Raw genomic sequence first — 144179 nt, forward strand, 5'->3', positions numbered from 1 at the left:
TCTTAAAGAAGTAAGTCATTAAATGGTACCTTAGACTCCTAAAAATAGGAAAATTACAAAATGTTTAGCTGAGTGCACTTAGGTTATGCATGTTTAATTTGGGTGGGTAAAGAAGGTATCATTTGACTTGATTCCGTTAATAGGATGTCCCAAAAGGTTGTTGCTCCTCAGCACACCCTTCCCCACACGCTTCGATAATATTTAAGAATTGTGCCTTGGCTTCTGTGGCTCATCTCTATCCATTTAGATATTCGTGTGCCAGCACAGTCCACACGCCATTATATTTTAATTTCTTTTCTTTTTCTTTGTTGACTAGCTTGTGGAGTTCAGAACAAGGCTCTGAAGTCAGAGCAGCAGGGTTCGAGTCTCCACTTCGTCAGTGAGCTTGGGTGAGTTACTGCGTCTCTGGGTCTCGGTGCTCTCCTCCATGACATTCACAAGGGAGTAGAATATACTTGACTCCAGGAGACCTGGAGGCGTAGTGGGTTTCATGTTGGGCAGCAACCTCAAGGTCGGCCATTTGAATCCATCAGCAGCTCTGAGAGAGAAAGCTGGGGCTTCCACAAAGATTGTAAATCTTGGAAACCATAATGAGCAATCTGCTCTGCCCTATGGGGTTGCTGAGAATCAGCATGATGGGATACCTGACTCATAGGTTTGTTATGAGGCTCAGATTAATTCCTTGATGAAATTTTCCTAGAATAATGCCTGGACTCAACCTTGGAGTTGAGGCCGACTCATGGTGAAACCACGTGCTTCAGAGAAAATGGTGTTCCGTATGGTTTTCAATGGTTGATTCGTTTGGAATCCGTGCCTGTGACTTAGGGACCAAAACAATGGCCAGCGCGTCAATTCCGGCTCACAGTGATTTTGGAAGATGTAGAGTCTAAATGCTCCCCGGGGTTTCTAGAACTGTACGTCTTCACAGGAGCAGACAGCTGCATCTCCTCTCCACTCTCCCCACCCACCCCACCCCACCCACCCCAGGAGCGGTTGGTGGGCTCAGACTGCCCTGGGTACACCAAGACACAGGAAGCATGCATACATGCTAGAGACTCCTGGCACATAGCATTCATTCAGTAAATGTAGCTTGAATGAATAATTCATAAGAAATGATTGAAAAGGCATAGCTATGACTACTTTCACTGGTTTACCCCCTTTTTTTGGAGGCGTTGTGATTGTGGTGGTATGGGTTGTGGGGAATAAGTGTTCCCTTGAACATGTTTGGAAACTCTGGCTGTTTCTTATTTGCTAGTGTAAGTCACCCTCTTTATATATGAAACAAGAACTACTCTTGTGTGTGGCCAGATCGGTTCTTCCCTTTGCATCAGCCATAATGATTCAGGAGCTGTGGTATCGAACTTGTTAGCTGGTCACACTGTCATGTTGTGCCAAACATCTCCCCCAAGCTCATCGTTTTATCCTCTGTTATCCTACATCCTTGCAGCACCTCTACTCTGGCCAAGTTTTTCCATTTGGACTTGGATTTCAGACTAATCAAACCCCTTTGATACTGAAGTGGTGTCTCTGGCAGAAGCAGCTATTCCTAGACCTGGCTCATGACAAAGTGGTTAATCTCGCAGATAGCGGAGGATGTGTACGGAGGATTAAAACAAAGAACAATTAGCACATCTATTAGCCTGGATAATGTTTATACTTAGCTGTCAGCTGTCATCATTTGTTTGAAATAAGATCTCCTGGATGTATTTGAGTCAGAGAGCTTGGCAGAGAGTGATCAGGTGTTTAAATTCTAGAATTGTGTTTAAATTTCAATCTCTCATATATCACAGCAGGAATCTACTTGCAGCCAGGGCTTTACATAATGATTCTTATAATCATCCTAGCGCTTACTTAACAAATGATTCATCTTGCCATTGAGCCATAAACCAGAGCGCAATTAATGGAAGGTCTTCATTTTCTATGTTCGGAGCCTTCAAGAAAGTATATTTGCTTTGAAAATGTACACAGACCCTATCTGGAGCTAGCTTAACGTGCTAGAATGTATTTCTTTCTTTCTTTTTTTCATCTATAAAACGGCTTTAAAAGTAGTTGGTGTTTGCTGAAATCAAATCAAATATTAAAGAAGGGAATGGAGCCAAAAAGGGACTGGCCTTGGAAGCTCTCACGATAACAGAGCACGCCACCTCAGCCCTCTCCGTGCCTGGCTCTTGACGCACTCCGAGGAGTAGGGTGCTGAACACATTTCTGGTAGCGGATGGTTACGTCACAGGTTGCATAGTCTGGAGCTATTATCAAGGTGCTGTTTTTTTTCTTCTTCTCTCTTTCCATGTCACCCCCACTTCATTCCAGCATCTAGACTTTTCGAAGTTCCCTTGTCCCCGAGGAAGGATGTTCCACTCTCAGAATTAGAGGGGAGAAATATCTCCAGGCTTTCAGTTTCCAACAGCCTAAAATCTTGGGGGAATGAAAAACAAAAGAAAACAAAGCGCCGGCAAAGACAAAAAGTGTGAGAGGCACATCATAAAAGACCACAGAACTTCTGTTTCAGGTCAGCAAAGGCCGCTCTGGCAAGGTGGCGCGGGAGGGGACTTGGGGGAGGACAGGAGAGCAGAGGATTTTGTAGCTCTAGGAGCAGGCCCCAGCCCTGATGGTGTCGCAGTTGTGTGTTGGGCTGCGGTCCGAGTGGGCGGCTGTTCGAAACCGCCCGCTGCTCTGCGGGAGGAAGGCTGGGCTTTTGACTCCTGTACACAGTTACAATCTGGGAAACCGGCAGGGTGCCGCTGTGAGTCAACATTGGCAAGTGAGTTTGGGCTTTAGAGAGCCGCAGCCATGCCCTGTGATGCCCAGGTTATAACCCCAGAGGGAAACTGATGCCGAGGAATGAAGCCCTGGGTAGGCAACAGGGTCTCTGTGTCCAAATTTACCTTGCACCCTCCTTGGCAAGAATTTGCGGCCCAGCATGATGAGGGGGCAGCAGAATGACCTCCAGGCCGTCCAGAATGGTGTGGAAGGAGATGAGGAAAGCTGCCGACCATACGGGAACCATGGCACCAGGGGCAAGGGGAACTTAGTACCCACCTGGAAAAATGACCGGGACCAGGTGAACCACGGGCTTCGTCGGAAGATTCCCTTGTGGACTTATGACTTTGAGCATCATGTACCCCTCTCTCTGCTCCTCAACTTCTTGACCTGATGCCAGGACTTAGGCATATTCCAGGGAAAATGGGGTCATTGGGACCTCGGAGTGAGTGAGATTAGATTTCTGTGATCCAACACATGGTTGTTAACATTGGCTCCTGTGATTCTTATCCATAAGATTCTTGCTTTTAGAATGCTCGGGAGTTGCTACAAATTTTCCCTACCCTAGCGTATTCTAATTTATACTCCCATTAGTAGTGTGTGAGAACGCCTACGTCTCATATCCTTGCCAAGACTTCAAAAAAATCTGATTAAATCGGAGGGGAGAAAATCGCTCGTGTTGTTTTAATACGAGCGTCTCTGACCATGGGTGAGCATCCTTAAAGCTAGTGGTCGTTTCCTTTCCTCTGTGAGCTGACCCGTGATGGCGTAAGATAGGTTACACGTTGAGCTGCTAACTGCAAGTTCAGTTGTTCAGAACCACCAAACTGCTCCACAGGAGAAAGATCGGCTTTCTACTCCCGTAAAAACTCCAGTCCCAGAAATCCACAGAAGCAATTCTCTACTCTGCTATAGGGCCCCCGTGAGCTGGAATCAATTCAGTGAGCTGCTAATGTTGTTCATTCTTTTTCCTGCATTGTTTGCTGATAAATTTTATCTCATGCTTGAAGATTGATGGTTGGGCTTTAAACATTTATCTCTCAAGCCAAAGGCGACTATATTACGTTCCTTCAACATAATTAGTGACCCACAGGCTCAAGCATTGTAGCAACACGCATCTCATTTTATGATCGTACTTGGTTTAATATCTGAATGAAAGCCAGTACGATTTTCACGCAGAAAGGCCGTGAAGGCGGGTGCTGGAAGGGACGTAAAAATGTCTTCGGTCGTTAATGAAGAGCGATCATTGGAAAATACACCCCTGACGTCTTACAGCAGAAGAAAAGGATCGCAGAGACGGTGCCTACGCAGCCAGCTCGGCTTCCCTCAACTCCTTTCCCGTGGACTTAAGATATCATTTAAGAACCTATTTACTTTTATGCGATTTTATTGAAATTCTCCTGAGAGTGTTATCCCTCCCCATTCGCCATCAATTCTCTGCCCTGAGAGTGTGGTGATCCTGGTGGAGTTGAATACACGTCATTGTCCAAATGGGGGTGTACCAAAACTGCCCCACTGGCGTGACACTTAGAAACGGTTTCCTTACAGGGAGGGAAACTGAGGCTTGACTGATAGCAGTCAGTGGCAGAAGCGCCCACAGACTGGATGCTTTCTCCTCCCCTTGATGCTGCCCAATGCCCCGCGTACTCTCTCCTTCTGAGTTCTCTCTCTGTTTCACCCACTCTGAGGATTAGACAGTTTGAAGAGCTGCTAAGCTGTTCAAATAGAGGCCAGGTTGTTAGTCTTTACCTTCTGAAAGGTGCTTTGATGGTCTCTGCGAAGGGGACACCCGGGGCACCGTTGGCATCCTCCGGGCAGTCTCAGCAGAGATCAAAGCGTGCCCGCTGCGTGGAGGCAGTCCCCTGAGGACAGTGTTGATGGTCCCAGGCAGGCTCCCAGGCAGCCTTCACAGAGCCGCTACCTGTGCTGTGCTTTGCTGGGGTACACCACTACCTGCTCCGGCCGGGATTAAAGAGGGCTTTCAGTGTGCAGGCCCATTCTCTGACAAGGGCATTCCAAGGGTGCTTAGAAACTAGAACCGACGCTATTAATTTTTAAACGAAGCAAGGATACCGCTGCTTGTCTTTCTCCAACACTGTCCCTTTGTCCCTTCTGGGCAGAAGCTGCTCTTTCGGCTGTGCTGCCCATGGCTGAGATGATTTACACTGTTATGCAGTGGGCAGCGGGCTGGAAAGCCTGGAACAACCAGCTCTCTGGTTATCAGAACTGATGTCGGCAGAAGGGCTGAGGACATAGATTTCTTGCTCTAAAAGCACTTTTATGCCTCTTTGGCAGCAAGATCCCCCATACCGAGGAGAACCTCACCTGGAAAATACCTGAACGCTGCCATGGAAAGTACCTCTTTTATCATTGTGACTGTGGCTGTATTGGAAAAGACTGATCTGAAGCATTTTAGAAAAAAGCTTTAGCGTATATTTAAAATAGTAAATATCCACTCTCTAAGGGAGAGATGATCAGACACGGACCTCATCCTTCCTAACTTGGAGGGTAGAAGGTTCCCACAAGGCAGACCCTTGGGCACTTGGTTTGCCATTTCTAGTGGGGGTGGGGGGGAGGGTGGGATTCTCTTTGGGCACCCAGCCAGGAGTATCCTCCTCTCAGGCTACCTGAGAACACTTGTTTCCCTCATATGAGTCCAAGTTCTTTTCTGCAGGCTTGAAAGCCAAGAAATTTGACTCAAAAACTAACAGTGTGGGCCCCCACAGTTTGGGCAACTACATCTTCAGACATAACAAACTCTGTACTGGACTTTTTTTTTTTTTAAATCAGTGTGGGGATATGAACTGGATACACTGGGGAAAATCCCAAGATAAAGGCACACTCCCAAGAAGAGGCCGTGGGAGGTAGCTTTCTCGAGTGTCGACTTTGGGCATTGTGGATTTGTGCAGTCAGACTGTTCCTTCATGTGGCTGCGGAGACATTCTTGTGGAATTAGGAAAACCTAGCGCATGGGCATACCACGGCATATTTAACACCGACAAGCAAGGGCTTCAAAGTGCGGTGGAATTGAGTGAGGCAATCCACCCTGCAGGTGTGCGATGAGCGGCAGCCTCACTGACTTACTGGAAGTGAGCGTGAGCAAACACACCACCGGCTCTTTGGCTCCTTGCACATCTGCTGGTGCTGAAGCTGCGGATGAGAACGGGCAGAGAGGCTGCAGATTTCCTTGTGTGTGTACACAAGGGGGGCTCAGAGCAGGTAAACAGTGGCTACCATGAGGAGAGGTCCTTTGATTCATGCGACACGCTAGGCTACGAACTTTCACACAACACCGATCTTGCCTCCAACCCCCCAAAGCAAACCCACTGCAGTGGAGCTCATATGCACGCCATGCCATCCCTGTGTGTGTCAGCATATCGAGCCCCGCGCCCCAAGGTTTGCAAGGACCGACTTTTCAGATGCTGCATTCTGGATCTTTCTTTGGAGGTGGTATTGAGTAGATTCAAACCACTGTCAGGTAGTGGTTAACTCTTTGGCCATTTGTTGCCCACAGGGATGCCCACGTTGTTCCCTCATCTTAGAACCCTGTGAGATAACTAAGTCAAGTAGTGTGTCCCCATTGACCGGGAGGACGATCACATGGAGATGGGGAAAAGGAAAAATCTTCCTGACTCGCACTTAGTGAGATTACATCAGCAGAGCTGAACCTGGATTTCAGACAGGAGGCTAAGTACAAAGTTCTTTCTCTGGCTGAATTTTTCTCTCTATCCATAGGTTGGTTTTTGTGTTCTTAGTTAAAAGCTTCACTTCCTTTGCTTTAGAAACGAAACAGAAGAAATACTTGCCCCCAAATACTTGAACTGTTTTTTATTATAAACAGTAGATCTTTGTAGTATAAGTATAAAATACAAATAAGGAGTAAAATTTCACCCATCATCCTACCCCCTCTGAACTGTCCACATTTAAAGAACTATCCTACTTTGTGGCCACGCCTGCATTTAGGCCAGCTTGTTCTTACCCTTGCCTCCTTTTTAAAATAAAAATGAGATCATTTGCTACAGCATGGGGGTATATTTTAAATTCATGTGAATATTGAGAAGATACAGAATTTAGTATTACAGACACTTCTATGACAGAGGCATGATATAACTTCCAAGATTCCTTTCCTATCAGTAGTAGAATATATTTCTGTAAAGTGTTGCAGAGCGAGGATGTCACTTTGAGAACTAAGGTGTGCCTGACCCCAGCCATGGTGCTTTCAGTCACCTCATCTGTGTGTGAAAGTTGGACATTGAATGAGGAAGACCCAAGAATCAATTCCTTTGAATCGTGGTGCCCGCAAAGAATACTGAACATCTCATAGACTACCAAAAGGACAAATTAATCTGTCTTGGAAGAAATACAGCCGGAATGTTCCTTCAAAGCAAAGGATGGCAAGACATCATCTTGGACATGTTATATCAGGAGAGACCAGGCCCTAGAAAAGGAAGGACATCGTGCCGTGTAAAGTAAAGGGGCACTGGAAAAGAGGAAGACAGACCCGCAACAAGCTGGCCCGGCACCGTGGCCACACCAAGGAGCCCAAGCACAGCCACTGGGAGGATGGCACCAGACTGAGCAGCGTTTCGTTCTTTTGGACATCGGGTCCCTATGAAGTGGCACCGACTTGACTCACAGCAACGGGAAGACGATATTAGGCCCATTGTTACATGTCTTCTGTACCATAAGCAATGCTGCGAGGACTATGTTGACTATATGTTTACATATTAGAATTATTTTCTAGGTTTGGAATTTCCAATCAGAGGAGATATGGCTTTAAATACTGAAATGTGCTGTACTGATTACATAAAATACTGATTACATAAAAGTGTGTACCCAGTGCCTCCCCACCCCGCAGGAAGCAATCTATGTACGTGAGTGCTATTTATTCAACCCTTCAGCAACACCAGAACTTATCATGGAAAATCAGGTATCAGTGGGTTCAGTCGTGGGTGAGGAGGCAGGCAGAACCATCGGAAGGAAACTCCTCACAAAGGTATATTATGTATAAGCAAAACACATACAACACATTTTATCATTCTCTCCATTCTCAAAAAAAAGATTAGTTACTGTAACATAGTAAAGATCCATAGGGGAGGACATTAAGATTAGTTACTGTAACACAGTAAAGATCCATAGAGGAGGACATTAAGAGTAGTTACTGTAACACAGTAAAGATCCATAGGGGAGGACATTAAGGAGACTTGTACTCAATCTACATTTCAAAGACCCTTAAGAAACAAAACCACTGGAAAGTCTAATCCGTCAGTGGCCCATGGCCATATACCTTCTCTTCTAATCCGTTCATTTTTGTTTTGCTTTGTCTTCACAAATTAAGCAGGATTTATCCCAGTCACCTCTTCGATAAAGGCCCTCTAAAGAAATCCAGAGTACCACCTGAAGTGTTGTCCATGATGATGTGTCTGTCCTGTGCAAACTTGCATAGAACTTTCCAGAATTCCTATTTCATCGTGGACAATATTCAGCCTTCTTGACTATTGCTGATGAACAGAGATTGAAACCTAAGAGGCAAGGAGCAATGTTTGGTGTTCTATTTCTTGGGAAGCCTATGAAGCCCTTGATGCTGCTGCACCCGATGACTGGAGGTGGTAAGTTAACCCACTGGTCAAACTCACTGCCATTGAGTCGATGACGATGCTTAGTGACCCTATAGGACAGGATAGATAGAACCGCCCCTGTGAGTCTCAGAGACCGTAACTGTTTACAGGAGTAGAAAGCCCCATCTTTCTCCTGAAGAGTGGCTTGTGGTTTCTGATCAAAGCACAGCATGTAACTACTACGCCACTAGTGCTCCTAATCATGAGCGTTCCTGATCCAGAGAGGGCATCTCTCCATCTTGAAGGTGGCAACATAACTCTAGAAAGTACCAGGAACTTCCAGCTGAGAGGATCACATTGGTGTTTAGGTTGTCGACACAAGAAACATTAAGGCTGATCTCATCACCTAAGTTCTTCAAGCAAGCAAACAAACTGTAAAGAAAAAAGAAGCGAAGCTGATATATGAACTATATGCCAATAAAACTGTTAAAAAGAAAAAGACATGTTCATGAGGGTTTGAAATCTCCATTGGGCTCACTTGCAGTTCACCTACTCCTCTAAATAATACTGAAACTCTGTCCTTCACCTTGGATGCTTCTACAGATAAAATACAAAGTCACGTGCCACGAAATGAAATGTATGAGGGACAGAGGAACACTGCAAGGAAACGGCCTTTGGAAAATCTAAAGGGTCAATTGTGATGGAGCAAAATAGGAGCTCTGTTTAGAGTTCTAAACTGGAGTATGCGAATGGTTTGTGGTTTAAATATGCTGGGGGGTTTATAGCAGTAGGTTATATTATGCAAATACAGTTTACAATCCCTGTGTTGTCAATAAGAACCGTGAGCCTCAATCACTATGAATGGAATCCAAAGTAATTTCTGGGGGGTGCGGGGGGTGGGTAGTATTCTCAAGGGGTAGGTAATACAATAAATCAAGAAAGTATTTTTCTTATGGTCTCCATCCATCCTTCTGCAGAACATTTCAGGGCTCTTAGTGGTAGTTAGTGATAGTTTTCAAAAACACTTGAAAATAGAATACAAAATACAAAAAATATGAAAGTGAATCATCAGTATATATGGGGAAAACACTTGAACTGTAAATGCAGTATAATTTATGTAATGATTCTGTTACATCTACACCTACTAGAATACTCAGTGGATGGATTGACACAGTGGCTGCACCATGGGCTCAAACAGAACAACTGTGAGAATGCAGTAGACAGTGTTTCACTCAGTTGTACACAGGGTTGCTATGAGTTCGGACCAACTTGACAATGCCTAGCAACAACAACAAAATCTTTAAGCACTTGATTACTGGCTGAAAGGTTGGCTGTTCAAACCCCACCTAGAGGAGAGACACCTGCAGATAGGTCTAGAAATCTGCAGCTGAACAGTCACAGACTTGAAAATCCTGCAGAACAATTCTATTTTGTATACCCACGATTGTTTCCAAGGAGCATTCCAGCCGTACTTCTTCCAAAATAGATTTGCTTGCTCTCCTGGAAGTCCACTGTATATTCAAGAGTCTTTACAAATAGCATAATTTAAAGGCATTAATTCTTCTTGGATCTTAATTTATTTTCCAACTTCCACATACATCTGAGGCATTTGAAAATGCCATGGTTCCCAAATGATGGCTGAGCATGATAGTGGGACAAGAGGAAAATAAAAGGAAATAGAGGAAAGAACTATGAGGCAAAGGGCATTTATACAGGTCTAAATACAGGCATGTACATATGTAAGTATATTCATATATGATGGTGGGGAAATAGATCTATGTACATATATTTGTAGGTTTAGTATTAAGGTAGCAGATGGACACTGGGCCTCAGTGCAAGAACATTTTGTTCTGTTAAACTGGTATCATGATGCTCACCTTCACAACATGATCACTGAAGACAAAGTGGGTATATAAGCAAATGTGATGAAGAGAGCTGATGGTGCCCAGCTATCAAAAGATATAGTGACTGGGGTCTTAAAGGCTTAAAGATAAACAAGCAGCCATCTAGCTGAGAAGCAACAAAACCCACACGGAAGAAGCACATCAGCCTGTGTGATCATGAGGTGTCGATGGGATCAGGCATCAAAGAACAAAAAATCATATCATTGTGAATGAGGGGGAGTGGAGACCCAAAGCCCATCTGTAGGCAACTGGACATCCACTTACAGAAAGGTCACAGGAGGAGATGAACCAGTCGGTGAAGTATAGCACCGATGAAACACACAACTTTCCTCTAGTTCTTTAATGCTTTCTACCCCCAGCTATCATGATTCCAATTCTACAAATCTGGCTAGACCAGAAGATGTACACTGGTACAGGTAGGAACTGGAAACACAGGGAATCCAGGACAGATAACCCCCTCAGGACCAATAATGAGAATAGTGATACCAGGAGGGGAAAGGGAAAGTGAGGTAGAAAGGGGGAAGCGAACACACGGATCGACATAAAACTCCCTCCCGGGGGGACGGACAACAGAAAAGTGGGTGAAGGCAGACATCGGACAGTGTAAGATATAACAAAACAATAATTTATAAATTATCAAGGGTTTGTGAGGGAAGTGGGGTGGAGAAGGAGGGGGGAAATGAGCTGATACCAAGGGCTCAAGTAGAAAGCAAATGTTTTGAGAATGATGATGGCAATAAATGTGCAAGTGTGCTTGACACAATGGATGGATATATGGATTGTGATAAGAGTTATACAAGCTCCCTATAAAATGATTTTAAAAAGAAAATACCATGGTTTAGTTCAAGTACATCTCAGTCTTCAAAGTGATCTCTCTGCTCTGTGATACCTTAATGAGGTTGACCTTAATGAGGTTGTTTACAGTACATTTGTTCAATGCAAAGCACCACTGATTTCCTTAACTACTGCTTTGGTAGGCATTGATTGTGGATCCAAGTAAAACAAAGTGCTGGCAGCTTCAATGTTTCTGTTTGTTTCATTTATAATGATGTTGCTTATTATTCCAGTGAAACATTGTCTGATAAGAGTCTGGTGGGAGGAGTCCTTCAGGTTGGAAGTGTGGTAGTTACATAATCTAGTGTCCATTTGAGGATTAAGAGTGTAGGGTTGGAGTCTAGCTTGTCAATCAGAATCTAGCCAATAAGGCCTCTGTCAGGGTCATGGCCTTCTCCTGAGGAATCTGGGAACTCCTGTATTTCCTCTTTAGAATCAGGAGACACGCTCTCTCAGCTCATTCCCTGCCAGACAACCTTGTGGAGAAGACACATAGAGAGAGGCTGATGGAGCCAGACCTCTGGAGCTGGAGAAGAAGCCACATCGAGACCCTTACCAGTGCTGAGATGCTTACAATGCCACTGGATCCACAAGACCTCCCACCCACTGGCCTGTGATCTCCCTGCATTCAGCATCATTGCATATGTTTTGTGAGTCTAAGAGGACTTTATAGATTGGTTCAGACATAAGGACTAATATCGAACTTATGGTCCTGATCTGGATTGGGCTGGGATGTTTTCTCAATATTCCACGGCTCTTGTATATAAAGCTCTTATACACATGTGAGTGTCAGCCTGAATGTGTTTCTCTAGTCTACCCAGGCTGAAACAGAAGGCACAGAAAATACAATCAGAGAAGAGCTTTTCCTGACAGTATAGTCTTAATGATGGAAGTGGAAGAAAGCTTTCAATACTTTCATTTGATGATGCATGATTCAAAATGATAATAAACACCTACAAACTCCCTCAATCATTATCTGGTGGAATTCATATCAAAGTATGCATCTAGGAACATTGTAAGTTAAAAAAAATGAAACTAAAAATGCTTGAGGATTGATATCCTAGGCATTAATGAGCTGAATTTGCCTGGTAATTTTGAATAGGAGAAGGCTCATATGGTCTATTATACCAGGAATGATTAATTTAATAGGAATGGTGTTGCATCCGTTGTCAAAAAGGAGATCTATTCTTAAGTGCAATGTTGTCAGTAATAGGATAATCATCCACTTAGGAGGAAGATAAGTTAATATGATAATTATGTAAACTTTAAACCAACCACAAAAATAGGTAACTGTTTGTTAACCAAATAGTATGGCCGTCTTCCTTATGCAAGCACACAGGGATCCCCTACTTCTCAGAAAAATTCCAAAATAGTTCTACCCACTCCCAAAGGCCTTTAAAGAGTTTCAGGAGGAAATAGATGCATATTCTTTACTTTTGTCCTCAGTAGCTGAGGATAGTTGAGTGGGTTTTTAAAATATAGGAACACTAAGAATATAACTTGTGTGCTGGTCTGGGTCCACTACAGAAGCAGAATCAGCGATGTGTATTTGTGTATGCATATGAAAAGAGATTTATATCAAGAAAGGGCTCACCCACTGGTAGAAGTGAATCCACTCTGGTTTAAGCCCGTGCAGCAGATGATAACCTTCTCCTGACTTGTGTAGCTGTGGGGCCTGATGAACCAGAAAAGAGGAAAACAAAAGTCTGGTATCTGAGTGCAAGACTGACAATTGACCGAAGGCTCCTGAGATCAGCAGGCAATATGGCAAGAGGTTGGTGAACCAGATGCAAGATCAAGATCCAGCTGAGGTGAGACTTTCCCACAGAATCTGCTTATAAAAGAACAGTCCACAGTCCAAAGAAATCTTTCTACTAACATCAAAGCTTTGGCCTAATTGAGGGGGATTGGAAGCCTCCACAGCTGCTGGCTTCTCACAAAGTTGATTATGTCATGTTTGAGTTCATGATTGAGTTGTTTAGATTCTGTTGGATCACATCATAGGTTACTGACAAACTACTGAGAATGCCAGCCAGGTTGACACAAAAATCCTACTATCACAACTTACAAAGAGTCTGAAAGCCCTTTTCTAGAGATAAACTATCAAATATATGGGATGGATCTGTTTTATAAATCCATGAGTGATCTTGCTTGACTTCAATATTTCTACTGCCTTGGGAAAATAATGTTGCAGACTTATAAACGTCTAGCTATAAGGGAAAAGAGTATTACCTAATATAAATTACCACTACATGTCTCTATTTCTCAATGAGTAAAGTATCTCAAAATAAGTAATTTGATATCAGGGAGTAGGCAGAGTCGCAGTATGGTCAGGTGCGACTAGCTTGGCAGACTGGTAATTTCAGAGCCAGTGTGCCTTTGGAGGGTCTTACTGATTCTGTTACACGTTGGGTGTCTCTAGTTGGAATGGTAAATTAGACGTGTGAATCTTAGACCTATTTTCTTTTTGGAAATCATATATATTTTATGTTGAAAATATCAAATTTATTTTCACAAGCAAAATCCTAGGGGAAATGAGGAAACGGGTCATAAATTCCTTGTAAGTATCCACTAGCGACTCTGCTCTGTTTATTTTAGGTTTTGGCTTCCAAAGGTCCTCCAATGCCCTGCTTTAGCCATTAACTTGTTGCTGTGCACTTTACAATGTAGAGCTATCCATTCTTGAGAAGTTGCGTTTAAAATTCAGCTGGCTCATCCTAAAACACAACAAATAGAAAATGACAGGAGTAGGATTGTCTGACAGTTCATTTCAGTTGACAGTGGAAAACATTCTGAGTATCAATAAGAATTTAAATTACTTTTTTAGACTACTAGTTTTTAAAAACTTTTACTTCTCACTGTTGGCGTATGGTTAGATTTATTTCTCTGTAATACGTATTTATACTCGTATGTCTTTATTTTCTAAGATAGATTGTTTCATTTTGGTTTTCAGCTTAACTCTACAACTTCTTCTTCCACACTTAAAAGAACTTGAAGTTTCTTTTTAAAGTACATTTTCTAACTTAAAGTAGATTTCATTCCCTTAAAAAAAAGGGAACTTATGCTTGTCATCTGAATCACCCCCCCCCCTTTTTCCTGTGTCTCTCTGCTCAAAATGGATTCTTATCTGCCTTTGGGGTAGTTTAAGTATTAATGGCAGAAAACTTGAGAAAGACATTAAGTTATATAATTACAGCAACTTTGGTCACTAAAGTCATTGTGGATTAAGTACAGCCCATTTAACGGAGAGCTCATATGGTTGATGTTGAATAATATTTCTGAAAAAGAATTACCCAAGACTCAGAATATGGTCCCTAGGTAACACAAGCAGTTGTGCTCAACTACTGGTGGAATTGTTGGCCGTTCAGATTCATCCTGTACCATCCGGGAAGAAAGACCTAGCACTTGATTGCCAACCTATGGAAGATAGTTGTCCTCTAAAACGTGTTAGGTCGCCACGAGTTGGAATGTACTCCACAGCACCATTTTATTTGCTTTCTTGCTCTGTGCTTTGGGTCTCAGAATACTCTTTACGGATTTTCTGCCGACAGCTGCTGGAACATTTAACTTGGTATCAAGCACCCACCAAATATTCTCAAAAGATCTTCTTTGGCCACAGGTCTGCCTTCAGCCCACACCTGTAAGAACAGTCCTTCTGAACCCACCTCTTTACAATGAACCTGACCCTTTTCATGCCATTTTTAGAGCTTGGCTTTTCTTCTCTTTGCAATTGCACGTAAGCTACATCGTTGCAGCCTTATCTCCAGCCTTCTCCAGGACTTATGATACATTTCAAATACGTACTTTTCCTTTCACTTACTGGTGTCCTAACACCTGAGGTCTTTGTTCTGGTAGCAATCATCGCTGGAAGAAACCATGAATGACTTTGAATACTTTCATTGCTTATAAACATATAACTTATTTAAATAAGATATTTGTGAGAGGTACAAATGACAAACTTGGCTTTATTTTTTTCAGTTTCTGAATGCCACAAGGAAGAAAACAGAGGGCACATCAGATGACTTGAGGAAACCTAGATAGTTAAGAGATGACAAGGGTAAATAGGTCAAAGATAATGTTGGCTCATTTGAGGATAGACACTGGTCATTCTATTTAGAGTAGTTACTCTATTCTACCTGGGTTAAAGACACCCCCCCCACCCCGCCCGTCTCAGTTAAGGAGGACCAAAAGCATCTCTAAGAGTGACGGATCACTCTATGGTCATTATAGGTGAAATATTCATATATAGATAATATTACATAGACTATATTTATGTATATAGAGAGGATATTTATGTTTTCTCCAAGTACATGCCAGATATAAAAATTATGCAATGCTATAATTAATATCCATGCGAGTAAAATTTTGTTGAAGATTATGCAACAATGGCTGCAGCACATTGACAGGGAGCTGCCAGAAGTTCAGGCCAGATTCAGAAGAGGACAGGCAACTAAGGGTATCACTGGTGATGTCAGATGCATCTTGGTTCGAAGAAGAAAATACCAAAGGGAAGCTTACCTGCGTTTTATCTCTATGCAAAGGCATTTGATTATGTGGAACCTAAAATATTATGGATAATCGCCTTGAGAAGACTCAGAATTCCAGAGTACTTTGTCGTACTTATGCAGAAACTGGACACGGGTGGAGGCAATGTATGAACAGAGCAAGAGACTGCTGCGTGGTTTAAATCACAAAAGTTATGAATCAGGGTTATATCCTCTTCTCCATATAGCAGTTGGATTGGAAGAAAGCTTATTTACCTGTGAGATGCAGATGACACAACCTTGCTTGCTGACAGTGAGGAGGACTTAAAGCATTTATTGCTAGAGATTAAGGTTTGCAACTTTCAACAAGTCAAGAAAACGAAAATCCTCCCAACTGGACCAGTAGGTAACACCGGATAAACCAAGAAAATATTGAAGTTTCAAGGACTCTGTCTTGCTTGGATCCATAATCAGTACCCAAGGAAGCAGTAGTTAAGAGATCAAATAGCACATGGTATTGGGTAAATCTGCTGCGTAAGACCTCTTTCAAGTGTTGAAAAAACCAAGGATGTTACTTTGAGGACTAAGGTGTGCCTGACCCAAGCCCTGGTATTTTTCAGTTGCCTCATGTGCATGTAAAATGTTGACGTTGAATAAGGAAAATGAATAAGCAACCATGCATTTGAATTGTGCAGTTCAAAAGACTGCAGCCGTTGCATTATGGGTTGCAATGCAGTGTATCTGTCCGTAAGCCAAATCATTCGTTTGGGCCTGCTTTTGTAAGCCATCTCTTTGAAATTGTTCAAAGCAGGTGAACCCCCATTTTTTGTCCCTGGAAATTTTGAGGACACTGATGCTGTTTGAAGTGAAGTTGAAGTCAATGAAGATGTGCACTGTACCATTCTTAGCATATTGTAAAGGTTTTCTACTTCCTTAAACAGACAGCGAAAGCTTCCAGGTATTGGGAAACTATATTGTTAAAGCTGATCAGATCTTTCTCCTGGAAGTTACGAGAACTAGAAGGAATCCCAGAAACCATATTAATTTGCTTTTGATGAACATTGTTTATAAATAAATAATGTCTTTTGAAAAAAATTAACAATAAGATGACTGGAAATTAACATAATACAAATAAAGTAATAAAGTGGTGTAGTGGGTTATAAATTGGACTGCTAAACACAGGATAGCCGTTCAAACCCACCAACTGCTTCGCCAGAGAAAGATGAGACTATGCATCTGTTCAGTAAATGTTTACAGCCTGGAAAGCCACACGACAGTTCTACTCTGTCCTATAGGGTCGCTGGGAAGTGGAATTGCTTCGGCGCCAGTGCTTTTGAAAGGAAAGTAAATTTAGGAACCGTAGCTGTTTGGTTTGAGCAGTTCATGGAGTAATGGCATGAGCAGACAGTTTAATGGTATGTGATACCTCTTTATTGAAACCTGCTAGGTATCAGACCCTGAGCTAAGTTCTAGGAGCACAAAATGAATAGTTGTGAATCCTGCCCTCATAGGCTAATTAGGCTTTGTTGTCACCTGCTCAAACTTATAAAAATCTCTTCATGATTATCTATAGGAATGAGAACAACTCTCAGCTTGTGTTTTGATTCAGTCAGAAAGGGCTACTAGGATCAGTGTTTCCCTGAAGCCTCCAAGACCTCTGTAATCCATTCATAATGTCTGCCACAACACGGGAATGGCAGGCGCTAACACAGGATCTCATATTTGCTATGCTTGGCTAAGGGCACAGAGTTGAGGTGCCAATTCCAAGTCTCTTATGCTTTCTACTACAACACTCCAATAATAAAGTCCCCATCTCTTGTGTTGTGGTCCTATCCACAAAAAGATAATAGTTTGGCTCTAAAAATACATTTGCACCCAAGACGTAAAGATTCCAGGAAGCATTAAATCATGACACAAACTACAAAAATATATAAGAAAACACCCCCGGGGTCGGGGTGGGGTGGGGTGGGGGGAACGTAACTAGATCTGTCTTTTTCTTTAGTTTTATAAGCCGGATGCTGGAATTTATGAGTGACATATTCACATTCTCCATTGACCTCAGACAATGAGGGTCCCGGATGGGTGTGATAAATGTGAGAGACGCCAACACAGGTTTTGTTGGGCCTGATGGTTGTGTGCACTCTGGTTTTTACAAGGGTGAATCCAGATTTCCTGAGGAAGGATGACATTTTCTCTAGTGGGACGAGGCCCAAGCAAGCAGTTCAGAATGGTTAGTGTGGGTCAAGACGTGAAACGCTCTTTAAGGGTTCTCGTGTCTCTCATTGAATCCCAAAGTGTGAGTCCTTTACTCCCAGCACACGTAAATGCTTTTTGCAGCATGGTGGAAGGGAGGAGGAGGGCCTTCAACCTGCCAGAGCCACACAGATTTATACCCCATAATAGCTACCAGTGCGCCGCAGTAAAATTTTACGTTTCAGCTAAATTACTAATGACTTTCAGGCCCGTGCCAGAAATTTTAGAGTAAGCTTATAAAGGGAGATGAGAGAATGTACAAGCATTCTTAAGACTGCTGTGTGTGTGTGTGTATGTGTGTGTGAGGGGGGGTCCGTGTGCACGCCTATGTGTGTGTCTTGCATTTGGGATTACGGGACACGTGCTCATCATTTTTTGCCTTCTTGATTAAATATAATTAGGTGCTGGCAAGCCACCTTTCCCGCCTCTTGGACGCTGTGCCTTTTCTTTTCTTTTTGCCTGTTCACATGGGTTATCCACAGGAGGTTAGGGCAGAAGGTTATTTTGTTGCCTTATGCCGCGACTCCCGGGGTGGCCGCGTTTTTTTTGACATATTGGGCTTCACAGTGATTTACAGATTAAGGCCCTGGCCTGTGCCCGGGCCAGCAGGGCTGCTGTTCTCTCTCGCTGGCACATCTCACTGCTGGAACCGGTGGCTCTTTGCTTACCCCCTCATTATAGTTCTTAGCCCACATTTCCTTTTGGCCCAGAACACTTGGTTATTTTGACGATGTGCTGGATTTGCCTCCTGCCTCTACCCCCTGCTGACTTGTGAAAATGACCACAGTGGAAGGAAGCAGGGGATGGAGGGGGCTGCTATGCTGGGGTCCTGCCCCCGCTCCTTAGATTCCTGAAAACTTCTCCTAAGCAGGAACACTGCTGTGTTCATTTCTATGGCAGCCATAGCAAAGCCCTACACATCGGGTGGCTTCTAAGAACAGAAATTTATTGTCTCATGGTTTGGGGGACTGAGAGGCTAAAATCAGGGGTTGGTCATGTTGATTCCTTCTGAGGGCGAGTCTGTTCCATTTTTCTCTAGTAACCCCCTGCTGGCTATTGTCTTTTGGAATCCTTGATCTGTAGATGCATCATTCCAGTCTCCGCCTCTGCTGTCACATGGTGTGGTTCACTGAGTTATTTGGTATGGCTCTTGTAGCCATGATCTTTGGTCTATGGGTTGGTCTGGGTAAGAGAAGGTGGGGAAAGATGCTGATTGGATTATTATGATTCTGTTGTGATTGTTCACAGTTCATTGTGATTGTCAACACTTGCAACTCTAACATAGGGATTGGTTAATGTTGCCATCCTGGATATAACATAAGCCCTTACATACGAAGGTTTGGGGGACCTCACAACCATCAGGAAAGAAGAGGAAAGAGTGGAGCATGTCATTTGAACTCTGAGATCCCTGTGTATTGAACCTCTTTGGCACAGGAGACAGAAAGCAGTGACAGTGAAGGGACTACCACAAGAGTAGCGACAGCAGAGCCAGGACACAAGACACATGGCCCATGGCCCAAGGAAAGATGAATGCCTCAGGACAGGCACTGTGGAGTGGGGTACCTCCAGACGCTTAATTGGGGCACTAGATTTGCTGACGCACACAGCTTGAGCTGAGCACCTTCATACTGCAGCATATGGAGGAGTGGCATGCCCTTTGAGCATTGACTGGCAGCCCTAAAAAAAATTTGTAACGTTGCTTAAGCACACAGGGACCAACAGATCTTGTGGCTGAGCGGGCTGAAGAGAGGGGTCTGCCTATGAGCTCTCTTGAGCAATTCTGATCCTGAATTATAACCTGTCGCCCAATCCAATGAAGCTCTTGTCAATACTCATCCAGGTGAGTACGGTCTGTGCGTTCCGTCTGGTCATTGCAGTGAATTGTGGAACCCAGGCGAGAAGTAGAGGTTGCTGCTGTTACAGTGCCCACCTCTTCCCCAGTACTGGACTCAGTGCTAGTGTGTGTTAGACCCCAGTCAGGTGCACTGATTTCTCTAGGAGTAGGTTTACATCCACAGCTTGCCTGCCTATCCATTTGTTGCACGTTGGTAACTCGCATGTGGCTGCAGTGTTGGGGGCTATGCCCTTGTATTTCAAGCACCAGCAGGGTAACCTGTGATAGAAAAGATTCAATAAGACTTCCAAACTAGGCAATTTAGCAAGGAGGACCTGGTGATCTAAATCAGGGGGAAAAAATGGCCAGTGAAAACTTTTACGAATCACTACATGGAGTATTATCTGATAGAGTGTCCGAAAGGAAACCCTCCAGTGGGACTCAGAATCCACCTAGGGAAGAACTGCCTCCCCTCCAGAGCGAGTCGGCCTTAATGACATGGCTGCAGTCAAGCTTGCAGGACCTTCGCTTGCTGGTTTAGCATGCATCAACATGAGAAGGGACAGGTCCATGCACGTCCATTCATAAGCAGAGCATGGCATGCGCACAGCATGGATCTGGGAGAATTGGGGCCATCAGAAATGAAAGAGGACACATAAAGATTGATATCCTAGGAATAAGTGAGCTGAGACTGGGACAGGCCATTTTGAATTGGTCACCCCAGGAATGGCAAATGAAAGAGAAACGGTGTCTCATTCATTGTGAAAACCACCACCACCACCAACAACAACAACAACAGCCACTTCAAGGTCTCCCCTGAAGCACAGCGCTGCCGGTGATAGGGTAATAAGCATACCTACAAAGAACAGTTAATTAGGCTATTGTTCACGTGGATCCACCAACCACCAGAGATTAAGACATTAAAGTTCTGTTTTATTTTGTTTTGTTTACACCAACTTCTGCACTCTGAAGTTGATCAAATATGCAATCACAGTGATTGATTATCGGAATTCAAACATTGGAACCAAAGAGATCAGTAGTTGTTAAGCAAGGCTTGGTGATCGAAATAATGCCAGAGATCCTGTGGTAGAATTTTACATGGTCAATGACCTATTCATGGCAAATCCCCTATTTCAATAACAGAAACAATGACGTTACACGTGTATCTGACAGGATGGAATGCTCAGACACTGAAGAAACTCCATGTGTGGAAAAAAAATATGGAAGAAGCTCAGTGCCATCCATCAGGACCTAACTGAGACATATCAGATCATGAGCCTGCTGCAGCCAGATCATCTACTGCTCGTACACAAGTTCACATCGAAGCTGACAACAGTTTAGAAAGGCAGCACAGGCACAGCGTCACTTTGAGACTATTCTACTTGCAGAACTGACTGCAAGAGATCCTTATTTGTGCCTGTTTCAACGAAAAGTGATCCAGCAACACCGAAATTATCAAGCAGTATCATAATATTACAAGTAAGTGATTTTGTTTCTGAAGATCAATGTTTTAAAAAATGCTTTAGAGTTCATTGATGGAGAAAGGCCCGAAGTTCCAGCCAGATTCAGAAGAAGGCACAGAGCAATGAATATCATTGGTGACGTCAGATGGATTTGGGCTGAAAGCAGAAGATATCAGAAGAGACTTAACTATGTTTTATTGATGATACAAAGGCATTCAATTGTGTGGGTCATAACAAGTTATGGATAACATTGTGAAAACTAGTTTCTTATGTGAAACCTGTATATTCCTAAACCAGAAGTCAGTTGATCAGATGGAACAAGAACATACTGGTTGGTTGGACCTCAGAAAAGATGTGTGTTTGCATTGTGTCCTCTCTGCAGACTTGTTCAATCTGAGAAGCGGGACTAAATGAAGATGCTTATAGCATTGTGGATGTTGCTGCTGGGAGGGGCCATCGAGTCAATTCCAGTTTATGGGAGCCCTGTATCCAACAGAACACACCCACCTGGTGCCATCCTCACAAGGATTCTTACGTTCAGCATCATTGTGGAAGTGACCATTTCTATCCATCTTGTGGAAGGCCTTCCCCTTTGTCACCACCCCTCCACTTTACCAAGCATGATGTCCTTCTCCGGGGACTGGTCTCTCCTGATAACATGTCCAAACTACATGCGATGAAGTCTCGTGATCCTGCTTCTAAGGAGCATCTGGCTGTACTTCTTCCAAGACAGATGTGTTTGTTCTTGTGTTGTCAGTCCATGATACTGTCAGTATTCTCTGGCAACACTATGGTTCAAATGCATCCACTTTCCTTCAGTCTTCCTTATTCAATGTCCAACTTGCACATGTGACAAAAATACCATGGCTTGGGTCAGGCACACCTTAGTCCTCAAAGTAGCATCCTTGTTTTTCAACCCTTTAAAGAGCTCTTCAGCGGCAGCCTTCCCGATGCAATGCATCATTTGTTCTCTTGAATGCTGCTTTTAAATTGTGGGTCCAAGAAAGATGAAATCCTCAACAACTTGAAGATTCAAGGAAGACTAGTTAACTACTTGTGATTTGCAGATAGGATACGCAACGTTGCTTTCTAAAAATCAAGGAAAGTTGAAGTGCATATTGATGAAGATGAAATAACTACAGTCGTCCCTAAAGATTACATCAATATAAAAAACAAGCAAAAATCATCACTACTGGATCAATATAAAACATCATGATAAATAGAAAAACATTGACGTTGCCAAGCATTTCAATTTATTTGGCTGCACGGTCAATATCTATGGAAACAACAGTGGAGAAATCAAATGATGCATTGCCTAGGGCTGTAATGTCTTCAGAAGGACTTGTAAAGTCCCTTTGAGGTCTAAGGTCAGTCTGACTCAAGCCCCTGGTATGGTCAATCACCTGATTGTGAAAACTGGACTCTGAGAAAGGAAGACCAAAGAGATATTTATTCCTTTGAATTGTTGTGTTGGCAAAGAATATAAAAAAGCCCACAGACTGCAAGAATGAACAACTCTGTGTTGGAAGGAGCCCAGCCAGAATGCTCGTTAGAAGAGAGGATAGTATGTTTTGGACATCTTATCCATTGGGATCAGCCCTTGGAGAAAGAGATCGTGCTTGGTAGTGGGTCAATGGAAAAATAAGGAAGGTCCTTAAATGAGATAGCTGCATTAACCCAGTGTTTTCAACAATGTGGCTCGCAGTGACAGCGAGGATGGCGTGGTCCAGGCAGGGTTACTAAGTTAGAGCTGACTTGATGACACCTAACTACAATGGCAGGATTTTGTAGAACTGATTTCTAGAGGAGTTTGTGTTATTCAGTTAATATAGACTTTAAAGTTGTTAAACCCCATAAATCATTCATGTACATGAATAGTCCTACTTTTGATACTTTTAAAATTTCCTCTAAATGCTGAAAAATAAATGTTGAAAGGGTCCACTTTACTTCTTTAATTATGTTCCCATGTCTTACAAATACCAAAACCAGGATTGGGGCCGGTAAATAAGCTCCTAACCAGCTCATGAAAGTGACTGTGTTCAGTGCCCAAACTCAGACCTTCACAGGTTCGTGACTTTTCCCACTGCACCAGCTTCTTCTTGCTGTTAGCTGCCGTTGAGTCAGTGCTGCGTCCTGAGCGCCCCTGTGTTGCAGAGCACAGCTGCTCCACAGAGAGGGTTTCTTGGCTGTACAGCAGATTTGCAGGACTTACTTGAGAAGTGCCAATGAATGGAGGGGCACCATTCACCTGTAGGCTACCAGCTTAGTAAAAATAATTGGCAACTCTATGAGGGGGAAGGGAGTGGCCTTCACAATTTTTTGTGGGACAAAATGGAGTTGATCGGGAACTAAACATTTTCATCAACTCGTTGAAGTGAGCACTGAGTCACATTTAGTCATCATTACGTAAATCCCATCCTCAGCATACAGATGGCGTAACTCATAAATTCAAAGAAGATACTTTCATTTTCAGGCAAATTTTAATTTTTATAGGCATCAAGAGGAAGAAGGCCAATCAATTCCTCCTTAGACCTCTTCCAGGCTGATGTTGAAAGCCTTTATTTTGCATCTTGTCTCAGTTGATGCGCTTCTTTCCCTGGGGTTTCCTTCTCTGTATCTGCTGGGCCTCCCAGCAACTTGAGTTTCGCAACCTCTTCTAAGGAGCCTGTCAGATGGACTGCGTCGACTTTACTGCCGTGGAACTCGGGCTCGTTTGTCAGAACGAGTGTCTTCGTGGGACTGCTTTCCTGAGCTGCAGGGCTCTGCTCCTGAAGTTTACTCAGCTGGTTCGGCTTTGCAGTGGCACCTTCAAGTCCCTCCACAAAACCACCACCTCAGCTTTCTGGAGATCTTTGGAAAACATTCTCAGACTTCGCCCAGAAGGGGAGAACCGAGCCACACCGGGCTGGTCAGATGGCTTTCAGACACTCCCAGAAAACACTACCTTCTGGATTTAATGGCCCCAAATTGCATAGAATTCTTAGTTCACCTCTGTGATGAGTTTATCGTCTCTTGAATATTAAATCCTCCAGAAGGTAACCAAATGTAATGTCAGCAGGGTTTTTTTTTTTAGACCAATTTTCTATGAGGAAGAAGGGACAGTGGTGAACCTGGGACTCTTTGAAACTCTTCCGAGTACTTGGCAGCATTGTAAATTGTGGGCTTTGCAGAGTAAGGAATTCATGTTTGTTATTCAAGTCCAGGGATGCCATGACGTCATATGTATCCTCTTTCAGTTCCCCACTTATGCTTCATATGACCATCCATCTCTCTCTTAAAAATCATTTTATTGGGGACTCGTACAACCCTTATCATAATCCATCCATCCATCCATTGTGTCAAATACATTTGTGCATTTGTTGCCATCATCATTCTCAAAACATTTGCATTCTACTTGAGCCCTTAGTATCAGCTCCTCATTCCCTCCTCCCTTCCCCTTCGTCAGGAACCCTTGATAATTTGTAAATTATTATTATTTTGTCATGTCTTACACTGTCCAATGTCTCCCTTCACCCACTTTTCTGTTGTCCATCCCCGGAGATGGTTATATAACCCACCTTCTCCTTACCCTCCTGGTTTCACTACTCTCATTGTTGGTCCTGAGGGGTTTATCTGTCCTGGATTCCTTGTGTTTCCAGTTCTTATCTGCACCAGTGTCTATCCTCTGGCATATGACCATTTCTTCACAAAGCACTATGATTGCCTATGATTTTTTGCACAGCTCTTTCTTCTATTGTTCTGTTTTTAATATGCCAAAGGGATAATGAATGACAAAGGAAGAGAGAAGCAGCACGGATCATTTGCACTGGGGTGTGGGTGAAGACATTGGAATATACCGCAGACTGCCAGAATGACGAGCCAGTCTTAGAAGGAATGCAACATGAAAGCTCCTTAGAAGCCAGATGGTGAGGCCACAGGTTGCTTATTTGGGACAAGTCACCAGGAAAGACCAACGGCTAAGAGAGGACATCATGTTTCATAAAGTAGAAGGTCAGGGAAAGTAAGGGAAACTTAATGGGATGGAATGACAGAGTGGCCCCAGCAATGAAAGTCATACCACCCACCATGAAGAGAACATCATACATCTGGTTCTGCATGAGCCAGAGCCGGCTCAATGGCCACTAAGGACGGCAACCATTCACAGGGAAGGGCGGGGTGGAGACAGATGAGCTGAGGAGCCCTGCTGGCCACAGTAGGTTACAAGGTGGACTGCTAATCACAAGGTCAGCAGTTTGAAATCACCAACTGTTCCTTGGGAGAAAGATGAGGCTTTCTTCTGCAAATATTTACAGTTTCACAAATCCACAGGGTCAGTTCTGTTCTGTCCTTTAGGGTCACTGTGAGTCGGAAGCGACTCCATGCCAGTGAGACTGACTTAAGCTCTAAAAATATCACTTGTTTGTCACAGCTGTAATGGCACTTACCAGTGAAGCCTTCCTACAACATGCAATGTATCCTTGTTAAGTTGGATCCTTGCCATCTTTTTTATTATTAAAACAGAACAAACTAAAAGTCAAAGTGCAATACGATTGTAACCTTAAAAAAAACTCTGAGTCATTGAATAACTAAGGGGGGAAATGCTCTGAATTTCTACGGAGTGGGGGTTATCGGTATTGAACCAATATAATTAGACCAAGATAATAGAGCATGGCTGCATTATCCAATCTTATGGAATATAATCTCACCTCTTATTGTGTGACTTTATAGGGAAACGAAGGTGGAAAAGAGGGTGGTCAGTAAGAAAAATGCACACACATACAGATGAATGTAGGTTTGCATGGTTAGATTTAGGTTTGGGGTAGATTTAAATTTTTAGTGCTTTACACATAGACTGAATGCCAAAATGAAAATCTCATCATTTTCTGTGCTACTAAAATATAATTAGTGATGACTTTAAAGGCTAGAAATGTCTTTTCTTATACTTCGGGAGGCTAAAAGGTCAAGTCGTTGCCTTCTCCATGTCAATTCTTTGTGTAAGGCTTTCTTAGAGACTTCCTTTGCTTATAGACAGTCCTCGTGGGTGATCTGTCTCCTCCAGTGTCTGCGTACCTTGTGTCTAACCTAGTCTTCTTATAACTCAGGAGAGATTGGGTTTAGGATCCATCCTACTCATGTATTATCTAAGTAACACAACAAAGAAAATCCTAGTTTCAAACCGGATTACACACCCACATAGGATTCTAATTGGGTGTGGGGGGAACATGCATCTTTATAAAAAGAGACTAGCTCCATTCAGGCCTTTGGACTTTCCAAATGCATATCTACAGCTAGAGTGGCAGGCAGGTCTGTGGCCTTGCTAACAGGGAGGGCCAAGGCCACTCTGCAATAGGTTCAGCCTGGTTTGGGGTCAGAACAGCATGAACTCTAAGGCATTCTCTGAGTTCTTACGAAACCTTGGGTGAATAGACAAAGGGAAAGGGCGCCTCATGCCCGTTTATGAGTGTCAGTGGAATTCACAAGTACACGGTTCTCCGAGAGACTCTTTAATGCCCTGAGAGTTCTCTAGAGTGGATGATCATGGTCCTCCATGAGTCTGGTCCCATAACATAATTAGGATTTCTAGTTCTACTATTAGTAGTTTTGAAAAGGGAAGAGGGGAGTTGTCTGAATAGGAAAGTTGTTAAGGATTGGATTGGATTGAGGACCCCCACCCCAAATAAGCAAACGAACTGAAACAAAAACCTGCTGGAATCCCTCTATTTGTGGGTATAATCTTGTGTGTGTGTGTGTGTGTGTGTGTGTGACACAATGGGCTCAGGCATAGGATCATTATGCACAGGAGGTTATGAGGAGAACACGGGACCTGGCAGGCTTTCATTCGGTTGTGCCCAGGGTCGCTCTGTAGGAACAGACTCGGTGGCACTGAACCACACCCGTAAGGAATAGTTTCCTTTACTACTTTAATGAGACCATCTCAGTGTAGTTCTCCTTGGCTGCTTCTGAGACATAAAAAGAGCAGGGTATGTGCTTAGACGAGCCAGGACAGGTGAAAAGAGAGATACCACAAGAAGATTATCAAGAATTGAGCTCTGAGCTAGGGTATTGCCTGAGAATGGCTAATATCCTTCCGCTGGTACCAGTGCTCTGAATTCAAATGCCTAGCCCGCATTTCAATTGGTTAAAGGCACCCCCATATGTACGTATGGTGCACCTGTTGTGGCAGCCCTGAAAAACTAGATGCTTGGTGCTGCAGTGGTTAAGGGTTTACCTATTAAACCCTACAACGCATGCCACGTTTTCCTAACATTTACATAAACGTATATATTAATATAGGTATCGATAACTATGAAAGTAAAGAATAAAACAAAATTTTTTTCCTGAAATTAAAAATTCAGGTGTCATAGGGTTAACGCAAAGGTAAACGGTGCAAACCCACCAACTACTCCAAAGGAGAAAGATGCAGCAGATTTCTTACAGAAGCTTCACTGGGCAGATCTGCTCTATCAGGCTGCTGCTCCGTCAGGAGTCAGAATTGACTCCATGGAGCGGGTGGTGGAGGGTTGGACCTGCAGTGGGTAGTCAGTGTTCCAAAGCAAAATATTATATAAACCGAAGCCCCAAATCAAACCCACTGCCATAGAGTTGATTTATATTTGGAGTGACCTCATAGGTCACAGTAGAAGTAGCCCATTGGTTTTCTAAGGGTGTAATCGTTATGGGGGATTGCAAGAAAACATTTTTTGCAATCAGTATTGGAGGAAGTACAACCAGACTGCTCCTTAGAAATGACGATGGCAAGACTTGGTCTCACTTATATGTTATTAGGGGAGACTAGCCCTTGGAGAAGGCCCTTGTGATAAGTAGGTTTATTGTACCAACATGGCCAATGAACATGTGGGATTAATTGAAGGGCGGAGAGATAAATGGCTTGGCGAGCCTCACCTTTCGTGTTTCTTGCTCTTTGATGATCTGACCAATATGCGGCTGTCTTGCTTGTTCTAAATTTGCAAGCTGTACTACCTGTGGGACACCTAACCTGTGGACTGTGTCGCTGTAGTTTCAGGTTTCTTCAAGATCTGCTTTGCCTCACTATGGGAGTATACATCGCCTGAGCTGGGGACTCTCGGACCCTGTCATCTGGCTGACTGTTGGTCACCTGCCTTGTTCTTTGCTGCCTGTGGCTGGATATCCTGAACTGCTCCACAGAGGACAACCCAGAGGCCTTCAAGACTTGAAGGACTTCCAGTATATTAGCTGTCTCATGGAAGTGAGTTTTACTGATCCATTTGCACTGCTTTATAGATTAATTAGCTGTTTATTTCTTATGTTATCTATCTATATAGAAATATATACATAATTATTACTGTCCTGGTTTTGTTTTTCTAGATAACTCTAACATAGACATATTGAATAAAATGAGAATGAAAGTTGTAATACTTGATGAGGTAGGGTGGGACTCATTGTTTTTGTAAGAGACGTGTGTGTGTGTGTGTGTGTGTGTGTGTGTGTGTGAAGTATTCTTACATGGGATGGTCCAGTTGGGTGCAGTTTTCACCTGATTTTTCTTATGGATGAAATGACACGTAAGCATACACAAAATCCATATTGTTCTCAAACACACTAATCACATTGGGACGTATGTAACACATTTCATTTTCAAAGCAATCAACTAGGACGAGACTGACTATATAAAACCAGGAAACCAAGTAGAAACCTGATTAAGGTGAGGAATCTAGTAAGGCCTGGGGTGGAAGGGCAAGGGGCAGTGTGTGTGTGTGTGTGTGTGTGTGTGTGTGTGTGTGTGTGTGTGTAGGGGTCCAGGACTTACTGGAAATGCTGGCTTGGGAAATACCAGTTCATTGCTGATATAGCAGGGCAAGTGTATTCCTAAATGACTTAGGAAGCAACATCTGAAGGTTGAAGGTCATCATTGCCCATGCCTGAGGATTTGACCTTGGTTTCTGGACCAAGATATTCAGGTAGATATTGCTCTAAATGATTTCTGCTTCCCTGGTCCTCAGTGACAAGAAAAGATCATCTATCCATTGGGGTTTCTTGGATATTTTGTTCCACCAAGAAATCATTTGACAGTATTCTGATCAGAGGCAAACTGTCCTTACTTTCAGAGTTCCAGGAGCTAATTTCTTCCCTATGGTTCAGCCAATCATCATAGGGAGATATAAATGCACAACTACCCTTCTCCTGGAAACATGCTATTGTGGAGAAAGCCTAGACAATGTAAACCTTAGAACCATCAGGAAGAAAACCAATATAGAGATATCTTTAAATCATTTTATTGGGGGCTCTTACAGCTCCTAGCACAATCCATCCATCCATTCATCGTGTCAAGCGCAGGGACCATCAATATAGTTACTGGTAGTTTTAACTCCAGTGTTCACATGGCTGATTCCCTTTCATCCTTTCCCAGCTCCGTCCTCAAAAGCAACTTCCTCAAACAACGTTTCCAAAAGAGAACTTAGGCAGCTTTTCCTCTCAGCCCGTCGTGTTTTCCCTTTGCGACTCCACAACTTGTCAGGGTTTATTTTCTTGTTTGGGAACTCTTGCAATGATGCTGTGAGCTCAATGATGTCAGGGGTGGATCGGCCTTACTTATCTCTGACTCCTCAAGTGCCTTTTGAAATGTCTGGTTCATCAAACATGACAGCATACATGTGGAATGTATGAGTAAGCGAGTACGTGAAGGAACCAGCCTGTGGATACGTGTGCGTGCTCACAGGAAGACGAGGCCATGTCTCGAACGGAAGCCAGGGCGATGTACAGGTGGCACAGAAGGAAGTGGCTGGACTCATTCAGCAGGTGATCTTGGAAGAGAATGGTGACAGGGACTTCCTATCAGTTTCTTCTTTCTTACTTGTACCAGCACCCCCGCTACAATTGCCCACAAATAATAGCTTCATATTAAAATTAAAAGACTCTTGGAGAGTTTTAAATTTAAGAGAAATACCAGAAGCACAATAAATAAAACCAAATGTAATTAATGGGTTATGAGTTAAAGCTACTGAAAATATTATATATATATATATTCACTGGAGTCAAATTTCCTGTTAGGAATGATAACAGGAGAAAGAGCAGGCTTTGATGTTTTGCCAAAAGCCACCAGTACGGTAATCCCCATCATTGTGATGTGGGCACCTGGCCTACAGATTGCAGAATTCTGTGTGGTTTTCTTCAACCATATTTCTGAAGGAGCCAGCAGAAAGTGCTGGGGTGGGAAATGTGTTATCGATAAAAGTAAACCACAAAAAGAATTTCCAAGTGCCACTAAGGCCTCAGTTCAGGCTGTGAAAGCCAAGACAGTTAGAATAAAATCGTGTAGTTTCTCACAAGTGTGGAAACACCCATGGCCAACCATCTGCGATAAGAGGGGAGGCTGTAATCCGGCAGCATGGGTGGGTAGAGGGGAGGTGCTGTGGCCGAGGGGTGAGGAGCCTGCCTCATGGTCGCAAAGCCCACCCTGTCCTTTGGTGGATTTTGCCTCTGACTCTTAAAATTGATCTCACTCAATAGTTTGATCTTTATTGTGATTTGTCTTCTGTATTATTAAATATAACTGTGGGATACATATACCAATGTCCAGATTCCAACAACTTTCTACTAACAGTTTAGAAACTTACCCATCTAATACACTACGTCAAAATGTAATTTTCTTCTGAATAAGACGCAAGCCATTTATTTACTAATGGTTAAGAGAAGTCTACCTACTTCCTTAAAGACAAATTCTTTTTCATATGGAGTGCCCCCAGACATGTGTTTGCCCCAGGATTAAAGACACTGTGTCTGAAGGGACACATATTAATATACAGATTCCTTTGTCACATAAGAACAGGACAAGCATTTCATTTTTTAACTTATATAGTAAAATGGTAGAGTTTACCAAGCGGTTCTTCCCACACACTTGGCCACATTAGGCTACCCCTTGATGCAAGTAAACAGCAACAGTAACTAAAAGTGGGTCCAACGATAAGGAACTTCCATCACCCCATGTACTGTACACTTAGGCAGGGAGCTCGAGAGTTGATTTCTTTAGAAGCCCATTGAACCCATAAATATCTGAGGGCTTATCATTTTTATTTGTTTTACTCAACTTCCCGTTCTGTTACCCTCAGCTGATTTTGTAACTAGGAGGCTACAGCCCATGTGAGCATTAGGTCTTTACTCAATAATATGAAAAGAAAGTAAAATCAGTGTAGACTTTAATTGGAAAAATGTATAGGTCGTGCCAATTCTAAGCCAGTCACTGAAAAGGGGGATAGGATTCCCTCAACTGTCTTGGATTCATCCACGCTTACTCTTGTTAGCCTGGGGAGGGGTCCAGCTGCCCCTGAAGTATATGATGGATCAAAATTAGAGAGGAATGGCCATTGAGTAGGCAACTAGTTGTGCTTGCTCTGAAGGGAGAAATAATTTTTTAAAGACTTCAGAGTGAGGAATTCTTCTGTACCAGGATTAGCTTAGACCAATTTTTTCCCCTTGAACTTCTCGAACTATATCGATTCTAAAAAGAAATCCCACTGTGTAAGTGAGGTGAACCATATTTCGAGAGAAGGAATCCACAGAAATTTCTTCAAATCATTTTAGGTTTTCCAGGCAATGCACATTTGTCGCTGCTGTCTCTTCTCGCCCTTCTTTTCCGTCTTCTTCTTTTTACAACCCTTTGAAAACACTTAAACAAACAAACTTAGCCCAAGGTGCTGTACAAAAACAAAGTGGTACCATATAACTGCAGGGCTGTAAAGTGCTCACCTCCCTTCTCAACAGATAATGTAGAGCAAGGGAAGATAACAACTATATTAAAAGCTGGACACGTTTGAATAAAATGTGTAAGATTTTAAACAGACTTCCAAACATTATTATATGAGTTTGGGACCAGTAAAAGTGGAGATGCTATCCTCTCATTGATCGCTTGGATGGCTTCTGAGCAGTAGATACTATCGGAGCAGACCGAGAGCAAGGAGAGGAAAAAGGCCAGTACTGTGTTGACGCCCAAGAGATGACTTTCAGACTCTAATTTGTGAGCGCCTCATGACCACCTTCCAGCTCAATGATTCACTTTCTACATTAATTAATTAATGTTATCAGTAGTTGGGCATTAATTAATACATATATCATATCATGTCCCTATAGGGACAACAAGTAGAATATGGAGTTTGGGGAGAGAGAGGTTCAGTGGTGGGGGCGGCTGTTAAACAGGGTGATGTCAAGGAATGCATGTAGAAAAAGCACATTTGGAAACTGCTTGTGGTAGCAGTTGTACAATTCTACTTGACATCATGGCTGTCCCTATAGGTTCATCAGTCCTGGGTCTCATACACTGAAACATGGAAAAGCATATAACACAGCTTCAAGAGGGTGACCTCCAGTGACATCCACCTCTGAGTTACACTGTAAGATGAACAAACAAAGCCTCCACAACACAATACACACCCAAAATACAGAAAAATTGGACACCAGATCAGGTCCAGTCTGCATCACAGGGGGGATCTACTGGCAAAGCTTTTACTGTTCAGGTTAGACTTATGCCTTTGATCTTCTGTACACCCCACTCCCAAGCACTCTGTTTAGTGACCACTGTCCTCCCGTCCCTCAGTTCAGATAGGGGCGTTCTCCAGAGGCTAGTTCCTATGTAGTTCCACAAATGAATCCTGGGCTCCCACTGTCACCCCTTGCCATCTGCACACCTGATTCTCAGTGTGGGCTCTGGTCCGGTTCCCTCCTTTGACTTCGGATTATATGGATTCCAATCCTTCGTGACTGACGGTGATGAGCCTCTTTCATGTGGACTTAGTTGACCTCGCTCTTAGATGACTGCTTGTCTGGAGACAAACCTTTAAGACCTCAGATGCTGTTTTATCTGATGGCCAGGCACCATCTAAATTCTGTGTCACATTTTGCTATAGCACCCATATAAATTGATTCTTTTATTTAAATCATTTTATTGGGGGCTCATACAATTCGTATCACAATCCATACATCCATCCATTGTGTCAAGAACATATGTACATTTGTTGCCATCATCATTCTCAAAACATTTGCCTTCTACTTGAGCCCTTAATATCTGCTACTCATTTTCCCCCTCCCCATTTCCCCTCACCCCGTGAGCCCTTCATCATTAATATATTATTATTTTGTCATAGATTACACTGTCTGACGTCTCCCCCTGCCCTCTTCTCTGCTGTCCCTCCCCCAGGGAGGAGGCTATATGTAGAAATCCTGTAATCAGTTCCTGCTTTCTACCCCACATTCTCTCCACCCTCCTAAAATTGATTCTTTATTGTATGGTGATCCACTAGTTTTCTTAGGATGGTAAAATCTGAAATTATGGGACATCTATTTATTTATTTATTTAAATCATTTTATTAGGGGCTCATACAACTCAACGCATATCAATTGTATAAAGCACATTTGTACATTCATTGCCCTCATCGTTCCCAAGACATTTGCTCTCCATTTAAGCTCCTGGGGTCAGCTCCTCGTTTTTTTCCCCTCCCTCCCTGCTCCCCTCTCCCAGGACATTTCTTTTTGAATTCACAGATTTTCCTCTTATTTTTAGTTCATTAAGAGTTAGTGTAATGAAAACTCATGTTCTCAGTTATATAGTGAAGAATGCACAATGCACTCATCTACTTCAAATTTTATACTATACTTTCAGCTGTTTTCAATAAGAATCAAGCACTTAGTTAAGATATTTTAATATATTTAAAATTTTTGTTTTGTAACAACTGTTCATGAGACTAAATATACGTGATTTAAGTCTAGCAGTGGACTTTACATAATTAACACATTTGAATAAAACATTTCATTTGTAATACTGAACAAAACTAATGGACATATTCAAAACAAATAAGAATATGCTTGAGTTTTGAATATAATCTCTTCACTTAAATGTAGCCTTGCTTTTATAATTATGAACAATAATGGATATTTATATGGTTGAATATATTATTGTTGTTAGGTGGTCAAATTGTTTTCAACTCATATCAACTCTACGTAAAACAAAGGGAAACACTGCCCGGTCCTGTGCCATCCTCATAATTGTTCTTATGTCTGAGCCTATCGATGCGGCCACACGTCATTCCATCGTGTCAAGGGTCTTACTCTTTCTTTCTTTCTTTTTAAAATTATTTTATTAGGGGCTAATACAACTCTTATCACAATCCATACATATATCCATTGTGTAAAGCACATTTGTACATTAATTGCTCTCATCAGTCTCTAAACATTTGCTCTCCACTTAAGCCCCTGGCATCAGGTCCCCATTTTCCCCCTCCCTCCCTGCTCCCCGTGCCTCATGAACCCTTGATAATTTATAAATTATTATTTTGTCACAATCTTGCCATGTCCGATGATTCCGTTCACCCACTTTTCTGTTGTCTGTCCCCCAGAGAGGAGGTCACATGTAGATCCTTGTAATCAGTTCTCCCTTTCCCACCCTCCCTCTACACTCCCAATATCACCACTCACACCACTGGTCCTGAAGGGATCATTTGCACTGGATTCCTTGTGTTTCTAGTTCCTATCTGTACCAGTGTACATCCTCTGGTCTAGCCAGACCTGCAAGATAGAATTGGGATCGTGATAGTGGGGGAGGAGGAAGAATATAGGAACTAGAGGAAAGTTGTATTTTTCATTGTTGCTATATTGCACCCTGACTGGCTCGTCTCCTCCCTGAGGCCCTTCTGTAAGGGAATATCCAGTGACCTACACATGGACTTTGGGTCTCCACTCCACACTCCCCCACTCATTCACTATGGTAAGATTTTTTGTTCTGATGATGCCTGATACCTGATCCCTTTCATACCTCATGATCACACAGGCTGGTGTGGTTCTCCCATGTGGGCTTTGTTGCTTCTGAGCTAGATGGCCGCTTGTTTACCTTCAAGCCTTTTAGACCCCAGATGATATACCTTTTGATAGCCAGGCACTATCAGCTTCCTTAACCACATTTGCTTATGCACCCATTTGTCATCAGTGATCGTATCATGGAGGTGTGCACCCAATATGATTTTTTATTCTTTTATGCCTGATAACTGATCCCTTCGGCATCTCATGATCACACAGGCTGGTGTGCTTCTTCCATGTGGGCTTTGTTGTTTCTGAGCTAGAGATGACCACTTGTTTACAGGGTCTTACTCTTTCTCAGTGTCCCTCTACTTTATTGAGCATGATGATGTCCTCCAGGGATTGACCCAAGTACATGTACAAAGTTCATGAGAAGTCTTGCTATCCTTGTCTTGATGGAGCATTCTGGCTGTATGTTGTCTGAGATAGGTTTTTCTGTTCTTTTGGCAGTCCATGGAACTTTCAATATTTGTCACCAGCACCATAACTCAAATGCATTGGTTTTTTCATCAGTCTTCCTTACTCAATTGCCAACTTTCACATGCATATGAAGTGATTAAAAATACCATGTCTTGAGTCAGGGACACCGTAGTCCTCAGATTAACCTTGTTTTCCAGCATTTTAAAGAGATTTGGTGCAGCAGATTTACCCAATGCAGTATGTCATTTGATCTCTTGACTACTGCTTCCAGGAGCATTGATTGTGGAGCCAAGAAGATGAAATCCTTACCAATTTCTCTTTTTTTTTCCAATCATGATGTCACCTACTGGTCCAGTAGTGAGGATTTTGGTTGAAGTTGTTGTCTAATTTTTGATCTTCAGCAAATACTTTAAGACATCCTCACGTTCAGCAAGCAAGGATGTGTCACCTGCACATCACTGATCCTTAATAAGCTTTCCTCCAATCTTGATGCCAAATTCTTCATATAATCCACCTTGGCTGACTATTTGCTCAGCATACAGACTGAATAAGTATGGTGAGAAGATACCCTGAAACACATTTTTCCTGATTGTGAATCTTGCGGCGTACAGTTTGTTACGGTCCACACCATCTAATACCTTGGCATAGTCAACAAAACACAATTTAAACATCTTTATTGTAGTCTCTGCTTTCTGCCAAGATCCATCTGATATCAGCAATGATATCCCTTGCTCCACTTCTTCTGAATCTGGCCTGAACCTCTGGCAGCTGCCTGTCAATGCACAACTGCAACCATTGTTGGATGATCTTCAGCAAAATTTTGTTTGCATGTGGTATCATTACTATTTTTCATTTGAGCATTTTATTGGGTCACCATTCTTTATAATTAGTACAAATATGGATCTCTTCCAGTCAATTGGCCAAGTAGTTCTCTTACAAATTTCCTAGTGTAGATGAGTGAGTGCTTCCAGCACTTTATCAGCTTGTTGAAACATTTCAATTGGTATTCCATCAATTCCTGGAGCCGTGCTTTTGACTGATGTGTTTCAGTGCACCTTGAACTTCTTCCTCCAGTACCATTGGCTTATGTTCATGTGCTACCTCTTGAAATGGCTGAATGTTGATTGGTTCTTTTTGGTACAGTGACTCTGTACTTCATTATAGATCTTGAAACATCCTTTTTGATGATGAATGTAACACCATTCCTCTTGATTATATAGTAGACCATATATATTTTTTCTGTTTCAAATTGCTAGTACCAGAGTATTTCAACTCACAAAAGCCTAGAATGTTGATTTTTTTATGTATTCCATTTTATTTTGAACAGCTTCTTATTTTCCTAGGTTTGTACTTGGTACATTGATCTTTGTAGGGTAACAACCCCCATTTTGAGTCATGCCCCATCAGCAAATGAAGGTCCCAAAGGCTTACTCCCACAAGCTTTACTCCATCCATATCATTACAATTGACTCTACTTTGAGAAGGCATCCCTTCCTCAGTAATATGTTGAATGCCTTCTGACCTGAAGGAGCCATGGGTGGTGTAATGGTTAAGTGTTGGGTCTCTAACCACAAGATCAACAGTTTGAAATCCCTGGGTGTTCAGAGGGAGGACAAAATTTCCTACTCTCTTAAGAGCTAAATTCTAGGAAATCCACAGGGGACAGTTGTACCCTATCCTGTTGGGTCACCATGAGTTGACATTGACTTGATGGCAGTAAATTTGGTTTGGTTTTAGTTCCGACCTGTGGATCGCTTCTGGCACGATCTCTGACAATGATCTGCTATTTTTCAATATATTTTCAGTATTGGACAATGTTTCAATTCTTCCCCCTAAGGTTTTCAATGGCTAATTTTACAGAAGTGGACAGATTATTCCTTCTTCATAATCTGGAAGCTCTTCTGAAACCTGTTCGCCTTGTGCGACTGTTGGCATTTAAATACCAGTGACATAGCCTCCTGCATCACAACAGCACACAAGCCACCACAGTAAGACAAACCGACAGAAGGGTAGTGGCAATCCATTGTCAGTTTTGAATCGAACAATTTCTCTTCTATTATTATGCCAGGCAACTAGGGGATATCATCAGTTTTAGAAAGAATCTGAGTCCCATCATATTATGACTGAAGATTGATAATAAACCAAGAAAGACACAAACTTCCTGCCGTTAGGACAATGCCAACTCATAGTGACCATATTGGACAGAGTAGATCTGTCCTTTGTGAGTTTCCAAGACAGAAACTACTGGAGTAGAAAGTCCCATCTCCCTCCCAGCTCTGAGAGTACCTGGTGGTTTCAAACCAATGAGCTTGCAGATCCGAGCCCAGTGTGTGACCTCTGTGGCATCAGGACTCATTGAAATTAGGGATTACAGGGGGGAGTGGGGAGGGAGGGGAAAAAAAAGAGGACCTGATGCAAAGGGCTTAGGTGGAGAGCAAATGCTTTGAAAATGATGAGGGCAAAGAATGTACAGATGTGCGTTACACAATTGATGTATGTATGGATTGTGATAAGAGTTGTATGAGCCCCTAATAAAAATGTTTTTAAAAAAAGAAATTAGGGATTAGGAAAGAAGCTGAAAGGACCTGGTTTATTATAGGGCGGGTGGGAGGAAAGCCTGGAGGAAAATAAGGTGATTTCTGATAGCTTATTTAGCAAATCAATGGGAAAATGACACGGAGGGTTTGAACTCTTTACTAGACTATTTCTGTAGTGATTTGGGGAGAAATTTGAAGAATTCTTGTGAACCATCTTTTTTTTATTGTGGAAATGATACTTAATAAACCACTTTAATGAATTCCAAATATTGAGAAATATACCTTAAAATTATAGCCTCTTAAATGAGTAAAACCTATTTTAGGTCTTATACTAACATCTAAAATCTTTACAGGAACCTAGATTAGTCTTCCAAACACACATGAAAGTGGTTATTTTTGAATCGCCTGATCACCAACTACTCATAATTCAAAGGAAAGCTGGAAAGGGGATAAGGAGACTAAGGATTTTCTTTACTTATTGTTTGAATTTAGATTCAGGGGAACAATCACTGTAAATTTTACTATTTATGCATTTCACACTGTTGTTGACTTTCGGGGCCATTGTGTTTGTCAGTCAAATTGCGTATGGATAGTTACCGAGTTTACTAAAGTTACAAAGGAGACTGCCAGCGTGCCACAAGCATAGCACATAACCTGGAAGAATCCTTCCTGAAAAGAGAAAAATAGAGGGGATTTGCAGATCAAACGTATAGGAGTGAAATTCTACACTACAGCAGGTCACAAGGTGACAGATCTTCTGTGAAGGTTAATTTCACAAAGCAGTGTGGCTACTTACGGTGCTCATTTCTTCAGTCACACTGCGGCTGTGAAGATGTTTGGTTGATGTCACTAACATAAGGAATATCTCTAAGGATACCCTTGATCACGTGGGTGGGCCTCATCCAATCAGCTGTTGGCCTCAAAAATAAAAAATCACGTTTTCGGAGAATAAAGTTCTGCACCATGACTATAACATAGGCATCATGTCAGAGTTGCCAGTCTGTAGCCAGACCGATTGTTTGTTTTTTTGCCAACTCTGACAACACCAAAGAAGTGCAAACCCAACCTGATGTCTTGGAGTCAATTCTTATTTTAGGCAACTGAATAGGACCCAATAGAGTTGGTCCATAGTGTTTCCTAGATTGTAATTTTTATGGAAGCAGACATCAGTCTCCCAGGGAGTGGCTGATGGGTTTGACCCATTGACCCTTTGTTAGCAACCAAGTGCTTGCAACCTCCACCCTCCAGCCCCCACCCCACTTCCCATACTCCTTATAAGGCGCAGGGCTCCTTATTCCCACAGTGTTGTTGCTAATGCCAATGAATCAGTTCCTACTCTTTGCATTAGCAGAATGAAACATGGCCCACTCCCCATAATCTTTGCATTGCTTGAGTATCAATCCACGTAGTTAAGGGAATTGTCCACAAACTCTCTGTTTTACTAACCGCGGTGTCTTTAAACAGACTGCTCCTTCCAGATAACATGTCCTAAGTCCTTGAGATGAAATTTTGCCATCCTTCTTCCTAAGGAGCCTCTGGCTGTACTTCCTCCAAGACAGATAATTTCACTCTCCTGCAGTCCATGGTCTATTTAATATCCCTTGCCAGCACGTCCATTCAAAGGCATCACTTCTTTTTGGGTCTTCTTTATCCATCTCTCAGCTCTCACGTGTACATGAGACTTTTGGAAACACCAACGAGCAGGCACATCTTGGTCCTCAAAATGACATCAATGTTTCCAACACTTTAAGGAGGTCTGTGCAGCACATTTGCCAAATGCAGTGCTTCCTTTGAGTTCTTAACTGTTGCTTCCATGAGCATGGCTTGTGAATCCGAGCAAAACTAAATCCTCGACAACTTCCATTTCTTCTCCATTTACCATGATGTTGTCTTTTGGTCTAGCTGTGAGGAATTTTGTCTTCTTTATGTTGAGTTTCAATCCATACTGAAGACTCTAGGCTTTGATCCTTAACAAACAAGTGCACCTAGCCCCCCTAGTTTTCACCTAGCAACATTATATTATATAATTATATAATATATAATACAGGATGTTAATGAGCCTCCCTCCAATCCTAATCCCATTCTTCTTTATACTGGCAACTTTCCCAGATCATTTGTTCAGCATACGGACTTAAAAAGTATGATAACATCCGTAAGCCGGATGCACACCTTTCCTGAATTTGGTCCATCTGAATGACTGGCTACATACAAGCTTCACATGAGTACAATGAAATATTTGGAAATTCCCATTCTCCTCAATGTTATCGATCAGAATCTCTTTTGAAATCCTCTTGGCCTTTTCTTTCTTGTCTTTTTAATGCCATTTTGCTTTCTTTTGTATAATGTTATTTAGGTAGCCTACAACTCCTCAGATCCTCTGTCATCAATGTTCAAGCTTTCAGACTTTTTTGAGATATTCTCTACATTCAGGTGGGATATACAGAAATTTCTAGTTTGGTTCTTGTGGATTTGTTTTTCATTTTCTTCCGCTTCAACCTGAGCTTACATACATGCAATTGATAGTCTGCACCATAGTTGACATCCCAGATTTGGCTGATGATATTGAACGTCTTCCTCTTTTCTTAAATAGTGAATTGATTCCTGTGTATTCCATCTGGCAATGTTCATGGGTACAGTAGCCACATAAAGCCCAATTCACTGCCATTGAGTCGGTGCCACCCCTTAGCAATCCTATAGGGCAGGGTAGAAGTGCGGCGGCGAGTTTCTGAGGCTGTAACTCTTTGTGGCAGTAGAAAGCCCCACCTTTCTCCTGTGGAGCAGATGGTGGTTTTGAACTGCTGACTCTGGATTTCGCAGCCCAACACATAACTACACCGCCTTTAGTTGCCACATACATTGTTGAAAAATCGTATTTGCAATGAAACAGTCGTGGGTCCTGCAAAATTCTATCATGCGATCTCTAGCTTCATTTCTGTCACCAAAGCCAAATTTCCTAATATGAATCCTTCTTTGCAGTTTTTCACATTCAAGTCCCAAGTAATTGTCAATGTATCCTGGCTGCACGTTATACCAATTTTAGACTGAAGACGATGATAGACTTCTTGCGAGGGTTCTTTAATGACTCCATTATTAACTTTGGTTTTCAACCTGTACATGTGAATAACACTTGTGTCCACTGGACATCATTAGTTGCATATAGATGCTATCTGGTCACAGGCAGCAGTGTATGTTAGGAGAGGTCCTGTATAAAAATGTTTGACCATAAATGTGATTCCATTCCTCTTGGATTTATCACGTTTGGCTTCATGAAATATATGAATATTGATCTTCGTGTGTTCCAGGTTCCGTTTTTGAGACATTCAATTTTCCTAGACTCATATTTTACGCACTCGAGATTCTAATCATTGAGGAGTGTTTGCAGCTATTTCGACTTATTTTGAGTCATGCCCCATCAGCAAATGAAGGTTCGGAACGCTTTCCTCCAGCTGGGTCTTTAAGTCAACTCTTCTTTGAGCTCTCCCAGTTATATATTTTGAGTTCCTTTCCCCTCCCACCCCCCACTGAAAGCCCATCTTCTGGCACTGTATCTAACAGTGCTCCACTGCCACTCCTCGGGTTTTCAGAGACCAGTCTTTCAGAAGTGGACGGCCTTTTCTTCTTCACAGCCTGTCCGTGGTCTGGAAGTGTCACTAAAACTTGTTCACCACCGGTCGTTCTGCTGGTATTTGAAACACTGGTGGCTGACTGGGTTTACATCACAGCAATATGTAAGCTGCCAAGACAGGACAGACTGACAGATGAGTGGTAGAATTTACACGCGCACACACACACACAGTTAAATTCACCCTTTGTCTGTGAGTTTGTCATGTAATATATATTATACAGGTTTCACATGAATGCAAGGAAATGTTTTGAAATTCCCATTCTCCCCAGTGTTACCGATCAGAGTCACTTCTGAAATCCACTTTGGTCTTTTCTTTCTCTCTTGTCTTTTTAATGAAATTTTGCTTTCCTTTGTATAATGCTGTTTAGGCAGCCTACAACTCCTCGGCTAGATCTCTATAGATACAGATATGGCTATAGATACCATAGTTTGGGCTCTGTTTCTCTTTATAACCCTGACTCGTATATCCCAACATACGGAGTCACCACCTCTGACCCTCCACAAATCAGATACTGACTGGATTTAAACAATGAGGAGATGATGTCCTTAGCTTTTTGTACTGTTTACACAGGACGGCTCCGTTGTTGTTTCAGACTGTCGCCTCCTTGCCTCATTGCTTGCGCCATGTATTTGCCCCCGCGTGCCTGCTTCTGTTTATACTCTGTGCCCTTATCCCATGACACACCAAGCGATTTAGGGACACGTTGCCTTATGTCCTTGCCCCCGTTATCTAACAAACATGTCGATCAGAGATTATTTCGCTCATCTTTCATTATGTTGCTCGACCTTTGGGGTGTTTCACCTCCACCCTCTGGCTGGCTCAAGGTTCCAGCATACCCTGGAACTTCATGCTGTGATTTCCTCAGCAGAACGAGCACTCATCCTCTCTCCGTTCCCTGTCCTATCTATTCCGTTTCCCACCGACCAGCACAATAGACCCATTAGATAGGTACTTTTACTTTTTAGTCTGTGTTTCCAAGGCAATTTTCCTAAAGAAGAAAGAAGATTAAAATTCTAGCTCACTTGGCCTTTTCCTTGAGTTTAACATGGGATAGCTCCTTAAACTTACAACAACAAAAAGAGAAAATCCTGTGGTTAGTATTCTCCCCTATTTCTAATGGGGCCTTGGATTCTCAGGCCCTTCCCCTTATCTTTATCCCTTTCTTTATATTCTCCATCCTTACACTTTCTATTTTTTCCTTCATATAACCTCTATCCTTCCCGTAAGAACTGCTGTGCTTGAAACAGCCACTGTTAAGTAGCACGCTAGCCGATAGTGGTTAAAGGCCGTAGAGGAGGGCTAAACTTCTCATCCAATCTTGCTCTCCAGATGTCTTGTTGGGTGAGAATGGAGCAGGGTCATCCAACTTGTTCCCTGTTCCATACATCTGCCCAGGTGAACCATAGGCAGCACTTCCAGTTCTCTATCTGAGATGTATTTCCATATGCAGATGCAGAAATGAAGCTCCCAAAAGTTCTGTAATTTGCCACTGTCTCAAGGCTATTCAGTGGCTTCACTGCACGACCATAGGCAACTGGCTGCAGAATCCAGTTTTTTTCCCCCTTCTTCACACTGTCTGCTTCTCGCCGCATCATTTTGACACTGACTCGTGTAATTTCTCTAAGAACACCTGGACAATAGAATTTTCTTTCCTGTTTTGAAAGGAGGAAAGAATGGAGGACACGCTATTCTTAAAGAGAACTTGAAGAGAAACTTCCGGCTTATGGAAGGGGAGGGATGTTGAATTGGAAGAATGCAGTGTCCTCAACAAATTGTTTTCTATGCAGTTTTATCCTGGTCGGAGTTTCTTTGCCTTTGGTTCTGTAGGGTGCGGTTCTATGTGTGTGTGGAGGTGTTTGGTGTTCTGTTGATGGCAAGCTCCAGAAAATTAAAAGGAAATTGGTTGTTAAGGCATTTGCTCTGAGTTATATAAATTTGTGGTAAGAATATATCAGATCCATTTGAAGGCAGCACCGAAATTGACATGGAAACTGGGTGAAGTTCAGTAGCTCGGACAAACATTTGGTCTCATGGGAAAGGGTAGGCTGAAATCAGGCCAGAGGCATATTTTAAATTATAACGTTTATTATATTTTGAGGAGCAACTTGGTGTTACCTTGAATTATCAGATGAGAATACAGCCTAGGACATGCTAATATCATCAAAATAATATTGTATTGGTTAAATAAAAGAAAACTATTTATGTCATACTTTATTTTGTTTGAAACTTCAGACGGAAAGAAAACTTACTTTCCCTGCAATACTATGCAGATTTGCCATCACTTTGAAGCAATTAAATTAATCCTTACTTGCAGCAACTTCATCATCACAGACCCTTTCATTCCCAGCTTGTGCACCTTTGGAATCATGGGAATGTCTTCAGGTCTTTCTTGTGCTAGCCAGGAAACCCCCAAACCATACACATCTATTGTGAATTACTTACAGATTGACTGAAAGACACATTTAGGAATGGATCTCATTTGTAACAGAGGGATTGCCTGTGTTATTTCTTTTTCTCGGGAAAAGCAGATTTGCTACATTATCTTGAATTTATGCATCAACCATAGACAAACATTTGTGATACATAGTTGTCAGTGAATGTTGGTATGCTTTCGGGTCCTTAGGTTACCTCTTCCCAATGTTTTATAGCAGTCAATGCCAACAAACCCATGGTCGTGCACAGTAGAAATGGCTTATTTCCAAGGAGGAACTGGGGACCTTTTGGCCTTGTCACATTCTACAGTGATAAATTTTCCCAATCGTTGGGATGCTATGTTGTTTTTACTCATTATTTTGAAGGGAGTATGTTTCTCATTCTCAAACCCGTGTTTCATATTGTTGTGTGCCGTCGAGTGTATTTTTGATTCATTGTGCCCCTGTGACAAAGCAGAACTTCCCAATAGGTTCTGCGAGCCCCTGGATGGACCCTCACCCATCATCTCTCATTTAGAAGCTGAGCCCTTACCTGTTGTATCTCCAGGACTTTGTAGTTGTAATGAGTCTGTGACCCCATGTACTGCAATAAGCTCTTTAACAATGTACAGAACTGTTTTTATGTTTTATATTATGATTTCTGGTTTGGGAGTGTCTTTGTATGTCAACATCTGAGTATGTATAAATAGATGTGTTTGTGTACTTGTGTGTGTGTGTACCCATGTATGTGTGTGGGTGTCTGTCTATCAAAATCAGCAGAGTGTAGCACACTCGGGCAGCTGTCTCACAGACCTAGGAACATGGTAGTAGGAAGGAAAGGAGCATTGCTCAGAAAAGCCCAGGTCTTCATTAAAGTCTTCATATAAGTGAAGAAATGAAAATCTACTGAAAAACATTTTTGTTTCAACACTGTCATCGAGAAAAGAATTGGACAGCTTTTCCCATATCCAAACAACCACACCACTAGGGCATAGTCCAAGAAGGTAATGTATGGAAGGCCCACTGTGTGCCTGGCAATGGGTCTATAAAGCCATGAAGACGTGTTTCCACCCATGAGCGCTCAAATGCTCCAGGAGTCATAGTCCTATGAATAATTATAATGCCTTCAGATGAGGGAAATAAAATGTGAGGGACTATCGGAGCACAGACAAAACATTTTCAACCTAGCCTAAAGATGTTAACACCGGCGCTGTGCTATAATGGAGAAGTGGTAATCGCCTCTGGGTGTGTTGGGATTTTATATATAAGCAATGACCAATCTGAGAAGGAATTTAAGGAAACATAATACATGATATAAATATTGTGTCAAAGAATGAAATACCTACGAGGAGATCTAAGGAAGTGAAGTACTTGCACATTCAAAGCTATAAAATGTTGCTGAAAGAAATTACAGAAAATCTAAATAAATGGAAGGTGTTATGGATCTCCCCAAAATACGCATTGTGAACCCTAAACTCTATGTCTGTGATGATAATCCCATTTGGGAATGGATTATCTTTTTAACATTAAGGGGCAGGATTCATGTAGTAATTTACCTTGAGCCAATGTCTTTTAAGACGCCAAATTAAAGGAGTACATAATTTTAAGATTTGAGATGAAATAAAGCATCAGTGGAGAGGTGGAATAAGATAGATGCTGAGACACACGAGGACCTCCATGGAAACAGGAACCAGAAGCTCAAAGACAAGGAACTTAATCCAGCGTCAACCCCGAGGAAAAGTCTTCTTCTAAAGCAACGCTCTGAATTCAGGCTGCTAAGCTTACAAACAGTGAGAAGACGCATTCTGCTTCTGAAAGCCCTTGCTAGTGGCACTTCTGTGATAGAAACACTGTATAATGAAAACAGAGGACGTCTGTGCAGGAAAGTTGCTGTAATGCAGTGACGTCTGCATAGAGCACTTCTAGTCATAGCCACCTTGATTTTCCTGGCGGGTCTTGCTTGGTAAGAAGGTGGGGAGATACTGGTTGGTTTATAATTCCGCTGTGAATGATGTTAACAAAGTTAAGTTTGATTGCTGAGAAGCAGGGTGGGGGCGGGATGGGTTTCACTAGTCAGAAGCCAGGCAGGGGATTTCACTACTAGTGTGAGGGAAGTGCTAATTGTAGAGCATATCCTTGGGGCCCCAAGATCTTGGCGGCCTGAGCCTCTTTGATCCAAGAGACAGCTGTGACCAAGGAGGAGTGGCAGAGGAGCGACGACGCCAGAGCGCGAGACAGAGCAGTAGATTTCTCAGCCTGCAGAGCAAATATAACGCGCAGCTGTGGAGGCAGCGGGTGCCTTATGGAGTGGGGTGCCTGTGGGCACTTTTGGGGGGAGTTCCGTTTGCTAACTCACAGAGCTAGAGCTGAGTGCCTTCAGACTGAGACTTATAGCAGAGTGGTGTGGCCTTTGCACATTTACTGGCAGCCATAAAAGGCCTTTGTAACATTGCCAATGCAGGGTAGAGGCCAGCCGAAAGGCTGAGAGCCAGAGAGACTCCTGCTCTGGGGAACAACAGAAGCAACCACGTTGTCAGAATAGGGTAAAAAGGGATGGAGAGTGGAGAATGTCCGACTTCTGCCTTGTGGCAATCAGCCTGGGGAGCAGGAGATCAGATGTAGCCTTTATGCTGATTCTCAGTGAGAAAAACTTCATTGTTAGGATGTTATTACTAACCCAAGCCAGCTATGGACTCAGCGCAGAACTCATCAAGATGCCAACAACCTTTGCAAAGTGGAAAGGTGACTGGAATGGCAAGCTGCCCTAAATAGCCAACGCAACCTGGAAAAAGGAGCAGAGATGGAGGATTCATACTTCATTATCTCACGACACATTACAAATGTCAATAATCAAAACAATCTGAGACTGGTACAATGGTGGACATAGAAACCCATGGAGTGGAAAACATAAACTAGAAATAAATCCCTGTGATTTATTATTTATTTTTATAATTAATCAATTAAGTTCTTTTTATAATCTAATTGAATTTATTTATCCATTGCTTATTTTCTGTGGTGAATATATATGTAACAAAACATTTTCTATTTTAGTGATTTTCACACATGCATTGTGGATTGTGTTCATCATATTGTTTACCCATCACACTTGACCATTCCCCCCAAATTTCATTAGCCTTAACAATTGATTTCTGATAACGGTGTAAAGTCCCTCCCCTGGGGAAAGAAGAGGCTGGTAAGCAAATAGTGCTGGAACACCTGGATTTCCACCTCTCTAAGAATGAACCTAGTCTCACACCTCACGCCACATACACAAACAAACGCAATGTTTTCCAGGGATCTAGCTGGAAGGACAGAACCCATAAAACTAGAAGAGAAACCATTGGAGCAGTGCTTCCAGACTTCTAATGTTTAACCATGAATTCTGAGCTATGACCCCCAAAACACAAGGAACAGCATCTTGTGGTTATTTAATCCTAATGAGAGCCTAGATTTTTAATAGCGTGACTTAAAAGAATGCTCTGTATCAAGCTTCTTAAAAGAGCTGTAGCATGCTGAAGAGTTCACGCTGCTTTTTTTCTGTTTTCCAATTTATTGGGCTTTGAGAACGCGATCGCACCACTAGTCTTTGATATAAGTGACATGTATGATAGTGTCCCTTTCAGTCTTTAAAATGAGGGTCTACGTTAAGTCCAAATAAAGTCACCTTCATGATACAGGGGAAGATCTTCCTCTCTGATTAAGATGGAGAAATTCTCTAAATGACTTATCCAAGACCACACAGCAAGTGTGTAGCCAAGCCGTGTTTAGAGATTACAGATCCTTAATTCCTGGTGGGCTGTATTACCCAGCCACGATCCAGTGGAAGAGCAAAGTGACACTTGGTCCTGCTGGTGAGGGAAACCTCAAGAAAGCTGGAGGCTCACGGGCCGTTTCTCTGTACTTATTTATACCTTCAGGGATTGGAAATAGGAATGGCTACTCTACAGTAGTCATCTCTGCCTTCACTTTTGCAGAAAAAGTATCCTCCTCTGTGCTCCTCCATCACTAAACAACTCTGTTAGAACCAGGTCAAGAAGCCCCACGGTGTGTAGCAGTTCCCAACCCTCAGGAAACAGTTCATTTCCAGCTTGCAATTAGAGCTGAACTTTTAGGCATCTGAAATAGCAACCCAGCGAAAGCGAAGGACTTAGAGGAGCAACCTCCACTGCTGCCCTGCCTCGTCCTTCCCATGCAATCTCAGCTTCTTCTGTGACAGGTGGGAGCGCCATGATGTGGACTAAGCAACAATGGCTCAAACATACCAGTGATTTGGCGATGGTGCAAGACAAGACGAGTAAGGGCCACGTAATGGATCCTTCAGCTGCGCTGGTTCATGATGGATTAGAGTCCATTGGAGGGCCGCTATCAACACAGGACTAGGAGGTGTCTGATTTCAGTGTTTACATTTTCAAAAAATATATTTCATTTGATCACCACGAGGCACTCGTACAGGCTATAGCTCTGCCTAGGCTGGGCCTAACCAAGGAAGCTTTCTTGTGTCAATGCTAAAATGTTAATTTGGAGACATTCAGTACTACTTCTTGGTTGGAAAAACAAAAATATGTGTGCATGATTAATAATCAATTCCTCTAACTGTAGGGTCTATATTTTAACTATAAACAGTGTGCTTAACGTGATTGATTCAGGATATGTAACATAGGTCAAAATTAAGGTAGATATTATGGCAATCCAAGAGACGTACTTGTCAGTGGAAATTTTGAAAATGTCTGCAGGAAGCACTTCCACACCAGGAAATATTGAGGAATAAATTAGGATATATTTAAACTCACTCATCTTCTCAGTACTGAAGCCTGAAATTACAGTGAAGTGTTGCTTAATGACATAAAATGTTCTGTATCATAAAAAACAAACCATCACTGTCACTGTGTCAGTACTGACTCAAAGCAACCCTATAGGACAGGGCGAAACTGCCTCTGCGTTTCTGAGATTGTAACTATTTACAGGCTTAGAAAGCCCATCTTTCTCCAGCAGAGCTCCTGGTGCTTTTGAATTGCCAGATGGATGGAACTTGTAGATGGATGGCGGTCCAGTGTGTAACCCACTACACCATAGGTGCAGTAGAAAATGATGGAGCCTACTGATTTTGTGATGCTCATTCAATAAGGGAATAGGTGAGAAGGGATCAGGATGAACCAGGTACTGTATGGTACTACCTCCTTATGATCTCTTTTAATCCTCATCAGAAATGTTCATATTCTTATACACATTTGTGATAGTCGGGTTTTGCATCAACTTTGCTTGGCCAGGATTCTCAGTGGTTGGCAGGTGAGGTCTAGTTATCCCTCATGATGTGACCTAACATAATGGAATCAACTCCATAATGGATCTATGATGAGCAACCACATAGCTGTAAGAAGCTTAGGGTGGAGTGCAAACCCCTTGCTCAGGTTACAGCCCTGATGCAATTGGAAGGAAGTTTCCTTGGCTTGTGTGACCTGCTTTCTATGTAAGTAGTCACTGTGGAAATCTTTTTTGCCTTTTGCTCTGTCTGGGACTTGCATCTAGCTCATTGAGTTGACATCTAGTTCTTTGGACCTGAGCAGCTAATAGCTTGCCACACTGCTTGCTGATCTTAGGAGCCATCAGTGGCCTGCCTTCAGGATGTGGTGGTCTTAGATTCATCCACCTTTAGAGCCTGTGATGTTCCTGCTAGTTCTGGGTTCATCAGACCCCCAAATTGTGTGAGTCAGGAAAAGCCTTCAGCTCAATATTGGACCCACAGACTGGAAGCCAAATTTCTGGGTTTACCCGCTTCTACAATTGTGTGGCCCATTTCATGACATCAATCAACCAATCTCTCTCTCTCTCTCTCTCTCTCTCTCTCTCTCTCTCTCTCTCTCTCTCTCTCTCCACTAGTTTTGTTTCTCTGGAGAACTCAGCCCAGCACAATAATCTGATCTATTCAACAGTGTCAATTGAATTGTATCCCCTCAAAATGTGTTGGAATCAACACTTAAACCTGTGAGTGTAATTCCATTAGGGAACACGGTTTTCTTTGTTATGTTAAGGAGACCTGATCCCTGTAGCTGTGTCTTAAACCTAATCATTTCCAAGTGATTGTAAAGAGCAGTACAGACCCAGAGACCAAAAAGAAAACCAACCAAAAAACGAGGGAAATGCCAAGTAAGGATTGTCAAAGATCCTAAGCATGATGCCCAGGGCACAGAAGCTGCAGGAGCTGGAGGAGAGAGCCTTCCTTGGGAGTTGGTGCCCTGGATTTAGAGTTTTAGATTCCTGAACTATAAGAAAATAAATAAATTTTTGTTCTTCAATGCTGCCCTTTTGTGGTATTTCTTTTACCACAGAGCCAAGAAACGAAGACAGAGAGGTGGCTGAAGCTCTGGAAGGCTAAGAAACTTACCCCAAATCATAGTCAGTCGGTCAGTCATGGAGAGGAGTTCAAAGTTGGCCCCAGCTAACTTCAAAGCCCGAATTCATTCTATGAATTTGTTGCTTCCCTCAAGTGCCCCGTTCATCAACTAAAGGAGGCGGTGGCAACTGCAAGTTAAAATCCAGATTAGGTTATGAAAGCCTACTTTCTCCTCAAGTTTAGAAGCCAGACTTCTCTGCTTCTTTTTCTGTCAAGGCTTTGTCTCTGTCAGATTGTTAGGCTGCAGAAGGGACCACCCCTGATATGTTGACACAAAATAAGCCTCTGATTTGCAACACTTCTTTATATGGCTTGTCAGTTCAGAGATCCTACCAAAGAAGTATTTCACAACCGCCCTGGCCACCTGATCACATTCCAAGCAGAGTTAGGGCTTTGGTGGGTTGGAATACTTAGAAACCCTTATAATGACAAGGTACTGGCTTTCTATTTTAATGCACCAGGGCACACAGCTTTTCGTCCCCCTTCTCTCTGCTTTAACCAAGTCGCATTATCTTCTTTCCTACCCAAAGCCACTACCATTGAGCTGATTCTGACGCCCCAGTGACCTTCTGTAGGATTCCTGAGACAGTAAACCTTTACAGACAGTGAATCTTTACACGGAGCGGCTGGTGGGTCTGAACTGCCGACCTTGAGGTTAGCAATCCAACACTTAAGAGGCATCGCCACTGGTCATTTTGCTTTGGGTTACAAAGTAAAATAAAATGTACCGTGAGGCAGTTTATTGTTTGACCTCACTCGATGGACGCACACAGCCGGGATAGCACACTTGGGCGTTTTGGGAGGCCTGACATAGGGCCAATTATGAAGATGCTTTTTACAATTTTGATGTATAGATGACCAAGACAGGTCTGTGAATTTTGTTTCTCGAGTCTGAGTGGAAAGCCAAATTTTTTCTTTTTCCTATGTCCCACAGAGGATGCCTGCTTCTCCTGTAAGCTATCCTATGTGTGCCTGAAAAAGATTAAGATGATCTGCAGGGGTGGGAGACTTTTCATCAGAATTTATTACTGTTCAAAGCCTTTATAAAGGCTCTCATTTAACACTGGCCTTTGTATTTCAATCCATGAAAATTGGTCATACCATGACCAATCTGATACATTGTCAGTATTCTTCATGGAATATTCCAAACAAGACCACAGCGAACGAATGCTTTGGTGGGAAGAAAGAAGGAAGATACTGGAGCAGTCCAAAGACTAAAGTTTGCTTTAATGCTTTGTGGCATTTTCCATCCAGGTCGTATTGCCCTTAGGCAAAGACTCATAGAAACTCTGTTCGGACAATTAAAGAATAACTTGGGTTGGTCCCCTATCACTTGGTCTCTTACAATGAGCCAAAATTTCAGTTAGACCCCCAGAAAAGAGTGGGTCTGAAAATGTACAGTCTGTTGTCTCAAATCCCACACCTGCTATTACAACAGACGGTCTAATTTGTTATATTTGTATTTTCCTTCCGTTTAGCAAAAAACAAATAATCAACCATTCTTAGCATGCTTTAGAACTGTGTTTCAAGAAAAGAGAATTACATACACTCTCACCCGCTTTACAAATTCCTTGATTTCAAATGTCTCAATGTGCATTATACACACACACTTGACAATTGCAGTCAATAGTATTCAAATCAACTCTAAACACAAAAAGAAAGAAAAGAGGAAAGGAAGAAACTGCTTTTGAAAGGAAGCGAGGAATCTACAGACGAGCTGGTCCTCCATTAGTCTTAGACAGCACATCTCTATATTGGTGTTAAACGAACCAAAGACTGAAGCACACAGGCTGCCGTGGCACGCTGTGTGAACGACAATGGTCAGCAGCCAGTTGGGATAGCCTGTAAATATATTGAGGCCGCAACTCTAATGCCTTAAACGTGAACAATAAAACCTCCTGGGGGGGGGGGATCTGCATTTTAAAAGCATGCACTGTAAATCATGCACTAAAGGGGGTAATGTGAACAGGAACTGGAATGTGGGGGGCAGGGAGCATAGAGGCATTATTTGCTGGAGGTTTTGCAAGTATCTGCCTTAACTGAAAGGGTCCGAAGAATGTGCCTTTTTACTCTGCTACTGGTGCCTTGACCCCACGTATTAAGACCCTTTGGGGACTACTGATTTTGATCTAGCCGCCCAGCACCCTCAAAGAAATCTGTTTGCATCACCTCAGTTGCACGGGGAGTTAGTAATTTATGTGAGTTCTGATAAATGACCTTGGTAGCCTTTAGTGATTAGTTTTGTGAAATCCTTCCCTGACCTTCACCACCTTCAATCGATTTGCTAACTCTTAGCTATTTTGTTTAATTTTTTTTAAATCAGTTCAAGTTACCCATGCAATCTCCTTTCTCTCTACAACACGATTTCCAAACCAAAGCCAAACCACTGCCACTGTGTATTCCAACTCACAATGAACCCTGTAGGGCAGAGCAGAATTGCTCAGGAGGGTTTGCAGGTCCATAATCATCACAGACGCAGAGCGCAACATCTTTCTCTGTAGAGCAGCTCGTGGGTCCCAACCACCAACCACTGGTTAACAGCTGAGTGTTTAAACACTGTACTGGCCCAGGTTCTTGTGACAACATTCATACTGTTGCATTAGGGAGTTTCCTACTCCTGGTGTCAATACAAAACTTGCCAACTTTTCTTGGGAAAGTGATTTCTGGCAAACTTACCCAAAACAGTGACAATTAGCATTGTCTTTTTGCGGTTTTTTTTTTTGGTTTGTTTCTCCCCCAAAAAACTTTGCTCGTAAAATAGAGAGATGCATTTCCTTATTTTTTCGTTTGGTACAGTTAAAATATTCGCTGAAGACAAAGCAGGTGCATAAGCAAATGTGATAGAGAAAGCTGATGGTGCCCGGCTATCAAAAGATATAGTATCTAGGGTCTTAAAGGCTTAAAGATAAATAATTGGTCATCTAGCTGAGAAGCAACAAAGCCGACATGGAAGAAGCACACCAACCTGTGTGATAATGAGTTATTGATGGCCCAGGTATCAGGCATCAAATACAGCAAAAAAATCATAATGTGAATGAGGCGGGGGGAGTACAGAGTAGAGGCCTAAAGCCAATCTGTAAGCAATTGACATCCTTTTACAGAAGGGTCATGGGGAGAATACGGGCCAGTCAGGATGCAGTATAGCACTGATGAAACATACAGCTCTCCTCTGGTTCTTTAATGTATCCCCCGCCCCACCTGCCCACTATCATGACCCTAATTCTACCTTACACATCTGGCTAGACCAGAGCATGTACTTGGGTACAGATAAGAGCTGAAAACACAGGGAATATAGTACAGATAAACTCCTCGGGACCAATATTGAGAGCAGCCATTCCAGGAGGGGAAGGTGGGGGGGGGAAGGGGGAACTGATCACAGTGGTCTACCTATGACCCCCTTCTAGGGGATGGACAACAGACAAGGGGGTAAAGGGAGACATCTGAAAGTGCAAGACATGAAAAAAAAGAAAAATAATAATTTATGAATTATCAAGAGTTCATGGGGGTGGGAGGGTGATAACGGAGCTGATACAAAGGGCTCAAGTAGAAAGAAAATGCTTTGAAAACTATGATGACCTGAATCAGGTTTAAAATTCTGCTAGCTCACTGGCGATGTATCACTGCAATCATTTTTATCTTCAGTAAAATTTGGATTATAGGTGATATTATTTGACCATTTTTGTATTCCATTGTAACAGCAAACCTGACTCAGGAATGACCAGGCAGCACTCTTGGAGAACTTGAAAAGAGGCACATTTATTAGCCGACAAACCAGAGGAACTGGCATTTAGGAAAATATGCGTCTTCCATCTTCCATGTTTCAGGTGGGTATAGCTTTTATACTTGATAATTTATAAATTATCAAAGGTTCATGAGGGAGGGAGGGGTAAAACTGAGGAGCTGATACCAAAGGTTCAAGTAGAAAGAAAATGTTTTGAGAATGATAATGGCAACAAATGTACAAATGTGCTTGACACAATGGATATGTGCATGGATTGTGATAAGAGTTGTATGAGCCCCCAATAGAATGATTTGAAAAAAAATTTAAATATATGTTTATTGGCATTTTTTTTCTTTCTCTGCATCTCCTGCCTTGTCTTTATCTCCTTTTTCCATTGGGTGGCTTTTTGATTTATCAGTGGTCTTATTAAATTGATATTCTTAAACTTAGCATAAATGATCATACATTATTTTTCAACTTGCTGTGAATTTGTGTGTGTGCGCGCGCATCCATTTCTCATTGCCTAATGTTTCATAGTGTACTGGTAATTGGCTTGTGTGTTGCTATGGTCATGGAAGCTCACTTGCTTTTGGTTTCATCATCAGGAGGGATCAGCCTTGGGCGAGTACATCATGTGGGGAAGAGTAGAAGGCCAGGAGACACTGGGGGAGAATGATTGACACAATAACTACAATGATGGACTGACATATTGGTGGCATGTTGTAAAGATGACACAGCCCCAGGCAATGTTCTGTTCTACATAAGGTCTCCATGAATCAGACATGACTTGATGGTCTCTCTTGCATAGGCTCTTTCATATGTATATATGAAATATGATCATCAGTTTACTTTAAATGAGCTGAATAATCACATTTTATTATATTTCTTGTCTCAAAGATAGTGTCTCTGCCTCTCAGCACAGCTGAGTTGGATGTGTCTAATCTTGTTATCCCATGCAATTCTGACTCTTACTAACCATATAGGGCACAGTAGAATTGTCTCATAAGGTTTCCCAGGCTCAAATCTTTCCGGGAGAGGACTGCCAATCAGGTGTTTTTTCCTGCTAGCAAGCTCATAGAACTGACCTGTTAGCTGACATTAGCAGCTGAGCACTTTAACCATTGCTCCATCAGAGCTCATTTGTCTAATCCTACTGGTGACTCTAAATCAGCAATTATCAAACCATACAATAGAAATAAAAAAAGATAAATGTTTGTATTTTTCCAGCATGAATATATTTTGTAATATACCTTGCAATGACCAAAAAATGCTTAAATATGCCTCAACAGAGAAAGCACTAGAAAGCATAGGGCTCATTAGCTGGGGTTCTGGTATACTTATCACTGGTGCACAAAAACAAACAAAAGAATCTCAATTTTAAGAAGCAAATTTCTTCATATTCAATGTTTGAGATTTTAAAAAATTCTTTAATATTAGAAGCTATATATTGAACATTCAGTGATCTTGATCCAGCATCATGGCTCAGCTTCCAAGTCAAGTACATTTATTCCTGTTCATTGGGGCTTCAGGTGTCAGGAGCAGTTTGACAGCATCTTGAATGTTACTTACCTTCCCTAACTCAGTGGCAAGCAACTTGGATATCCTCTGGTTCTGCTGGTCAGTAGTCAATAGTTCTGCTAACGTCTCACTCAGAGATCGACAGATCAAGAAAGATGCTTTCCCTGCAGGATTCCTCATTCTCAAAGAAGTGGTCTATATCTGACATCTATTTCCTATTGGTCCAGTTGTGAGGCTTTTTGTTTATGGTGAAGTGCAATCCACACTGAAGGCTGTGATCTTTGATTTTCATCATTAAGTGCTTCAAATCTTGTTCACTTTTGGCAAGCAAGACTGTGTCATCTGCCAGTTGCAGATTATTGCTAAGCCTTCCTACAATCCTCATGCCATATTCTTCGTCTAGTTCGGCTTCTCAGATTCTTGGTTCAATGTACGGATTGACTAAGCATAGTGAAAGGATATACCTTCTTGATTTTTTTTCTGTTCAAATGACTGACCACCCTTTGGTCTATAGATTCCCATGAACACAATTAAGTGTCCTGGAATTTTATTCTTTGCAATGTTATATATAATTTATGGTTTACATAGTCAAAAGACTGTGCATAGTTAATAAAACACAGATAAGCATCTTTTTGTACTCCCTGCTTTCAGTCAGTTTCCACCTGATATCAGCAATAATATCCATCTTGCCATTTTTATATTTTAAATCCAACTTGAATTTCTGGTAGTTCCTTGTCATTGTACCGCTACAACCATTTTTGAATTATCTTCGGCAAAGTTTTACTTATGTGTGATAACTTCCAGTTTCGGTTGAATCACCACTTATGGGGTGGAAAACCATTGAGGTTGTTGAGGATTTCATTTTACTTGGATTCACAATCCATGTATGTGGAAATAGCTGTCGAGAAATTGAAACACTAATTGGGTTGACAAATCTGCTCCCACAGATTTCTTTCAAGTGCTTAAAAACAAAGATGTTACTTTGAGCATTAAGGAGCACCTGACCCAAGTCTGGTAGTTTGAATCATTTCGTATGCTCAATGATAAATAAGAAAGACCAAAGACTTGATGCCTTTGAATTATAATGCCTGGGAAGAGTAGTGACTATTTCACGGTCAACCAGAAGTATGAACAAACCTTGTTGGAAGAAGTACATCAGGAATTCTCCTTAGAAGCGAAGATGGCAAGGTTTCATTTTACTTGGGCATATTATCAGGAGGTGTCAGACCTTGAAAAAGACTATCATGTTTGGTGAAGTAGAGGGTCAGGGTTCCGAAATGAAATTATTTGGAATGACTTTTTGAGCCATGTCTTGTAACTCCCACTAAATGACTGGGTGGGACAAGGCAAGCGGGGTAGGTGAATCATTAATAGAGGGAATTAGTTCCACTGGGCTTGTAAGTGAGCCATCATAGAAGCAAGCAGAAAGAGAACCCCAGGACTGTCAAAAAAGAGGAGCCACGAGCAGAGCATCTGTGAGAGCCCTGTCTTAATTGGCCGAGGTGGCAGAGGCCGAAGCACTGAGATGTGAAACAGAGCAGAGGCGTCTTGCTGAAACCTGGGAGCTGAGCAGTGGACTTCCTACCTCATGGAACAAGGCAGAGCTCAAGGGATCCTGTGGCAGAGAGGCCTATAGGCAGAGAGAGACCTGCCTGCTAGCATGGTTAAGAAACATTCTGGAAAAAGAATTGTTTCCTTGGCATTATGTAACCTGTTAACTTCCCTAGTAGACTCCATAATTGTGAGGTTTCTCAGTGAGTTCTACATGGTCATTACAATGAATTTTGGAACCCAGAAGAGAAGTAGATTTCCATGGTAGATAGTTGGTGTTATAGTAGGATAAAGAAGGTTGAAGGGTAGAGGCATGCCTGTGGTAACTGGCCTTGGGCTGGTGTGGAGTTGAATTCTCCGACCCCTCTTTGGAGCTGGAGGTAGTCAGACTGGACTCCCATGCCATTTCTTCAGCCGAAAGGAGGAAGACTGAATGACACAGTGGCTCCAACAACACACTCAAACACAGCAATAATTTTGAGTATACGCAGGATTGGGAAGTGGTTCATGTGATGACACATGTGTTAGTCTGGGTACTTTAGAGAAACAAATCCACAGAAACTCATATGTATAAGAGAGTTTTATATAAAGGTTAAGTGCACAACAGGAAAACATCCTAACCCAGTGCTGCCCAAGCCCACAAGTCCAACATTGACCCATATGTCCAACACCAATCCACAAAGACCTCCTCCATCTCATAAAACAGACGTAATGATGCAGACTGCAAGAGGAAAGCCGAGTCAGTGAGTGTGTAAGCATCTCAGCGCTGGCAGGGGTCTCCACATGGCTGCTCCAGCACCCAGGGCTGCATCGGGGTAGGTCCATGTGGGTTCTCCTCAGGAATGTTTTCCAGGAAGTAAGCCTTGCCAGCTAAATCAGGGAACTGGCTAAGGCAGCTTCACCCTGGTCCAACCATCAGAAAGCAAGAGAACTGAGAACTAGAAAGCCGAGAGTCACCGAGCCATTTATCGCTCTGACTGTCAATTCACTCCACATGTGTTTATCAGCCAGGTTGGCACAATAAACTAACTACCTCAGCACATAACAATGTAACAACTTAATGTAACATAACAAACATAACATAAACACAGCAATAGTTGCAGTAGTACATTAGCAGAGAGCTACCAGATATTCAAACTGGATTCAGAAGAGAACATAAAATGAGGGACATCATTTCTGATGTCAGATGGATTTTAGTTGCAATTACAGAAAACCAGAAAGAGTTTACTTTTGTTTTATTGATTATACAAAGTCCTCCCAATATGGTGATCATAGCAGACTCTGTGTAAGACTGAGAAACATGGGAATTCCAGAACACTTCATTGTGCTCATGTAAAACCTGTGCATAGAGCAAGAGATCATTGTTGAAACAGAACAAAAGAACTCTGAAAGGTTTAAGATGAGGAAAATTGTGGGTGAGGATTTTATCCTTTCTCCATTCACACTGAGAAAATCATCGGAGAAGGAGGATTGAGGAAGGCTTATTAACAACATGGATTATGAAGATGATACATCTTGCTTGCTGAAAAAGAGGAGGACTTGAAGCACTTAATTTTTTTATTAATTGGGGTTAATACATATATCAAATCATTCCAGAGTCCAATCATGTCCAGTCCATAGTGCAATCACATCCAGCAGGATTGCACATTTGCTAACACAGTCGGGTTCCAAACATTCTTTTTCTGTGTGGACTAGACATTAACACCCCTTCACCTTGCCACCCCCTGAGAGTCCCCCTCCCCCCAAACCCCGTATTCCACTTGCTGACTCTTTAAGTTTATCAGTCCTGGTTTTTATACACCCCAAATGAAAAATCATACACTGCACCTTCAAGAGGGTGACCCCAATGACATAACACTCCTGAGATACCCCCTCACATGTACAATCAAAAACCAAACCAAACAATTCAACCCCAAAATACATAGGATTTTGGAAACCAGATCAGGTCTAGCATGCATCCTAGGGGGAATCTGCAGACAAGTGTTAACTGGTCAAGCCAGCCTTCTGGACCTTCCATATTCAACTCACTAATGCCCTCCCTTTAGTGACCGCTTTCCTCCTGTCACTCCATTGTGGACAGAGAGAGTTCACCAGAGGCGTATTTCCTGTATAGTCCCACCAGTGAATCTTGGACTCCAACTGCCATCCACGGCCTTCTGCAAACCAGATTCCCAGACTATAGGCTCTGATACTCACCCTTCCCTTTCATTTTGGATTAAATGCTCGACAATCTTTTGGTGACTGTTGGTCGTGTGTGGACACAGCCTTCTGTGCGGATTCCAAAGAAAACAATACTCGAAACCACTGGTCCAATATGTATCATGATAAACCGAGAAAGATTGAAACTATCAAGGATTCTATCTTGCATCAATCCACAATCAATGCTCATGGAAACAGCAGTCAAAAAAATTAAATGATGCATTGCACTGGGCAAATTGCTGTGCAAGACCAAGCACTGAAGAGCAAGGATGTTACTTTGAGGACTCAGGGGCTCCTGACTCAAGCCATGGTGTTTTCAATGGCCTCTTGTGCATGTGAGAATTGGACATTGAATAAGAAAGACTGAAGAAGAATTGATGCATTTGAATTATGGTGCTGGCAAAGAATATTTAAAATACCACAGACTGTCAAAAGAAGACTATGTCTCTGGAGAAGTACAGGCAGAACGCTTCTTAAAGGTGAAAACCGCAAGAGTCCATCTTATGGATTTAAAGCCATGTTGTCAGGAGAGACTAGTCCCTGGTTAAGGACTTCGTGTTTGGTAAAGTGGAATGGCAGTTGACAAGAGGCAATGATATGTGTTAACACAGTGGGTCAAATAACAATTAGGAGAGTGGTATGGGACTGGGCAATGTTTTCTGTTATGCACAGAATCTGCCATGAGTTGGAACTGACTTGATGGCACCGAACAACAACAACAACAACAGATTAAAGATAGATTCGAACACTGGAGGATTATTTTGTCACTATTTTTTTTTTTGCCAGTCAGTGTGTTTATCTCTATTATCTTACACAAAAAACAAATAAATTTCTGGCTAAACTCTTCTATTACTGATTATTATTTCTCTCTTTTTTAATGATGAACTCAAGCATAGGTATTCTGCAGTATATATTGATAGGGTATTAGCTTTCCACAAAGAATTGTTACAGAGATACTATACTATATAACGTCCATATATATCCTAGCTTATTAATTATCATGACCATTTCTGATTTTCAGCCGCTCCGTAGGTAACATCGACTCTTGTTTAGGGAACAGCCTGAGCAGTGCAAATGGTGACTGCACAGATTTGCTAAGGTTGGAGGCTCAAGCCTCTGGGAAAAAAGGTGCCTTAGGAAAAAGATCTGCTGAACTGTGTCCGAAAAATAAATCACAGATCAAAATCTCTATGGATCACAATTTTGTTCTGATATACTGCGGGTCACTGCTCATGAATCAGAATTGATGTCAGCCAACCTGACGTTGAGTTTTCTGGTTTGTGACGCTCGAGTCTGGATTCTGACCCCTCTGTTTGGAAACATAACATTTGGAGCCAGTCTGCCTGAGTTTGAATGTTAGCAACTCCCTTTATCCCCGGCATGACCTTTGGAGGTACTAATGCCCTCCCTGCCTCAGTGTCCTCATTTATGAACTTGAGAAAACAATCGTTTCTACTGTCATACAGTTGCTGTGAGGCTGACCTGAGTAAGTAATGAAGTGCTTTTACACACGGTCAGACAGTGTAATATGTAAGTATGTTTGTATGACACATGGACATATGTACAATGTAGCAGTCTACTGACATATCTAGCACAAAAGGATAAAGCCTAACGGTCAGTTTTACAGAAGGAGCAGGCATTTCCTAAGCTTCATTCCCACAGAAGCCCCCAAAAGTTCACCTGGTTTGCATGATTGTTTTAGTAGTGGGACTTCAGACTTGAAAACTCAGTTTTAATTTTTTATTGAATTTATTCATGCACATGGTTTAAATCATCCTGTAGTTCTACATGACTTATTTAAAAAAAAGTGCCATATTCTGTCCACTTTGCCTCTTCATTTTCCATCCCGGCGGCCACCCCTTTCAACTCCTTTGTTAAATAACATGCTTAGATGGCGATTTCTGGAATTTTCAATTTGAAGCATTCCTACCATGGAAAATGAGGATTTAGCTCTTTTTCACCAACCCTCCTCCTCACCACAATACCCACATCTTCCCGTCCTTCAACTATAGTTATATTTTGGTTTTAGATCAATATTGTGTGTTTACATTATGATGGCCATGTAAATATTTTTATAGCTGAGCAATGGTATATACTATGACTGCGTTTCTTCTTCTTCTTTATTTTGGCAATCAAACCCTTTTATCCTGGAATTAATAACTGTCATGGGTTTTCATTTACTTGGCTTCCTATATACTGTGTTCCCCCACAATAATGTGCCCACAAAAAATGCACATTTTGTTCTGCAATGCAGTGAATATGGACATTTAATATGGCCCTTCTAGCCATAGCCTTTCTGACTCGCAGAACGACCTTTGCTTTCCTGATGGGTTGTAGTTAAAAGATGAGGGAAGATACTGATTGGATTTATGGAATCATCTGCGAATGACTAGTAACAGGTTAATTTTGGTCACCATCCTGCTGGGTATAAAATGAGCCAACTCATAAGTCAGAGGGAAATTTTACTACCAGTCAGAAAGAAGAGGCAGGAGTGAAATGTGTCTTTTGGACTCCAGGATGCCATTTCATTGAACATCCTTGATCCAGGAGACAGCTGTTAGTGGAGGTGAGGCAGAGGTGGGGCAGCAACCACAGGACCAGGAGCCCAGATCATGAGACAGAAACGACTTCCCAGCCCACAGAGCAAGGGTAGCTGAGTGCTTTGGGGCAGAAAACTGGCTTGTGAAGTGTGTGTGGTGTCTGTAGGCACGGAATGGGGGAGTTGGAGTTGAGTGCTTTCACATTGAGGTTTATGGTCAAGTGGCATACCCTTTGGGCATTTATTGGCAGCCCTAAAAGAGTTCCATGACGTTGTGCAAGCAGGGCAGAAGCCAAATCAAGTGGCTGAGGGTCAGAAAGGGAGGTCTGCCTGTGAGCATGGCAGAGAAAAAAACAATCCCGACTGAAGGGCTGTACCCTGTACATTTCTCGCCTGAATTGTAAACTGTTAACTTGTCTAATAAACTATATTATCATGGCATCACCTATGAGTTGTGTGTGGCCATTGCAATGAATTCTGAAGCCCAGCCACAGAGGTGGAGCGCTATGGAAGGGGTGGTTGGTGCCAGCATAGGGTGAAAGGGCATGGAGGGGCAAGGGATGTGGGACCCCTGCTTTGTGACAATCCGTCTTAGGAACTGGAGGAGGTCCGGTGTGACCCTCATGTTGTTTTCACATGTGCCTAGAAAAAGAATGTGCAAACCCCACCACCACCACCACCATAGTATATGAGTTATTTGAGAGTCAGAATCACATCAATAGGAGTGGGTTCGGGAATCAGAATGGCTTGGTCCTTTTCCTAGTAAACAACTCTCATCTAGGGATCTCTGTCACGCAGCTCAAGTGAGTCCTTTTCAATGTCTCTTAAATTGGATCCTGTTCCCCAGAGTCTTAAATCTTCCACCTTACCCACTGCCATTGCAAGACTTCATCTGTCACACATGCCCGTAGTCAGCAGTCAGTTACAACTCCCAGCAGCCCTGCGTAGGGTTTCGGAGGCTCGACCTGGGGTGCCTCTTTAAGGGCGCGGGAAGCCTCATTGTGCTTGTGCAGAGCTGCTGTTGAGCTCAAACTGCTGCCTCTGTGGTTCGCATCCAAACAGGTAACCTGCTATGTCCCCAAACCTCCTTCATCTGATTCCATCCTTGATTGTAGTGAAGCACTGCATCTAAGTTTACTTGAGAAGAAATCTTAAATATTATGTGTTTAAATTTTTTCCATGTGGCTCATGAGGAAAATGGGAAGTTTCCCAGGTTATGGAATAGTTTTCCCTTTAAAACATTGCTCCTTTGACTTCTTGTCTCCCACGTGTCTTTGAAAAAGATGGAGCCTTTGACTCCTGGTCCTTTGTATGTGACCTGTTCCACCCCCCCAAAATGGAAGCCTCCGTGCTCTAAAAGTCTTTTTTTAAAACTCGACTTTGTATACTTACTGACCATCAATGTACTGTGTGAGTTAGGGGTCCCATGCTTTTCAATTGGGAGACTCTTTCTTGACTGATTCTCCTTGATTTTCTCTATTGTTTCTTTCTGAATTGGATTGATCCTTTTTTCATTTTGTATTGTCCCTTGTTGTCTCTAGTAGTTTTTCTTTGAGGTCTACCTTATTATATAATACTGTGGCCATACCTTCTTTTAAAAAAATAATCTTTGCTGATATATTTTTCTCTCCTCTTTCAACATATTCACATAATTAAATTTAAAGTGAGTTTCTTATAAGTAGCTTTTAGTTTCATTAAAAATATTCATTCTATCAATAACTGTCCTTTATTTGGTCCATTAGACCATTTACATTTAAGCCAACTATTATTATTAACAGTTGTCTGACATTGTATTATTGTATTCTAGCTCACGTGTTCACCCTTGTTTCCTTTCTTTTGCCTTCCTGTGAATTACTGGGACTTTAAAAATTTGTTCAACTTGCTTTAGTTATGTTTTTTACGTGGATCTCTGTCTAGTTGTCATAGAGGTTGCTTTGGGTATTAAAGTATAGACATGCGACTTACCACAGTTTACTGGTAACAATATTTCATCACTTCAGGTGAAGGGTAGAAACTGCGTTTCCATTTTGACCCCTTTATTTCCCCCACACATAAATATCCCCCTCAGGTGTCGGATGAAATCGTATTGTTATTTGCACCATCAACTAGGATTTATAGAATTTGTGAAGAAAAAAGATAATCTGGTATAGGTGCTACATGTCTACCCTTCCCCCCATTCTGCCTCGTCCCTTTTCTTAGGCATCGAAGCTTCCTTATTTCATCATTTCCTTCCGAGAAGGGAGCTCTGTAGCCAATCACTAAGGGTGCTTGTTAAACCTGCTAAAAGGGGTGATATTGTCTGGTCCTGTAAGGAAGTACAGCCTCAGGAAATCTGGGGACAGTAGCTAGGAATCAGAATAAACTTACAGGCAACAAGTTTCTTGGTTTGGTTTTGGTGTTTTATATATCCAGTGACTTTAAACATGTTTCTGTTATATATGTTTTAATTCTAGAATTTACCTTTGGATCCTTTTAATAAATCCTTTTCCTTTGGTGAGATATTTCTTATTTTTCATCTGTTTCATGGGAATTTGTATTTCATTGTTAAAGTCCTTTTATCATGTCTCCTTTAAAAATCCTGTGAGATACTTTCAACATCTGATTCATCTTAATAGCGATATCAGGATGTTATCTTTAGTCAAGTTGCCATTACTTGTCTTTTGATAGAGCAGATAGTTTTCTGTTGTATCTTGAGCCTTTTTGTCTGTTATGTTGGGAAATTCTGGATCCTATTCAGATCTTTGATTGTAGCAGACACCCATTCCATTTAGGGCTAGCTTGCGGGTCTTTTCTTACTCTTGTGTCCCGTATTTGCAATGGCAGTTGCAGAGTTGAATATCTACTTGGCTCATAACTCCAGGGACTCCCCATGGTCCCTGCTAGTGCAGTCTGAGGGTTCAGCAGGGATTTCTTCTGACCTCCCAGAGCAGACCTCCAGGGGTCTCTCAGCGGGTGAGGGTACGGTGAGGGTATGGTCGGCTTCTTTTACTGGCACCTTGCGGCTCCTGTGATATATCTGGTCAGTAGGAGAGATTTGAGCCCACGAGGACAAAGAAACATTGTCTAGACCGGGTCAGTTGTAACTGGGATTTTGCTGCTGATTTCTCTCTTCTAGCTCAGTGTCTCTTAGTGGTCGAGAGTCTTGAAGATGAAGAATCCTGCTCCTGGCTGTTTATTATTGGCAAGGCTCCCAATGAGTCCCCAGTGTAGGTGGCTTTGGGCTCTCCTGATGTCAGAGGAATGCTTATTTGACCCAGGAGAATTATGAATCTCCTAGGCTGTCTCCTGTTGCGAACATTAGCATTTGGAGACACTGGGGCTGGATACCTTCTCTTGTGGGAGGGGAAGTAAGATGTCCTTTCCCGGTGCTTTCCCTCCAGTTGCTTGTTATCAAACATGCTTGCCTTCGTCATGCAGAGTTCTCTTATGGTTGTGTCTGAAGCCATTGTCAGAGTCAATAACTGTTCCTTGCAGGAAGGACAGGGAAACATGGGTCCCCACTGTCACACTCGTATATGGGCTACAAGTCAACACTTTTCATCTCAGAACAAATTTTTATATGATTATTATGAACATTTGGTTCTTTCTAGAATCCATTTATATTTTAAAGATGCAAATATATTATCTTATGACACACTCAGAAATCAGTTTCGTTTTTGTTTCTTGGAGTTTTTTGCCTACAGAACAGGAAGTTTCACTTACGTGGGTTTAGAATTAGTCAATGGACTTTTAGGGTTAAATAACTGACCTTGCATCTACTTGAAAAGGACACAGCACTTGTTTCGTTCTCTTCCTGGAGGGTTTGTTTTTTTGGCTATAGTTCCATGTAGTAGCTCTCTCTTTAATAGCAACAATGTTCATGTTATTCTTTTTTCTCTTACTGTCTTACAATGCATGCTTTTAAATGTACAGTCTCAATTTTTATGACATGGTTTCCGATTTGAACATTATTCCATACTCCCGTCCCCCATTCCTAGCTTATCATATCACCCAGCTACTCCAAACGAGTGTTCCAAAGTAAGCAAGCGAGATGGAAGGAAAAAAGACTAATTGATGAGCACCGATTTCTTATCTTAACTTTAATACTGTTTTTTTTTCTCACCAAAGCATCAGAACGTATTGAGACATTGCAACCCTATCGTTTCATACCATTTTGTCATTAGCTTTGGAAACTTTTGACTAGGAAAATAGAAAATCATGTAGAATAATACATCATGGTTTGAGACATTAGATAAAAGGAATATGAACATATAGAAAATTCAAAAAGGGTATAAAGGGATAAGAAGAATAAGTAGTATATTTTGGAAAGTTGACAATATTTGGAACATGGTGCTGTCCCCTATCAAGCTAATGAAAACCAAAATTACCAGATCAGCTGCTCTTTTTGCATTTATTTACTTCTATCTTATAAGCGCCTCCTCTGAACTCCAAACCAATTATTTTAAATATGGACTGTCCACCTTTTGTTGTGAGTGTCAAAAGAATATTTATAACTAACTGTGCTTTTGAGATCAGAGCTGTTTAGTTTTGTTGGCAAGTGTTGTTCCCTAGTGCAGATTTATCTCCAGAAAATGTTCAAACTAAAGGAACATGAACGAGGATTGAAATGCGACTTTGCCAATATTGAAAATGTTGAGGGCATAGTATACATTACACGTGTATACTGTGTGGAGCCAACTTGTTTTCAAATCAGCCAGTGCTTTCTTCATGAGGAAGACTGGGCGTTGACTTGAAATCCCATTAAGTAGGATGGAGTAAAGAGAACTCTTTGTAAGCCAAGTGCATGGATCCAAATCAACAAATGCCACCATCTTCAAATAACACTTGTTAAGTACACAAGCGTTTGAGGTCTGTGCTCTGCGTATTAATAGAAAAAAGACATGTGTTCTAAAGAACACGCGAGGTGCTTGAGCGCTTTTGTCATTTCAGTGATGCGCATGTGAGGTGTAAATGAAATTTTATTGATAAAACACTTCTGCAGCCATTTACTTCAGATGAGCTTTTATACCCATCTGATCCTCCTCTTTCCCAAATCTGAGCACAGGAGAGCTGGAGTCCCAGGCGTGGGTAAAATCCCGCCGTCTGAACCGATGTTGTGGTCCCCGGCACACTGAACAGGCTGTTTACAATGAGCAGCCATTTGGAAAGCGAGCAGCATTTCTCACTGTATCTCACAGAAGGGCCCAGTGGCCCCATGCCATGGCTGGGTTGCTCGCACAGTACCCCCTTTATAAAGCCAGAGATGGAATTTCAATGAGGAGCACTGAGGTATGTTTTCCTAAAAGTGGCATCTGGCTCCAGGATTGGTTACGTGAATGGCCCGGCCGCTGGTTAGACCTGTGGTTTCTGCTAATTAGCCTGAGGTTGGACGGGCTGCCTCCTTGGGCTTTCAGAATACATCCAACCTTTCGTCATCATCACAACTCCAAGATGGCCTAAACAGTGTGTGGTCAGATGCAGGGGCCTTTGAACTGGGTGGGGATACCTGTCTTATTGTGGACAGAGTGGATATTTATTCCCCGGTCTGCACTTATCCACTAATGATGGGTCAAGTCATTTGGATTTTAAATACAGTAATAATTAATCCCGAGGAAGTTTAGCCTAAGTATGGGTTTCCTTTTCCTTAGAACTGACTGTTTCGCCCCAAAGCAAGCAAATGTTTTCTTAAAAAATTAAAAGCACTTCTATATGCATCTGTCTCTGTCATCCTTCTTCTTTCTGTATTTATCTCTGTGGATACGGAGCTGTTCTGGACATTGAAGGGATGTATATGTTTGTGTATGGATGCATGTATATTTATAAACAGGGTTTTACTATAAGAGGAAAGAAGGATTCCTGGTAGGACTGTGGCCGGAAGGGTGCACTTCCTGCCGTGAAGGCCCCTGGACCACACAGAGAACAGCTCTATCCAGTCCTTCTGCCTATTTCTCGCCTCTGTTCAGAAGCAGACCAATACATATGGTTTCTCTCAAGGGATATGCTTGTGACCAAATGATAGCTCTGCCCATTTTGAGTTGGTTTGTTTGACTCTGGTAGCTTCTTTCTATTAAGAGCTAACTGAATGGCCAAATAAATATCTAAAAGCAAGAGCACCGAATCAGAAATCTGATGACATAGCTCTATTTTCAGATCCATCCCAGAACAAAGGCAATACTTATGGAACAGTTCTTTCCATTTATCTGCCCTTATTTTCCTACTATGAACAAACTAGTGAAAAGTAAATCAGATCTATGTGAATCTTGCCTCACGGAGTCTAGTCTAGCTCTTCCATGAGACCTTCTCAGGCGACAATCTCAGAGAACGCTTCCGAAAGTGCACAGTTTGCAAATGTTGATCCAGAAGGGATGCTAAATGCTTAACTTTGAAAAGCTAATCATGGTTAGAAGACTTTATCAGAGTGGATCACAATTAGATCCCTTTGTGCATTAGATCACATAGAAACTTGACCAATGATGCCATGACATGATTGGCCCAGTCACGTAGTTCCCAAACCCAGTGGAGATTCATATATTTTCACACCGTCCCTTCCTTGGCTTGTTTTCTTCATTTCCCTATGTTCATGCACAACAGTGCACACCACCTCATGAAGGAAAACAACAAACACAACACTTGTGCTCCTTGCTTTTTGGAAGATGCGTCCGCTCAGTTTTCCTTCCATTTTGCTCCCTCTTAAGTCACTGGGACCTTGTGAATTTACTACCACCACAGCCAATCTCAGTTTCAGCCCTGCACCCCGCTTAAAGCCAAATAGCACCTTTTCACAATTTGTCTAAGGAAAAAAATAAATGAACCAGAATATCAAGAGAGATGATGAAACAAAAGCACATCAATCTCAAGGAATTAGTGAGTCATGTGGATTTTATGGAAGATTTCATAGGTCAGGTAGAGGGAGATGTTGATATTGTTCTACCCTACGGTAGACAAACTAATGAAGCTCAATTAGACAATTCTGTTTACCAATAGGATCTTTTTAACTTCTGATTCAGCCAGTTGTTCCTTTCCGCTCCAATTTCTGTCTGTGCTTCCCTACCATGATTCATTCTCCCTTACACGAAGTAGCTTACCGAACCTCTTTCCTATGAACTCGGTTTAGGAGTGTGCTGAGTCTGCAGGGAGAACGGTGTTAAGTGTGCATCTTTCCCTCCTAACTCCATCAGGGTTCCGTAATACCACATGGTGAACTTGGAAGTGATCATGGTGGGAAATCACCAAACAAAAGAAAAACAAAACAACCAAAAACAGCTCACTGATATCTAGTTAATCCCAACCTGTAGAAACCCCATAGGACATGGTCGATCTGCCCCAGTGAATTTCTGAGCCTGTAACTCTATGGGAGTAGAAAGTAGCATCTTTCTCCTGAGGAGCGGCTGCTGGTTTTAAAGTGCTCACCTTGCCTTTAGCAGCCCAGTGCCTAACCACCACCCCATCAATCCTACACATCAGTAAGTGTATCTTTTTTAAAACATACCAGTAGTTTTACTATTTTTTTACAGGGAGTTGTGAACCACAACCAGGTAATGTGCAAAGCATTCAATGATGGGCAGAATCGACCTGAACAATAAGAGGGAACCGTCATGATTACTTCCTAAGTTTACCCGTCTGAAGAGCAGAGCCCAGATGTGTTCAACAACACAAGTGCTCCCCAGAAAGGAATGTTCTCGTTCGCTTCTAAGAAGAACTATGCTCCTCTAGATCGTCTGGAAGTATTTTGAAGAGAACATCAAGGAAGAAATTGTATAGCATGCCTCCTTCTGAAATTGAGAAGACATTTCTAGAGTCTGATCACAGGCAGCTAACTGCTAGGTCCAGGAGCCCTAGTGGGTTGTGGTTACAAGTCGGGCCAGCAACTGCCAGGGCAGCACTTTAAAACCACCAGCCTGCTGTGCAGGAGAAAGATGAGGCTTTATATTCCCCCAAAGAGCTACTGTCTCCGAAACCCAGTGGTGCACCTCTTCCCCGTCCTAGAGGCCTAGTCACTATGAGTCAGAATCCACTAGATGGGAGGAAGTTTGACTTTGTTTTTTTTGTTAACTGCAAGGTCTCTGGTTCAAATTCACCAGAAGAAGCTTCACAGGAGAAAGTTGAGGCTAAATTCCCCTGTAGATACCCTTTAGAGCATGGTCCTGTAAACCTGTGGATGTGAATGTCTCGTCTCCAGAATCCCGAGAGACTAGATTACTGTTGTTTTAAGGCAGCAATTGTGAGGCTGGTGCAAGACGTGGCACTTGCTCCTTGCGTCCTACAGAGAGATTCACCAGGAGTAACAAAGGACCCGGGACCAGACAACAGCAGCAGCACCACTTGGCAGCATATTGGAATAGGAGTCCAATAAAATTAATATAGTTGCCAGTCTTAGTTGTAAGTAAAGGATTAAATAGGGGGGAAAAAGAAACCCTCTATAAGGTTGCTACGAGTCAGAAACTATTTTAAAGCAGTGACGGTTTTTAATTAATGAAAGGTATTTAATAATAACATATTATCAAGATTTTTGAGTGTTTTTATTTTTCTGTAGAGAACACATTGGTCCTTTGCACCAATTTTTTAAAAATGACATGCTATTTTCTATTTTTACAACGTCCTGTCTATTAAAAGGATTGCCGTATTCTATATGAAAAGGTTAAAGATACTAGCAGATTCCCTTAAAGTACCAACTTTAGAAGTAGTAAATGATTGTGCAAAGCAATGCTTCTGGGAATTCAGCTGATGCAGGAAAATGAAGGGCGAGGGCAAAGCGAGACGATTTGTGTCGGGGGGAAAAGCCCGACGTCTGCAGTGCTGATATGGCGACAGCCCACCGACGCTCTTTATGGATCCCCCCCCCCCACCCCCGTGCGTTTAGAAGAAGAGTTGGACAAAATAAATCTTTTGCCTAATTAGCTGAGTGAATGTGCGTATAGAAGTCATTTTAACAAAAGTGTTGGTGTTCTTGAATCAAGCACCTCAGGAAATGAGTTTCATTTGAAGGAGGAGAACCGGGTGAGGAAAAGTCTCGCTTTAGAATCACATCAGTTAAGGAATTGAGGGATGTAGCAAACAAATGTCTGATCGATACGTCTGCCTGATTCGTTTCTATTAAGTATAAATCTCATTTTCATGAACTATTTGTTTATCTATTTTTTAATATAGGGCTTTTTGGTCCAATGATTATTTTAAATATAGTTCTCTGCATGAGATCGTATTTGTGCATCGTTTCTTTATTTCTTTTATGGATTTTATCTGATGCAAGACTTCCCCATCAAAAGAACAGATAAAACCTAATCCCACTCCAGGGGAGGAAACAGATTTTGGATGGAATAAGATGTGGCAAAGAAATCAAAACAGGAGTTCTTGGGCGGAGGGGAGAGGGAGGGAATACAGAGGAGCTGCTATTAAGGCGTTCAAGAAAGAAAATGCTCTGAAACTGACTGGTAGCAATTGTAAAAATACTGCTTGATGTGATTGAACCATGGAGCGCTCTGATATCTGTAAGAGCGCCCAATAGAATGATTTAAAAAAAACCCTGACCTATGTTTCCTTGTTTTTTTTTAAAGCGACTTTATATTCATAGCTAATTTTATCACATAAATGGGAGAATTTTAGTGAGAGATTTGTGGGAAAGGGCTAATCTAATGAATTTTTAAATTAGCTCGTCAAGTATACCAGACTTATATTTCCTTTTCCTCCATGTTCTTCTGCTATGACTTCATAATAATAATTATTTAAACTTTGCATATGAATGCTCGACATTTTGCTTTTCTGTCTCACATAGCCTTATAGCTGATACTTTTAACTGCTTAACTAAAACCCAACTCGCGGCCATCCAGACAATTCGAACTCGCGGCGAGCCTACGGGCGTAGCCAGCCTCATCTCTCCCGCACAGTGGCTGGTGGATTTGAACCCCTGATAGTGCCCCCAGGGCTCCTTTCAAAACTATTAGAACTCTGCCGCCTATGTAAATAGCTTAACCATGAGAGGTGCATTACCTTTCCATTGCTCTTCATTTTCAGTGTTTCCCTAGTTAGAGACTTCACATTACTTTCCTTTAACATGGCAAGAAAATGTGGTTTATCACGCGGTACCCTGCATTTGGTTGATTCCCAACAACTATTTCTTGATGAAAGTAATCTTCGTTGGTAGACACAGCTGAAGGGACTTGTGAGCATATCTAATCACCCCCCAAATAACAGCGAATTAATTGGTGAAAGGGAGTGGAACAAAGGGCTTTGCGGGAGCAGCAGCATCTCTCCCTTCCTTTATCTTGGTTAGTAAGTGATCTGCTTCTTTCTATCAGGTTGAAATGTCAAGGCCTGGATTTAAAGATCTTGAATAATTAATTTACTCCTTCTATCATATTCTTCTGGGATTTTCCACCTTTGTCTTATTTTTTGTCAGGCTTATCTTTGCTCCATTTTCTTCCTTACTGAAATTTGTCCCTGTCTGCCTAACCAATAATCACTAACCACCTATGCCCGTTTCATGGTATTTATCCCACAAGTAATCATTTATACTTTTTTATATCTTGTTAGAATTTTTCTAGTACTATATATGTTATCTTGAATGAAATATATTGCACTGTATATGATTTGATATTGATTTTCTATATATGTTTCGATTTCAAACCCTTTGCTATAATGCTTTCATCATTTCGAATTGCTTGTCAGTTACTTATATGACCTTTTGGGGAAGAAAATCCACTTGGTACAACTTTCAAGTAACTCTAAATAATCGTGACAGTAATGATCATCTTCCTCTTGTTTCTGATATTCATAGAAATATAAATTAGTTTCTATTCATCTTGGGAGAAATATGTATTGTAGAAAGTATTTCTCCTTCTAGTCTAGAGATTAAAGAATTTATTTAAGAACAATTAAAATATTAGTTGTTGGTTCCTTGCATTTTAAAATCATTAAAATCAAGTTTTGCTGCACTTCAGTTCTGGGGTCCCACCTAAATTCTTTGGCTTGCTCAAATAAACAGTGGAGGTGACCTCTGTCTATCTGCCACCCTGAGAGAACTTGCCCTGGTTCATTATAATCGAGGATCTCATCTCTATCTGGTAGTTCCCAACCTTCCATTGCATCAATAAAATGACAACCCGAATCTTAAATTGGGACACAAAAGCCATGCCAAATAGTGCATGATGAAGATACGGACCTTGATTTCCTTCTTAACCATCCACCTCTTGACCATTTTTAGGCAAACAGCTTATGTCTAAATCCTCATGGTCTTTTTACGTCCTCCTGCGTTTCCACAGTCGGTCAACAAAGAGCCATTGCGAGTGGTTTAGCTACTCTGGAGTGCTCCACAGCGAACAGCTTTAACTAGCAATGAAGTTACGTCTGACTGAGGGACCATTTTGAATGGAAAGCAAGGTAGGTCCCAGGGATAGAATCTATTTTCTTTCATTCCTCCTTTTTTTTTCCTTTCATACTTTCTTCTTTTGTAGGTATAGTAGCTTACCAGTAGCTCTGCATAGAAAACACATCGTCTCCGCCTGCATGTGAAAATGGGCATGGGTTGATTTAAATAGAGTGTGAAGCGGGAGAAAGAAGAGCAGTTGCCTGAATAGTACGGTGTAGACGTTGATCAGCATAGCTGTGATGACCAGTGGAAAACCAGGGTCTCTCGAATTCGGCACAATAAAACAATGACAAACGAACCAACAGATTTTGAACGCTTTGAGGGAGGGAGAGAGAGAGAGGAAGGGAAGAAAGAAGGAAGAGATGGAATAGTGCTTGGTTTCCGCCTTTATGATTAGCGCCATAAAGACAAAAAGGAAAAGTTGCAATAAATGATCAGCGTCATTCTCGAAAAGAAATGCTGGAAAGCGGAGAAAATAGGAAGACTATAAATGTGAGTTATAAATAACTTTCATAGAGTATTTTATGGAAATAATCCCTATCGTTTCTGTTTTCTTCCCTCATTCCCCTGCCCCCACCCCACCCTGGTCGACTCTTAAAAATGTCTATACAGACAGATACATATCACCAGTGTCGTTTAGAAATTTCAGGCAGCCTGGAATATCCTCAGTTTGCGAGTTGTCCAATTGACAGATGGTGACCTTTAGGGATTGGAAGTACCAAGGGAGTCTTAGGATACAGTCTCCAGGGTCTTTCAATGTAGGAAGAGAACGTGAAGGAAAATTGGCCCTGGCGTCAGTACGACAGTATGCCACTGCCCCAGGGGGTGACCATCTTTAGATTCGTAGAGTCCTTGGGGAAAGCATCAGACTTAGAGCAAATGCTCAGGGCCCACAGAGCCCTGATACCTGGATATTGGAAGTGGCTCATGTGAAGATCAAGGTGGGGAAAAGTGGTGTCTGAAGGGGCGACTAGGAGGAGATTACTAATGAAGTCCCGCTTTGTTGTTGTTGCTGTTTCCCTTTGGAGTATTTTCTGATTCAGAGCGATCCTACAGGACAATGTTAAACTGCTCAGCAGGGTTTCCAAGGCTGAACTCCTGATGGAAGCAGAGCGTCACAGCTTTCTCCCACAGGTAGGCTGGCCCAGTTGCCCTGCTGACCGCTCTGTGAGCAGCTAAGCTCTGAGCCACCACGGCACTTTTCCAGCTCTTTCTGCAGAGATGCATACTGATCCTTGATGAGAACTGGTTGTTTAATAGAATCACCCTTCTATAATACAAAACAGCATCAATATCAATGTATTTTAATATTGTGTAATTACATCATTGTTTGCAATGAATATTCTCATTTGTCTAATTCTTCCTCTTTCCCCCTAGTAATCTTCTTAGAGTGCTATACTAATATAGTTTGAAACAAACAAAGCAACATTAATTTTGAGCAATAACTGCATAAATCTAGAAAACGTCATGTTTTCAATTTTATTTAACTTTCTCACTTTTGAGTGCCAGTTAAATTAAGATATTTGATTATTAATCATCTTTCCCTTTGAACAGTGGCTATTCTTGTTCTATAACTGGGTTGTAAACCAGCTTTTAGGATGCTGATAGCCCTATTTACAAACACATTGTCTTCCTTCAGCCCAACTCTGTTCTGCTCCCAGCAAACTTATTTTTCTTAATGGGACAGTGTATATCACATGCCCGAGGTAACTATTTTAGCAAAGTTTCACATAGTGTATCCACCATGACATTTTAGTTCTTATTTAAGTGTCAAAATTGTTTCCTAATGCCCTGGTTAGTTTTGTTTTTACTCCTAACTAGCCCCACCATCAATACTGGATTAACATGGACTTCCGATGTTCAGAACCCATCAGAACTTTTTATATAATTAATACACCGAGGAGTATGCTCCTGATTGCCAAGTAAACATTGCACCGGCACAAGCAGGTCTTAAGGACAAGGGCACCCTGCTTTACTCTTGTGCTCTTGGTAAGCGTGCGCCGCTGACAGCACCGCCACGGGATAAACACGAGACTCCCTGTGCGTTAAAAATGGACAGTCTCCGAAAGCTTATGTACTGTTGCTGGGAGTCATCATCGACTCAGTGACAGGGCATGGGTTTCTTACTAGGCTTCCACAGTCAATAGACTTGGAATGCTAGAGAATAATCTTGGATTTCCTTGAAGACTAGTTTTATGCACTCTCTGCTGAAAACGGCTATTTCGCATTTATTCTCTTCAGCATTTTAATCAGTTGTTGTAGTGGTAGGACTTGAATGGGCAGTACATTTTCTGATTGAATTTTTAGCTCAGTTGGTTAACATCTACTGGTATATTCCATGGCATCCTTTGTAGGGAATTCTGCAATCTTTACTGCTACCCTTTGCCGTGTTCATGATACAAAACTGAAACTCACCAAAACGTACCTTTACATCCTAACTCTCTTTCTGTTCAGGAGTATTTTCTACCTTTTACTTACATCCAGTTAACATCCTTGCCTAGGAGTGGTGCACTGATATAGAAGTTCAGAAATTGTAAAATATCAGTGGACCCAATTTACTTTTGTAAAACTCAGTGACGCAGGCTGATGAAAGGGCTAGGGACCACCAGCCTAAACCAGATGGGCCTTGGGGATTCCGAGACACTCCGCACATGTCAGTCTATGACCGTTAATAACTAGACAATTGATGCATTCTGTACCAACAGCTGGAGCTTCTGGGAGGTCTTTAACCATAGCCCCGAGCAAAGGGCATTGAGGTAATCGGGGATGGAGGTCACCACCGGATGGAAAACTGTGGTGGGATTCTCCCTGGTGAGGAGAGAGGAGAGGTTACAGTCTTGATGCCAAATCCTCTGTGGCTGGATTCCGTGCCCAAGTGATGCTTTCCATTGCGAATGTAGTCTCACATTGGTAGTATCTGTCTTGTGGAGAAAAACAAGTCCCAATGATACCAAATACCACTCTCTGGCCCGGAGACGCTGCCAAAATGTCTCCTGTACAATCCATTTTATGTAGTTGCCATGGGAATTTTTCTTATCTGGAGCAATTCTATCGGAAAACAAAATCCCTTCCTGAAATTAAATGAATTGTGAAAGTTGAAAGATTCAGGATCAGTCTTCTCTCTTGCATTTCTAGGTTGAAAGAGATTTCTGAATCTTATTAAGAACGAGGCATAATTTATAATAGAATATATTTTCTTCCTTCTTTATGCCTCATGCCTACACATTTTGCTTTGAGTTGTTAGCACTAAGTGTCTAATTGAAAACTCACACTAAGTTTGATTCTGAACTCCTCAGTTCTCCTATCTGGGTAATTACCTGCCACAAATATCCGGTGACTATGTGCATTTGAAATCATGACTGGAACTAACCAGTATGTTTTGGGTCGTAATCTTCAGAGCATATTGCCCCAAACAAGCAGTGAGGGCAGACTGGTGAAATAATGCATCCGAACACATTCAATTAACATGTATAAATACAGATAGCTAAACACTCAACCTAAATAAGCAATGTGATAGTGGATTTCCAGGAGCTTTGGCAGGCCTGTGGGATAAACATCGGACAGCTAACCGCATGGCCAGTGGCTCAAAGTCACGAGCACATCTGCAAGAGAAAGATGAGGTTGTCCACTCCCATGAGGATTTACCATCTCGGAAACTGAAAGGAGCAAAGCTACTCTGTAGAACTATAAGTCAGCATTGACTCAATGAGAGTGAGTTTGGTTTTGGACATAATTGAAATGCGTTACTCGGGGATTAGTTTTGACTGCAGAAACGTGAGTGACATATTAAACAATAATGCCTTCGGTTTGATGGGGGGTGGAGGTGGGCGATATTATCTCTGCCATTGACAGCCAAGAAAGCTGACTGCTAATAGGACACCGCACTGTCCTATTTTAGCCCAACAATTGTTCCTGTGCCTGACCCCACAGTTGCAGCCACGGCGTGAATCCATCTCATTAAAGGCCTTCCCATCCGTCACTGCCCCTCCACTTTATCAAGCGCGCTGTCCTCCAGGGACTGCTGTCTTCTGACAACATGGCCAACGTGTAGAAGATGAAGGAAGTCTTGGCCATTCTTCCTCCAAGGCGCACTCTGGCCTGACCTCTTCCAACACGCATCATTTTGTTCTTTTAGCCATCCCAGATTCCATCGTTTTCTCCTGCAGCACAACACAAGTGCACTGATTCTCCTTCTTCAATGTTCAGCTTCCACATGCATTATGTGGCAAAGCAGAATACCCTGGCTTGGGTAGGACAGTGACTAGAAAGCTGACTATTCCAACAGTACTATTCAAGCTATAACAGTTGCTTTTGAGTCTGTTCCAATGTAGAACAACGAATCTCTCACCATGCTTATCAATCTGTTTGCTGAGCAACTCATCAGAGGAATTGGATTAAATGAAGAAGAACTTAGTGTTAGGGTTGGAAGGAGGCTTATTAACAGCCTGTAATAGGCAGATGACACAACCTTGATGGCTGAAAACGAGGAGAACTTGAGGGACTTGCTGATGAAGATCCAGGATTGTAGCCTTCGATATGCATTACAATTCAATGTAAAGAAAAACACAAATCCTCCCAATCAGACCAATTAGTAACTTCATGAAAAAGAGAGAAAAGATTGAAGTTGTCAAGAATTTCATCTTGTTTGGATCCACAATCAATGCACATGGAGGCGGAGTCAAGAAATCAAATGATGCATTGCACAACAGAGCAAAACATTGCCCGCTCCTGCACCATCCTCACAATTGTTCTTATGTGTGAGCCCATTGTTGCAGCCACTGTGCCAGTCCATCGTGTCAAGGGCCTTCCTCTTTTTGGCTGTCTCTCTCCTCTTCACCAGGCATCATGTCCTCCTCTAGGCACTTGTTTCTCCTGACAACACGTCCAGAATCTCATCATCCTCACTTCCAAGGAGAATTCTGGGTTTCACATAGCATATTGAAGTAGAGGATAAAGTAGAGAGTCAATCAAGAAAAAGAGACAGAGACTGACACAATAGCTGCAACAATGGCCTCAAGCATCATAACAATTGGTAGGATGGCCCAGGACCAGGCAGAGTTCTCATTCTGTTGTATGTCCGGTTGCTATGGTTTAGAACTGACTTGATGGCACCTAACATCGACAACATGTGAACCCCAGCGAGCAGGACTTCAATTGGGGGAGCTGCTCCTTTCTTGTGGACAAAGATCACTTAGTAAATGTATGTAGGACCAGCAAGCTTCAGTCATGTCCTCTTCCTCCTCCTGGTTAAAATGAGCCCGGTGTTATGGGATCTTTGTTAATGTTTATTGACTAGTCTATAATAATGAACAAGTCCATCCTACCACTGAAGACACTATTGAAAAAGAAGTGTCCAGGAATTGACAACATTTAATACCAATTAAATTTTCCAACTAATGAAGAGTTGAAATGCTCGTCTTTGCCAAGAAATTGGAAATTGGTGAATGGACTCGAAATGATCCATATTTGCACCCATTCCAAAGAAAAGCAGAAATTATCAAAGTATATCACTAATAACACCTGCGAATAGAATTTTCAAAAATGGTTTCAGTAGTATATCAACAAGGAATTGCCAGAAATTCAAGCCAGATTCAGAAGCGGCATGGCATGAGGGATATCATTGCTGACAGATAGTTCTTTCCTGAAAGTAGAGAACCCAAGAAAGACATTGACTTGTGTTTTATAGATTATGCAAGGGCATTCTACTGTGTGGTCATAATAAACTTTGAATAAAATTGAGAATAATGAGAATTGCAGAACACGTCATTGTGCTTATGAGGAAGATATCTATAGACCAAGAGGCAATTGTTCAAACAGGACAAGGGCAATACATACCAGAAAATGTGTGTCTTAGGGTTAGGACTTTCACCATATTTCCATAACTGGAGAAAAGACTGAAGTTATCAAGGGTGAAATTTGCTTGGATCCATATTAATCTCAGAAGCAGCAGTCATGAAATCAAAAGAAACATGACATTGAGCAGGTCTGATTCACTAGGTCTATTTAAAGTGTTGAAAAGCATAGATATCACTTTTGAGGATGGACTTGTGCCTAAGCTAAGCCATGGTATTTCCAATCATCTCCTATGCATACAAAAGTTGGTCAATGAATCAGGAAGATTGACGAATAATTGCTGTATTTGAATTTTGCTATTGCTGAAGAATGTTGACAGTGTTGTAGACTGAAGAAGAACAAACAAATCTGTCTTGGGAGAAGTACAACTAGATGCTTCTTGCGGTCCTTTTCTCTGCCATCCATCTTCATAATGCCTTCTGATACAACTTAACGGATCAAGAGATTTCTGGTCAAGAAACAAAGGTAGAATCTCCCCATTCACCATCAGATTCAAATAAAAACCGGTAATAAGGTTAGTTTCCACTTCAAGAGACCACACTGGAGAAGAGCCTTGCTGGGTCCATAAGGAGATGCCTGTGGGATGGCATGCAACATTTACTTGGGTTCACTAGCATTCTATCAAACCGAGTGTACGACTTCATTGCCATCCAGTCAATTGAACTTTTTGGCTACACATCTGGTTTCTTCCTTGGTTTTTATGCTTCCACAGTGAGATAATAATGTGAGGCCTTTGATTTGAAAAACAAACAACTTCTTCAGAATCAAGGATGACGAGACTTTGTCTGATGTGCTTTCTCCATGTAATCAGGAGAGCCCAGCACTAGGAAGAAGACATCACATTTGGTAAAGTAGAGAGTCAGCCAAAAAGAGGACAGTCCCTGAAGGGGCTACAACAGTGGGCTCAAGCCGGAGGGTAGCGCAGGACTGGGCAGTGTTTTCTTCTGTTTTACAATGAGTTGGAACCCATTGATGGTATCTAACAACAACGTTTTCATGTTTATTTGTTTCAATGGATGGCACACACCAGATATGATTCTCAAGTTGCCAAAACACCCATGCTCAGGCACGTGCTCACAATTTTTACCTCATTAGAGTTAATAGTTTAAAGTGTAGCAAAATAAGGAGACACTTAGAAGCCTTTTTATTTGTAAAAAACACGTGGGGTCACCATATAGTTTAATTTGTACTTTGATTGAATGTACAGTTAAGTTTTAAATGAAGTACGTTTACCGGGCTTTGACGATGGTGTATTTTCAGTCTTTTCTCACTGAATCTATCATCAAATCCGAACTATTTTCTAATGTAATATTCTCCTTGTGGACACAGGCCACGCCTCAAACTAACCTCATTGATGGCTTTCTCAATTCTTCAGTCTCTCTTGCCAGAAATGGTGAGTGGTGAGATTGATTTTCACTGTCAGGTACCCTCATCACACATAAAAGGGGTTCTAGTGTTACCTTTTTATCAAATTTAAGCTGTTAATTTTGGTATGGAATGACCTTTTTCCCAATCATCCTCTTCCTAACTTGCCCCACAGGGTTTGTTTTACCACCTCTGCTTTTGTTTCTGCCTGCTATTACTTCACAGGCACCCTCATTTCCTGTAGAACTCTGCAGTGGTCTCCAGCCTACCTCCCTCTGATGGCTTATAGATCTAATTAAATTCAATAAACACGTATTAAGGGCCTATTTTCCAGGCTCTGTGCCAAGTTCTATCCCCTCAAATTATATACTGTTTTAATTTGGGGGAAAATTTTTTCTCTAGGTTTGTCATCGATCTGACCAGAGGAAAAATGTTCTCCCTTAGGATGGCGGTTCCGGTCACAGGCCCTTTCTGGGAGACCTGTGAGTGCTAACAAAGGCATGCACACAGAATTCTTCCCCGATTTACTCAAGCTGCCCGTCCCGAGCCATAGCATGTGTCCTGCATTATTATCCCGCCTGCTCATCCTCGTGGCTGCTCAGCACTGAGCTTCCCAGCCCAGGAAGGCTGAAAGCGAGGTGTCTGTTTATATTTAGCCATAAATCCTTGATGGTGAGCTTCTGTAGGGACACTGTGAGTCGGAACTGAGTTGATGACAGTGAGTTAGATTGTTGTTTGCTTGTTTATACAATAGAAGCTAGGTCTTTGTCTTCTATGTTAAGCCACATAGCTGCTATTTTAACTTATTTTACTAAATTTCCATACAGTTTGTCTTCCTTAAAACAGGAGGCTTATGGAGAACCTTGCCTGGGAGTGCTTGCTGCTAAACTCGCCTCTGCCCAGCTGCTGAAAGGGGGGCAAAGCCTGGCGCTTTTGTTCACTTCAGGAGGGAGACATTTAGACAGAATTAAAAATATAACCCAGAATATTTGGTCAGCTGTCTAAAGTTGGTGTAGGAGGGGAAAGCATGGGGGTACTCCACCTTTCCATTTGGGTCTCCTTGTTCTATACTATCCTAATTATGCAGGCCATTCAAAGTCAGGTTCGACGGAGATTTTTCAGGTGCACCAATTAGGCACAGAAATCAGAGCCCGGGGCACTGCACATGACATTCAATATTTTACATTCACCACCCGGCAGAGTACGACAGAAGCTTTACTCACAGGAGGTGTTGGGCTCCAGGTATAACTGTAATTGGGACTTGAACACTTGGAAAGTTTAGAGAATGGTTATGTACCTGCCCTCACCTGTACACCACCCCACGAGCTAAACTAAAGTCGAGCTTTTAGAAAACAATTATCAACAACATTTTTGGGGGTGAAAACATATGTTATAAAAAATGGAAAACAAATATATAATAATCTTATAAAAGTGGAATCATACATATAGGGAACTTCCAAGAGTCATGGAAAATTTCCATGATCTTTGATTCTATTTTATCACAAACTTTTTGAAGCTTTCTTGCCCTGCTTTGTGGTAATTTGCATTTTCCTTAACCTAAATGCTTGTACACGAGTGTATTTAAAATTAGGACTCAGTTCCAGGGATCGTAAAGGGTGCTACATGATTATGCCTGAGAAGTGTAGTGTCGATGAAGAATGTGGGCAGTGACCTGGGCTCCCAGAACAAGGAATCTGCTTTGGAAGACGTACAGTCGGAATGCTCCTCAGAAAGGAGGGGGTGAGACAGCACCAACAACACATTTAAAACAAAATCCCCAAAGCTTCATGATGAAGTAAAATTTTTAAATGTTGGGTTATATAGACTTTTCCACTGTTGGACTTTACAGAGCCTTTAATGTACTGATGTGCCTGGTGAGCCTTAAAAATCAGGTCCATATTATTTTACCATGACCATAATTTATTTATGTATGTTTGTATCTGTTCATTATGTGTCTACTTATATAAAATGACAGAAAAAGTGTTGAACATATTCTGGAACTAGATACCTGTAGAACTGACTATGACTCAAACACATGTCCAAGACATAAATTGCCTAATAGTAATCCAAACCAGTTACCGTCAAGTCAATTCCAATTCATAACAACTCCATTTGTGTCAGAGTAGAAACAAACTCCATGATCTCTTCAAAGTAGATAGCCAGCCCTTTCTCCTGGGTTCCTGGAGATGGGTGTGCACTGCCAGCATTTAGGGTGTTAGACCAAGGCTTAGCCATTTGCTACACCCAAGGACTCTGTAACTTTACAAATATACATAAATTCTTGATTTTAGCTTATATCTGTATGTCTTTGTATGTATATGTCATTTTGTGTATATATATATATACATACATATATATATCCAAAAAATGGGATTTTTTTCCCAAAGGTATGTATTGAGAAACTTTTTACACAACAAGCTTTTTGCCTTCATGGTACCCTCCATTACACTTAATACATTTTTCAAATCGGTGATTCCATTCTTAGAAATATTTTTCAAACATCTGTTTGGATGCTGACAGCACAGCCCTCGTTTTTTTTTCTTCACCTTTTCTATATCATCAAATCACTGTCCTTTTGTGTCTCTCTTCATTTGCAGAAACAAAAAGACGTCAGAAGGAGCGAGGTCAGGTGCGTAAGGTCGATAGGGCAAGAGAGGCATTCTGGTTATTGCCAAAAACTGCCCCCAGTGAGATGGCTGCATGAGCAGGTGCGTTGTAGTGGTGGCAAAACCAGTCCCCCATCTGCCACAAATGAGGTCTTTTTTTCCATACAGTGTTAGACAATCTTTTCAGGACCTCTAAATAGAAAGCTTAATTTACAGCGTGACCTGGTGGAATGAACTCCAAATGCAGTATGAGTTGATGTTTTCATCCATTCGGGAAGTTGACGGATGTCCAGAATGAGGTTTGTGATCAATCGACACTTCACCTTTTTTGAAATAAGAAAACCACTCGCACACCTGAGTTTTTCCCACAGCCCTGTCTTTTTAAGCTGCATTCAACATCACAGCAGTTTCTGTGGCATTATTTTCCCCAAGGAGGAAACAAAATTTCACAGGCACACACTGTTCTCTTAAACTGGCCATCATGCAAAACAAGGTTCATGCAACACTGCTTTTATGAAAAATTCACTGTGACCAGAGAGAACCTTCCCAGGTGACACCACTGGGTGCACTAGCTCAGAGCAAGTGGCTCGATGGATGTTCGCCTAGGAGGGCTCTACCCAGTTCAATTCTGTTGTTGTTGTTGTTTTTTGGGAGGGGGGTGTTACCCTGTAGGATGCACATACATATGTATGCATGTATTTTGAATGTGTTTGTACATGTGTGTACGAGCTTCTGTACTAGGAAAGGAAGGCTATGAACCAGTATTTTGACATATCCCCAGCTAGCATCCAATGGCACTGACATTCTGTGCGACATCATTTGACAAATGCTGTTCTATTGTATCCCTGGATGCTACAAATGATGATTTGGGGTGGCATGTTCCTTGTTCCTTCCCTCATTTGGATGCTGGCCTTCTGTGCTTAAATGTGTAGTAACAGTACGGCCTTGCTGTTCGTTTTAATAAAGACACAAGACAACCCGTAGCAATTTATTCCATTTCCCAAGTCGATGACTGGGCTTCCTAAATATACATTTACATATATTAATAGCCAGAAAAATAACCTGTTAATCTATACTCTGTAAAATATCCGTTTAGATTTACCTGTGAAACTTAAGCAGTGCCTCTCCTTTGTGGGAGAAAAATAGCAGCAATCTGGGTTTCTACCAGGGATTCACCTCCACTCACAGGGACCCATGTTTCCTTCAGCTTTGTGCCCCATCTGGTATTTTCTTTCCCCAGCCAGCAGCTTTGTTTGGCTTCTCATCGGCATATTTGTCTCCTGCTCCCACAGTTGTATATTTCCCATGGTTTTGCATTTGCTCTGTGTTTAAATGAAAAATGTATATAGTTTCCCTTTCAAGTTAAGTTGTGTTTATCAGCATTTTGCATAAAGCAATTCCAAGACAGATTTGCAGCAAGTGAGCTGCTTGGTGCTGCTGATATGGTATCTTTAAAAAGCAGAGGTTTCAGAAACAGCTTATCCATCAATAGCTTCGATGGCACTTTGTGGTTGCTTTGCACAAACATATCTTCTTTCTCTCCCAACCCTATCACCACAAAAGATAATTTACTTGCCATGTTGGCTGTTTTCTGTTGGATTTCAAGAATCTTTTTGCTCCTGTTCTGTTTATCATGGGTGGTTCTGAGAAACTTCTATAAAAGTACAACTCCACAGTGTCTGATGCACTTCATGTAGGACCATAAGAGGCAAATGTATGAAACCGTGGTTTGAACTCCACTCACCAATAGAATGTCAGGGTGGCTGATCTTTCAAACTTAAACTTTGGTCTCCTGATGAGAATATATTGTTCCTATGAACTTGCGATACACTAATCATAAATGTTTGAAAACTGAAATATCTGTGTGGGGGAAAAATGCTGAGGTGTGAGTTACATTCTCCATATGTTAGTCTTTAATCTAAATACTTTCTCATGTTCTTACCTGACTAATTTATTCATTCGTTAATATATAACTTTCTCCAAGTTTCCATTTTTTTTACATTCACCCTTCACTTATGAACCACTTACATTGTGCTGGATGCTGTCCTGTTCAGAAGAGACAGAGCAATGCATGATAAGGACTTATACAGAAGTTTATTATATTTCACCTAGAAATACCTCATTGACACATATCATTATGAATTATACACATGGGCTGATGAGTAAGCATGTGCAAAACATTGTGCTGGGCCATGGAGATTGGTATAAGATCACAGCTTTGCTTGCCAGCACCTGGGGTGAAGTTGGGTTAGCAGAACTGTGTTAGTCTGGTTGGCTAGAGAAACAAATTCGTAGGCACTCATATGTGTATAAGAAAGCACTTTCTATAGAGTGATTGTATATTAAGAAAACATGCCAGTCCAGTTCAGATCAAGTTCATAAGTCCAATATTAGCCTATATGTCCGATATCAGTCTATAAATTCCTCTTCAGACTCATGCCCACACGCAATGATGCAGGATGCAGGAAGATCACAGACCAGTGGGTGGAAAGTTTTGTGGATCCAGTGGCAGTAGAAGCATCTCAGTGCTGACACGGGTCTCCATGTGGCTCCTCCAGCTCCAGGGCTCTGGCTCCATCAGTGTGTCTCCATGTGGCTTGTCAACAGGAATGTCTTGCAGAGAGTCAAGCAGAGAGTGTGGGTCTGCCCTCCAGCGAGCTATTGATCTCCTTCATGCCTCCAAAGGAGGTCAGCAAGCTGCACCTGATTGACAGGCTAGACTTTACTCCTTCACAAGTTGACAGGAGATTGTGTAACTGCCACAAGCAAAGAAGGAACTCTGCAAGTAAGTGTCCCCGGAGTGGTAGGATATAGAGTGAGGGGACATTATTAGAGTTTGGGAGGAAAGATCATAGTTAAATAAGTGAAGAAGAACAATTTGAGTGTGTTCTAGTCAAGGAAGTGTTTTGAAAAGATCTCTTTTATTTTTTCCTGGAACAGTTGTCTTGTACTTCAGTGTTGCTCTTAATGTTTCCAAACTGTTTAACATTTTTCCAACATTTTAGTTACTTGGAAAACTTCTCATGAAGGTTACAGACCCTTTTCCCAGAAAAGTTCTCATGGGTACTGCTTGCTGCAGTTTAAGCAACTCTTGATTATTTATGTATTTTTAAAGCAAGTCTTGAAAATACCGATTATTGTTACTCTAATTGTTAACATGTTCTGGGCATGACTATTGACCAGATATGTTACAAAAGCAGCCCCCCCCCCGTTGACTTAATTACTGCATTCCTATGAAGATGGTACCATCTCTCTCCTGTTTCACAGTAGACTGAAGATTAGATAGGGTAAGTGTCTTATCCAAAGTCACTCAACTAGTAAGAGTCAGGCCTACCAATCAAACATCTTGGTAGATTACCCCTAACGTGTCTGTCTGTCTGTCTTTCTTTCTTTCATTCATTCTTTGACTCACCAACTTACCTCCCTTGTCCACCTCTCAGGTCAATCTATTATAGTCTCTTTATCTGACGCCCAGCTACTGTTTGCTTTAAGTAACACCAAACAAACCTTTCCTTCCTTGGGAGTGCTTATCGACCAGACAGCTCCATCTCTTGGCTTGTTTACAGGAATTAAATGGATCTTTGTGTTGGCACATGAATGACAGTGCATGAGAATTTTACGTACCTTTTCCTGGGGCGGTATTAAATGGAACAAGATCGGTCTTGAGACTTTCTGATAAAGATACACTGGACACAGTGTTAGAAGGAAGTTTCAGTGTTTTTGTATGGGAACTAAGGACTGAGATGCAAAGTTGGGAAGGCAGCTCTAGGCTTGTGTCCAACTGTCCAAAGCACTGTGGGTTTTACAAAGGCACCAGTGTTAGGCTATCTAGGGATATGAACTTGTTCAGAGAGGCTGCTGTGGGGCAAAAGGAAGGTGTAGAGAAAAACCTATTTTCCATTCTTCCTAACGTGTCACCGTGGAGTACCAGTTAGAAATCGGCGAGAGCGGTTTAACTGCCCGTGTCAGCACCTCTGTGGGGCCTTTTCCGTGTCATGTTCTTCCATTTCTCCTAGAAGCGGCGGAGTTTCGGATGAAAATTACTGTCATGCAAGTTCAGCCAAGTAGACGATGCATCCAAGTCATGCGAGCCCCACCCTGACAGGATTGTGGGTGAGTCAGGCTTTCCCTGGGATTTAGGGAACCTTCTGTGAATCCAGAGAAAATCCCTCAGGAAGTCACACCTAACCATAAAGGCCGCTGGACCAGCGTGAATCTGTCACAGCAGAGGAAAAACACTATCTCCACCGTCATGAATAAGGGTCTGTTTCTTCACCGCAGTGTCTCTGAGGCACCACACAACCATCCCTCAGTGGTAAAATGACCCACTTTCCGTGTGGCTGCAGGCTGGCTGGGCTGACTCCACAGTAGATGACTTAGATAGGACCATGCAGCTGCTCTTATGTTCGTGACAGCAACCACTCCTACCAGCTCCTGAACGGTGAAGACATGGAAACCTCTTTACTGGCTCTGACATAGCACACATGCAGCATATGGTTGCTCCAACCATACTAAGGAGCTCCAAAAAAAATTTTGTGGGAAAAGGGAATTCAAAGATCATGGATTTTTTTTCCCATGAACTTTTGGAAGCCCCCTCTTAATATGTCTTTGGCCGACTGCTTATCTAACAGAATCAGAATTAAAGGAAAGGGTGATCAGAAAGTACCTTGAACAACCAGAAAGAAATAATGTTCTTAGAACATATAAGGTGTGCTAGTCACTTGGATGGGATGCTAATAACTCGTTAGGTAATCAAGAAGTAAATGAACAATAAATAAATAAAATACACGTGTGGAACAGTCACCCAACATCGCACAGATTTATTTAGTGCATAATTTATTTCTGCCTCTGTCTTTTACATAATGTTCAAGGGAGGGAAACTCGCAACGCTTCCTGAAGGCTCTTGGCCGTGGGATGTTTGTAGGTGAAGCACCCCACAAGATGAGTGTAAGGGAGATGCCCAGAGAGCACCATGGTTTCATAACACAGCACAACATGACATGTTCAAAAACTGAACTCTAAATAGCTATCGAAAAGGTTCTGTTTTGTCCATATAATCTGCTTTGCTCTGGTGAGCCAAGCCATTAAAATACCTCACAAGACTTCATTATCAGTATTTTATTTTGAAGAGCAATTTTAAGACAGGGTGTTTGAATGGATGGTTGGGGAGTATGTCTACTGCATGGGTAGGCATACCACAAAGGACTAATCATTAAATCTGTATAAAATTGGCTCAAGAGTTGTTTAAAAGAAATAACAGAGAAAAACCAGAAACCAACTCTACTATGGAAAGACAAGTAGTTAATATTTATTTTCTAAAAAGAGGCATGTCAACTCCATTTAAAGTAAATGAATTATGAAAAACACTCTGAAGAAAATGGGCAGCCTTTTCAGAAAATAGAAATCAGTTTTAACACCCCCACTAAATGTTAAACTAAATTTCAGATAAATAAGAGAAGCAATGTTCATAAAAATCAAACCGTAACAACTAAAAGGAAGTAGAAATAAACACTTTTAATCTATTAAAAGTGGGGAAGGAATGCAAATAAATAAAGCTTAATTATCTACAAATTAGAGGCTTGTGTGTCCCAAGTTTTAATTTCAAAAAACTGAGAAGGGTTTATGGGAAATAGTAACCCATTACCATTGAAATTGATTCCAACTCATAGTGACCCTATAGAATAGCTCCATATGATTTCCAAGAGCTGAGCAGCTAATGGATTGGCAACACCAATCTTCTTGGTAGTAACTCAACACTTAACCCACTGTGCCACCAGGAAGCCTTAAGAAGTGTTATTAAGCCCTAATTATTAAAGCTGAATTGGAAATGATGAACTAGCCAGATGATAGAGAGGTAGTATTGGAGTATGGAAGGTTATGCGTACCACAGAAGCAAATACACCTCATTGAAAACCCAAAATTAAAATGATGTGTTGAGAGATCTCCATGCAGGCAGTCTTCCCAGATAAAGTGAGAGGGGGGTGCATGGAGAGACAGAGCTGAGAGAATCAGAGTATTCAGTCATGGAGGGCTTAAAGTTGGCCACATACACCTATGCCACACAATATTCTCTTCCAGTAAACATAATTAAAATTAAATTATTTTTTCAAAAAATTAAAATGTGCTCATATCACATGTGCTGAATGGTCACATGACACTAGTGATTGCTGTGGAAAGTACAGTTTATAGAACATCACAGAAAGATCTGTTGACATTGTATAAATGAATCTGAACCTTTGATTATATATATATATGTATACATATACATATATATATATACATAATCATTTTATTGGGGGCTCATACAGCTCTTATCACAATCCATCCATCCATTATGTCAAGCACATTTGTGTATATGTTGCCATTATCATTTTCAAAATATTTTCTTTCTACTTGAGACCCTGGTATCAGCTCATTTTCCCTCTTTCCCCCCTCTCCCTCCCTCCCTCATGCACCCTTGATAATTTATATATATATATATTTTTTTTCATGTCTTACACCAACTGCTGTCTCCCTTCACCCACTTTTCTGTTGTCCATCTCTCAGGGAGGGAGTTAAATGTAGATCATTGTGATCAGTTCCCCCTTTTTACTCCACCTTCCTCTTCCCTCCTGGTATCGCTACTCTCATTGGTCCTTAGGGGGTTATCAGTCCTGGATTCCCTGTGTATCCAGCTCTTATCTGTACCAATGTACATGCTATGGTCTAGCTTGATTTGTAAGGTAGAATTGGGGCCATCGTAGTGGGGCGGGGAGGAAGCATTAAAGAACTCGAGGAGAATTGTATGTTTTATTAGTGCTGTACTGCACCCCGACTGGCTCGTCTGTTCCTTGTGATCCTTCTGTAAAGGGATGTCTAGTTGTCTGCTGATGGGCTTTTGGTCTCCACTCCACACACCCCCTCATTAGCATTGATATAAATTTTTGTTCTGGGCCTTTGATGCCTATTTGATCCCATCGACACCTCATGATCACACAGGCTGGTGTGCTTCTTCCATGTGGGCTTCGTTGCTTCTCAGCTAGATGGCTGTGTCTTTATCTCCAAGCCTTTAAGACCTCAGTCACTATATATTTTGATAGCCAGGCACCATCGGCTTTTGCTTATTTTGTCTTCAGTGATCATGTTGGGAAGGTGAACATCACAGAATACCACATTATTAGAAGAAAGTGTTCTTGCATTGAGGGAGTACTTGAACTTAGGCCCAATGCCCATCTGGTACCTTAATCCTTAACATATAAACATATGTACATAGATCTATTTTCCTATCATTATATATGAATAGATATGTACATATGTACATGCCTGTATTTAAACCTCTATAAATGTCCTTTGCTTCCTAGTTCTTTCCTCTATTTCCTTTTACTTTCTTCTTGTCAAGCCGTCATGTGCGGCCTTCATTACGATTTCGGTAATTCCACTCAGCTACATTGCCCTTGATCAAGTCACACCAGATATCCTACACCCTCCTTGCCAACAATTTTTAGATCCCTTGTTGTTTCCTTGCCCCTAGGTTTCTTGACACCCCCTACCTTTTCCCCCGCCTCCCCCTCTCCCATGTCGCCTCGGAACTGTCTGCCCCGTTTTCTCCTCCAGATTGTTTATCCTGCCTATCTTATGTCAATAGACATGCAGAGACAATAATAAGCACAAAAACAAGACAGAGCAAAACAAAACAATGACCAAAAAAAAGACCATACTCTAAATAGTTGCAGGTCTATTTGTTGACCTTTAGGAGTGATTTCCAGTTAAGTCTGATGGAGTGCCATGTCCTGGCCCCAAAGTCTATTTTTGGTATTCCCTGGGGACTTCATTTCATTGCTCCCCTTGCTGTTCTTTTGTATGCCCTTAGTATTTTGCCCTGGTGTGGTGGGGTCAGATAGGTCACAGTTCCTGCACTGTGTCTCCAGTGTTGTCCCCCATAGCGCTATGGGTCAGTGTGGGATGTCTTGTCTTGTGGTGGAGCTGGCCCTATGATCATGTTATACTTGTCCTTTTGTGCTTGGCTTACTTTGCTTAGCATAATTTCCTCCAATTCTTCCCATACGACAATGTGTTTCATGTGTTCATCACTGCTTTCTAAGGGATGCATAGTACTCCATTATATGTGTGTACCACACTTTTTTTATCCATTCGTCTGCTGCTGGAAATTTGGATTGTTTCTAACTCCTTGGGATTGTGAACTGCACTGCATTGAATATTGGAGTACAGGTGTCTGACTCTGGTTTGCTTCTTGCCTCTTCTGGATATATGCCCAGTAGGGGGATTGCTAATTCATATGGTAGTTCAATTTCTATCCATTTTATATGTTGCCAAATCAATTTCCATAATGGCTGCACATACTACAGGTCCACCAGCAGTTCCTATCTCACCACAGCCCATCCAACACTTGTTACCTTCTGGAATCTTGAATTGGGCTTTGAGGGTACTAGGTAGTATCTCATAGTTGTTTTAATTTGCATTTCTCTTATGGCTAATGATCAGGAACATTTTCTCAAATGTTTATTGACCATTTGGATTTCTGCCCTTGTGAAACTTCTGTTCAGGTCCTTTGCCCACCTCCTCAAGGGGGCAAATCATTTTTTACTTACTGTAAGCTAGCAGCAGAGTATTGCAGATTTTAGTAATAAGGCCTTTGTGTGATGTGTCATTGCTGAAGATGTTTTCCCAGTCTGTGGGCTCTCTTATTATTCTCTTGGTGAAGTCTTTCAATGTACACAGGTGTTTTATCTTCAGTATATCCCACTTGTCAATTTGTGACTCATCTGTATTTGTGTCCTTACGCACTTCTGATAGTCTATGTGTTTCCTGCATCAGAGTTCTCAGGTTTGTCCCTGAGCGAATTCCTCATTGATGACTCTAATCATTTGGAGTTTTTCCTCAAGGTGTGTGATCCACCTTGAGTTTATTCTTGTGCATGGAGTGAGATAAGGGTCTTGCTTCATTTTCTGCAGGTAGATACCCAGTTTTTCCAACACCACTTGTTGAAGAGGGCATCTGCTACCCATTTGATGTTTTTTGGACCCTTATCAAAGATCAGTTGTCTGTATGCTGGTGACTTTATTTCTGGATTTTCAATTCTTTTTCACTGGTCTAAGTATCTTTCATTATATAAATACCATAGTGTTTGATCACCGTGGCTGTACAATAGGTGCTAAAGTCAGGTAATGCAAGCCCTCCCACATTGTCCTTCTTCTCGAGGAGTTCTCTGCTTATTCTAGGCTTCTTCCCTCTCCATATGAAGTTGGTAATCAGTTTTTCCAATTCTCTGAAGAAAGATGATGATATTTGTATCAGGATAGCATTAAACTTATATAGTGCCTTGGGCAGAACTGACATCTTTATTATATTGAGTCTTCCAATCCACTAGCATGGAATATTCTTTCATTTGTTGAGGTCACTCTTGGTTTCTTGTAATAGTGTTCTCTAGAAAAGGGGAACTGATTACAAGGATCTACATATTACCTCCTCCCTGGGGGATGGACAACAGACAAGTGGGTGAAGGGGGATGTCAGACAGTGTAAGATATGACATAATAATAACTTATAAATTATCAAGGGTTCATGAAGGAGGGGGGAGTGGGGAGGGAGGGGAAATGAAGAGCTGATACCAACGGCTCAAATAGAAAGCAAATGTTTTGAGAATGATGATGGCAACAGATGTACAAATGTGCTTGACACAATGGATGGATATATGGATTATGATAAGAGTTGTATGAACCCCCAATAAAATTATTTTTAAAAAGCACCCCCAAAATAATGTTCTGTAGTTTTCCTCGTAGAAATCTTTTGTTTTTATAGTTAGTATATCCCTAGATATTTCCATTTGTGCTCAGCTATTTGAAGGGTACTACCTTTTTGATCCCTTCTTCTGTGTTCTTGTCTGATGTGCACAACGGTCTGATAGACTTCTGTTTGTTGATCTTGTATCCTGCCATTCTGCCATATTCTTCTATTGCTTCCAGCACTCTCCTTGTGGAGCGTTTGGGATTTTTCATATATAAAGTCATATCACCTGCGAATAGCAGTAGTTTCACCTCTTCTTTCCCAGGCTAATACCTTTGCTATCTTTTCTTTGCCTTATGTTGTTAGCTAGGACCTCCAGTACGATGTTCAATAGAAGTGGGGACAAGGGGCATCCTTGTCTGTTCCCCTTTTTCAGTGGGATTGTTTTCGGTTTTTTCTCCACTGACTACCATTGACTTTATGTCTTTTCCCCCATTGACTAGTTTTGGTGGTATGACCCACAGTGGCTTAGCGTGTCTCGTAGGGCATGTGGGGGTTACCGCTGCAATGAGAGTGCCATGGAGGTTGGGTGGGTGTGCCTGCTTTGCTCTACAGCACCACATATGGCAGGCGGAATTGCTCTAGTTGGCAAGATCACCATGGAGGCTCCCGTGGCAGCGTGGAGCTCTGGAAAGGGCTGGCGGAGCTACCTTAGGCCATATGAAGCACTGTGCCAGGTGGGAGAAAGTTCCCTCTGCCACATATAGGGCCTGGAAGGATGGGCAGGGAATCCACATGGAGTGCTGTGGATGGTGGACAGAGGTTCCCCCAGCTGAGTGGAGCACCACAAAGGGCAGGCAGCTGTTTCCCCCAGACACTTAGAGGACTTTGGAGAATAGGTGGGAGTCCCCATCAGCTTTTGGGGTGCAGAGGAAGGAGGGCAAGATTTCCCCAGTCATGTATAAGGCTGCTGAGTGTGGGTGGGAGCTCCCCCATCTGGGTGGAGGGTGGGCGGAGTTGTCCTAAGTGGAAGGGAATGGCCTGGAGGCTGGCAGTGGTGTGTAAAAGGAAAGAGAGGGGAAACCCCCCCCCCCCCGGAGGTGGGGGAGAATAAAAAGCAGTCTTCCAAGACTGTGGTAGGAAAGAGAGAGGAGAGAGAGAAAAAGTAAATGAAGTGAGCCTCGATCACCTGACCATGGGGTTGATGGGGTTTAAAATCTGTCAAAAGGTGGCAGCAAGCTCTGGTTGTGTTGAAGTAAAGCCCTGGGGGCAGCCAAAGTAGGCCAGCACGATCATGGTGGGGCTAAGGCTAAGCCCCAGCCAACCTCTGCAGTGGTAAGCCAAAAGTCCACCAGTCTTAAAACCTAGTGGGAGCTGTGTCTACTTATCTTTATGATGCTCCTCCAATGACCTGGAAGAGTGGAGTTTCCCTCTCAGTGGCTCTCCTGCACTGATTTCTACAGAATCCCTCTAGAGTGTGTTACTCAATCACCATATTACTGAAACTTTCCCCCCTTTGAGATATTTGATGTGAAGAAATCTCTCCCCACCTGAAAACTTGAAATAGAGAAAATTGCAGTTGTGGAGAGGAAATAATTTTCAGAGATAATGAGTAAATATTCTCTAAATTCACTACATACAACATCTCAGATTATGGAAATATAGTAAACCCATGGAATTTTTTTAAGTATCTTATAGGCTTATTGTTAGATACCTGAAGGACATAAAAGGCAAAGATATTGGTAAAGCAACTACAGAATAAAGAGGCACTTCTCAGGAAAAGTAGGTAGGGGCACATCTGAGATACTAAGTCAAAGATCTCTGTTACACATCTCTAGAAACAGATTTTATAGCTTTCCAAATTTTGTTTTATCTTCATGAGAAGACTGAATGAAATGGCATATCAATCAAATTTATTTGTGGAAACAGAACCGATAAGAATAAAAGATTAGAAAGAGCTTATATTGCCTACTGCCCTGCTGTGCCAATGTTAGTTTCCTTGGTAGAACTCCTCTCTCACACACAAATCAGCTATCGTTGGAAGGTGAAACATGCCAGTTTGGGCATATTTCTGACTCCTTTACAACATAAATCTTCTACAAACAGAGATTAGAAAAAGAAAAAGGACAGATTCAAAATAAATGTGCTAAGGGGGAAAAAAGGATGAAGAAAGAAACTGAATAAAAAATAAACAGCATTTTAGGAGTACTTAATTTCCCTCCCCATCCCCGCCCCCAACATAGCTGGTTGGAAACACAAATGGGAAACTGTATTAGGAATAAAATAGGTTATCAAATGTAATATATGAAGTGTGGCAGACTGTATGGAGAGCTTCTAATGAAATTAAATGGACATGAATAAAAAACTAAAATGCATCAGAAGAAAATTCAGGATATTGGAAATGAAAGGCAATCTCAAAAAAGCAAACTGAAAAAGAAAAGAAAAATATTTAATGATATAGGCTAAGAAAACGATTCAAATATAATGGGAAAACTTGAATTATAGACTAAAAAGAGGCTATGTTTCAGGGAAAAGAAGTATCATCCATTCTAAAGGGGTTGGGCCTGGGGATACCACCTAAAACAGTGGTTCTCAACCTGTGGGTCATTCGACCCCAAAGGGGTCACCTAAAACCATTTCTGATGGTGTTAGGAAACGAGACACCGCTCCTCCATGTGTCTCCAGGCTCGTCTGCCCACTTGCAGAAACGCCCACATTATGAGTACCCTGCTTTGAAGACCGTTACCCATGCTACTACACCATGCTTCAAGACAAAAATTTCATTTATTTATAATTAGAAATGAATATTTCACAATGTATAATTACATATTGTTTTTGTGATTAATCACTATGCTTTAATTATGTTCAGTTTGGAACAATGAAAATACATCCTGCATATCAGATATCTACATGATGATTCAGTATATATGTATATGTAATTTTCAGTATATGTAATTTTGTGATAACACTAGCAAAATTACAGTTATGAAGTCACAGTGAAAATAATTTTATGGTTGGAGGTGACCACAACATGAGGAATTGCATGAAAGGGCCGTGGCATTAGGAAGGTTGAGAACCACTGACCTAAAAGCTCCTACCATCGAGTGACTTTTGATTCCTATTGATTCTATGAGGCTGTCAATATATCAGGGAGCGTAATCTCACTTTTCTCCCTTGGGTTGATGGGCAGTTTTAACCACTGACTTTACTATTAGTGAAAAATAGCATTTTTAAAGCAAAAACTACAGAAAATATAAGTAGAAATAAGAAAAACTATGGCGTTTCCTTGCCAATTTTCTGTCAGTTTATTGTACAAATGAAAACTATCTGGTTTAAAACAGAAAAAAAGTTCATCAATGATATATCTTTCCAACCTACTTATTAAATCTGTATTCTTAGCCAACAACACAAAAAGCTAGCTATATGAAAAAAGAGTATGAAATTGGAGGACTCATTATTTAGACCTGTGAAATGTAAATGACCCAACCTTGCTTTTTGAAAATGAAGAAGGCTTGAAGCCCCTTTGGGCGAAGACTACAGCTTTTGGCATGGTTGCACCTCAACAAAAAGAAAACAGAATTATTCACAGCTGAACCGAAAGGCAGCATTATGTTACATGGAGTGAACATAGACGTTGTTAAGGATTTCATTTTACTTCGTTTTAAAAATCAGTCCCCCCAACCCCAAAGTAGCAGCCAAGCAATCAAATAATGTATCACATTGTGGAAATAAATATGCTATAAAAGAAAAGCCACTTTAAAGTGCTAAACAAAAACCCCAAAATGTCAGTTTGATGAGTAAAGTACACCTGGCCCAAGCCATGATATTTTCCATCACTTTATAGACAATGACTAAAGAATGGGTGCATTTACATATGGTATTGACAGAGAATATTGAATATCTTCTTTATTTCCCAACAGTCTGATGGCACATAATGTACATATTATACAAGCTAATAGCTCAATCATTCAACCATATCAAGGGACATTGTACAGCCACCGCCACATCAATCTCAGAGCTCCCCCGCCAGCCTCATATGTTAAATCACCTTGAACACGAGTTGTGCAATCACTATCAGCAGTTCTAGTGCCCCCTTCTCACTACCAACTTCATTATCGACTCATGAAATCCCCCTTCCCTCTCTTTTGCTCCCCCCCCTCCCGGATCCCTGCATTCCCTATAAGCCCTTATATTCGTTGTTCTAATTATGAATCTACTCCTGTGCTTCACAGCTGGGAAACCCGACTGAAACAATAAAAAGCAAAATCGCACTAAAGTGGTAGGCTAAAATCATAATTGTATAAAGACAAAATTGCAAATAATGCATAAGAAGGAAAGGACTCCCAGCTATATTAAAAAAAATCAGGGAGGAAATTTCTGTCGTGGAACATGTAAGAGATACTTGCCCCCAGTACAAATTCAGGCTGTGTCCATAGGGTGGTCAACTGCCCAAGTATTGAGTTCACTCCAGCATCATCAAGACCACAATGGTCTCTGGCTGATAATAAGGTTGTTCATGACTCTTTGTCTTTGGCTAGAATGGATCAGCACAATCTGACTAGGTACTCTGCAAATAGGTTTAGGGCTCCCACTGTCCCCCACAGCCTTCCACAAATTGGGTGTTCATAACTTTAGCTCTGTTGCTTTTCTCTTCACTATATTTAAATTTGGTGATTATAATCTTTGGATCACGTAAGCTGGTGTGTTTCTGTGTGGATTTAATTGACTCGTCCCTTAGATGACTGCTTGTTTGAAACAAGCCTTTAAGACCCCAACCACTATTCCAGTTGGTAGTCGGGCACCATCTACTTTCTTCACCACGCTTTGTTGTAGCACTCTTATCTTCAGTAAGAACAAACTGTTCTTAGGTTAGAGATAGGATATAGTGTGAGTCCCAATCCCGTGGCTGGACCTACGCTTTTTGTTTGTTTGTTTAATTCGCTATACGTTCGGAGTTAATACATATGTGACATTGTTCCGTAGTTCAATCCTGTCAAACATGATTGTACAATAGCTTCCATAATCAGTCTCCAAACATACTTTTCCTTCCTGGACTTCTTGACATCATCTCCTTCTTATTTTCCCCACCACACTCTATATTGTCCTTCCCTCACCCCCTTGCTATATTTTTATTTCCCTATGGCTCAGCATCCCTGGGTTTCCTTTACAGAAAAGCCAGTAACATAGCTTCAAGTGGGTGATCCTCAAAACTGGTGCACCTCTGAGATACACCCTCATATAAACATGCATAAGCATAAAATAACAGAATAGCCATCACAGAATTGCTGGGGTAATACGTATCTTAACACATTGCAGACGGATCCTGAGTTTACTCGTGTTTCGCGCACCATCTGTTACAGAGGGATCACGAGATAACTCATGAAGCAGCAGGAACCTGTGTTCATTTCAGACAATGGAAAAAAGAAATTTCCTACCAGAGCCTGTAGAGTTTGTGCTGTCCATGGAAAAAGAAGTGAAACCAGGTATATTTGCAAAGTTTGTAAGGTACCGCTTCACAGAGAAGAATGTTATACAAAGTACCATACATTAAAAATGTACTGGGAACCTTTGTTTACATATAGGTCCTAATGCAAACTACAATATATGAAATAATTGTAACTGTTTAGGACAAGGTCTCCACAACTAATCACACCAAAGGGCCAGGAGATGATTTTTTGCACAGTGTTTCCAGAATATTTGCACACTGTCTTTGTTTCTCAAAGTAGTAGAGTATTGTTGTATAGTAACAATAGTACATTGTATAACAAAGGAACACATCAACAAATGAACTCTGGGGAACAAGAATGTAATTTTTGTTTGACATACTGTATTTATTTTTACTGTTTTTCAAAGTAATAGGGATTATGTCGATTATTTTTACAAGAAGTTTATAATTTCATGAAGATTATCATTCATAAGAGTAATGTTCTACATACATGGCAAAATATTGTTTCATAATGTGAGATGTGTTATATTCAAAAACTGAAAATTATAAATTAATAGGATAAAAAGTTAATGAGATGTAAACCCATTTATGGTCGAATGCAAAAAAACCTAACAGCCAAAAAGATACCCGGCCACTTGGATAAGCTGGTAAAAAAAATCTGGACTTTAATGTGTTAATATAGCATACAGGGCATTGATGTAGCCAGACCTTGTTCATCTGCCAACCAACGGTCCACTGTTTTCAGCTGTCTTCTGCTCCAAACTGGCAGAAGAGCAAATTCATCTTGAAGGAATTACAACCAATATGCAACTATTGTTTTCTCTATGTCTGGAGGAAATAAGAGAGACAAAAGTATAAAATACATGGAAACAGTTAATCCAAATGCATTAATGGTTTCTGTGAACACTAATATCCAGGACCCTGAGACCAGATGGAATAGATAGTGCCCAACTACCATTACAAACTACTCTGAAAAGGTTCACCTTAGAAGGTACTATAGAGAGTGGGCGAAAAATGTAGAACAAAACTGAAAATTGTAGAAGAGACCAGGCTTAGTGTCAGAAAACGCGTAGTGGAACTCTGGGGTCTGTGTCTCCAGTTACCATGCGGTCTGGAATTGAGTCACACCTGTGGCTCCGCTTTTGGCCAGACAATAGATAGGCTTGTAAGGAAGACAGCAACACCAGGGAGGACCGCACACCTTACCACAATCAGCTATTTGACACCAAAAGAGCAGCATTATGCCAAGCACAGTGTTCAGGAAATAAGGAGGAATGAAACCTGGAAGCACAGGGAAAAATGGGATGAGTGATGTTACTTTGAAAGGATTGTAATGAATGAGATGCAACTAAACTTGGGTGAAATATTGGCACAAAACATGGCCATCTGCAAATCTTTATTTATGCACAATGAAAAGTTACAAAGAAGCTCAAAGAAAACATGATGAAAGTGACTTAATTAGATACTCTCAATACAGAAATAGAGTAAATGAAAAATAGTCATATTATGTTGACGCAAATGTAAATTGGAACAGATACTTTGGGAAAGTTGCAGTTCCTAAAGAGTTTAAATGTTATCATATAACCTTTGTACTGATGAGAATTGGAAACATTCTCACATAAAACCTTGAACATGAATGTTCATAACAGTATTCAAAATGCTCATTAACTGATGAGCGGAAAGATAAAATACAAGGGGTACCCAAAACAAAGCCCTGGATTTTTTTCCAAAGCTTTGTATTGAATTTTTTTTTTAACAAAAGAACATTATGACCTTCAAAGTACTCACCGTTACGCTTGCTACATTTGTCAAATCTGCAATTCCATTCTTGGAAACATTTTTCAAACTCATCTGTTTCGATGGCTGACAACACCTCCTTCATTTTTTTCTTCACCTCTTCTATGTCATCAAATCGTTGTCCTTTCATGTCTCTCTGCATTTATGGAAACAAAAAGAAGTTGCGTAGAGTGAGGCCATGTGAGTGAGGTGTGTTGGGCGAGAGGCATTCTGTTTTTTTGCCTAAAGCTGGCACACTGAGATGGCTGCCTGAACAGGTCCATTATCATGGTGGCCAAATCAGTCCCCATCTGCCACAAATCAGGCCTCTTTATCAAACACTTACTCAGTCTTTTCAGAACCTAGTCTGACCTTTTGGAATGAACCTCAAATGCACTCTATCCCTCACATCCAAGAAGACATGAGCATTGTCTTGATCTTTGATTTCACTTGATGAGCTTTAGGGGGGTGAGGTGACAATAGTGTTTTCCACTGATTTGATTGATGTTTGCTTTCAGGGTCGTAAGAATAGCACCATGCCTCATCACTTGGGAAAAAATCTGGGTCACTTCTGAGCTGTTCTTTCCAAGCAGGGCATACTTCCAGTCAATGCCGTTTTCCCTGTCAGTCAGAACTAGCGGCACAAATTTTGAAGCCACCTCCTCCTTCCCAAATATTCTGTTACAATTGGCTGAGCTAGCTCAATGATAGCACAGATAACTTCCCCATCTCTTCATTGATCTGTTGTTGGTCTTTGAGCACAAGTGCATGAATTTTGTCAACATTTCCATCTGTTCGGGAAGTGGACTGACGTCCAAAACGAGGTTCGTCATCAATCAACATTTCACCTTTTTTGAAACAAGAATAGCGCAGTCCTTCAAAGCTGTGTTCAACATCTCAATGGTTTCTGCAGAATTTTTTCCTGAGCAGGAAGCAAAATTTCACAGCCACGTGTTATTCTCTTAAATAGGCCATCACAAAAAAAAACATATTCGAGCAGGACTTCTTTTACAAAAAAATTCACTGTGACCAGAGAGAACCTTCCCAGGCAACGCCACTGGGTGCACTAACTCAAAGTGAGTTGCTTGATGCTCCCCGTATCCAGAAAAAATGTGTACTCTGAAAGCTCGGCCATGTGGAGTTTTTTTCCTTTGGGGGGGAGGTTCCCCCATGTATAGCATGTTTATCCTGTGTAAACTATACAAAAGTAAAAACAAATGTAATTATTGTTATAAGGTTTCAAATTGCTTCCAACTTTTAACAACCTTATATATAACAGAACAAAATATTTCTTGATCCTGAGCCAACCTCATAAGTTGGTACATCTGATCTTGGTTGTCAAATCATCCCAGTGAGGATCTCTCTCTCTTCTGCTGACATTGCCAAGCACGATGTCTTTCTCAGCAACTCCTGATTACATATCTAAAGTAAGCAAGACCTAGCTTCAATATCGTTGCAGGTAAGGAGTTTCTGGCTGTGTGTTATCCAATGTAGATTTGTTCATTTTTCCTGTGTTTGATAGTACACTCTTCACCAACATCATAATATTAAAAAGAGAGCTGACCGTTCCAGTGTCCAAACATGCGAAAAGAAGCAATGTTTTCAAATTGTCACATGAAGCCAGCATCATTTGAAAACCTAAAATATTGAGACCAAAAAATGAAAAAAAACATGAAAGTCGATCGATAGCACTCGTAAAGATCCTTAAAAGAATTAGATGAAACCCTGATCCACAGAGGCCTTCAGCACATGAAGCAGATGCACTCACTGCCTTCAGGCCAATTCTGACTCAAAGTGTCCTTCCAGGACAAGGGAAGAGCTATCGGGAAACTGCCTTTGTGGATCTCGGAGACGGTACATATTTATGGGAGTAGAAAGCCTCATCTTTCTCCTGAATTAAACCGATAGACTAGAAAATATGTAACAAAGAATGCAAAGATAATTTGATATTGGAGCTACATTGTAATGTTAAGGATCCAAAAGGAAATTTCTATGATCATATCTACAGATGATCATAGTATTTTTATTAATTCTTTCTTTTAATAGCCTCATAGAGGTAAAATATTTTATAATTGAAAAAAGTAAGAAATATGTAACTGGCTGCAATTCTGCAACCAGTTGTTTTGTATACAGAGAGAAAAATTATACAGAGGCTCTGGGGCCCCACTATTCACCTGGGCACTAATACCACACACAGCCTGACTCCTTTTTTAGAACATCACAAATTCATATAGTTATAGATGAAAGTAGAATATTTCCCAAATGTCTATATTATTCCCTCACCTTGTTCAGGCTTTTGTCAGATCTCTCCAACTTTACAATTTTGATCTGCCACCAGGATCTTTTATTTCCTCGCCTTTGCTTTTATCTGTAACATGTACCCTTTCTGACTTACTATGTATGTTATGTGTTTTTTTTCTTTTTCTCTCCGTTGCCTTACTAGAACGTTGCAAGCTCTGTAGATTTAAACAGTCGCATTCCCTCAGATCTGACCAAAGAGTACCCCAATGTTAACCTAAGACTTAAATCTAACTCCCCACATAAAAAACGTCTACATGGAAGCTCAGTGTAACTTTCTACGGCATTCTAGAAGTTGTGCTCTTTTGGGTAACCTCGAGTTTCACGTAGCTATCCAGTACAAGTGATGTGACTCTTGAATCTAAGGAAATTTATTTTATTTTTTGAACGCTTCGTTTAACTTTAAATAGCCACATATGTCTAGTGGTGGGAGGATATTGGACAAAATGGGTCTATGTAGTAAATTCAAACCCTTCCCTGTTTTAACACTCTGATTCCAGCTCTCTTGGCACTAACCTCTCACGACATAATCCAGGAGATCTCCAAATACATAATGTAGGGTCTCAATCTGGTGTATTTGCATAGGTGGGACTCTTAGCTTTCCATACTCGAAGCCCATGTCTCTAACAATTGACTGCCTCACTTATAATTCAACTCAGGGCCATTTCCCCAGGGTCATTCCTGTTGCATTTGGGGCCCTTCCTCCACACTCTCATGACGACTAGTGCATAAATCTGTGATAGTATTTATAGTCTTGGACCGTACTTATCTGTCTATGTATCTATTTCTCCCTTGAGACTTTGAACTCCCTGAGGTCAAGCCCTATTTCATTTTTGCCTTTATATCTTGAGTGCCCACCTCAGTGCCTGACTGATGTTGATGGATGTGGTTGAATTTGCCCTGACACATGGTGACCACATGTAGAGCAGACCCAACACTGCAGCGCTTTCCAGTGTAAGAGGCTACTCTTACAACACTGTCCTGGACAATATTTTGTTGTGACTCGTTGGATTTTCAGAAGTCAATAGCCACTGACTAGTCTCTCTGTGAGCTACACTGAAACCTATCCACAATGGGTGACCCTGCTGGCATTTGAAATACCCATAGCTTAGTCTCCAGCATCATAGCAAAACACAGCAACATAGCAAAACCAACAGGCATGTCAGAAATAATACATGTTTGTTGAATGAATTAAGGAGGTAACAACTGCGTTGGGCAAGAGAAATGTCGGAGTGCTTTCCCTGCAACCTTTCCTGGTTCTTTTGTTTTGTACACAGAAAAATGATGCAGAGATTCTGAAGCCCCACTGTTCACCTGGACACTGTCTAATGCCACAGCCTGACTTCTGTTTTAGGGGATCCATCGGTCAAAAGAAGGCTTCCAGCTAGGAGAGCTTCACACTTGTCTGTCCCTTATTATCACTGGGCAAAAGGAAGGGGATGAGAAAGCATTGCATAATTCTTTTCTGCTTTTTTCCCCTTCCCTGTTCTTTGTCATCCTGGAGGTACTTATCTGTGAGAAAAGAAATTTATGTCATGGCCAGAAAAGGATCACTCTGCTGGATTTAATGTTTCAGGGGTCTAAAAGCTATCACGTCCGATCCAGCCGACACTCGGGACATTTCTGAGAGTGAGGTGACCCTGGGTGAAGAAAACAAACATCCCTTGACTCTCATTCATAAAAATTACCTACAGTAGTGAAAATTTAAAATACAAGAATTTCTGTGGCTAAAGTTACACATTTACTGTGAATGGTATGATGTACTTCAAAACACATAAATAGCAGATTCAGTAAAAACGGGGGGGAAAGAAGGGTCTACAAGAAGGAAGTGAGTAAGAGGAAAAGGGAACAAATTGTAGGCCGATGGGATTTGGGCAACCATCTAACAACTGTCAGCTCTGGGATGTGTCAGCATCATATCGTACTAGCTGTTACCTGGTAGGTTGTCAGAATTCTAAGAAATGTGAAGATCAAAAATGTTGCAACTGGGAGGTATTCCAAATGCCTTTCAGTGTATGTCTACTGAAACAAGGAGGCTATTAAAGTTCCCTTTAAAAAGTCCCATGAAAGTAGTAATCCTATAAAAGTAGTATATACTCTGAGGGCTTTGAGGCCAAAGCAAGTGAATGCCAACACAGCGTATTGGCTTTATCGAAAGTTTCAAAAAATTTTTAATCTTCTATTCGCTGTCTTTCTGAGTGTCAACTTTTGGTTTTGCCTCTTCAGTAAGAAATGCTGCATAACCATTTCTATCATCAACAAACTCTCAACATAAATATCTCTCTGTACTTACAAATACAAATGTATGCACAAGTACAAACTTTTGTAGAGGATAGCGATTATCTGTATATAATAGCATATCACAAAGAAAAGCACTATCTTGATTAACTGTTCAATTAAGTGCCCCTTTTGTAAGACAGAAAATTATCATCTTCAAATTCCAATGCAAAGTTACAGAAATTTTTCAGCTTATTGAAAAATAACTATATAAACTATTCATTATAAAGCTAAGACTTGCAGAGCATGATGCACTAGAGATTGAGATAATAATTTGAGCATCTTGAATTTTTGAACATTTAAAACATTTTATCTAAGGAGCCTTGGTGGTGGAATGGGTAAGCCCTCAACTACTAACCAAAAGGTTGGCAGTTCAAACTCATCCACTCGATGGGAAAAAAATGTGATAGTGTACTTCCATACAGATTACAGTCTTGCAAAGCCTAAGGGGCCATTTTTCTCTCTCCCGATGGATCTTTATGAGTTGGAATGGGCTCATCTACAATGGGTATCTTTTTTTAAGTTTTAGTTAATCACACTAACCCAGTAAGTTCTCTGTTGAGGGTGCTAAATAAGCCCTTTGCAATATTCCCAATATTTTATACCTTCTAGATAGTCCACGAGTCTGTAGATCAAGAACTGATAGTATTGGACGAAGAAATTCAAGTTGCACTGAAGTCATTTGCCAAAAATCTGACTCTAGGAATTGACAGACAACAAAATGACAGAAAGCTGAGAAATACATACTTCTCTGTGCTTCGAGCCTCATGGTATGGTATCTCACTAAATGAACACGATGCTGGAAGCATTCATGTGTGGTTTGCTAAAGAAAGTAGAAGCAGAGTTGCAGTGGTCCATCAACAGCTAACAGAAATTTAAGCAGGTTCTAGAAGAGGACGTGGAATAAAGGTTATCCTGATGTTAGGTGAATCGTGGCTGAAAGTAGAGGATAGCAGAAGGTATTTATCTGTGTTTTATTGACTATGCCAAGACATTCAACTGTGAGACTCCTGACAATTTATGTATAACATTGCAAATAATTGTATGATAGAAAATCTTAAGACAATGATTTTCCATTGTTAACATTAAAACATTAACAACAACTATAACTGTGAACCTCACCAGGTGAAATACACAGGCATCAGGTCTACAGCAGAGAACATTCAATATCATCAATAAAAACAAGACCAGGGAGTGACTTTGGAAAAGACCATCAATTTTTCACACACACGTTCATGTTGGCGGTGAAGAAAATCAAAGGAACTCCATAAAAGCCAAAGTATGACCTTGAATATATATCCCATCTTAATTTAGAGGCCATCTCAAGACTAGTTTTGAACCGTTGGAGACTAATGCTGAAGGCCAGACAAGTTGTAAAAGGTCATTTAAAATTCAGGAAAGAAAGGGAGAGGCCAAATTGAATATTACAAAAGGCTCTGAACCTTGTTCATGAAAGTGGAGTAGCTTAAACGAAAGCACAAATGAGGAGGGGAAAGAGATGAACAGAAGATTTCAAAAGGTGGCCCAAGAAGACTAAGTAAGGTGTTCAAATGAAATATACATATACCTAGTGTTGGAAAACCAAACACAAAGGCATGCTCTGCCCTGCTCAGGCGGTGCAAACTGAAGAAAAACTCCAAGCTCTGAGACTGAGAGTGGTCAAGAAAAAATCCAACCCCCTAATTACAATTTTGAAAGATTCTATAGGCAAAATATTGAATGATTCAGGAAGCATCAAGAGAAGATGGAAAGAACACACAGAGTCACTGTATCAAAAAGCACTAGTCAACATTCCGCCATTTCAGCACGCAGCGTATAAGCAAGAACCAGTGGTGCTGAAGGACGAAGTTCAAACTGCACTGAACACATTAGCCCCAAACAGGGCTCCAGGAATTGACAGAAAGCCCACGGAAATGTTTCAGAAAGCTGAAGCAGCCCTGGATTCATTCACTGCTCTCTGCCAGGACACTTGGAAGACAGCTACCTGAGCAACGGATGGGAAGAGATCCATATTTGTGCCCATTCCAACGAAAGGTGACCCAACAGAATGCTCGAACTATAGAATGTTATCTTTGATATCACTCACAAATAAAATTTTGCTTAAGATCATCCAACAACATTTGCAATGATTCATGGACAGGGAGCAGTTCAGGCAAGATTCAGAAGAGGACGTGGAACCAGAGACATCATCGCTGATGTCAGGTGGATCTTGACTCAAAACAGAGAATATCAGAAAGATGCTTACTTATGTTTCATTGACTCTACAAAGGCATTCGACTGTGTGGACCATCATAGATGGTATATAATAAACGTAATAAGATCAACTCCCTTTGAGAAGAATGGGATTTCCAGAATATTTCATTGTGCTCATGAGGAACTTGTAGCTGGATCAGGAGGCAGTTGTGTGAACAGAACAAGGGACGACTGCATGGTTAAAATCAGAAAAGGTATGCATTAGGGTTGTAGCCTCTCACCATACTTATACAACCTATATGCCAAGCAAACCATTGGAGAAGCTGGATTGTATGAAGAGTGTAGGTGATGCACCCGTGCTTGTGGGAAGTGAAAAGGACTTGATCAGCACTTGCTGGTGCAGATCCAGGATTTCAGCTTTCAGTGTGGATTACAACTAACTCATTGTAAGGAAGACCAAAATCGTCACAACTGGACCAATAGGTAATGGCGTAATAAATGGAGAAAAGGTTGATGTTGCCAAGGCTTCCACAATCGATGCATGGAAGCAGCCGTCAAGAGAACCAAAGAAGCATTGCAGTAGGTATGTTTGCTGTCCAAAACCTCTTTAGAGTATTGAAGGGTGAGGTGTCATGACATGTTTGTGCTTAAAATTTAACACTGTTTCTCCAAGGCCTTTAAAAATGTTACCGAGTCCGCCTCCCATCCCCCTTGCCCCCGCCTCCACTAGGTTGCTGTTCTTATAGTGACCTTTAGGCCCTCGGGGCAGCTGTCTGCTCCAGTTTGGGACATCGGCTTGTTGCTCATTTACACTGACATCGGAAACCTGAATAAATAACATTTTAGGGTAGTTTCTTTTGGATGGCATTTGGTCCTTTTGTTTACTTTGTCTCTTCAGTAACTATACTCACTCTTCAACAGTGCGCATATTGGTGTTTTTCTGAAATTAAGAATAAATCAGAAGCAAATGTCAGTATTTGTTTTTCACATAAATTTTTTATGTGAAGGCAAAAAATGCTTCAAGAATTACATGTGTATTTTTTATATTTTTCAATTCAATAAAAAATTGAATAAGAAATGCAAAAATCCACTGAGTAACAAGAATGCCTTCAACGGTACAATTCAAACAATTCATCTTTCTGTCCTTGTTATTGCTTCTGATTGGCGTGCTTGAAACTTGGATGAGGTGCTAAACCTCAACTCTTTCAGTATTGAGCTTTGGACCACTATAAAATCTTTAGGAACAAATACACATTTTATTGCCATTTACCCACAACACACACACACACACACACACACACACAATCTTGCTACACCTTGAGAATTTAAAAATGGAACACCAGCGACTTTCTTCAAGGAATATCTTGGTACCAGATAATTAGCACAAATAGACGTCGGAGCTTGCAGACAATTATAGCGTTTGCTTCATGAATGCCCTTTTGTAAGCAAGAGATGAGCACGTTAGAGTTTTTTTTTCTTTCTCATGTTCTAGTTCTTTCCAATCTAAGGCAGGATTGTAGTTTCCTTGGGAGAGATATTAAAATGGCCTGAAGCTGATGAAAAAGTTGCTCATTTTGATGTAATTTTTGAGAGAGCAGTCTTTACCATGGGAGTGACACGTGAGGCAAGGAGAACTAGATGATTAAATTTCCAGAGTTTTGGATGCTGTTTCCAATTTCATTTGTGATGATTCTAACCAGGGATTTAGTTTGAGTGTCTCTACAGTATTTTAAGTATTTCACAAAGACATGCATGTTGAAAATGTTTCCTCGGAAACATCATTATTTCCCTTGGGCATTTGGTTTTAAAAGTCTTCTTTCATTTTTCCATCCTGTTGTGGTACAGTATTAATATTTTAATAATCATTTTCCCTTCTAACCCATCAACTCAGCATCATTAAAGTTGTTTACCAGTTAGCAACAATATTCACTAAATTCTCATCAATCACAAGGTACTCTGATGATAGACTATATTTCTATAGTTACAACAGACTGGATTAGTAGCTATGTCAAATACAAAATTAACAACATAAGTCAAGGGTTTCCCCACTATTGGAAAGTGAAGCATTTTTTAAAATCATTTTATTCAGGGCTCATACAACTCATCACAATCCATACATCAATTGTATAAAGCACACTTGTGCATTTATTTCCCCCATCATTCTCAAAACATTTGCTCTCCACATAAGCCCCTGGCATCAGCTCCTCATTTCCTTCCCGTCCTCCCTGCTCCCCCCTCACTCATGAACCCTTGATAATTTATAAATTATTATATTGTCATTTCTTACACTGTCCGACGTCTCCCTTCACTACTTTTCTGTTCTGTCCCCCAGGGAAAAGGTTATATGTAGATACTTGTAACCGGTTCCCCTTTCTACCCCACCTTCCCTCCACCCTCCCGGTATCACCACTCTCACCACTGGTCCTGAAGGGATCATCTTTCCTGGAATCCCTGTGTTTCCAGTTCCTATCTGTACCAGTGTGCATCCTCTGGTCTAGCCGGATTTGTAAGGTATAATTGGGATCATGATGGAGGTGGGGGAGGAAGCATTTAGGAACTGGAGGAAAGTTGTGTGTTCCATTGTTGTTACACGGCACCCTGAGTGGTTCTTCTCCTCCCCACGAGGAAAGTAAAGCATTTCTGTGAAAATGTCTTTAAGCAGAAATTGCATTAAATGAAATTGCAGTTGTCATTAATTTATAGGTAATTTTTTAGCATTCTCCAACTCCCAAAGTAACTTATCAAATCATACCAAATAACACATAAAACCTATATTTGCACAAATATCTAGTGTTCGCACACTGGAAGCCTATGTGGGTTTGATGCTATGCTGTGTGCTTCTGTGTGTAGTTCATGAGGAAGGAGCTTAGCAACAGCATGCTTGCTGCTTTGGGCACATCCGGCCACTTGAATGGGTCACGACAAAATTCTGAACATTAGTGTCACTTTCCACCTTCTAAAAATAAAAGTAAAAATTCTCTTCAGACATCTGCCTTTTGGTTAGCAGACACATGTACTGTGAATGTTAGGTTTTGTGAGTATTCTCAGTGGTTTGGGTGTTAAGGCCTGATAATTACCCCGTGATGTTACATACGCAATGTAATCAACTCCAAAATGTAATCTGCCAGCAGCCAATCAGTTGTAAGAATATTAGGGTTGAATAGAGTCCCGTTACTCTGGTCACCGCCCTGATGCAATTGAAAGGATATTTCCTTAGGGTGTGTGGCCTACTTTCTATGTGAGTTGCCACTGTGGGAGAGCTTGTCTGCTTTTTAAATCCTGCCTATGGTTCTTCGATGTCCAGTTCTTTGAACTTGAACCAACTTTATGCCATATTGCTTGCCAGTGCTGGGAGCCATCAGTTAGCTGCCATCTGGCCTGTTGACTTTGGATCATTCACCTCTTTAGTCAAAAGCCTGATATTTTGAACTTGGTTCATTCGCCTCAGCAGCCTGTGGTGTTCCTGCCACTTCTGAGTTCATCAGCCCTGAAGTTACGTGAGTCAGAGACGCCTCCTGTTCACCATCTGAGCCGTGGACTTGTAATCACACTGGATGTAACCACTTATACAACTGTGTGAGGTATTTTCTTTATATAACTGTATCTACACACACACACACACACACACACTTTTGCTTCTCTAGAGAACACAGACTAACACAGACCCTAAGGGAGGTCTTTCATAAAAATCCAGGTGGGGGGAGGTGAACGTTCAAAAAAGCAAGTGCTACTTTCTTCTCATCCTATCGCAGTTTAGAAGGAGGAGGGAGTACATCAAGTCCATCTTTATCTAACTTCTCCACCCAGGTACTCTCCTGGTGGCTTTCCCAGGCTGCTGTCATCATGACAGCCGTGCTGGGAATTTACTGAACCTGGAGGTCCTCGTGCACGTTCATTCAAGTTGCTGCTGCGTGAATTTAGATCTTGTCGCGATAGTACTCAAGAACTTATTTTCCTACCCTCAGCAGTCAGTAGTCCTTTTCAAGGCAAACAGGAGAATTGCTTGAGCTCCAACTTTCTTCTTCCAGCAGGCACCCAGTTCCATCTCAACATCCATCCAGTTACTTAGGCCTACCTGCCCAGGATAAAATGTTCACATTGGTTGACTCGAAGTCAGCTCACTTGGCATCTTCGTTACCCATTCAGTTTTGCTATCGATGGTGTTTTTGTGGGAGTGAGATCATTTGCTGCAGGAGGGAATCCCCCACAGTCACACTCCACCCTACAGTGAAGAGAATACGATTATATAGGAAATGTACACCAATGGGTGCAAATTCCAGAATTCTGGTTGCCACCGTGTGCATAAGAATTGGCGTTAGTAAGTAAAAACTCCATAGAAAACTGAAAATTCCCACACAAAATGAATCCACGCTGCTTGCCAACACCCACGAATGAGGGACTAACTTCCTGCTTCAAATAAGGAAGAAGGACACACTGTCCCCCTACTTGTATAATTACAATGAAACAGATGGAAAAGGTAAACTCGGATAATGAAATGAATTCAGGAAGAGGTTCTTAGTTTCTTACACTAATGAGTATCTATCTACAGCCTAACTATCCTGTCAAATTAAAGTTACTCAGTCCATTGTACACAATAATAAAAATAGATTAAAACCCTGACTCCTCTAATACAATCTCTTAAGCCTCCTGGTAACTAGCACCATATTTCATTTCTCATGCTGTTGAAGTTTTTGTCATAAGCAAGAAGTTAAATACAGTGTTTCAGGGAATTCAGTCTTCTTACATACCTTTAGAGTATTTGTGTGTGTATGTGTGCGTGCCTGTCCTGAACTAAACTTTTTCCTTAGAAAACATTTAACATTTTATATATTGATAGTTTTATATATAAATCAATACAAATAAAATAATGTATATTTAATATAAACTAAGGAAAGTTTAGTTCAGAATAGGAAATAGGAGGACACAGCTATTTATATATTGATGAAGTTGATTTGTAGTTTTTTTAGGAATCCTAGCTGGTGATGAAAGTGATAAATATATTTATTTCTCCTTTCAGATGTGTCCAAACCTTCCTTCTCTCTTTGTTGCCTTTATCTCTCCCTGTTTTTCCACTTCTTTTGTTTATCCTTGGAGGTCAAGGTCAGGAATTGAGAGACAGGATAGGGCATCAGTCTGAGACTTCCCAACAAATTCAGGAACAAACAAGGCCTGTCTTTTCCCCAGAGTACTGTACTGAAAACTAGTAGCTTCACAGGAAAACAGTAGCTGCCTTGCGTCTTGGGTGGCTCTGCCCTGGTGATACATCACATTTATGATGGGATGTGTCATAGTTCGTTAACTTGCCTATCCTATTATATTTGGTTACAATGGGACGCTACTCAAAAACAACATGCCTGAAATTGAAGACAGATGGCCAAGTAAGGGACTAAAGAGTTTAATATGATTATTCCCTATTTCCTTTTTTATTGTGCTTTTCTCTCCATTTATTATGAGTTCCATGGAGGGATAAGGACACATTTTAAAAATAGTGTCACTCCTTTTGGAATGTAGAGGAAGCAGCAGGAGGCATGGTGCTCAGCACGGGCATGTGGACATTCTATTAGCACGTCATCTGGAATGTCACATGTCCTTTAGCAGTGCTGTTGATTTCTACATTTGCACAGTTTTTATGATGGTGAAAAACTAAAAATAGAAAACATTACCTTTGTTGACTCTCTACAAGGAGCTTTCTTGACTAAAATCTATAATTCCTGAAATAGTTCTTAGATCATTATGATTTATAAGAAATTAGTTCACCAAATGACCATTCTAATAAATATATTAGACTATGAGGTTCCAACATTTTATAAATGGCATTCATACCGAATGTCATCTTGAAGATTGGGATTTATAATGACCAGATCCATTTTGTCTTGGGCCTTGCACTCGATTCCTTAGCGATCAAGACACAATCAGACGTTGATCCTTGTTGAAACCCCTTTGCAAACGAAATGCAAACATTGGTACCTCCACACATGTTGAGCTTTTACTCAGCACTAAAACTTCTGACATTAAACATGTCTTGGGAAACAACTCCAAGATCGGACCCAGTGATGGGTGCACTCATCATTTTGGCAAACCTATTTATGTGGTGATTTTTAAAGGCAAACTGATTTAAGAAAGTGAGAGGAAAGAGCAAAACAGTAATAATAATAATATTTTTTAAATATTTGAAAAGCATTTTGTGTGCCTGACTATATGTACAAAATCTGCCTCCTCCTCTATAGTTTCACACTTGGTGTATTTTAGAGTACAGCATTTATTTGAGAACACACAGGTATGCAAATAGGGTTCATTTTTGTGTGTGTGAAAATGAGATAGCAACAACTTAAAAGTGTAAGAAGAACTTTAAAAATATTGATAGAAATGCATGTGTATATATTATGACCAGAGAGGATAAGGTCAAATGGCAGATTTTCTTTCTGTTTACGTTTCTGTTCCCAACGATAATTGGTTAGCTAAGATGTTAGCCTTGATTGTGGGTCGGCAGGGGCCACTAATAAGAGACTCTGCTTGGATTTTAAAAATTTGTTTGATTCTGTTCACAATTACCCCAAACTACACCCAACCACACCTTTGCCTTGTAAGTTAAGGATCCCTTTGCAATGTAACCAATTGTTTTCTATGTATCAAATTCATTCCGATTTTATCAACTTGATTTATTTTAAATTGTGGCACATTAGTTATTCTTATTTTATGGGTAGCATTTTCCAGATTTCAGGTAATTATCAAACCTGGTAGTCTACCTGGAGTTTGTGTAAATGAAATGTCACTTTGTAATCAGCTTTTAGAAGCAGATGGGGCTAAAGTTACTAACATAGTGCCTGGGATTGAAGACCTGGTTCTTGTTCTGCAGTTGAAACATGGAATTTAGAGAAACTTACACTGTTTTTCTGGGTTCAGTTCCTGCCTCTGAAAGAAAAGCCTTCTTGGTGGTGTTGTGGGCAAAGAGAAAGAATAAAGGATAAACGTACGGAACTGAAACTTAAACACCTGCTGTGTTCCAACCATCATAGTAAGAGCATTATAAATTAGATAGCAAATTGTTTCCTAGTGCCAATAGTAAAATTTACAAATATTTGGATGCAATGAGATCAGAAATGTGGTCTTGACTCAGTGACTAATTAGCGACACAGAAAGTGAACAAAGACACAACACAGGAAAAGTTTTATTGTCAGATGCCATCAAGACAGTTCAAACCTATAGCAGCCTTCTGCACAACAGAACAAAACATGGCCCGGTCCTGCACCATCCTCACGATTGTTCCTATGCTTGAACTCATTCTTGCACCTCTGTGTCAATCTATTTCATTGAGGGTCTCCCTCTTTATCACTGCCCTCAACATTGTTGTCCCCCAAGCATGCTGTCCTTCTCCAGGGACGAGTCTCTCCTGACAACATGTGCAAAGTCTGTGAGATAAAGTCTTGCTATCCTTGCCTCTAAGGAGCATGCTGGTCAGTTCTCTAAAGTAAAAGACAGAAAGGTGGGCTGCTTCTGTTGTCAGGTCTAGAGGGAGAATCAAGTTGGCCTTGGATTAGACTCCAAGCCATTCTTGATCCATTTGTTGATAACCATTTCAACCCAAGCTCTGATTAGAGGGAAGGTTAAAGAACTGCCTGAGTTAGTTAGGTTATTGTGCCAACCTGGCCGATAAACACATGTGGGGTTAATTGAAGGGCGGAAGGATAAATGGCTCGGTGAGCCTCACCTTTCTAGTTCTCAGGTCTCTTGCTTTCTGATGGTTGGACCAGGGTGCAGCTGCCTTAGCAGTTCCCTGCTTCAACTTCCAAGGAGCTGCAAGACCTTCCTGAGGAGAAGCCACATGGACCTACCCCGATGCAGCCCTGGGTGCTGGAGCAGCCGTGTGGAGACCCCTGCCAGCGCTGAGATGCTTACACATTCACTGACTCAGCTTTCCTCCTGCAGTCGGCATCATAGTGTGTGTTTTGTGAGATGGGTGTGCACTTGGTGGCTAACCTCAAGGTCAGCAGTTCCAACCCACCAGTGACTCCATGAAAGAAAAGACCTGAGGATTTGCTCTTGTGATTAATCACTGCCATTGAGTCGGTTCTGACTCATTTCTACCCTATCGGGTAGAACTGCTCCTGTGGACTTCTGAGGCTGTAAATCTTTATGGGAGTAGAAAGTCTTCTCTTTCTCCTGAGGAGCAACTGGTGGGTTGGAACTGCTTAAGGTTGGCAGCCCTACCTGTAGCCCACTATGCCACCAGGGTTCCTTACAGCCCAGGAACCTCTTTGGGGAATGGTTCTACTCTGCCCTATAAGGTCACGATGAATGAGAATCAGCTTGATGGCAAACACAACATACCTATCTCTGCTACTGCACACAGCTATTCATTCCCACCTTTAGTAATTTGTCAGCCACTCTGTTCAGCAAGTTTTACTTCATCCCCACTACATATGAGGCACTGTGCTGGATCCTAGGACTATGCGGCCAATAAGAGGACTTCTGTCCTCAAGGAGCTTATGGTTCAGTTAGAAGATCAATGTATCCATGAAGGGCAATACCATCATTTAAAATATAATCATATAAGTTTCAGGAGAGTACCAAGGAGCTAAAGGGGAGAATGGTCAATCCTGCCTCAAGGGCCAGGGCATCCGCTTCATAGAGGAGGTAACAGATGAGTGACATCTTGCAGTGACTAGAAGGGAGTGGGACTATTCTCAGCAAAGGGAGTACAGAAAGATAATGAGTGGGTAAGCTCTGACCTCCTCCGATTTCACAAGGGGAATGAAGATTCAGAACCACATCAAGGCAAGGCTGATACTTTTGAGGCTGAGGCCAAACACACCTCCACCCTCTAACCTTACTTACCAATTCTGACACTCAACCGTTTCTCCCTTAGTCCTCTCTGCTTCTCAGATGAATTTGATAGTTTATTGTATTGGCCACATGTCCCCCACAGGCGATATTCCCAATTGTGGACTGTTAACTTATTACAATTCAGGATCAGAAATGTGTCAGATACAGTTCTTTTTTAAAAAATAAATCAGTTTATTGGGGCTCATTCAACTCTTAACACCATACCTACATCAATTGGTAAAGCACCCTTATACATTCTTTGATCCATTTTAGCTCACGGATGCCTAGGATATTTGGATCTTATTGTATTCCGTATCATTTTTTATCACTTCTGTTTTCCTAGTCATGCATGGTGCATTCCATGTTCTAATTATCAATGAGTGTTTGCAGTTGTTTCTTCTCCTTTTGCGTCATGCTGCAACAACCCATGGAGGCTCCCCAAAGCTTTGCTGCACGCATGCCACTCAAGTCTACTGTGCTTTGCAGAGACAGTTTCTTGGCCAGTTGTGTTTGAGTAACTTCTGGCCTTTTATTTTTCAGTGTTCCACTGCGATTCCCAGATGCTCAGTGGCTGATCCCTCCGAAGTAGACTGCCTCTACCTTCGTTCTGATAGGTTCTCAGTCAGGAAGCGCCCAAAGAAATCCATTCACCACAGATGAGGAACGGATTTGCATACCTGCTGGGGTTTGAAATATGTGTGACAGAGCCTCCATCATCACAGGAACATAAAAGCCACCATAGGTGAGTTGAGGTAATAATAGTCATGCTGCCTTTTTATGCAAACAACACGTGGGTTGTAGGTTTTTCCTTTTGGACAACCTTCATGCATTATTTTCACACGAGTATGTATAAATGCAAATTCCAATAGACCATGTCAGGTATTGATCTTAGTCCTGTTCATTATTTGGAAGTTTGGGTTTCAGCAGCACACTTTCCTAACCATACCGTTAGGTTTTTAAAGAAACCCCAAGAATCAGTCTCTGCTTGGCAAACCACTTGTTCCAATGCAGGAAGATTCCGCTCCAAATAGGCCTTGCCAGGGTATCTGGCCTTAGCCCAGAAGCTGTGTGGGCTTACACCCCAAGTTGGGGCACCACATCCACCAACATTTAACCCCCGTTGGGATGACTACACCATGTTAGGTTGCTTAAATCTCCTGCCCATGCAGATGCGGCAGGGCGGGTATGACAGTCATAGATGCAAAGAGGTCACATAGCTCTCCTTGAGGATAAATGGATCTCACCAGCCACTTGAGAGCCCTGCAGGCCCAAGGCAGTGCAGGCCACCAGCAATGGCCCCCGCAATGGCCCAGTCCTTGCTTGGGCTGGAGTAGCTCCAGTGCAGCTCTCTGCCCGACCCCCTGCTTGTCTCCGCACAATGTATCTGGGAATAAATTGGCTACAAAGAACTCCACAGCTTTCAGCTCAGCATGAACTTCCCCAGAGCAAACATGCAATTTCAATTGTTTATTTTCTGATTACCGGAGTACTACCAAACTTGATCCATGACTTCATGACTATGGTTTATACCTGTATTATACAAATATAATCAAAAGTAACATTTTTGAACGATTGAATTAGGGCGAATGAGGCCAAGATTCACTTCTGGAAATGCCACAAGACATGTGCAGTATGTGTGTGGGGGTGAGTTATGCCAGACCTGTTTTACATACTTCAATCAATTCTGCTCCTTCTATGTGTGTGTGCAATATTTATGTGCTTATGTTATTTGCAAAAAATGTAGTAGGTACTAGAGGGAGCAGAGGAATATCAGAATGTCCCTCATTGTCATACACTGACAATAATAAAATAATAGTAGTAATATATAGCTTCAATCTGAAGAGTGCTTACTCAATATTCTTCTTAGCTGGCTACAGTTGACTATGAGTCCAGACTAACCTGATGACACCTAACAGCAGCATAATCAATATTTTCAGACAGTATGCTCTGGTCATATATTATTCCATTTAATCCTTTCCGATGCATAGTGAAGTAATAAATATAATCTGTATTTTACATGATAAAACACAGGTTTCAACAGATTCTGGAATATGCTCAGGATTTCACAGGCAGTAAATGTGGAGCTGTGCTTGAACTCAAAGTAGGGTTACAAATACTATGTTCTGTGTTGGTTTTTTTTAACATTTTATTAGGGGCTCATACAACTCTCATCACCATCCATACATATACATAAATCAATTGTATAAAGCACATCTGTACATTCTTTGCCCTAATCATTTTCAAAGCATTTGCTCTCCACTTAAGCCCTTTGCATCAGGTCCTCTTTTTTTTCCCCCTCCATCCCCGCTCCCCAAATACTATGTTCTTAAGTGGTGTGCTCCAATGGCTTTTGTGATCATGTGAACTATAGTGGATTCCGGTTGTCTGGCTGTAGTGATGTGGACTGTGAGTGATTTCTTTCTACAGCCTTTCTCCTGTAGGTGACCACCAAATGTGGTTACTGTGTTCTAGAGCCTCTGGCCACCCACGCCCTTTCTGTCAGTTTGTCATCCCGCATTGGTTCATGTGATTCTGGAAGTCATGCCACCAGCTTTCAAATATCAACAGGGTCACCCTTCATGGATAAGTTTTAGCAGAACTTCCAGACTAAGCAATAAAGAGAGACATGTGTAGACCATAAGAACTATAGCCTTGAGGCGATGGAGAATTCCAGAACAGTCCATTGTGCTTATGCCAAAACCTGTACATGGATCAAGATGCAGTAGTACCAACAGAACAAAGGAATACTGCATGGGTAAAAGTCAAGAAAGGTGTGCAGCAGAGTTGTATCCTCTCACCATGCTTGTTCAATCTGTATGCTGAGTAAATCATCAGAGAAGTTGGATTATGTGACGAAGAATGTAGCTTCAGGATTGGAGGAAGGTTTATTATAAACCTGAGATATACACATGACACAACCTTACTTGGTGAATGTGAGGAGGGCTTGAAACACTTGCTGCTGAAGATCGAAGCCTTCAGTATGCCTTGCAACTCCATGTAAAGAAGACCAAAATCCTCACAACTGGATCAATAAGTAACATCATGATCAATGGAGAAAAAGTTGAATTTGTCAAGGATTTCTTCTTGCTTGGATCCACAATCAGTACTCATGGATGCTGCAGGCAGGAGGCAAACATGGCATTGCATTGGGTAAATCTGCTGCACAAGACCTTTTTAGGGTGTTGAAATGCAAGGTTGTAACTTTGTGGGCTAAGGTGTACTTGACCCAAGCTATGGTATTTTCAATTGCTTCATATGCATGTAAAAGTTGGACATTGCATAAGGAAGACTAAAGAAAAATCGATGGACTTGAACTATGGTGTTAGAGAAGAAGGGTGAAAATACCACGGGCTGCCAGAAGAACCAATAACTGTGTCCCTGAAGAAGTACAGCCATAATGATCCTTAAAGGCCAAGATGGTGAGACTGCAGCTCAAGCACTTTAGACATGTTAGGAGAGACCAGTACTTGCAGAAGGACATCATGCTTGATCGAGTGGAGGGCGGTGAAAAAGAGGAAGGCCACCTACAGTGGATCAAGAATGAGAATAATCGTGAGGATGGCACAGAACTGCGCAATGTCCCCTTCTGTTGCCCACAGGGTCACTATGAGGTTGAACAGACCCGATGGCACTGAATAACGACATCGTCTATTTCTTAAAATTGAATCCAGTTAAAACCCTAAAGCTCATTGCAGGAACATTTCCGATAGTGGGCTAGGAGATGAACCTTGCAGGTCAGAAGCCACTCAAAATAGGAGTGTGAAAGAGCTGTCCCTCCCGCATCCCCGCCCCCACCGAGTAGAGCGGACCTCAATGAACTAGATGGAGTAAGGCTTTTTGCGGATCTTTATTTGGTAATGCGGCCCAACTCAAAAGGAGCACCCACAGCAGCAAAGATGCAGTAGCAATTGTAACAGGGAAACACAAAGTATAAGCCAGGAAAATTGGAGGCCTTCAAACATGAAGTGGAATGCTTGAAGAGGGATATGCTAGTAAGCTGAAATGGTGTTGCGATGTTAGCTGAACTGATTTAGTGTTGGCCATGGGAATCACACATAGCAATGATCAGGAAGATGACTCAGGAGTCGGCACCATTTCATTCTGTTAGACAAAATGTTGGCCGTGAGTCCGAGCTTACTTTGTCCACTACTAACAACAGTATGAGTTATTATGGTGTTTGGGTTTCTCTACTGAACATTTCCATATTTAAGGATCTGCATAAAAACAGACAAGCTTATGTATGGAATGTAATCAGAACTGTATGAGCCCAAATAAGATGATTTAAACAACAACAACAAAAACAGACAAGCTGTGATGGACATCATTCATGAAAACTAGGTTTGGTTCAAGAAGGAAATTTTCTGTTCAACCAGCCAAAGTCCTCTTGGTTCCTATGTCCTTTTGTCCTCCTTCCTTCCCTTTTCTGTCTGTTCTTTGTTCCTTCCCTTTCTTCCTCCCTCTTTTCTTATGGTAACATTCTACTAATTTTTATGACTTAATATGTAGACATTTGATTCATTTGATTTCTGTTGTTTACATCAATCTCATGGGGAAAATAATCATTATTGGATAGATAAAGTTAGAAAAATTGAGCCAGTGATTTAATGTAGCTTCCCTCCTGATTTACAGGTGCCGTCTGCAATATCCTTCTTCACAGGACTCACGTATTTCCTTTTTCAGATTTCCTTGAGACAGGATGCTCACTCTGTTTGTGAATGCCTAATTAACTCCGAAAGATAGGATGACGAAGCAATTCTGCATCCCAACAAAGAAACATTCAATGGGGAAGAGTTGAAGACATAAAGCAAGTAATGTATATGAATTTATAAATTATATTGACTGACAAATTGGTCTTCATAAACTTGTGAACCCACAAAATAGCTCTATTCAATAACTACTTGAAAGGTATTCTTTCCTTAAAAAAAACTGTAAATTTCAGCACCATTTTAATAGTCCTCACCCTATTATCTAAACATTTTAAATAATACAGTCTGAATCATTTTGTTTTGTGAACATTTGTATATTCGTCACATTCTCAGTTGTACCTGTCTATAAAAATGTGTCAGAAGTATTTGTCATGGAGAATACATTTTTTTTCAATGGTCCTAATATCTTTCATTGAAACATTGTAATCTTCCCAGTTGCATTTCATGGAAAATACTTTTGAAATTGTTGACACATTCAATGGACCAGTCTCTCTCTATAAAATATTTGCAATTAAGACAAATACATATAGATCTACATATGTTGAGACACCTCATAAAGTTAGAGAAAATTCTGCTAAAGGAATTTTAATTTTTTCTGCTTTGAAATGTGTATATCCTTTGGTCCAAATATTTTCACAGTTGCTGTGTTTTGGCCTGCATTTAAGGTATATATATATATATATATACCTTATATATGTAAGTCAAAAAGGTATATATATATATACCTTATATATATAAGTCAAAAAGTCTCATATATATATAGATATATATGAGGGTAAGTCAAAAAGTATCCCTCTACAAACTCATACAGTAATTTAAAAAAAATATCAAAATGGGAAACTATGTTTTATTACTTTATCGTATTTACCATCAAGTCTATACACTTAAGAATGTAGTGTTTAAAACTTTCTAACTTATCCCTGAAGAATTCTGTGCTCTTCAATTTACTTCATGTCCAATGGCAGTTTTGGTGTCCTTGAGAAGCTCAAATTATGTTCCTCTTCCATGGCCTTTGGGTTTGGGAACCAAAAGATGTCTGAAGGGACAAGATCAAAGCTGTAGGGTGGGTAGGATAATGTTTCCCAGTGAAATTCAGGTTGGGCAACCTTTGCTACCTTAGAAGAATGAGCAGTACATTGTCATGATGGGGTGAAAATGTTTTATTCCACCTTTCTCCTCTTGTTGCAAAGCATACATGATTTCAGAAGATAGTCACTTGAGTTTTATTCAAAATTTTATTTTAGCGTGGCCCTCGATATCATTTTTCCATGGCACAAAACATATGCATTGGGGGGATTATTTGATTTTTATAGAAAGAACTTGTTTGCAGCCATGTCCCGGTCACATTTTGTTTGAACGCACTCATACACATATGAACTGGAACCCACGGAACAACGTTTTTTTCCTTCCTGTGTGTTACTTTAAATGCTTCCCTGATTTTAACTATGACAGAATTATAGGTAGGCTTTTTCAATTACATTCCATTATAATTTAGAATATAAGTTTATTCCACAATTTGAGATATTTTGAAGTGTCATGATTTAATTTCAATGCAAATTCTACTGAATTTCCTCACTTCATTTATTCTGTTATCCCCATGTTGCTGTAGGGATATATTTTAATGTCTTCTGATTTACAATTTTTATTTTTAATTATAGTATTACAATTTCCTTAATTACTCAAGAGTTTTAATTTTTGTATTTTATTGTTGAGAACTTGGATTAAAAGATTGAAGGAATCCTACAACAACAAAAACTGTAATGAAAATTTAGAAGACTTCCTTACAAAAATACTCTTGGATGTTAAAGACACATTGGAGATGTACAAACTAATTCTAAAAAGGGAAAGTCTAATGCCAGCTTGATTAGAGGCAACAGCAAGAAAAGTGCGTATTATTGTTAAATTAATTTCCTTTATTCAACATAGGCTTCTTCACAAAATGTTTGTAGTATTGTTATTTTCTCTATATATAAATTATTTGTAAATTTTAGAAACCAGAGATTCTCCTAGTTTATCCCAGTTTGTTTGGGTGCAGTTATGCATTGTGAATTATGTATAAGTGGATGTTGTGGGAAAGCTCGCTGGTTTTTTTGTTTGTTTGGGCTGGATCCTCCACCTGACTGTTGACTACTGGTTCCTTAGACTTGAGTCGATAGCCTGCTGTGTTGCCTGGGAGTCCTCCTCAATCTGCCATCTGACCTGCTGACCTTGGATTCATTGGCCTCCAGATCCACAAGCCTGTCATCTTCATGTCAATCTTAGGTCCATCACGTTCCTCAACTCTGCAAGTCAAGAGAAGATTTTAGCTTTACATTAGAGCCGGAGACTTGGAAATTGCTTGTTTCTACAACTGTGTGAGTCATTTCCTTGATATAAATTTCTTTTAAAATAGACATATATAAATTTCACTGTTTATTTTCTCTCTGGAGAATCCAGCCTAAGATAGTAGTCACGTACTTAACTCCATTCAGCAACTCCTATTTCTACTCTACAGCTTTCTTAATTTGGAAGGAATATCTCTCTCTCTCTCTCTCTCTCTCTCTCTCTCTATCTATATCTATATCTATATCTATATCTATATCTATATATATATATATATATATACTGTAATAACCGGTTCTTCTGAACTTTGTATTTACAACACCATTGCATATGACCACTTGTGAATTAAATACCTAATCATAATTCACTTAATGGATTTTCTGTTTGAAGTGGCTGATATTTACTGATAAAACAATTGGCATCATTTGGATGTTAGCACATTTCTTCTACTAATGGAGTCAATAGTAATTTGTGGTAATGCGTTAAAAATTTGCATGTGTTCATTTGTATAATTAAGATCATTTGATACATGAAAGTCAAGATAGATAACCATTCAGAAACAGTAATGGGAGTAATGGCTCCCTGAGGGTACAGAAAGAGAGTGGGAAGGGGGTAAGGAGGGGCTGATAAATTGATGACTATATAATATCACTTGAGGAAAGTGGACCACAGAGTTTTATGTGAATGGATATATTGGATGGTGTAAGATATGGCAAAAATATTATATATAAAAATAATAAGGGCTCATGGGGAGGGAGGGGATAAAGGGGAACTGATGAAGGAGTTCAAAAGGAAAGAAAATGTCTTGACACTGATTGTGGTAGCAATTGTACAGTACTGCTTGATGTGATTGAACTATGGAATGTTATGTTATCTATTAGAGCTACCAATAAAATGATTAATAAAATAAACAACTAAAGTAAAAAAATCATGGAACGGAAAGGGATATAAAGTTAATTTAGAAAAAAACAAGTCATTTGAATGAGTAGCCAGCTTTCAAAGAATGACATACAAGTATAAATGGATTTTCTGCCTCTGTTATATTTAATCATCATCCGAAAAGAACCACTGTCTTATGAAGAAATAGATTGAATTATATGATATTTAAATTCTTATAATATTAAAATATATTTAAACTCTTTTATTTTAACCTACAAAATAGCGATTGCATCTACCTTAACCTAATTAAACACTACTCAGTTCTTCTTGGGTAGAGGCATCAGTTACTCAGTGGCTTACCGGGAAAGGTTGCTTACCTTTCATGCAGGAGACCTGGGTTCAATTCCCAGCAAATGCACATTATGTGCAGCTACTAGCCACCTATCAGTGAAGGCATACATGTTGCCATGATGCTAAACAGGCTTTAGCATAGTTTATAGGTCAAGACAATGGAAAAGTCTTGGTGATCTACTTTTGAGCACCATCCAATGAAAACCCTTTGGATCACACTGTGGGGGTGGGCCTGGCCACATTTTGTTCAGTTGTACCTGAGGTCACCGTGAATTGCGGGTGATACTACAGCCTAAATAACCACAGCTACTTGGGTCCAAAGGTACTTATTTTATCAGCAAGAACTCTGGATGTTGTCCTGGAAAGAGCATGTTAAATCTGGTACAGCTCAGAAGGGTCAAAGAAAGAGAGAGGGCTATACTTGGTCATCTTTTAGACACAGTCACATGTTAATTGTGTGCCTCTGACTTCACTTGTGTGCAGATTCACTTCATAAATAATGGGTGAGACCATGGAAGAATCTGGAAATACAGAGTAGAAACACATCTTTAGTGGAATTTAATTTATACAACTATTTAATCACATGTAACTATTCAATGGAACCAGTAATAATGACAATACTTTGCTGAAAATGTGAAATGTCGGACAAGTGCTAAGTTGGAAAGGATATTGGCAAAACATCCTAACTACAGAGTTAGTCATTCATTCATTACACAGGTATTTATTTACTGCCATCGAGTCAGTGCCAACTCATAGCAACCCTGTGTAGTTAGCATGCATGAATGGAATGCACTTTGCTAAGACGTGAAAATATATGGAAAAAGAAACCCAAACCATCTTTGACGAAAACGCTGAATATTTCAATGAGTTAGTTGTGTTGAAATTTGTTTCTCTGCAACTGTGGTAGTTATATAATTGTTTATCAACTTGAAAATTAAGAGTGAAGGGGTGGAGTCTAATCTGTCAATTGAGTCATTGCAACTGAGACCTCTGTGTGGGCATGGACTTCTCTAGTGAGTTCTGGGAACTCCTGTATTCCCTCCTTGGAGGTGGAAGACACACTAGCTCTCTACTCCCTCCCTGAGAAATACTTTATTGACAAGACACATGGTGCTATGCCCTGGGAGCTGGAGAAGCCACATGGACCTACCCTGATGCAACCAGACCTCTGGAGCTGGAGAAGTCACATAGAGACCCCTGCCTGTGCTGAAATGCTTATGCCACTGGTTCCAGAAGACTTCCAACCCACTGGCCTGTAATCTTCCTGCCTTTGTTGTCATTGCATGTGTTTTGTGAGTCTGAAGAGAACTTTATAGATTGGTATCAGGCATATGGCCTAATATCAGACTTAGGGACTTGATCTGGACTGGGCTGGGATGTTTTCTCAATATTCAATTGCTCTTGTATATAAACCTCTTTCTTATTCACATATGAGTCTCTATGAATTTGTTTCTCTAGTCTACTTGGACTGACACAGCAACAATGGCCTGTGTTGCATCTTTAGACCAATATCCTATCCCTTATCTGCTCTGTCTACCATATGACAGATTGTCAATGGGAGATCATTCTTCAATTCCTGTGTCCTAATGGTTCTCAAATGCTTATATGCATAAAGCCATGCTTATTTTAGAAGGACACCTTTTCCCACCTCTGCCAACATTCTGATTCTCTAATTCCCCAGTGAAGCTAAGAAATCTGCATTTTTAGCACGCATGCCTAGTGATTCTGATGCAGGTGATCAGTCAACCACACTTCTGGAAATGCGGTCAATCTTTCCTGGATCAGAAATACAGATGTTCATGGTCACTCTTGCTCAGACATCTGGAGTAGGATCGCCAGGTGGTCATTTGGGGTCTAGTCTAACATGCCACCATCCTCTTTAGGTTGGGGCAGCTGGATTCAGAGTAATCTTTCAGATCAGCAACATCCAGAAGGACCACTGAACTCTATGATCCAGGAGTTACTTTTCCATCAATGCAGCCTAATATGGTCTTCTTTTTATGCTACAAATCACATTGTGGGCTAATATTGTACTTGTGGTCATCTATGAATAACCATCAAGCTATCTCTTTCCCATCTTGTACCAAAACACTTGAGTATGATTATCTAGGCAATGGAATATTTATTTAAGTGAATTCCAGAGTAAGTCCTGCTTTCTTTCTCAAAACTCTGAAATATAAAGCCAGTCTGATATGCTCTGTTTCTCCCTTATCCCCCCTTCTCTCCCTCCCTTCCCTTTCCTTCCAACAGAGGTTTTTCCTGGCAAAGTCTCTGCAAGGGAGTATGATACCACCTGAGAAGCAAAGCAGACCCAGATACAAATCATTCTACTCAAGTCTTGGAGCTGCCTTCAAAGAAAAAGAAATTCCATACCAGCCAGAGCCTGAGTAGAGGCCAAGAACTGGCAACACATTTCGGAGGCTAACCCCTTACAGAAATATGGTCCCTAACCACCTTCTGGAGAGACTCAATTAAGAATGAACATGAGTTGAGGTTATGTTACTTACAATCCAGTGCTGAGTATTTTCTATGGATACCCGTCCTCACTCATCTGCCTGAAAATAACACCAAACACAGGAGGACCAAGATCCCCCAGAGCCACTCCAGACTGCATGTGGCCACACATTCTTTCATTCCCATTCACAAATGCATCTTGAGAACTTCAAAGATGCGCTGCATTTGACTAAAGCAGAAGCGGAGTAGAGGAGTATGTGGGCTATCCGATTTTGCAGGAAGGCTTTCAGGATCAACATAGCATTTTCCTTCTGCTCTCGTGAATACATGACTTTATAGTTAAGCCAAGTTCAGCCCAACTTGCGTTCATGTTGTGGATTTAAATTCAGAACACTGGCAAGTCCCATGGGGATAAGAAGCAAAACCATAAATGAGGCCCTGGTTTTCTTATATATACAACTCACATGCACAGAGAACGAGGAATGATATTCTGACAGTCCAAGAAGCAGCAACGCCAAAGGCATTTCCCCAGAGCATTAACATTAAAAAGCAAAAAACTCCAGGCACACTACTTTCCTTGTAATCCACGTTGCTTTGGTGAAGACAACCTTAAAAAAAAAGGCAGCAACAACATGGCTAAATGTTCAAACTTATCCTCAGGGTTTCCCCCTGGTACTTTTCATAAGCAAAGGTAGATTGTTTTTTAAGGTGCTTGGCAGACCCAAAAGTAGATGTAGGAAAAGAAAGGATGTTTTATTTTTATTTGATTGAAAAAAAAAAAAAGAATAGTCAATAGGTACCCTTGGTTACTTGATGTGTGCTTTCAGATGATTTTACTGGTAAATTTTATATTGGGTACTCTGGAGCTGAGCAACTAAAAATTAAAATGTGTCTTAGTGTCAGAATGACTTGTTGGAGAAGAGATGTAATACCTATGAAAGGTAATACTCTAAGGTAGAAAGTCCCATCTAATATTTTTTAGAAACACTGAATGTCCATCTATTTAAATAACCATATCGGCTCCCTCCTCTAAGGCTTCCTCATGAATGGGGTATCTTATCTGTCAATTGCTCAACAAAGTAAAGATACTGTCTTCATAGGAATGAGGCAGGAAAATGTAGAAATCACCTGGTCCAGAATTCTCATATAAAAGCAAAGCCGAAGACACTTGCCTACGTACACACAGCGGGCGATGTGTCGTCACTGTTGCTAGAGCTCATCCAGTAGGGCCCTGGCTCTTGGCAACCTCATTCGCAACAGAACGAAATACTGCTGGGTCCTGTGCCAGCCTGCAGATGGACTCGTGCGGTCCACAGGATTTTCATTGGCAGGATCATCAGGCCTCGATTCCTGGACCATTTTACTCCAGAAGTTTACTCACACAATAGTGAGAATGCAAAAGATCTTTTCCAGTCTTTTACATAGACTATACCCTGAATTCATAATGAACGGGAATAGGATGGGATTAAGACCTGGCCCCTGATAAAGGGGTCTTCAGGGCTGACCCCAATTCCAACTACATGGACCCCTCTCCCCCCACCTCCGCCCCCAGAAGAATGTACTACAGAGGACATCACTGAAGCTACAGCTCGGGGAGAGGGGGCTGCCTGTTCAGAGCACACAGGAATAAACGAAGAGAGAAGGAGAGAGTTTGGAACACATCCTGGCCCACCAAGCCCCGAGGATGATATTCCTGCTCAGAGCAGCCAATGCACAGAGAGACCATAGGGCCGGCCCCACCACAAGACAAGACATCTTTCACTGACCCGTAGTGCCTACAGAGGACAACACCAGAGACACAGTGCAGGAATTGTGTCTGATCTGACCCCACCCCACTGGGGTCAAATGCTAAGGCATCCAACAGAGGAGCAAGGGTAGTAAAGCAATGAAGTCCCCTGGGAATACTAAAAATAGACTTTGGGGCTGTGGTCATTGGACATCCCCTTACAGAAGGGTCACAAGAAAGAGATGAGCCACTAAGGGTGCAGGATGGCACCGATAAAATATGCAACTTTCCTCTAGTTCTGTGGTTCTCGACCTTCCTAATGCCGTGACCCTTTATTATAGTTCCTCATGTTGTGTTGAAACCCAAACATAAAATCATTTTCATTGCTACTTTATAACTGTAATTTTGCTACTGTTATGAATCAGGCGACACCTGAGAAGGGATTGGGTCAACCCCCGAAGGGATCATGACCCACAGGTTGAGAACTGCTGCTCTAGTTATTTAATGCTCCCCCCTACTCCCACTATCACAATCATAATTCTACCTTACACATCCAGTTAGGGCAGAACATGTACACGGGTACAGATAAGAGGTGGAAACAGGGAATCCAGGACAGATAACCCCCTAGGGCTAATGATGCGAGTAATGCTATCAGGAGGTAAAGGGAAGGTGGTGGTGGGGGGGAGAGAGGGAAAAATGATCACAATGAGCTAACCCCTCCCTGGAGGACAGACAGCAGAAAAGTGTTGAAGGGAGACATTGGTCAGTGTAAGACATGAAAAAATAATAACAATTTATAAATTACAAGGGTTCGTGAAGAAGGAAGGGGGTGGGGAATGAGCTAATACCAAGGGCTCAAGTAGAAAGAAACTGTTCTGGAAATGAGGATGGCAACACATGTACAAATGTGCTTGACACAGTGGATGTATGTATGGATTGTGATAAGAGCAGTATGAGCCCCCAATAAAATGATTTTATAAAAAAAGACCTGACCCCAGTAAAGAATGTGAATCGGCTACACTCATTGCTTCCTCAATAACATCTTTAAGATCCAAATGCTCTGAATATTTGGTTCCTAATGATGACATCTGTAAAACCAGATGTGAGCCAGGCCACTCTTTCAGTTTTCCTTAGGTGTTTAATGGCGTCGCCATTCGAATTCCACACATTCACTGCCTCACCTGGAAAGCCAGACCTCTATTTCTTGACTGAGCCTTGGTGGAAGTAAGAGGACCTACTGCGGATTTTGGACATTTTTGACGTCTTGCTCCGGACCCTGCATTTGGCTCACCTCTGCTGGACTTTCAGATTTGGACTAAATGGCCACCACTAACATGGGAAAGAATACCTCACGGTTTTACGAGTTTCTGTGGGTCACTGCTGTGATTTGCAGAACCCAGGAACGTGAAGCAACAGACTCAAGGGGGAGGAATCTATTGGAGGTGGGTGTGGGTGTGGTGGGAAATCTTAGACATTTGAGACATCACGAATCCCCAACACCTTGGGACTAGTTTTGTTTTGAGATTGTATTTTGTAAAGAGAGTGTTACCTGTTTTGGCAAAGGATACTGAAAGTACCATGGACTGACAAAAGAACAAACGGATCTGTCGTAGAAGAAATAAAGCCAGATGCTCCTTAGAAGCAAGGGTAATGAGAGTTCATCTCACGTACTTGGGACATGTTGCCAGGAGACACCGGACCCGGGAGAAGGACATCATGCTTTGTAAAGTGGAGGGCCAACCTAAAAGAGGAAGGCACTTGTGCTTTGTTATTTGTACATAGGGTCATTATGAGTCAGAATTAATTTGATGACACCTAACAACAGCAAGAGCTATATGTGTGGGGGGGCGGGTAGTGGTGGTGGTGGTTGCTATGTATGTGTCATAGGTATATGTTTGTATATGACCCTTGTCCAGCTAGTGTATGGCACGAGGGAAGCAAGATACATGTGTAGCACTCTCTTGGGATAGCCAAGCCATGCACCTATTATGCATTCTAGTTTAATAATAAGCATGGGTTGCTGTCTGAGAACCTCATCTGTTCTTGTCATTTGGTGCTGTCCACTGGGCTCCAATTTATAGTAACAACATACATACTACATGGCCATATGCCTTTCTCACAATCTTTGATATGTTTGAGGCTATGGTTGAAGCCTCTATATCAATTCCTCTCATTGAAGATCTCCCCCCTTATGCTGACCCTCTTTACCAAGCATCCTTCACTAGAGACTAGTTTCTCCTGATAACATGTGCATCGTCAATGAGACCATGTCATGTTATTCGTGTTTCTAGAAGTATTTTTGGCTGTAGTTCTCTCAAGTCAGAGGCTTGTTTCTTCTTCTATTCACCCAGGCTAACCTCATTGCTGTTTTTAGGTGCCCTGCGGTCAACTCTGACTCATAGCCACCCCAAAAACAAAACACTGCCTGGTCCTGCGCCATTCTTATACTTGTTATGTCTAAGTCCATTGTGTCAGTCACTGTTGTCGATCCATCTCACTGAAGGGCTTTCTTTTCACTGACCTTCTCTGTACCGGTCATGATGTCTTTTTAGAGGGATAGATCTCTACTGATAACATGACATGAGCTTTTACGATCGTCATTTCTAGAAGCAGTCTGGTTGTACTTCTTCCAAGGTAGATTTGGAGTTTCGGGAGTGCATGGTACTTTAAATATTCTTCACCAACACAATAATTCAAAGGCATCGTTTCACCTTTGATCTTCTTTATGCATTGTCCAGCTCTCGCATACGAGGGGGGCAAAACCCTATGACTACGGTCAAGGTGCACTTTAGTCCTCAGAGTGCCATCTTCTTGCTTTACCACTTTTAATAGGTCTCCTGCAGCGGACTTGCCCAGTGCAAAACACCATTGGATTTCTTTTTTTTAAAAAAAAAAACACCATTGGATTTCTTTTAAAAAAAAAAAAACACCATTGGATTTCTCTTTTTTTTTTAACATTTTATTAGGGGCTCATACAACTCATCACAATCCATGCATATACATACATCAATTGTATAAAGCACATCCGCACATTCTTTGCCCTAATCACTCTCAAAGCATTTGCTCTCCACTTAAGCCCTTTGCATCAGGTCCTCTTTTTTTCCCCTCCCTCCCCTCTCCCCCCTCCCTCATGAGCCCTTGATAATTTATAGATTGTTATTTTGTCATATCTTGCCCTATCCGGAGTCTCCCTTCCCCCCCTTCTCTGCCGTCCATCTCCCTGGGAGGAGGTCACACGTGGATCCTCACCATTGGATTTCTTAACTACTGCTTCCATGTATGTTATTCTTGGACCCAGGCACCATAAAATCTTCGACGACTTCAATGTTTCTGCTTTTATCATGGTATTTTCTCTAAGTCTGTGAGAATATTTGTTTATGTTGAGTTGTGATTCATAGTAAAATCTTCATTACGAGCGGCTTTATTTTCCCATGCTGCCAGCGAGCAGGATGTCTTATCTGTGTAGCACAGGTTGTCAATGAGCTTTCCTCCACTTCTGACGCCATGTTCTTATCATCCAGTTTCTTGAGTTATTTGCTGTGCAGCTAGATTGAATAAATGTGGTGAAATAGTACCTGCCCTGATTTAAATCGATGCGCTCTCTTCTTGTATTTCTCAAAGCTAGCCTCATTTCTCTTCTGAAATCATTAGAGACGTGCCTGTGTATTATTGTGCTATCTAAGATCTCTAGCCTCAGTGACTATGTGCCTTCAACAAAGGCCATTCTGATCTATTCCTCAGCTGGCAGCCAGAGTCCAAGACATCTTAATGACCAACATAATGATCAATGTCAGCATAATGGTCCAGACCACTGAGTTGACCTTAGACTCTTGTTACCTCTTTCCTTACTGCCTTAGTAGGTTTTTAGTTTTTTATTTAAATCTAGCTTCAATGTTTCCTTGATTTCATTCATTTTCCAAAATACATCCCAGTATATTTCTTATATATGAACCTAGTTCTCACATCTTACCTACTTTGTGTTGTTGTAGTAACTTCCCTGTTAGGATATAGACTTAGTCAAACTCTCTAAATCTCTCACATTTGTTGCTGTTTGCCCTATTACCCTGTGTCCCACCGAATTCAGACCACAATTTGAGCCAAACACTTGTTTTCTTCCATTCATATCTCGCTAATGTTGCATTATCTGGCCAAAATATGTTTTCCTTCCCCAACATTTTATCCAAATAACAAGGATCTACTTGTCTCTCACATCCAGTGTGGTCTTCTATGGGAGGCCCTTTCTGTCCCCTTCTCATCTACTTGCTCTATCATCCTGTTCACAACAGTTTATTCATAAATTATTTACATATTCATGTTGTCCCACAGCAGTTTTTTTATTAGTCATTTTATTGGGAGCTCTTACAGATGTCATAACATTCCATAATGCAAATGAATTGAGCCTAATTGTACAATTCCTACTACAGTCAGTTTCAAAACAGTTTCTTTTATCTTGAACTCTTTGATATCAGGTCGCCTTCCCCCCCCCACCTTCTCCCCAGGAATCCTTATTTTTATATATTATTATTATGTATATATATATTTTTATAGTCAAACTTACCCCATTTAATATATTCATTCACCTACAATTCTGTTATTCGCGCTCCTTGATTGGGGTTATTCAGTCATTGTATGAGCTCCCCCTCACCCCCTCCCCACACTTCTATATCCTCAGGGAACCATTACTCCTGATGCTGTTTCTGAAGAGTCACCCATCTTGGCATTCCTGCATCAAACAATCCTGATTATACAAATGAACATACGTAGGTCTAACAATATTAATGAGGTGAAACATAAGCCTTAATAGTAAGGGGAGGAAATATTAAAGAACCAGAGGATAGTTTTTAATCTTACTTCTGTGGGAAAATACATGACAAACTCACTTCACGTGCATGACTCATTTCCATGGGCACATACAGGATTAAAATCAAGAGTGATAATATTATCCCTTTAATGCTTAAACCAGTAGATAAACAATACAAGTGATGAAGAGTGAGTTTATAATGGAGCAAGACATTAAAGTAGCATAATTTATAAGCTTTGGTACTTTACAAACAAAGATATTACTCATCCCATAGATAATCTCCAAACACACTGACTGTAATGGAGTCGTACTCCTTTTCAGGTTGGTAATATCAGCCTCCTATCGTGTCTAATAAGTATTAGATGTTGAATAAATTCTTGTGGATTAATGAATGGACCACAGATGGAAGGTTTCCATCTGGATGGACAGCTGAGGTTTTCTACATTGGGCAGGAGCCATAAATGTAGGTATGTTTCTGACAAACTCTTCTTGTTAATGACACAAACTACTCTAATAAAAATATGTTATTTTCTGTCCTCTGAAATATGCATGCAAAGATGACAAACTGTACTAACAATTTAAATGTGCCTGTCCCTTTTTGATGGATCAGTACTCATAGGAGCCTGCGCCAAACAATGAATCAAGTGTTAAATGCAACTAAAGATCAAGGGGCAGCACAGGAGAGTGAATGTAACTTCGAGGAATAAAATGTGCCTGACTCAAGCCAGGGTATTTCCAATCACCTCAAATGCATGTCAAAGTTGGACATTGAATAAGGAAGTTTGAAGAAGATTAGGTAGACTTTTATTATAACCTTTGAATTATGGTGCTGGTGAAGAATATTAAAAGCACCACGAATGGCCAAAAGAACAAAGAAATAGGTCTTGGAAGGAGTGCATCCAGAATGCTCCTTAGAGGTGACGATGAAGGGACTGGTCTCACATACTTGAGACAGGCTTTCCGGAGAAACCAGTTCCTAGAAAAGGACGCCATACTTGTTTGAGTGGAAGGGCAGGGGAAAAGGAGGGCAATCTTTGATGAGATGGATTAACACAGTGGCTGCAACAATGGGCTCACACCGGACAAAAGTTGTTCGGATAGTGCAGGACCAGGCAGTGTTTCCTTCTGTGGTGCACCCGGGCGCTCTAAGCGCAAACTGACTTGACGGCACCTAAAACAACACGAGTGAATGATGGTCTCTTCCAACCAAAGATTGTCACTCCTAACGATGACCTTTTCCTGGTGGGTCTGGGCCAGAGAAGGGGAGAGAAAGAAATACTGGTGGTGGTGTTCTTCGGTGTCATCGAGTTGGTCCGGAGGCATAGCAACTCTATGTACAATGGAACAAACCATCACCTGGTCCCAGGCCAGCTTCACAATCATGCCCATGTTTGAGTCCATGTTGTGCCAGTAGACCAACCCGTCCCCTAGAAAACATTCCTCTTTTTTCACAGGGGAAGAGAAAAACACGGTGTCTTTCTCTGAAGACGTTTCTCCTAAAAACATGCCTGAAGTACGTGAAAGCAAGCCCTGCCACCCTTTCCTCTAAGGAATATTCTGGTCGTACTTCTTCCTGGACAAATTTATTTGTTCTTTGGGCAGTCTATAGGATTATATATTTTGATTTTAAGTGATTATCGACAGCGTTAACTGTGACTATAAAAACTTGGAACTCTAGCATGGGAATTAGTCAATTTGGCCAGCCTGCTGGGTATAAAATGAGCATCTTAGCAGCAGAGTGGGGAATCTCACTAACATTAAGAGAGAAGGGCCAGGAGTGGAGCGTGTCCTTGGCCCTGAGATTCCTGCAGATGGAACCTGCTCAATGCGACAATGCTCACATCTAAACGCTTGTGCTTTTTAAAATGGAGGGTCAGCCCAAAAGTGTAAGGCTGTCAGGAGATGAATTGACGCAGTGGTTACAATTATATGCTCAAACAGCAATTGTGAGAATGCCAACGGACTGGGCAGTGTGTCCTGTTCTGCGTAAGGTCGCTATGAATCAGGACCAGCTCAGCAGCCCCTAACAACAACACGCTCTCCTGGTGTTGCTTACTGCCTGCTTCTCAGGGTCTTCTCCCTAGGTGCCCATTCACTGCCAAACGAAATGTTGACTGAGGTCGCAGCCCTAAGTGCTGCTTTCTCCTAATTCCATGTTCAACCATACAATTCTGGCGTTTGGAAGTCAGAACTTACATCATGAAGTCCTACATGACATTTCATGAAGAAAATGAACAGGCCCACTACTTGACTACTATTATTTCCTTGCAATTCTGTTCCTCATCCACTCATTTGAACACAACTGCTAAGGTAGCGATATAGGAATAAACCATCATGCTACGTTTTCCTCTCTCATCTTCCTTGGTCCAATCAGTCTGTTAGTTCTGCTAAGTTTACCTCCAAAAGTTATCTCAAATTTGTTTACTCCCCTTCATCGTTATTACCAGCCTCCCTGTTTTATCTCACTCTTGACCTACCCATCACCTCCAATCTATTCACCCATCACTAGCTCCAGTGGCCTTAAAAATCTATACAAAAGTTTATAAAATATGTTTACATTACAGTGTAAAACTATATAAGTCCTAGTTCCAAAAATATGCATAAATATGTTGTTTGAAAAATGTACACATGGGAGCATGAAAACCTTTTTGGAAAGTTTAATAATTACACTTAGCCTAACATTCCTGATGTTATCTGCGGCATTAAACTTCAGCCATGGAGGGCCGTTTTCAAGTCAGGAATTGTGCAACCGCTTTTGACATTCTTTCCTTTGTTAATCGTTCTCTCTCTCTCTCTCTCTCTCTCTCTCTCTCTCTCTCACACACACACACACACACACACACACACACACACACACACACACACCCCAAATTCAAAGAATAGTTCTAAGAGATACTGTTTATGATGTATCAATCTGAGTAAGCACTCTGTGCTTTGCTTTATTCCTTCATTGAACATAACATTCTTTTATACATGTACATCTGTGTGTGTTTATACTTTTTTGCATTTGTGTGTGTGTTTAAGGGACATCTCCTGATACTCACATTATACTGTGAACTCTGCGAGTTCACTGCTGACTTGCGTTGACTCTGACTCATGGTGACCCACGTGTGGCAGAGAACATTATTTCCGTAGGGTTTTCAATGATTAATTTTTTCCAAATTAGATTGCTAGGTTTTTCTTCTAAGGTGCCTCTGGGTAAGCTTGAATTTCAACTCTCCTACTTTTTGGTTAGCCGCCAAGTGTGTTAACCCAGCAACATCCTCTATCACATCAGGGTTTTTAGTGGCTTTGTTTACCATTGCACATTTAATGCCTAATATAGTGCTTATCATAGAAACTCAATACACATTTTTTAATGAATAAGAGAGTGTGAGAACGTGATCCCCATTATTTCTGCTACCATTGCTTTCTAAGGGTTTTTACCTTTAGATTTAGCATGATAAAATTTATTTCCTTTGTGGCAATATTTAATAGGAAATTAATCAAATTGCAGAGGAATTGCTTCACCCCTTCCAGGTTGTAAGAAGTATTGTGCTACATATTGGACCTACAGAAGACGGTTACTGGTCTCAGAGTTCGAAGTATCATTTGTTCTTTTTTTTTTTTCTCAAAAACCACATGCCCTCATTTTCTTCTTCTGAAGAGTGAATCAATGTATCATTGATTCATTTCCCCCCCTTAATTTTCTTCAATGTTTTGAAGTTCTTATCTTTTGAACAGTTTTCATTGAGATGTAGATAACATTAAAATTGTTAAAATGTCATTTTTGTCTTTAGAAGCCTATGATTCAAATTCCAGGTTATATAGAAAATTTAACGTAAAAGTGGACATTTAATATAGATGTTGCTTTTCTACTTGACCTCATGTAATGATGGAATATTAACATTTAATTGATATAGTTGATGAAATCAATGCCAATATTTGAATCTATGGAACCAGGGTGTTTGTAAAAAAATTTTTTCTTTAAATTCAGTTGCTTCGTCCTTTTAAAAATTTTAATTGCTCCCTCATTTGACTTCTAAAATTTTACTAAGTTTTAAAAGCTTTAAGTCAAATATTATTTTTAAAAATACAGGTGCTCACATAGGACACTAATGTCTTTAATATTATTGCCTGAAAGGTAAGGAAGTAATTTTGCATGAATTACCAAATGCAAATGGAGAAAATGATACATGGAGAAAATACTAGACGCTCAAGAGAAGGGCATTGAAGGGGCTCAAGTTCTTCATTCTTCTCTTAAGGACATACATATATAAAATATGACACACACACCCTCTACCAGTGCATTGGTACATTCTTGGGAGATGTAACCTGGCTACCTATAAGCTACTCAAGATGGGAGTAGAGAAACCAGAAGTCTTGAAGTCCGACTCTCCAAGGCCTGCGTATTCACACATTGCAGCCCACCGAGCCGATGCTCACAGTGAGCCCCGTAAGTGTGTAGTTCTCAAAGGAAACAGAGTAAGGAAGTTAAATTTCTCCCCATGTTTAATTTTAAGCAGACTTGAAATCACACCCATACAAAATATGTGTGTGCTGCTCATACACATGAGATTTCTTTTCCAAATGAAAAAAAAAATGGACTGAAAAATAAGTTCTAGAGAAAAACAATCTGAATGACCTTCATTTTTTTTCTGTTTCAAAGGCATTTATGGATCTTGGCTCATGTCAACCCTGGTGAATATGACCTGATTACAGGAATAGTCAATTTTTTACAAAAATGTTTTGGATCTTTCAAACTTGATATTGATAACTGAAACTGAACAGAGAGACATTAACATCTGGTTTTGATGAATGTGGTCTGCTTGCACTTTAAAGGGAAAAGCATTCAGGAAAAGACTGGCAATTCCTACTCAGAAAATCAAAGTCCAATACAGTTTTTCAATACCTGATCCTTGAATGTTCTAAGTGACCTTGGTGACTTTACTCCACCAGTTCCACATACTTTTTAGATTATAGAATTATGCGTCGTGTTAGCATGCATGTAAGTTTTTGTTCTAGCTTTGCTGCTGTTGTTGCATTTTTTTTATTTCTGTGCCATTTGTACCAAGGCGATGTTCTTGCTCACAGAAAAATCAGATACTTTTATTTTAAAAATGAGATGACTCAGTTCTCCAAGACAGATAGGCAGACACGTGCGCACACACACACACACACACACACACACACACAAAGACTTGCTACAGAAATCAAAGTGATTTCTACCATTTCACTTTTTGCTGGCAACAAGACATCAGACTCCTGAGAAACATGGAGAAGAATTTACCAGACTGCCAAACCTTTTTCTAGATTATAATTTTCTAAGAGCATCTTAAAGTCCATTAAGCCCAGGGGCTTGCAAGTTGCGGCTATCTCTTTGAATCAAGTCTGAAAAGGAATAAGTGACTGACCCTGGAAACACCTGAGTTGTAGAATTTCCATTAACTAACATAGTGGCCAGTCATTTTGGAAGTCATCTTCATTTCAGAGGGTTTGCATTGTGTTGGGTAGTCATCTAAATCCTTGATTACCTTCCCTTCCTCTGTGGTCTGTGCTTATTATCAACCCTCCAGGAGGAAAAAACAGTGAAAGCCGGTGTTTAATCTGATATGTATTATGTCTTCTGAAACAGTCTGGTAAGAGACTGTTTTGAGAAAGCAATTAAAGCCAGTGGCTAAAACGAGGCTTGGGGATTATCAATAGACATCATTTATCAGTGTTCCCTGCTTCACATCAAAAGAGGTAATCAGGAGAGTGTTTTCTGGTGCCTGTGTGTGTTGGCTATACTAAGGAAGTTGCTGTATTCAGGAGGAGGAAGAATGAAATCATTTGGAGACATGAATATCTGCTTTATGTTTAAGGTATTTATCTTTCTATTTCTTTCTTTTCTTTTTTCTTCTCCTAAAAGTTACAGGGTTTAGTTGAATGGGGCACAACATTATGGTTCTAATGTTGAGTGCCGTAATAAACTGACCTTTTCTCTTTATTTCCACTAATTGGCTTTTAAGATGCTTTTGATGTGGTTGAAAAGGTCAAAGATCAATGAGTGGCTTGTTAGTCTAAATCATTTATTTTATCAGAAAACACACACAGAGCCTATTGAAAAAATAGAATTTTGAAAGAAATACAAAGTCTATTTGCCTTTGGCAGGCTGTACAATTTTTCTTTGGTTCCACCAAGCACGGGATGGCCTAATTAGGGGATTATCAAGCAGACTAAAGAAATATAATGAAGTTCTGTGCGGCAGTAAATATTTGCAAAGCAAAATTTCAGAGGAAAATACATGACATATTTTACTGTTACTAATTTAAGAAATCCAAGGGATTTCTAAATAGTATAAAAGTGCCTGGAGAATCATGTATCCTATTGTTATGAGACAATTACTATGGGATACTTCAAAAATGAATCTTTTTTTTGCTAAGTGGAAAAAAGTGCATGGGATTGATGTAGCTGAACATTGAAATAGAAAATGGTATTTCAATTTTTTTCTTAAATGCTCATTCTAAATGATGATGGATTTGATCATCAGTATGCTCTGACTTCTTACCATTTCTTAATTTTTGTTGAAAAATAAAGACAGAACTTCTGTCATTAGCAAGAAGCTAATTGTATGTAAACAACTGATTATATTCCCTGACATGTGTGTCTGTTATGATAAAAGGGGAGAGCTCATTAGTATCTGCCCCACACAGCAGTTTGTGTTTAGTTTAAGAAATAATCATAAAGTTTCAGGGTAGTTAGTGTGAGACTAAGGATTGATTAAGAAAAAGTCGGGCCCTGAACCATGGCCTATGCCATTAACTCTAATGATCGTTTATCCAGAAGTAATGTTATAGACCAAACTAAAAGGCAGACTCGCTGCCATACGGTACCTTCTGACTCATAGCGACTCTACAGGACAGAGTAGAGCTGCCCGAGTGTGTCAGTCTTCAATGGAGGTGGACAGTTTGACCTTCTCCCGCAGAGCAGTTGGTTGCTGGTTTCAGACTGTTCCAGCCCAATGTGTAACCCCCACGTCCACCAGGACAGAGTTCTTTGATTCTGTTATAGCACACCCAGGCACTGGAGGGTATGTTTTATAGCAGGGGCTTCTGGAAGGGTTTCAATGAAGCAAGAGAACCTCACCTGCCAACATTGATTCGAATCCCCTGGGTCGCTGCATCGCAGCCCCTCCTCTGAGCAAGATCAGGCTATCGACACTTGTAGAGAATTTAAAAGTCTCAGAACACGGAAAGAAGTGTTCTGCGCTGCCCTGGAGAGTCACTTGAGTCCAAGGCCACTTGATGGCAGTGAGGTGTGTGTGTGTGTGTATGTGTGTCCCAAAATGGCAATAATTCAAGTAGGTAAAATGGAATGTCTTTCTCCACTCATCTAGCCCACATATTTTACTCACTCATTTATTCTCTTGCTCAATAAATAGTTTAATGTTGATAAGCACCTACTATATGACCAGGACTTCACTGGATGCTGGAGGAAAATGTTACTCTGAAGGTGTTTATAGACTAGCAGGGACTAGACAAGTAAATTGGCAATTTTTAAAAATGTAGAGTGTTAAGGGCTGCGATAGAGGGCTGATAAGGTGCATTAGCATCGAAGAAATTGGGAGGAATATGAGGCATTAGAGAGAATGTAAGAGCTTTGTTTACCAGGTGGCACCGTTTAGAGTTCTACCGCTAACCAAAAGGTTAGTTAGCTCCAGACATTCAGTGGGAGAAAGGTGTGGGCTATGTGCTTCCATAAAGACCTGTGGGGCAGTTCTCTGTCTATTGGGTCACTATGAACTACGGTCATTGAGTCAATGCTGACTCACGGTGACCCTCGGTGGGTTTCTGAGACTGGAACTGTTGATGGGAGCAGAAAGCCCAGTCTTTCTCTCGAGGAGCTGGTGGTTCTGGACTGCCCACTTGCAGATCTCAGCCCACCACGTAACCACTACGCTACCAGGACTCCTTTGGGGTCCCTGTGAGTCAGAATCAATTTGAATGCAATGGGTAATGAGATAATGAGAAGTCTGGAACTAAACTAATATAATCATTAAGAGTCAATCATGCTAACTTGGTTTGAGAGGAAGGTAAAGGATGATGGCTTAGGGGAAAAGTTACTCATTTTGTATGAGAGAGACAGAGAGAAAGGGGGTGGGGGTGGGAGTGAGAAGGGAAGGCCCACAGAGGCTAGAAAGGAATTATGCTAGCTTATGAGATTGTGATTGCCATCATGCTAACGGGGGGGAGGGGGGGCACCAAAACAATTAACAGCAATAATAATTTTAAAAATCCATGTCCCATATGTGTTAGAGGATAAATGTTCTCTATAGTTATTTCAAGGGGTGGTTTTTCAGAAGCAGAATCCCGACCATTCTTCCAAAGCATTTCTGGGTGGATTTGAAACACCAACTATTTCTATAGTAACCCAGGGGACTCTGAAGAAATCTGTTTTAATTCCACTCATTTGCTCTGTAGTGCGATGGACAAATTCTCATTCCAATGTCTTTTAATGCTTTCAGTACCTGTCTGCTTTAAGCAGATCTTGCCATTCGGTGGTAATTAAACTAAAATTTGGAGACAATCCCGTCCGGCCTCAGCATTCAGCAATGTATATATCTCAGCATTCCTCTGGCCTCTGGTCGGGAGACCATGCTTTTCTTAAGACTGACGTCAGGGTAGATAACCTTTTGCTTAATATGTGCAAGGCTCATTAATTTAGCACAAACTGTGGGCATTTTCTTTTCGTTTACAACCAGGAAGTCTAATTTAAGCTTAGCAGTTCATTAAGGCAATTCCTTTGTAACTGATTATCTGGGTTTCTCTTCTCACAGTTCAATTTGCCTATTATTTATTTCATGATTGTTTGCTTTAGGAGATAGTAAAAAAAGAAATTAGGAAAGTGAAAAGTGGACTAAAGTGTATATCATCTCAGTAGAATAGATGACATTTCCAGAGATCCAATGCTACTAAAGGATCCCTATTGTCACAGTGGGTTGTGTGTGTTCTATGGGCACATTGGGTTGTGTGTGTTCTGGGCTGTTAACCACAAGATCAAGTGATTAGACGAGATGTTCTGCTTCTGTAAAGGGTTGGTGTTTTTTCTTCTTCTTTAAACAAATGATTTTTTAAAATTGTGCATTAGGTGGGGGGCGGGGCAGGGTATATGTAAATTTACATTTCAAACCCACAATTCTGCAGTCAACAGCCCAAAACTCTGCATCAGCCCCCTTAGTGACCCACCGGAGTCCTACAAGGTGCCTAGCGCACCGTCATCAACTCAGTGAGGGTAGGGTTGTTGGCTTTTCTCTTTTCATTTTAGTTCCAGTCAGGCTTCCACGTTCAGGAAAATCGTCCCAGCTTCTACCAAGTACCAGCTGCCTCCTGGGGTTCTGCAAGTGGGAAGTGGGATGCTCTTAGATCCCTATTTCACTCATCCTGAAAATTCATACCAATGATCCAAACCAAATTCAAATCAATTGCCATCGAGCAAAGTTTCCTTCATAGGGACTCTGCAGAACAGATCTGAACTGCCCCCTGTGGATTTCTGAGGCCACACGTCTCTCACGTTTCTGCCATGGTGCCATAAGACTTCCTCCTGTCAACAGCAGCTTATTTCGATTCTGTCTTTTAGACTAGTTTATCAGTTAGATGTCAATATGCGTAGGTATAAATATATTGACATAGAATTCACATATTCTACAGTTAAATCTTTTTAATGGGTTAGAGTTGTGCGAGCATCACCACCATACATTTTAAAATATTTTCTTCTTTTGTGTACTCATTATTAACTCCTCATTGCCCCTCAACCTCTACTACTGTAACCCTAAGAAACTATTACTCCCACTACTGTCTCTCTAAATTAACCTATCCTGGGTTGTATATAAAGAAATACATAACAAAGGAAAACAAAAATCAACCGCAGAAACAAAACAAAACAGAAGCTCACTTGAAAAGATACCAGAAAATAGTAAAGACTAGAACACATTTAAAATGGGTCAAAATAGAGAGCAATTGATAAAGTGCTACATTTTAATCCAACTATATCTGCACTAGTCCACTGTCCAACACACTCTGTGTGACAGTAAGGCTAGTCAGTCCCCTGGTCAGTGGAGGGAGGAATTCACTGGAGGCTTCATCTAAGAAGGAACCCTGAAAATGCTCTTTGAGCTCTCACTGGCATCCATAGCCTTCTGCAAACTGGTTGTTCTGAGTTTAAGCTCTGATACCATTCGCTCCTCCGGTCATGACTTTTACTATTTACAATCCTTGGATCACACAAGATGGGGTGTTTCTTCTGGGTGAATTTATCTAATGCCTAACTTAGTCTCAAGACAAGCCTTTAAGACCCCGATGCCATTCTTTCTGCTAGCCAAACACCATCTGATTTCATTATCACTTTGCTACAGCACCCATATCTGCACGGATCTCTTCATAAAGGCTAGTATCAACTCTATCTTTTCTACATTTTCTTTAAGATTTTTTTTTTAATGGTCTGAGGAAGTTTTCATGGGACGATCTTAAATCAAAACCACAGGCCATGAAAGTATATTCTCCATGAGCTCTATTGTGTTTCTACAGCCACACATTATTAGTAATATTAGCAATGGGTGATTGATATCACTCTAAAAATACTTCTCTGTTTATCCAACTCTTTGCATGTATTACTTATGTGACCAGAAAATTAATTATATATTATTGCAGTTCTCTTCTTATTAATTTATTAGTAAGGGCAATTCTGCTTCCAAAAGCTATTCTGGATTTCTGTGATTCCCTTGATTACGCACTAATATAGAATGTATGTACTTGGTAGCATTTTTCTCTTTGAATAGGAGAATCTCTTCTCAAATGAAATTTGATGGTGGATTCATACAGTGACCAAAAGCAGAATCAGGCAGTTGTCGGGGGAATGCTTTCACTCCTGGCTCCGCTACTATAGCGCCGTTCCTGCGTCAGCAGCTCCCACAGCTTTCTAGAACATCATTAGAAAGCCCCAAACCTGGAAGAATTTATGAATTATTCCTTGACATTGTTACATGTAGAAACATTCATTGAAACCAAGTGACCTGAAGGGTCCTTACAATCTCACATTTTAAATATTTTCATTTTTAATTGCCTTTGTGGACCCCCCCCCCCCCCCGAACTCTAAGTCCCTGCCATCCTGTTGATTCCAACTCATAGTGACCCTATAGGGCAGGGTAGAACTGCCCCTGGCTTTCCGAGGTAGTAACTCTTTATGGGAGTAGAAAGTCTTCTCTTTCTCCCGCTATGATACCCTGCAAATCACTTAATAATACCAAACTTCTGCAGTCAAAAGCTTGGCAATAGAAGATAACACACTATGTACTACTGACTGAAGAGCCCCAGTGATGCTGTTGGGTAAGCAATGCACTGCTTGCTAACTGTAAGGTCGGTGGTTCAAAACCAGCCACAGTTCCCTGGGAGGAAGATGCCACTATGATCTGCTCAGAAAC

Source organism: Tenrec ecaudatus, chromosome 3 (genome assembly GCF_050624435.1).
Source record: "Tenrec ecaudatus isolate mTenEca1 chromosome 3, mTenEca1.hap1, whole genome shotgun sequence".
NCBI classification, from domain to species: domain Eukaryota; kingdom Metazoa; phylum Chordata; class Mammalia; order Afrosoricida; family Tenrecidae; genus Tenrec; species Tenrec ecaudatus.